The 109,107-nt window shown below is 42.5% G+C and overlaps 2 protein-coding genes across 6 annotated transcripts; both read left to right on the top strand.

Moving 5' to 3' along the window:
- Nucleotides 1–4,355: 4,355 nt before the first annotated feature.
- On the top strand, nt 4,356–48,740 carry C13H15orf39 (chromosome 13 C15orf39 homolog). Of its 3 annotated transcripts, XM_029574949.1 has the most exons (4): nt 4,356–4,502; nt 31,082–34,603; nt 45,024–45,057; nt 46,142–46,270. In XM_029574949.1, the coding sequence occupies exons 2-4, from the start codon at nt 31,108–31,110 to the stop codon at nt 46,143–46,145; spliced, it is 3,534 nt and encodes a 1,177-aa protein (XP_029430809.1). In that variant the 5' UTR covers nt 4,356–4,502; nt 31,082–31,107; the 3' UTR covers nt 46,146–46,270. The 3 variants fall into 3 exon arrangements, with proteins under 3 accessions (XP_029430809.1, XP_029430807.1, XP_029430808.1); XM_029574947.1 differs by lacking the exon at nt 45,024–45,057 and having other exon boundaries at nt 46,142–48,740; XM_029574948.1 differs by lacking the exons at nt 4,356–4,502; nt 45,024–45,057 and adding an exon at nt 27,477–28,419 and having other exon boundaries at nt 46,142–48,740.
- A 10,449-nt stretch (nt 48,741–59,189) lies between these two features.
- LOC115075195 (uncharacterized threonine-rich GPI-anchored glycoprotein PJ4664.02-like) lies at nt 59,190–91,952 on the top strand. 3 transcript variants are annotated; one of them, XM_029575439.1, is made up of 14 exons: nt 59,265–59,319; nt 60,449–60,533; nt 61,938–68,236; nt 68,775–68,839; nt 70,930–71,087; nt 72,011–72,120; nt 73,966–74,024; nt 75,941–76,077; nt 77,875–77,999; nt 78,957–79,015; nt 82,631–82,785; nt 84,820–84,929; nt 85,963–86,082; nt 91,158–91,952. In XM_029575439.1, the coding sequence occupies exons 3-14, from the start codon at nt 61,949–61,951 to the stop codon at nt 91,161–91,163; spliced, it is 7,392 nt and encodes a 2,463-aa protein (XP_029431299.1). In that variant the 5' UTR covers nt 59,265–59,319; nt 60,449–60,533; nt 61,938–61,948; the 3' UTR covers nt 91,164–91,952. The 3 variants fall into 3 exon arrangements, with proteins under 3 accessions (XP_029431301.1, XP_029431299.1, XP_029431300.1); XM_029575440.1 differs by having other exon boundaries at nt 59,266–59,319; nt 61,941–68,236; XM_029575441.1 differs by lacking the exon at nt 60,449–60,533 and having other exon boundaries at nt 59,190–59,319.
- The last annotated feature ends 17,155 nt before the right edge of the window (nt 91,953–109,107 follow it).

Genomic DNA, 109,107 nt, shown 5'->3' with positions numbered 1-109,107 from the left:
TTCCACTCTTATAACTTTAACTACCACTGCTTTTTAACTTTGTGCTGATATCTTTCTCTGATATTCCCTGTTCTTCTGCTCCCCCCAGCCTGATCTCCAATCTTGGATGAACTCTAATCTATGGCTACATCAATGTTGACTTAGTTGGACTGACTCCCAGGGGAAGAAAGCTAATAACCCCTGGATCTATTCACATTTAATTTTGTCCTTTGTCTCTGCCTTGAATCTCACTACTACTAGTCCCTAATTTACTCCTCTGCTAATCTCTCTTGGCATCTCTTCTCTCTCTTCAGTCTCCTCCTGTTCCTATTCCTTTGCCTCTTATCTTTCTAAACTACTTATTTTAATAAGATCTCATCTCACCATTTTGTTATTCCTCTTCTGCTGTTGTGACCTGCTGCAGCCTGTTTTACTGCTTTCACTCCTCTCTCTCAAATGCCTGGGATCTTATGCAGTTTCCAAGCCTAACACTTCCCATATGGAGTTGCTCTCTTATGTCAGTACTTAAACTCTCTTTCCCTTTCATTCGGTATCAGTTCTTCTGATATTGTGCCTGACCTCTTCAAAACCCCAGCAAACTGGACAGGGCCACAGTTTGTCTGAGGGCATGGAAGTGTCTGATCCATCTGACGTCCTTCTGGGGGACAGCCTTGGTGGTGATCGAGCTGATGTCCAGTATGCTGTAGCACCAGCTGGCCCCAGCTCTTTTACCCAGCGCTTTCACAGTAAGAAGGTCCTTACTAGGATTCTCATTTATTTATTTACTTAAAAGATTTTATACTCCAGATGTTGCACCAACCAATACTAGAGCAGTTGTTACCTCTTGAGGGGCCTGGGGGCATGGCTTTTCTCAGGACATTCTTCTTCTCAGCTTCCTCTTATGGAGGCTCTGTTAAAGACACTTCTTGTGGCCTTTTATTGTCTGCAGGGGAAGGTGGTTACTACATTTCAACTCATACACGGCTTCCTCTCGGTTGCTGTCAGATGATACCTTGTCCCTTAATAAAGGGAGAGGTTTCATGACTCAGTTTGGGATTCAGCCCCTGTATGAGTGCCATGAAGGACCCCCAAGTCCTCCTATTCCCACTCTGGTTGTAGACTCCCCCCAGAGATCCAAACCACCAGGACTCATGCCAAGCACCAAAGGATCCCTTTCTGCTTGCATGATCCCTGGGCTCAAATGCTTAATTCACCCATCTGTAGAAGTTCCTCCAGGATAAGACGATCACCCTCCTTCAAGGAAGATTCTAATTGCTTGGCGAAGAAGACGGGAACACCTTGGCATTTTCTTCCTGGAGGCTGGAAGCAACCATGGGGTGTTCTTGCTGAGAGTTAGGGACAGCCGGAATGTTCCCACCCTCTCAGGGGTATCCGAGATGTTCCCTCCCAGAGGGTGAGAGGAGTACAGAACAGCCTCTTCTAGAGGTCAGGGGCACCTAGGATGTTCTCTCTCAGAGGGGAGAAGGGTGCTAGAATGTTCCTATCCTGAAGATCAGGGACAGCCATCTACAAATTCTAAAATTCCCTTGGGAGTCAGGGACCACTTCCCCTTCCAGGCCCATGGTCCTCCCCAGGGGCTGCCGTAGTCCAGGTCACCTGTTGGCAGCCCATCAGAGCATACTAGAAGGAAGGGGAAGGGGGGATAACAAGAGCTTCTTTCTCCCAAATTCTCAGCCTGTAAAGCTGTTTCTGAGGCCACTGAATGACCCCTTGGTCTTCCCGATGGTAGGAATCTGACTTCAGGGGGGCAGGGGCACAGCTATGACTAACCACATTCTGTCCCTGCTTCTCCCACCCCCCAAGGTCCCTTTTTAGGCACAATAAAAAGAAAAAAAAATAGAGTGGGGGGGGGGGGGTCCTAAAACACAAGGAAAACAAAAAACAAACACTACAAAACAGAAAAAGAGAAAATAAGACAAAAAAAAGGGGGCATTAAACCCCCTTCTTTAATAAAGGGAATAATGGTGAGAGTAAGTTGGAGCAACTGCTGCAGCTTAAGGTAGTTAGTCTTAGGAACAACTAAAGACTGAATGCTCGGACTACCCAAAAGGGATCCAGTTAGCTTGGGTGATCAGAAGCTTCTCTTTCTCTGGCTGGAGACCAGGTCTCCAGACTCAAAAAGAAAAGAGAGAGAAAAAGCAGGTGCCCCCTCCCCTCAGATCATTCCACCAGCAGCTCCCTCCTTGACCACTCCTACAGCCCAGGGCCAGCAGAGGCTAAGAGAGACCTAGGAGCAGCAGCAGCAACACAACAAACAGTCCTAGTTTTACTCCATGGCAGGCATGGACTTGTAGTCTTCTTCTTCTTCTTCTTCTTAAGGGCTGCAATAGGGAAATTAGAACTAGAAGTCCTTAAATGCAACGGGGCACAACCAGGACTGGTTCAAAATGGCCTGAAAATCTAGAGTCAGCTGGCAACCCTAACCTGTGTGTTGCAGTTGCTCCTGGGGAGGATGGGTGGCGGTGGGGTGTTTGAGAGGAGAAGGGGTGTATAGTTTTGTTTGGTTTTTTTTTTTTATAGGTTTCATTCTTTTTTGTACTCCCTCCTTCACTCAGCTATAAAGAGAAAAGTGCAGCTACCCAACTGAGAGGATGATGCAATCATCTTGGCACTAATAAAATGTTTGCTGGTTTTCAGCGCATGTTTTTAAAATGCCAAGATTGTTATTTCTTTTTAACTCCGAAAGCAGTAAGCGAATAATATGCTAATGCATCGGGAGTTAAAAAAAACATGTAAAATCTGTAAAACGTGCGTTCGGCACAGGTTGAATACCCATTTTAACTAGGGAAGAAGTGGGAGGCCTTCCTGATTGGCTATCGGGGTAAATGGCGGCAGCCACTGCCACCACTTACCCCGATAAATCCTGATTCATCCATCTGTCTTGCAGCAGGTCACTGCTACTTAGACAAATAAGTACTTTATCTAGCTAAGTAGCAACGAACCACGCCAGATAGCCGGCTAAGTACTGACTTATGCATCTGTCTGGCAGCTGCTTCCCACTGCCAGATGCCAGCACTTATTACCAGAGAGTTTTTTTTAAAGTTTTTTGAAACTTTCAAAATGTTTTTTTCATAGCGCTGGAAACTTAACTCCAGCTCTAACCAGGGGCTTACGTTTCCAGGGCTAAAAAGGCGTACTCGTCAGATGCAGTTTCTCTGCAACCGGAGGCAGGGCCGGTGCTTCCATTAGGCAAACTAGGCAGTTGCCTAGGACGCCAACATTTCAGGGGTGGCAAAATCACGCCAGTGCAAGGCATAGACGGGCACTGTGCCAGATCTAATACTGCTAAAAAAAAAAAAAAAAAGGAGCACTGTGCTGGAGCCACTGCCGCTGCTAGGACAGGGGGTGCATGACTGAAGGTTCGCCTAGGGTGCCAAATACTCTTGCACCCTGACTGGAGGCAATGTTTAACGCCTTTTAGATTTCCATGTGAGGGGCTAAGCAATACTCCGTTTTGGAAACACATGTTCTGCGTGCAAGACTCCTTGCTGCATTGGCAGCAAGTTTTGCCCACAGAAAGTACGTGTTGAAGTGCATGCAGAAAGGTGTGTCCGGCTGAACGCACCTTTCTGCATCAGCTTCTGAATTAGCCCAAGTTACAAACTTGTGAGCAGCAGTGCCAGGCATCAAGCTTTCCACCCTGGCCATTGTGCATTCTCTCACCCTTGATATACATTCAGAATTCTAACATCTTAAAAAAAAAAATCTGTCTAAAGTTGAGAGTACGACATTGAAAAGCGTTTTCTATAAACTAAAATTGTTTGCTTGGTATAGATGAGAATTATTTTAAGAAATGCTGTTGCATAATAGAATAATTTAATTTAGTTGTTTTTTTTCTTAATATTTCTGCTCCGGCCTCTTCTCGTCCCTCTGTGGAAATCATAAGTTGGGTGAGTTATCCCCCATTTTTCAGCTGATTCAACAAAAAAAGGGGGAAGTTATTATTTATGTAAGTGGAGACTAGAGGGAAGCTGAAGTAACGCGGCTTAACTTCGGTCCCCATGCCCGCACGATCGGTTCGGATCGCATTCGCTTTCCATTCCCTGCCCCGAAAAAGTTTATGCAGGGAAAGTATAAACTGGTTGAGCTGGTGCGTTTTATTAAAGGTGGGGGGGGGGGGGGGGGGGGGGGAGCGCCGCCGGCCACAGGCGCCTCCGTTTCCCGCGCACATCCGGCCCGCAGAGCGAGAAGCCGCGCTGCAGCTCTTTATATAGCGGCGCGCGCCTGCCGCCACCCTCGCTCTCACTTTTTTTTGTTTGTTTCCACTCCGCGGCAGGCGATTGGCTGCCGGGCTTCGGAGCGTCATGGGATCCGGCGGCACTTCCCCCCCCCCCTCTCCGCCTGAGAAGCAGCGCTGGAGCTGCGCGGGCTGTGTTCGCTTTCCCCCGGTCTCTTGTGCGGATTTGTGGTCGGGCGCTCCTTGGCTCTGCTTCCCCTTCCTCCCCCCTCCCCCCCAGCTCCCAGCGGTCAGGTACCAGAAGATGTCCTTCCTGCTCCCCCAGGTAAGGGTCAGGGACGGACGGAGCTCCGCGGGATCGCGATCACCTCCAGTCCCCCGTCCCCCCCCTCCCCCGGCTCGCTTTCTGGGAATAACTCAGATTCGACTTTATATTTGACTAGTGGTGGACGAAGCTGGTGGTTTTTACTTTGGAATTGCTGCTGCGAGAGAGGAAAATAAGTAAAGAGTCGTGGTTTGACCTTTAATGGTCAGCGATTGCATCAGAGATGATGGTTCTTTACTTGCCCGAGACAGATGCAATCTTATGTAGGGCTACGGAGGGGACTAGATTGGGAGGGAGATAGCCCCGGTTGGGGGTAGAAACCCTGAGTGCAGGAGGAGTAGATCAGACCCTCTTACTGGAGGGAGTTTGGTATTGTCCAGAGCAACGATGTTACCACCATGTGCTTTACAGTGCGGAATCTGCTCTTAACCCTCAGCAGCAGTCAGTTTGAGACAGTTTATGGTTTTTTTTAAGTAAAATGTAATAAAACCGGATCATTGGGGAGTTTAAAGCAGTTATAAAAGGAATAAAAGCATCGAGGTTGTGGCTAATACCCAAGAAATATGTTGCATAGTTCAGAGTTTAATTTTAGCTTAGATGTTGCTGAGCTTAGTAGGGTATGGCAGTGATGTTGACTAGTGCCACTTTTTACTAACACAAGCCATGGAAGCTGATTTACTAAGGCACACTAAAAATGTGATTGCTTGAACACAGTTTACAGAACAGCAATTGGGGCCTGTTTACTGCGATGAATTAACAACACATAGTAACGCACTTTAGTAAATCTGTCTAGTTAGTTCTGGCTGAATCACATCAGTCCTCCTTAATCCCTAGAGGTTGTTCTGTGCCTGGTTGGACAAGTTAGGTAAACTCCCAACCCTTATAAAGCACATTCCAGCCATTGTTTTCAATAGTTTACATCCACCAGCTTTATTGGCTTATTTTTATCGCTGTGATCATTAGTGTGACCTGCACAACAGCATACAATTGCTTTGGCAGAGAAAGAAGGTGTGCTATTGTGTGGGTAGGATAATTAACTGATATGCGAGACTCAAATATTTGCATATTTCTCCATTTATTTGCACCCACTTTCAGGTAAAGATATAATCAAGGGCTAGTTTGCTGTAGTAGCTTGAGAGTTGATTTTACTGCAAGACCTATTGAATCCCATGTCTATTTTTTTTGTAAAGTCTGCTGCATGTCATTAGTGCAAAGAAAATCCATATACTGCCTTTTCAAATCCAGAATAATCATTGCTCCTGGGTATATATAGATATTGAAAACTCATTACAATTGCTTTTACAGGTCTGCAGACCAAACCTCCTTGGATCTTGTTCAAACGTTATTCCTCTTGCGGTGGTTCTGGAAGAAGGCTGCTTAACGTCCTGTTTAGATACAAATTTCCAATAAGAGCTAATTCCTTGTTTGCATTTATTCAGTAGGGTCCAGTACAGAAAACATATTGAACAGTGCTCAGTTTTAAATCTAGTTTTTCCCTTCACTTCCTTCTCAGCATTTGAATATACAGTTCTCAGCATTTATTTTTTTGTGTATATGAAAAAATGAATTGTATACCATGTTAAAGATTATCATTCTGAGGTAAATTCTGATGCATAGACTGGCATAAAAATAAGAACCGTTGATATATTTTGAGGCAGCAGCTCTCTTTACTGAGCTTCTCCAGCTTTATTCATTTTCCTTCCCTGCCTCCCCTCTACATTTTGTTTTTATTTTTCCCCTGCCTTTAACTATTCTCTGTGTTTTCTTTTAGACAGAGAGCACATTTATCACTTGGCTATCCCCTTAACTTGGTTACAGAATGACCTGCACTACAGTTCCCTGTACTTATGTCTTTTATAGTTTGTAGCTAGACTTGCCCTGGTTCTCCCTGTAATGAAACTAAAGGAGCTTGGATCGCACCCTCTGTGGACATTGCAAAATATATCAGTTTTTGATCTGGACTCAGGCTGTTGCATACCAATGTATGCTAGTGAAATCTTTTAGTGAGTTCCAATTAAAATCACTTTTACATCCATCCATCCATACATATTTGACTTAAATTCATTGGCATGCAGCAGTATATTACACATACACTGGCGCCACCAAGTGCTGAAAAGATGACCTAGTAATCTTACATTTGGCTGAAGTGAAGGAGAAATTTGATCTTACTTGTTAATTTCCTTCCTTGAATCTTGCTAGATCCAGTCCAGACGCGTGGGATTAATCACCACCTACTAGCAGACGGGACTGAGGACACACCTTTTCCAGTCACATCATCACTTTATATATATATAAGATGATGCAGCGTAGGCAAAGTCCAATAACTTTTGTCAAAGCCACAGAAGAAAAAATACTGCCCCCCCCCCCCCCCCAAAACTGTTAACTGTAAAACCTGAAAACCCAGGAGGAATTCCTCCCAGAAAAAAAAGAGAAGAAAGAAAAGTACGAAAATAAAAAGGTCTACAATACCCGAGACCCACCACCAAGGAAATGCTGAACAGGGCATCCAATGACTTCTCCGGAGGGACCTGGAATGGGACGGTAGGATTCAAGTAAAGGAAATGAATAGGTATGTCCAAAATTTCTCCTTCCTGATCATCCTGCTCCACTAGTCCAAACGCATGGGATGTACCCAATCTTCTACAAATGCAGGTGGGACCAAGGACAGGGCTTCCCTGAGAATGCCATCTTCCATGGCTTGTACATCTAGTCTGAAATGTTTGGTGAAGCAATGTAAGGAAGATCAAATATCCTCCGGCCTGAGAGCTGAAGTTTCTGCCCAAAAGGAAGCCTAAGCTCTTGTAGAAAGAGCTTCCAGAGCCTGAAAACCACAGAGCAAATAGGCAGAATGTATAGTCTCCTTAATCCACTAGGACAAAACAACATTAAAGCTGCTTCCCCTTTCCAAGGAGCCCCAGCCTATCGTTTTTTCAAAAAGGATTTGTTAACGTCAAATAGCTCAGGAGAATACGGCAAACACCCAAGAAATGCAGAGATGTGTCCTTACCAAGGCATTCCCCTACAGCGAACACCAGAAGACAAAGTTGTTTAAATGAAAAGCAGACATGACCTTAGACAAAAAAGTGTTGGAACTGGCTGGAACGAAACAAAGTCGTTGGAAAACACAATGTAAGGATCCCTGCAAGATAAGTCCTGCAATTCTGACACACATTTGGTGGAGCAAATATCCATCAGAAAAATCATCTTCAACATGAGATCCTTCAGGAAAGCATGATTAATTGGCTCAAAAGGGGAACCCACCAGGGCTTTGAGAACAAGGTTAAGATGTCACTGGGACCTTAAAGGGAAGACAAATATATTTAATCCTACAAAAGGAAACATGGCACAGCTGGAAGACTGGGCATCCAAATGGCAGATGAAATTTAATGTGGACAAGTGCAAGGTGATGCATATAGGGAAAAATAACCCATGATGTAGTTACATGATGTTAGGTTCCAGGAAAAAGATCTAGGCATCATAATGGATAATACATTGAAATCATCGGCTCAGGGTGCTGCGGCAGTCAAAAAAGCAAACAGAATGTTGGGAATTATTAGGAAGGCAATGGTGAATAGAATGGAAAATGTCATAATGCCTCTGTATCGCTCCATGGTGAGACCGCACCTTGAGTACTGTGCACAATTCTGGATGCTGCACCTCAAAAAAGATATAGTTGCGATGGAGAAGGCACAGAGAAGGGCGACCAAAATTATAAAGGGGATGGAACAGCTATTCTATGAGGAAAAGCTTGGAGAAGAGATGGCTGAGGAGGGATATGATAGAGGTCTTTAAAATCATGAGAGGTCTAGAATGGATAAATGAGAATCAGTTATTTACTTTTTCAAATAATAGAAGGACTAGAGGGCACTCCATGAAGTTAGAAAGTAGCACATTTAAGACTAATCGGAGAAAACTCTTTTTCAAGCAACTCACAATTAAGCTCTGGAATTTGTTGCTAGAGGATATGGTTAGTGCAGTTAGTGTAGCTGGGTTTAAAATTGTTTGGAGAAGTTCTTGGAGAAGTCCATTAACTGCTATTAATCAAGTTGACTTAGAGAATAGTCACTGCTATTACTGGGATCTACTGGGATCTACTTAGTGTTTGGGTACTTGCCAGGTACTTGGATTGGCCACTGTTGGAAACAGGATGCTGGGCTTGATGGACCCTTGGTCTGACTCAGTATGGCAATTTCTTATGTTTTTATGTTCTTGTTATTATGGGTGGGAAGCCACCGAAACCTTCTGAATTTGATGCCTGTAGCAGGGGGATTGACGCTATCTGAACCCTCATAAAATTAGGTACAAGTAGATTTTCTTATGAGCCTTCAGCACAGTACATTTCACCATGGAAGAGTTCTCCTTTCTGCACAAGGTTGACCTTTTAAGGGCCAGATCAAAAGACAGAATAGAGCCAGGTTGTCTATGATAATCGGGCCCTACTGTAATAGGCCCTGAAGCTGTAATAGATGAAGAGGAGTTTTGACCTGCAGCATCACCAGATCCATATATCATGGCCTTCTTATTTATTTATTTATTTTATTTTTAATTTTTATATACCGGAATTCCTGTATACAATACAAATCAGTCCGGTTTACATGGAACGAAAAGATAGCCCTGGTCTGGGAAGTCAGATCAGGGTTTTTTTTACAAAGAACATTGAACAATAACATATAATCCATTCATAATACAAAGAACATTGAACAATAACAATAAATCCTTAAATATTTTCGTAATTTAATTAAAATTAGGCCAATGGCATGTTGAACTTAAATTAAATGTAAGGTAAATTGAAATTTAATTTTGCTTAAAATTGCATATTATTAACTGTAACACAGAATATTCCCAAGTTCAATCAGGATGTGGCGCTTAGTTACATTCTGGAGATTGGAACGCTTGCCTGAAGAGCCAGGTTTTTAACTTTTTTTTGAACTCTGGTAGACTGGGTTCGAGGCGTAGGTCAGGGGGGAGAGCGTTCCAATGGTGTGGTCCTGCAGTTGAGAGTGCTCTTTTTCTTAGTAATGATGTTGCTGGAGGGGCGAATAATGTGCCTCTGTAAGCGCTTCTGATGGGTCTGGAGGATAGGTGTGGACGAAGTTGAGTTTGGAGTGATATAGGTGCGATGTTGTGTATTGATTTATGAATAATGGTGAGGGTTTTAAAAAGGATTCTCTGTTTGATGGGTAGCCAGTGGAGGTTGCTCAGAATGGGGGAAATATGTTCTCTTTTATTGGTGTTTGTTAGGATTCTGGCAGCGGCGTTTTGTACCATCTGTAGAGGCTTGATACTGTTAGCAGGGAGACCAAGTAGAATTGCGTTACAGTAGTCGAGTTTTGAAAAAATAATGGATTGAAGGACGAGGCGAAAGTCTTTGAAGTGAAGGAGTGGTTTTAACTTTTTGAGGACTTGTAGTTTATAGAAACAGTCCTTGGTGGTGGTGTTTATAAAAATTTTTAAGTTAAGTTGATTGTCAAGCCATGCTCCTAGATCCCTGACTTTTGAGGAGAGATAAATGTTTAATGAGGAGGGTTGCGAAAGGCTGGGTGAGTAGATACGTGGGTCCTGTGAGATAAGTATCATCTCTGTTTTGCTGGAGTTTAAAATCAAGTTTAGGTTGGAGAGGAGTTGTTTAATTGGTTGTAAACAATCCTCCCAGAAGGAGAAGGTTTTTTGAATAGATTCTGTGATGGGTATGAGGATCTGGATATCGTCTGCATAGAGGTAGTGCGTAAGCTTGAGATTTGATAGCAAATGGCAGAGGGGGAGGAGGTAAATGTTGAACAGGGTGGGTGAGAGAGATGAACCTTGTGGTACGCCTTGGTCTGATAGGATGGGTTCAGATTCCTTATTGTTTATTCTGACCTTGTAGAACCTGTTTGATAGAAACGATTTAAACCAACTGTGGGCAGTGCCTTTAATTCCTATGTTTGATAGTTGGTCTAAGAGTTGTGAGTGGTTTACCGTGTCGAAAGCTGAGGATAAATCTAAAAGAACCAGTAGGTATGATTGTTTTTTCTCCAGATTCAGAAGTAAGGTATCCGTGAGAGAAAGCAGTAGGGATTCTGTGCTTAATGATTTCCGAAAACCATATTGTGCAGGAGAGAGAATGTTGTGCTCCTCGAGATATTCGGAAAGTTGTTTATTGACTGCTTTTTCCATCAGTTTGGAAATCAATGGTAAGTTAGCAATGGGTCTGAAGTTTGCTGGGTCAGTGGGAGATGCGTTTGGTTTTTTCAGTAGTGGTTTAAGAATTGCTAGTTTTAACTGATTGGGTACCGTACCTTGGGCTAATCTGGCTAATTCTTGGCTAATCTGTAGCAACTGGGTGACACAGGTTTGTTCTTGGGCCACTGCAGAATAAAGGCATTGTTCCCACTGGAGCTCCATTCCTTCTGGCGACAATAAATCTGCCATCTTGGAATTCTTGCAAGTTACCATCAGATCCATATACGGAATGCCCCACTGGTCTTCAATTATCTGAAAGGCTTCCGTGCTGAACTTCCACTCTCCAGGATCATTGGCCCTGCTGAGAAAGTAGGCCTGAATGTTTTCCACGCCCACAGTGTGAATTACCGAGATTTGTAGAAGACTCTGCCCACCAGAAAAACAGAGCTGTTTCCTGAGCCACTATCAGGCTCTGAGTGCCTCCCTGCCTGTTCACATATGCTACTGCTGTGTCATTGTTTGAGCATCCTGAACTGCCAATCTTTTCACTAGAGGAAGAAAATGTAGCAGGGCTAGCCTGATCACCCTGGTTTCTAGTTGGTTGCTAGACCAAGAGCCCTCCTCCTTGATTCAGAGACTTTGAACTACTTGACTGCAATAGTGGGCTCCCCAGCCCATCAAACCCAAATTCAAAATAACTATCATCCAGATCAGAGGCTTCAGAATCATTCTTTTTTAGAGATTTAAAGGAAATTATCCACTAAGATAAATTCTCCTTCATAGCAATCGGCAAGAACAGGCAAATTTTGTATTCCTACCAGTGAGACAATATAGATGCTTGAAGAATCTGCATATAAGCCCTGGCCCACGGATGAGATTCAGGGTAACTGCATTAGAATCCAAGAGCTGAAGGTAACCCCAAGCTTTGGGAGCCTCTTGAGAAAGAAAGATCTGCACCTGAGTTTGCAGATTGGTAAAAGGCTGCATCTGACCTCAGGCCATAGTTTGAGGACACCTGCACTAAGGAATAATTGCTCCGTACAACATCTAAGATCCACTAGTCTTATGTGATATAAGTCCACTCCCACTAAAGCCTTTGAAGGTGACCATGATGAAGAGGACCTGTCACCACTCACTGGGTCAACCAGGTAGTTCCAGAAGAATATATATCTTTTCTCAGCTTTCTGGCTTCTCCAAAGGACAGATTTGTTTCTCTAATTTTGCTCGAATAGAAGGAAGACTGTATCTTCTGGTTTCCTGGCAACTGCCATGGCCTCTGTCGCACTGGGAGGCCAGCTGACCTTTACCCTCAGGAAGATTCTCAAGCTTGATCTCCCACAAATCCTTGACCAATTTCTCCAAGTCTTCTCCAAACAATAACATTTTCCTTAAAAGGGAGTTTGCTGAATCAGGTGTTGAGCACCATATCTGCCACCTAGTGACATAGTCACAACAGTCTTCTGGCCACAACATCAGAAACGAAAGACCTAGAAGAAAACCTAATGAGGTCATCAAGCATCTGCCAAAAGCTGCTGGACCCAATGCAACAAAGCCCAAGCCACATATATATCTCACAAATGAAGACTTGAACAGCAAAAGCCAAGGAAACAAAAGATTGCTATAGGAAGGATCCTTGAGAGACAAGACCCCCCTCTAGCAGGGCAGTCACAGAAACTTAGAAATGTGACAGCTGAAAAAGACCATATGGCCTAACTGGTCTTCCTATTCATACAAACTAATTCAGCTTACAATTCCTATCACTCCCTCAGAGATCCCCTGTGTTTATGACATGCTTCCTTGAAATCAGGTACTCTCTTTGTCTCCACCATCTCCGCGGGGAGGTTGTTCCATGCATCTCCTATGCACTTTGTAAAGATATATATTTTCTTAGATTACCCCTGAGTCTACCCCATTTCATCCAAAGCCCGTGACCCCTTATTCTAAAGCCTCCTTTCCTTTGAAAGAGACTCACCTTTTGTGCATGGAGGTAGATAATTGTCTATCATATCTCGCCTTTCTTCAAGGGTATATAGGTTTAGATTTTCGATTCTGTCTCATGCTTTAGAACACTGACCATCTTAGTAGCCACCCTCTGGACCGACTCTAACAGGTTTATATCTTCTTGAAGGTGCGGTCTCCAGAACTGCACACAGTATTTCAAATGAGATCTCACCAGGGACTTATACAAGGGCAATACTACCTCCCTTTTTCAGCTGACCATTCCTCTCCCTGTGCAGCCAAGCATCTTTCTGGCTTTTGCAGTCACTGTATCCACCTGTTTGGCCACCTTAAGATTATCAGATACGATGACAGCCATAAGAACATAAGAAAATAAAATATGCCGTATGAGGTCAGTCCAAGAGTCCATCAAGCCCAGCACCCTATGTCCAACCCAAGTCACAAGTACCCTGCAAGTACCCAAACATTAAATAGATCCCAAGTAACTAATCCTTATTGATTAACAGCAGTTTATGGATTTCTCCTCTAGGAACTTTTTTTAAACCAAGTTACACTAACTGCTGTAACTACATCCTCTTGCAATGAATTCCAGAACTTAACTATGCATTGAGTGAAAGAATATTCTCTGATTTGTTTTTAAATGAGTTATTTGCTAACTTCATGGAGTATCCCTAGTCCTTCTATTATCTGAAAGAGTAAATAATCGATTTACATTTACCTATTCAAGTCCTTTCATAATTTTGTAGACCTCTATCATATCCCGCCTCATCTATCTTTTTTCCAACCTAAACAGACCAAATCTATTTAGCCTTTCGTCATAGAGGAGCCATTCCATACCCTATATCATTTTGATTGCCCTTCTCTGCATTTTCCCCAGTGCAACTATATCTCTTTTGAGATGCAGCAACCAGAATTGCACACAGTATTCAAGGTGCGGTCTCACCATGGAGCGATACAGAGGCATTATGACATCCACCTTTTTATTTGCCTATTCCCTTTCTAATAATTCCTAACATTCTGTTTGCTTTTTTGACCGCCACAGCACACTATAATGCCTAGATCTCTTTCCTAGGTGGTAACTCCTAAGATGGAACCTAATATTGTGTAACTACAGCAAGGGTTATTTTTCCCTATATGCATCACCTTGCACTTGTCCACATTAAATTTCATCTGCCATTGGTCCTCCTGCAATTTTTTCACAATCCACTTGAAATTTAACTACTCTGCATAATTTCGTGTCATCTGCAAATTTGATCACCTCACTCGTCGTACCCCTTTCCAGATCATTTATAATTGTATTAAAAAGCACCGGTCTAAGTACAGATCCTTGAGGAACTCCACTGTTTACCCTTTTCCACTGTGAAAAAGACCATTGAATCTTACTTTCTGTTTCCTGTTTTTTAATCAGTTTGCAATCCACAAAATGACATCGCCTCCTATCCCCTGACTTTTTAGTTTTATTAGAAGCCTCTCACGAGGGACTATTTTCCAATGCCTTCTGCTAATTCATATTTACTACCAGCTATCACATCTATCAGTTCATCTTTGTCCACAGGTTTATTCACCTCTTCAAAGAAATGTAGGAGATTTGTGAGGCAAGACCTTCCCTTGGGTAAATCCATGCTGGCTGTATCCCATTAAACCATTTCTATCTAAATGTTTTGTGATTTTATTCTTTATAACAGTTTCCATTTTTCCTGGCACTGAAGTCAGGCTCATTGGTCTATAGTTTCCTGGATCATCCCTGGAGCCCTTTTTAAATATCGGGGTTACATCTGCCACCTTTCAGTCTTCAGGTACAATGGATGATTTTAATGATAGGTTACAGATTAATTCTAACTAATAGGTCTGCAATTTCATTTTTGAGTTCTTTCAGAACCCTGAGGTGGATACCATCCGGACCAGCTGATTTAATGCTCTTTTGTAAATCTGCCTTACTGCATTTTCCAGGTGTACCGTGATTAGGGTCAGTTCATCTGAATTGTGACCCTTTCTGGAACGGGCATCTCCCTAACATCCTCTTAAGTAAACACCAAAGCAACGAATTTTATTTAGTCTTTCCACGATGGCCTTAAGTGTTCCTTTAACCCCTTGATCATTCAACGGTCCAACCGACTCCCTCTTAGTTTTCTGTTTTGGATATATTTTTAAATGTTTTTATTATAAGTTTTTGTCTCTATGGCCAACTTCTTTTCAAATTCTTTCTTAGCCTGCCTTTCCAATGTCTTACATTTAACTTGCCAACGCTTATGCTCTATCCTATTTTTTTTCTGATGGATCCTTCTTTCAATTTTTGAAAGAAGAACTTTTGGCTAAAATAGCCTCTTTCACCTCACTTTCTAACCATGCCAGCAGTTGTTTGGCCTTCCTTCCACCTTTTTTTTTTTATTTATAGTTTTTCAGTTTACAATTTGTTAATCATTACATTCAATCTTCATTGAATTGCAAAATCTCACACACATATCTGCAATTACAAGAAAAAAGAAAAAAAGAAAAATTTCAAGGACAATACTCCTTAGGATATACATAATTGCATAATATGTGGATAATAACTTAAATAGAAACCATATCTCCAGGAATATTAAATATACATCTGAGATAGCAAGACAAATTCAAAGGAGAAAAAGAATTCTGGAAACATTTAAACAGCTCATTTACAGCTGGCATTTTAATATTCGCCTGCACTTTTAGGGTTCAACTGGAGATGAAGCAAGTGGTTCTCGTAATGCCACAAATTGACGCAGCTGATCTGACTGAATAAAGCTAAATGACTCAGTTCCCCTTTTTATTATACACCGACAGGGGTACTTTAACAAAAAAGAAAAACCTAAAGCTATAACTCTTTGTCTCAAATCTAAAAATTCACGCCTCTTTGTTCTTGTAATTGGCGCAAGATCTGGAAAGATCTTTATATTCTGTCCACAATATGAGATAGGAAATTTTTGAAAATAGACTTTCATAAGGCTACTAATATCTGTTGATGTAATAAAGGAAACAATCAAAGTTTCTCTGCCTAACACTTGTATGGCAGAGTTTTCTAGGAAACTCGTAAGGTTAGCTGGGATAGTCAAAGCTTGAGCAGAAGTTCTTTTCACAAAAAAGCAAGAATTTATAGCAAGCATATTATTATTATTATCGGAAAACCCAAGAACTTCTGCCAAAAACCTTTTAAAAGAAACAAAAGGAATTTCCCCTGCTACTCTTGGAAAATTTACTATTCTTATATTCAGATGTCTAATATTATTCTCCATTATTTCTAATTGCCTAGAACAACCCAACTGATCTTTTACCATAACTATACTCAAATCTTGTAGAGATTTTATTTTCTTCTCAGCTTCCCCTATTCTATTTGTTACTTCAGTTGTCTGTCTTTGTATCCCCGCAAATGTTTGCTGTAAGTCAGAGGATACTGAGTCTATTTTACCTTCCAGTCGATTAACAGTAACACTTAATCCATTTACTAAATCCCAGATTGCCCCCAGAGTTACCCTATCTGGTCTTAAATTTTTTTGCCTGCACAGCACCTGGATCCTCAGGGTGAGAAGAATCTTGTTTCTCTAATTGAGGGACCCTTCCCTCTACTTCCACTGAGTCCAGTATGGAGCTTGCTCCTCCAGTAGACAACAATCGCTTTACCTCTTCGGTATTTGATGTTGCTGCATCTCCATTAGCGCCACGTTGGGCGTCATAACGCATGCGTTATTTATCACATTGCGCAACACAAATGCAAATTTTTTAAATTTAGTCAAACGCCGGAAATAACTACACCTTTTTTCCTGGCATTAAGCTGTGCGATATGCCCGAAACGAAATTTGCGATATTAATCACAAATTCTATTTGGGCTGGGAGAGGGGAGGGGGAGGAGAGAGAGACCCTCTGGGGTGGCACACATAATTGTCATTATTTATATTATAGTAACTCGAGGTTAGGTTTTGGTGGTGGACTAGGGTTTTGGGGCGGTTCTATATGCATAGTCAGACATACGAACAGCACATTGCACATCAGTGAAGAATGGATGTGATTTGGAATGAGGAAAGATACACAAAGATGACTTGTCTACAATGTTCTCTCGCCATAGCTTGATAGTACCCAGGTAGAGATGCAATTTTGTATGGCCGCTTGCTTGTGTGCACAAATGCCGGCTCTACCCAGTAAGTGGAGGGATTTTATTAGATACGCATGCCGACAATTACCAGTTCCTCAGTCTGTTCCCAGTTCGCCCAGGAAAGGCTAGGACTTCCTAACCCCTCTAATTTACCTTCCTCCCTTTTCCCCATTAGCCCTGACCCTTCAAACCCTGCTGACTAGCCCTGATTTTTTTTATTTTAAAATGTACACACCATCCATAGCAGAAGTACAGTTACACGATAGGGGACCCCAGCGCGAGCTTGTGCGAGTAATACATGCATACTTCAGGTTACAGACAGGGAATGACCATGCCCCACCCAGACTCCGCCCACTCCCCACTCTTTCTTTTTTTACTTCCCAATTTGTGCACGTAGCAGGAGATATGTGCCTACTCGGGCGCCTCTTAAAAATCCGGCTGGCGCGTGCTAGCCCAAGACACTTGCGTATCTCGCAGGTTTGGCATGCGCAGGGCTTTCAGTATCCGCCTGTAAGTATTCTGGGGGTAACAAGAAACTGACTCATCAACAAACTGACATTGTAATGGAGGACAAGAGAGATAAGACAGTAATGAAGAGGGTGGCATGGAAGATTCCTTCAAGGATAAGCGGTGACAGGGCAAGGCTGGGTGGGGCTAAGGAGATTTGTGTATACATTTATTTTTAAAAAATGAATAAACCGCACAATCTAAAATGCTCAGCACTGTACAGTCAAAATGTACATAATGTAAAATAAAAGATAAACTAACAAGATAATTATACATGATATTATTAGATGAAGATAAGAGATGGAGAAGCTTAAGAAAGCGCTACATCAGGGCAGAGGCCATGCTGGTGACTAGAGGGTATTAGTGCATAGAGATGGAGGTCAAACGAAGTTAAGGCAAGGAAATTTGAGGGACAGGAGCCAGACAGGTCATCAACATGGACGTTAAAGTCCTCAAGAAGTGTTGAGAAAGAAGAGTCAAATAAGAAAATAAGCCAGGAATCAAAGTAGTGAGGAAGGGAGAGGGAGAAAACAGATGACAGTTACCCAGAGGGATAGGTGAATGGTTTTCCTGTCTTATTGGTATGTAATAATCTTGTCTCTTCATACATAGTACAGAATAATCATATGGTACTGACAATGTTATTAGCAAAGCCATTCTTGTATTTTCTCCTTTATCACTGACTGGTTTTCTGGTATCAAGCTTTTATCTGTTGGTATAGGAATGACCCACATGATCACAAATTCTTCATTCTCTGCAATTGCGCCAAGGTCAAAATCAGGGGTGGAAAATCCCCAGGCAAGTGAAACAATTGTCGTCATGCCTATGGTAGGTCCATACCTGAAACAAAGTACCTGCAATGGGACTGGCCCGCGTCTGAAGAGAGCCATTGCGATCTGGGGTTACTCTCCTCGCCTGCTCCTCAAAGAGCCGCCTTCCCCCCAACTCTTTGGAACACCTTTCCAAGTCCACTGATGGAAACTCTGCCGCTGTTCGCTCTCGCAGTCTGGCACTCCCTGGGCACCTGGATCCACCTATACCCATCAAGCATGTCTGTGGGCCCACTATAGCAGCTCTACCTGTGTAATCCATTCCCATAATACCCACACCACCTTCAGGCTGTGTGCTAATCATCCTTTTTTGATTGGTACTTGCCAATCGGGCAATATTAAAACAGAGAAATGCACGTACATATATTGGAACATGGTAACAGAATTAAATTAGTTCAAGCCTAAAACAAGGCTGTCTTTGTGCATCTTTCATAAGCATTCATAATCCAGTTACCGTAACATAGAAATGAAAATATCAAAAATAAATCTTTCATTCACTCCCCTTGTTCCTGGATTGATGAGATTTTATACACATACTTTTATGTATACTGTATTACGAGAGAGAATGAGATTCTGACCTCACAGGTCTATAGAGGCTGTGACTAATGAACACAAATATAGCTAGAATTGTCAATTCAGTTGTATGGCACTGTAGCTAATTTATATAGCATTTTAGATTTAACCATATAATAGTTTCCTTTGAAACTTAATTATCTGTGCTAAGTAGACTGCTTCAGGAAAAATCAATCCTCTCCCTCCCAACCCCTCTCGATACTACCAAGGATAAATATGAACTTCAAAAACATGAAGCTGAAGTCTGGGATATAGACCAGGAAGGAAAGTCTGAGAATAGAAACAGGAAGTGAAAGCCCCTGTCTGCCTTACAGGAATCCTGATGTCACGGTGCTTTCACTTCCTGTTTGTTCTTCCATAGCTCAGGGGGAAAGAAGTGAGATAGATAACAGGTCAGGCTGGGAGGACTGAGGCAGCAAGCAAGCAGTGGTTCTCCATCCTGACCTTGGGACCCAGCCAATTAGTTTGCTTTTAGGTTATCTACAATGAACACGTCTGAGGAATATTTGTATGTACTGCCTCCATAAGAGGCAAATATCTCTCATGCATTTTTGTTGTGGCTATTATTTATTTAATTTATATTCCGCCTTTCAGGCACTTTGAAGTGGATTACATTCAGGTACTGTAGGTATTTCCCTGTCCCCAGAGAGCTTACAATCTAAGGGGGTCATTAAATAAATGAAGCATTCTGGGGCAGATTTTATAAATCTGCGCACACGCGTACTTTTGTTCGCGCACCAGGCGTAGCCGCGCGTATCCATTAAAATCCGGGGTCGGCGTGCGCAAGGCTGCCCAAAATCGGCAGCCTGCGCGCGTACCCCTTTGAAAATCTGGCCCTATGTGTCTATGGAGAAGTGCTTAGTAAATAGGGTTTAAGTTTGTACTTGGAGCAGTGAAGGAAGACGGAACTGGATGGGTGAATCCTGATGGCTGGGTTGAGAACATTTTGAGGGAGGGAAAAACAAAGGGGGGGGGGGAGAGAGAGAAGGTGAATATGTGGGAGACAGGAAATGGAAAAGCAAGCGAGAAGGGATAGACACCATGTAGTGTGCATGGGGTCAGACACAGTGAGGGTCATTTCCCACAGGACACTTGTTTCGTCCTACCTCACCCTCCCCAACCCCTTATACATCTGTGTGTGTCCAGCTCATGTTATACCTTCCCTCCAGGGCTGATACTAGCACTTTTAGTGCCCTGTGTGAACAAATGCTCTGCTACCATCATTCCCCATTTTGTTTAGATTCTGTCCTGAGCCCACAAAAAAAAAAAAAAAAAAAAAGCCCAGCTCCCTCAAGCATTCTAAACTTTAAATTTTGACCCCCACCCTCATCCCAGAACTCAAGGGTCAGTGCAAAGGGTATTAGATGGCCTAAGTGAACCTTACAGTCTTGTGTCCCCCCTCTCCCTCCTTTATGGCTCTCGTTACGCAATTAAATATTTTGCATGTATAATAATAGATTTTACATGAAAAAAGACATTCTAAGTAAAATCTTCTGAGGTTAAAATATCATTTACAACAACATGCATTACTTTTGTACCAACCAGAAAACCCCGTACAAAAGCAAAAAAAAGAGACTCTTGGAACCAATATGGCAGGAGTGACCAACCTTTCACAAGTTGAGAGCCACAAAACCAGTATTCAGAGGCAGAGGACTGCCAGGCCTTTAATGAGCGGGCAAAAGATGACCCTGCCCCCCACAGACAAACAAAAGGCCAACTCTTTCTCTCAGACACACGGACACACACTCTCTTTCTCTCAAACACAAAATAAATAAAACACAGATACTCTCACAAACACACACACTCTCTCTCTTTTTCTTGGACACAAATGCACATTCTCTTTCTCTCAGACACAGAAACACACTCTTTCTATCAGACAGACACTCTCTCTCTGACAGACACACATACATTCTCTTTCTCTCAGGCACACACTCTGATACAGACACATTCTCTCTTTCTCTCAGACACATACATATAGGGGCAGATTTTAAAAATTACACATGGGGGGTACATTTGTGTGCGCGCTACCTGGCGCGCACAAATGTACACCCGATTTTATAACATGCGCGCGCTGTCACTTTCATAGACACACGCATACAGAGGCACTCACACACATGCACTCTCTCAGATCACCATCTTCAGTTGCCATGGGATGGACTTTGGGGAGGGCCCCTGCCTTCAGCCCTCATGGGATGGGTTCTGGGGCAGCCCTCATCTTCAGCTGCCACAGGATAGACTCTGGGGCGGCCCCTGTCATTAGCTGCCGTAGGATGTGTCCCGTGGCAGCCTAACATTTCTCTTCTGCGGCGGCCCTGTCAGACCTCATTTTTGACCGCTGCGGAATGGGCTCTGCAGTGGCTCAGCTGGACCTCACCTTTGGCCACCACGAGATGGGCTTCGTGGCAGCCCCAGCTGAACTTCCCCTTTGGCTACCGTAGGATGGGCTCTGTGGCGGCTCAGCCATACCTTGCCTTTGGTTGTCATTCAGGGGAAGCTGGACATTTATTTATTTGATTTGTATTCTGCTTTTCAGCACTTCAAAGCAGATTACATTCAGGTACTGTGGGTATGAGCTGGCTGCTGAGAAAGGGGAAGACTGCAGAACACAGTAGGCAAAGGAGATGATCAGTGGGTCAGGCTAAATTTCTCTTGTGAGCTGCAGTTTGTGCTCCAAAAAGCTTCAAGCAGCTCACAAGACGTCGGTTAGCCACCCCTGCCAGATGGTAGTAAGGACTATTGTAATGAGTATTATGTGTGGGCTTGGTCCTCAGGATTTCCATATCATAAAACTCTGATACCAAAATAGCACTAACAGCATACAGACAGCAATGACCCTTCATTTGAAAAAGCAACACTGCAAATATTATACCAGATCTTAAAACACCTATACACCATGTATTAGGAAATCAGACCAAGCCAGGCTGCTATAGATTCCTACACAGAAATTATAAACTAGTAGAATACCTCATCTTGCTCATACATGCAGAACACAGACAGACCCTCACCAAATACAGAATAAAGAGACCATAAAGTACAAATAGAAATGGTAGGCAAAATGTGAACTGGAAACCACAACAAGCCAGACCTTGTATGCAATGCAACAATGGAAAAAACAAACATTATCATTTCTCAATAAAACAAACAAAATCAAGAAATAAAAACCATCATAATAGTAAAACCATACTAATAAAAAGAATAAATATTTCAAAACAGCTGATAAATAGAATATCCAATAATTAAAAATCATAACTTTTTAAAAATTCCCCAAACGCCAATTTTCAAAACAGCAGATACATCAAACACTGAATAATAAAAACAAATAAGGATAAAAAAAAAAAAATTCCCCATTCTCCATACCTGGGAACTTTTGATTTCCAGTCATAGCAAAGTTGTCATGGATTACTAGGGTGGCGAAGGGGGGGGCAGGCACAAACTTTCTACTCTCTCTCTCTCTCATTTACACACACTAACACATGTTTATTCTCTCGCTCACACACTCCCTCTCTCACAAACATGCTGTCTCCCTAATTTTAATCAAATCTGATATACTACCCGTCTCAACAACTCGTACGTGCACTCTCTCCCATACACACAGGATGGGCTCCACAGGTACACTGCCTCCTGGCTCCACAGTGGGTGTCGACCCTTCTGGTTCTGCCATGGGACTCCCACACCAATGAGAGGTATGGCACTTGTGAACCTAGAATTAGGACCCATAAGACCAGCGTGCAATTTATGGGGCACCACAGGAGCCATACGCTAGCAAAAAAACAAAAAACCAAGACAACTGCCACCAGCAGTACTGAGCAGCCAGACGTTGTCTGGCTCTTATCTTGCCACTGGAGAACTCAAGTTGTCCTACTGATGCAGTGATACTGCCCCCTTCTGCTCTCAGCTTCTCTATTAGCTGTGTGGATTTGGCACATCTGTAGTGGCAGCAACGGCATGCAATCGGGATAAAAAAAAAAACGCTGCAGGGGTCGGCATCCGCTTCTGTGGGAATGGCTTAAAAGCTGCCGGACTGCTCAGAAGACAGCATCCACTCCAGGGGCTGCAGCCCAGCACCTTCTTGATTCTTCCATTCTTCCTGGTCCACTACCATGAACGGACCAGGATAGGCGTCGCGTTGTCAAACACCGAATCTGCAGCCCACCAAAGCCAGCTTTCCTCCTTCCCGCCGGTGTACCGCTCTCTGCAAGCTCACGGTATGCACACCCACTAGGTGTACTTTTCAGGGTTTCAGCCCCAGTTTCTCCTCACATCCTTAGCAGGAGTGACTGACCCCAACTTAGGGACAGATTTTCTGAGCTCTTTTCCCCCCATAGACACAAGAATGGGAGAAAAGCCTCATTAATCAGGCCCTTAGAAACAGGCAGTTGTAAAATGATTTATTGTCTGTCAATTATCCAAGGCCAATTTGGAAGCTAAAGGTATTTATCTAGCCCAAGACAGAAACTGATTAAATAAATAAAAGTTTAATCTCAATGCTACAGACACTGCAGCGGAGAGCTACAAAATAAAAGGCAGGCATCCTTCTCATACCTCTTGCAATGCGCCAGAACTCGTCTACAAGCAGGTCCTGTAAGGAAGGCAGGATGGTGGTCCAGGAGGTTATGTGCATTAAAATGACTCACACAATGAAATGAAAGGACTCTTCCCCTCTCCTTGCCTAATTAGCTAAATCGAGTTCCCACAATACCCCTTCCTAGGGAGAGGATGTGCTTCCCAGGAAAGAGACCCGAGTGCACTGCTGAGGGCCAGGCCCCATCCTATGGGGCACAGAAGATGTAACTTGATGGGAGAGAGTCTCTGCCCCGCACCCCTTGCTACGTTTTTCGGCAGGACAGCCCAAAATCCCTGAGAGAACAAGAGCTTTCCAAACCTCGCGCCTCTGAAGCCAGCTTCTCCGGGCTGCAGCTAAATCTCAGCGCCATGGGCTTTTAAGCTTTGGGTGGTGCATTGAAATAAAAATTGAAAAAGCCCACTTTTAAGCTGTGCAGTTCTCTCGGTCTGAAGCAGCGGTTCTCAACCTATAACCACAGCAAACTCCTTTTCCCCATCCCTTTATATGGGCTGCTGGGGCCCACACCCTCCCTGCACACATTTTGAATTGTAAAAATTAATAACTTATTTCAGTCATTGTAATGAACTAATCTTACCCACGGAAATAGATACAACATGTAGACAGAAAACTGTTCTGGTTCTTTCTTTAGACAGCAGCGAGGAGGATGACTTTTCTCCTTTCTTGCTTTTTGTGTCTCCTGCTCCTTTTGGTTTTCACTTCAGGTCAGAAGTGGCCTCTTTTGGGCTGTGGTGCCAGGAACCACTATTCACAACTACTTTAGGCGCTTTTTTCCCCTTATTTTCTACTCGCTCCTAACTCGGCCTAGCCACTGCAGAAACAGTCCCTGGCCAGGGTCCACAAATCTCAGTCCCCTCTAAAAACCCAGCTAACGTGAACCTGAGACGGTAACTTTCAAACATCCGAGCGGGCGTCCACGTGTGCACGTCTGTCAGCTCGTGTCCAGAGATGCGGCCATTTTATAACACATGCGCATATATGAACCTACGACGTAAAATCAGCTGTCCATGTGTGCGCAATTTTATACGGATGCGCACCAATGCTGGCACTACCGCGAAAGTGGGGGGATTGTATTAGACAAGAGCGCAGACACAATTACCAGTTTCCCCAGTCTGTTCCCAGTTCGCCCAGGTAAAGAATAGGACTTCCTAACCACCCTAGTTAATAAGCCTCCCTTTTACCCCCAACCCTTAAAACCCCGCTAAACTAGCCTTTTTTTTTTTTTTTGTTTCATTACTTACTCGCCATCCATAGCAAAAACAGTTATGCGGTAGGAGACCCCGGCAGGCTTGTGGAAGTAAATATTTACGCACACATTTCATGTTACGTGCCTGGCCCACCCATATCCTGCCCACGCCCTGCCCCCTTTTCTTGCCTTTTCCATTTGTGCACATACCAGGAGACACGTGCATACTTGGGCACTTCTTAAAAATCTACATGATGTGCGCCAGCCCCAGATACTTGCGTTGTCTCCTGGCTTTGGCATGCGTAGGGCTTTTCAAATTTGCCTGTAACTATTACCATTGAGCAAACCCTGAGCCCTTCTCCTCCAGGCGCTATGAGCACTGTCTCCACAGCATCCCGGCCAGTCCAGGGCGCAGTACAAGGCCTAGGAATCAAAGCCAGCTCTTTCACATGGCAGTGTATAGCACTTGCCACCAGCCCAGCTCTCTAGTTGGCAGCAATAAGGTAGATGGCTTTTCTCCTTTCTGACTTCTCCATCCTTGGTGGTAGCTTACCCTCTGGCATCTCCCTCTGGTGGGTGGGAAGGAGAAGAAGGCAGAGGAAGCAAACCTAAACAGCAGTGATATCGCTGCATTAAGCTTCCAATAAAGCATTGGGATAACCTGAATAGATCAGGGCAACAGTCCTAACAAGCTGTGACATCTGTTGCCAAAGGATGTGATCAAGGTAACGGTCACAGCTGGATTTAAGAGAGGTTTGGACAAGTTCCTGAAGAAAAAGTTCATAATACATTATTAGCCAAATAGACTAAAGAAAGCTATTGCTGTCCCTGGGAGTGAGTAACAGAAATTAGATGGACTTTATGGGTTCTGCCAGGTACTTGCGACCTGGATTGGCCACTGTCTGAGACAGGATGCCAGGCTCAATGGACCTTGATCTAACCCCAGCATGGCAATTCTTATGTTCTTATGCATCAGCCTTTTAAGAAGGTGGGGATACCTGCATATAAGTACCACTGTTAAAACCCAAACATCAACAGTCATGGGGAGGCCAGATGGACACACAAATTTTGGTGGCTGTGGGGATTATTATAAAATTTGGAAATAAAACTTGGAAAATGAGCAGGGGGGCTGGATTAAGTATTGGTCTTGAAGAATCAAAGAGGGTTGGAGTTACCAACAATGGAGCAGCTCTGGCAGCCACATGCCATAGACTAAAAGTACTTTGTTACCTTTATGTTCCTGCTCCCTTAGAAATTTTAAATCGATACCAGGCAGTCCTCATATCCATCAGCCACCCAGCTATCTACATTTCTAATAATCAAATCACCAACTATGATAGCTAACCTAACCCTTCCCTCCTGGGCGGTAGCCCTGGGAGACTTGTCCTCAGTGTGAAAGGATGCATCACCTGGAGAACAGGTCCTTGTGATAGGATCACTTCCTGCTACACCAGGGTAATGTTCTCCAACCAGGAGACCTTTCTGATCCAAGGCAGCACTGGGACTGCCAGACTGGATTTTGTCTAAATATTAGACTTCAATAAGATGCTTGTCAGCACTTTTTCAAACAAAGATATGACTCAGAATTTAGTTACAACAAATATAAATTTAATATTTCATATCTTTGGAAGCACAGATGCCCTCCTTCAAGATAGGCAGAGCATTTCTGTGTCTTCCAGTGTCTACTGGGAGAACTGGAACTTTCTTCCATTCTCGCCCAAGCCAAAGTTCAGGCCTGAAACTTTTCTTATCAGGGCCACCTACTGGAAGAATCTAGACACTGGCCTCCCAAATTCAGAATGCTGAAAACTAGAATATTCTCTTCCTCTCTGGCACACATTGACCCAGCCTTATACCAGTACCATTGATAGAAACAAGCAAATTCCTTTCTGGGAATAATTAGTAAGTGAACACACATTTTTGTGAATCATCTTAGAAGTTTATTTTCCCGAGCTTGCAAGCACGGGTGCCGTACTGGAGTAGGCACACCTTTACCCCACTCTGCAGTACATTATATACCTTTAGCCCCTGTTTCACTCCCCCCTTTTAGTTCCTATTCCTGCCCCTGTGGTAAGCCCCTTGCTCTTTTTTCCTTTTTTCTTTGTTCCCCTGTTCTTGCCACTTTTGGAAGGAGTGTCTTCTTGCCGTTTCTAGACTGTGGTTTTCTTTGTTTATCTGTATTTTGTAAAAAGCTTGTGCAAAAACTGGGGGGGAGGGAGGGGGTAATGGGGAGAGATTAAATTTTCTGTAGCAGATGCAGTTTGTGGTTTGATAATAGAGGCAAAAAGAAGAAGGGAAAGTGAAGGTTCAAGCTGTCAAGTGTTTTACGGTAGCAGCTACACAAGAGATGAGCAGCATGAATAGAACCATTAAGATTCTATTTGTAATCTCTCACTTGATTACTGAAAGAGCAACACCCAGGGTCATTTCTCACACTGGGTCTGATTTTAAAAAGCATTTACATGCGTAAATCTGGGTTTTACACATGTAAATGCACTTTACTCGAGTAAGTGGGCTTTTGAAAATTGCTACAATATATGCCATTGAATCGTCCATAGGATTTATTCGCATCAGTGCACTTTACGTGAGTAAATGGCTTTTGAAAATTGCTACAATAGTAGTTACATTTATGCGCGTAACACCTTTGAAAATTACCCCCACTATGCACTTTCTATAGTAGGAGTGAAGAGAAACCTTCATGTTTCTTCTTCCTGTATTCTTTTTCCTTCTACCTTTGGAGCGATTGGGGGTGGGGGGAGGGGGAGGCTTTAGGAAAAGGGCTGTTTTTTGCGGGGAGGGTTTAATTTGAATGTAAATTTTACATACTCAGTGGTGGAACGCCCCCCGGATTAAGTGAACAAAAACTTATCCAAGACGAGTAAAAAAAAAACGGAGATGCAAGAAGAACCCCCCCTTTTTTTTAAGTGACCCTCGCTGTCCGGTAAGAGATAATAAGAAAGGGGGGATGCTGAAGGTCTTTTACACCTTTAGAAAATAAAGTTATGAGGCGGGGGCGGGTGCTCGCTGTAAAACGCTCCGTCTCCAGCAGGGGGCGCTGCGCCTGCCTGGGAAGCATTCCCGGAGAGGGCCCCAGAAAAGGAAGGAGCCGCGCGGCACCGGACCGTTAACGGCTCGCTTCTCCTCCTCTAGGTGGGAGCCGGCTACAGTTTTTCCCGGGCTCGCGTAAAGGGAGGAGGAGGAGAAATAGATCGGGCAGGGTAGGAAACGTCCCTGCTTTGCTCGGGAATACTTTATGCTCCGGTTCGCGGTCTGCAGCCATAGTTCTCGGGGCGACGGGACACCGGGCGGCACGTGCTCGGGGCAGGGTAAGAGGAGGATCGGGCGATCGAGCCAGCGGGCTTTTCAGATGAGATACCGGCGCGCGCGCTGCCCCTGCTTGGCCGCCCGGGATCGCGGTCCTTTCTCCCTTTTCACTTTATGGGGGTTTTTTTTGTGGAAAGGAACCCAGCGGAGGGCTCGCGCCACGTTTCGCCGGCTCCGGGAGCCAACTTTTCCGAGCGGCGCTAAACGCAGCACAAACTTCCCCCCCCTCCCCCTGCTTGGAAGCCGTGAAGGCGTTTGCTCGATGTCGGGGAAGCTCGAGCGCCTGCCGGGCACCTATGCGAGGCTCCCCAATCGGGCGCCGCGTGCTTTCTGCGCGCGCGAACACGTGCCCCCCCCCCCGCTGTGCCGCGCTTCACCTGGATCACGCGGACAGTGCGAGCCGAGCCTGACGCGGGAAAGGAGTTAGAAGGAGAGCGGCTGTGATTAAAGAGAGGACGTTTTATAAATAAATATTATGCACACACAAAAAAAAAGGAGGAAACCGTGACTGAAACGAAAATAGGTAGCAAATAGCTGGAAAGAGGTAACTTCTTCATCTGAGGAATCCAGCTAACGAGTGCTGCTTCAGGTACTGACTGGCAGAACAGCAGGAAGCAATATGGAAACCTGAGTTACAAACGGTTACCTTGAACTTTCCTGTGATTTTGATTTCTTAAATAAGATTGATGGTAAGCGTGAGATGATGTATGTAAGCCCATAGTTTGGTTATAAGGGTTTGCTGTGCATGTAACATTCAGCCCAGAATGTAAAAATTCATCGTTAAAATGTAAAGTGAATTATGAAAAAAAAACCATAACGTTTATTTTAAACCAGTGAATCTTGGGGGTCCCGTTTTCCATGCAAACAAAATGCTAGTTTTATTACTTCAGATGTCAAACTGGAGTACGAATAGGCAAAAATGTTCCATCTGAATTGCAATGGCTCATCTCAAAATTAACACTTTCAGCTTGCCCTTTGGCTGTTGCTGGATGAAAAAAGTACTTTCACATTTTTCAGTTTGCCCTAGTACGGGTTTAAATTAAAATGGCCATGTCACAAATAAGTGTGTTTTTGTGGGGTGGGGGGAGAAGTATTTATACATTTTATTGATTGTAGAGCTATTCTCATATTCCTTTTGAGCCTCACTCCCTTCAGTTCCCTAGTGAGAACAACATAAGACTTGCCACACCGAGTCAGGCTAAGGTCCATCAAGCCCAATATCCTGTTTCTAATACTGCCAAGCCAGGTCACAAGTACCTGGCAGGATCACAAGGGGGATGTAAGCTGAAGGGAGGGAGACTCAGGAAATGCTAGGAAATGGTTTTGGAGATGAGAGTGGTGAATACCTGGAACAGAATTCCAGTGGAGGCGATAGAATTCACAGAAGCTCGGGATAGACACAAAGGGATTTTAGTGTCGGGAGGGAAGGAGTAGGATATGTGGCAGCATATTATGTTGGCACAAATGGGAATACTCAGTGGATCAAATGGTCCGTGGCTCTTCCTGCCAGCCATGGAAACTTGATTGCTTGTGGGATATTGTTCTTTATCTGGGTCTTTGTTTTCTACTATCCTGGGTAAATGAGCATGCAATTTTCCCATATTTATTCTAACATCCAGTCCCCTGCCTGCTTTCCCCCCCCCCCCCCCCCCCCCCCCCCCCCATGTTTTACCATCAGGCTTTGTAATAATCTAAACCAATGGTTTTCAACTCAGTCAGCATATTTTTAGGATATCCATAATGAATATGCAAAAGAGAGACCTGCATGCACTGCCTTCAGTCTATGCCATGCATATTCATTGTGGATATCCTGAAAATCAGATTGGCTTGGTGTGTCCCAAGAACTAGGTCCAGAAGCACTGAGTTTCAGCTCCCTGTGGCCTTGCTGAATGCTACTCTGCCAATCTGATCTTCTGTTTGAGTAGCTGTCAAACTTTCTTTTGTTGCACATGGGACTTCCAAATTGTTTCCAGTTAATCTTGAATTAACACATCCCTTTCTCTTTTTGCTCTGCCCCCTTCATTTATGAGACTTAGTTAATTATATATGCATGAATGCACTTAATATGTGGAACCAAGTTCAGTTATGGGCATGATCCAGCCTTCATGTGCCATCTGCTGGATTCCACTCACATTGTATTAACAGCCATGACACAGTTCAGCTCAGTTGCCGAGTATTGAAATATTCTTAAACTGACTACAAATTAGAGAGATTTGGCTTTCAGGTTTCCAGAATATTTTCACTATCAGTCGTAATATGCTGAATCACATCTGGAGTCACATAGTTGTACTTGTAGAAGACAAAGTGTGTTAATTATTTGATGAGAGCTTAAGTCTTTACTTTTTTTTTTTTTTTAGGCTAGGTTTTTTAAATAGCATAAGAATGTTTTATGTGCTGTATTTTCAATACAAATGAGACATGTTTTAAGACTTTTTTTCTTTTTAAGGAAAAATGACTTCTATATTTCTTTCTTTTAAACTGCAGATTTACTTTTTTTTTGTATGCACTGGAGAAATAGGGCACATAATTCATGACTCTGACCGTTCTTGTCATTGATACGTGCTTAGCCTTGCTGCACTATGTCTCCCGATCTGCAGTTGTAGTGTAGGTCAGGCCCTCCTAATGTTAGGTGCATATCCTTAAAGGGAGCTGCCAGTGAGACTGTGACAAAATGCAAAGCTGATGCAGTCAGGAGCTGTTATGGTTAGATGAAAAGATGTCAGGTCGCTAAGGAATCAGCCTAAGACATAAACAGTAGCTGAACATACTAAAAGGGATTTGTAACCTGGGAACTGGATCTGACCTGGATGAAGCAAAATAATTTCATCTTTCTAACATGGATCCATACTTTTAAAACAGCAGTGCTTGTAGCATTCTTTAAAATAATGTAGTTAATAGAAAAGCAAATTAAATGACTTACCCTTTTTCATGTTAAATTCTGTTGTATTTCTTATGAGATGTAGGCATTTAAAGGTTTTGAAAGAACCTCCATGAAGGGAATAACTAAGAAAGCTGGGTGCTGATCTTCATCAGCAGCCCTTACAGGCCTCACACTGATATCATGCAAACACAGCATGGACAGCTGAAAAGTGAGCCAAGTACAAATTTTTTATTACAAAAATCATATAAGGAAAAAAACAAGACAACATTTGCACCAATAAGAAAGTAAACCTAATATCAAAACCAAAGATAGCAATAAAACCACGAAGGCTGCAAAAGGATTAAGGCAGAGCTGCATTAAATCTCTAACCTGCATCTTGCTTGGATTTGGGGAGTTGTGGGAATTTATCCAGAGTTTGGTTTACATTTGTCCTGACTCACTGCTTAAATAAGTTCTGTGTCCTCTTTCAGGAAACCCAGATCGTCACATTTGGTGCATGTCCGCGGTCGGGAGTGAAGGAGAATTCATAATGGCTGGGAAACGACAGCTGAATTCCCTGGATCCTGTGATGTACAATAAGCTACCTCGACTGGAGATTGAGTCCGACCATGCCATCACCACAGGCCTGTGCAAGCCAAACTCTCTTCCTGGTTACGGCCCAGAGAACCTGCTTGGATACAAGGGTGCCTATGTAACTTATGCCCTGCAAACCTCTGAAGGATCTGAGCTTCCACATCCCTGGAGCCCAGCTGCAGCTTATTTACAGTATGCAGGCAATGCCTTGAATCAGCGTCTGAGAACTGAGGGAGCTTTGAAAGGCCTGTGCTATAGACCAGAAGCTCAGAGTTTAAAAGCAGGTTTGCAGCCTACTGGGGCTGAAAAAGGAAAAGAAGAAATTGTCCGGGATCTGCTGATTAGACGGGAGAAATGGGCAAACTTCATGGGTCAGCAGGATCAGTTGCGGCAAGCCCAGGCGCATGCTTTTTCACTACAAAAGCCTGTAGCTGTGAACTCAACAGTATCACCAGCACCTGCTGGTTGTGCTCCTCTAGCTGTGCCTAAACCAGTTTACAGAAACCCTGTTTGCTATGTAGACTCTGGCTATAATTCAGGGACTCCCCTGTCCTTAGGATCTCAGAGGGAAAATAAACAGAAGCAGCAAGTGGACAGGGAATGGACTCAAATAACCCCAGCTGCACCGGGGCATTTGATCCATCCAAGTGACCATCACTATGGAGTCCTCTCGGCCATGCAAAAGAAACCTCAACAGCTGGAATCCAGCTTTCCATCATTGCAGCAAGGCTTTGGGGTCTATGGTAAGGACACTGGGAGGCCAGGTGTGGATTATATAACTTTCCAGCCAGCATTTGAAAACCCCAGAACATCTCATAGTTCTTCTTTTCCAGAAACAAAGTATCCAGCTATGTATGAGAACCAGAAAAGAGTTCCAGAAATGCATCACAGTAGTCCAACTCCAAAATCTTGGACTAGTTTACACTCTGCCACCAGCAATGCTCTGGCACATTCCCAAGTGCCAGTCTTCCATGACCGATCTCCACCTCACTATCCAATGACATCCCATGGGCAGACATTATTATACCACCCAGGGGACCCTCTTGCTGGCAAACAGGATGGCTCAATGTTGTCCCTACAGCCTACAAGCAGCTATAAAGCCTTCAGTTCAGGTACTAGTGAGTCAAAGCCACTCCCTGGCTCTTATTTTAATCAACAAATCCCTAAGAGCCATTACCCCAACAGTCTAGAGCATTATCCATATAGATCTACGGTTCCGACGTCAAATGAAGCCCCTGTGCACTTGCCTGTGGAATTTTGCAATGTGAAGCCTGGGGTTACGCACGGAAACTCTGAAATCCAGCATAACTTTGGGTTCAAGCAAGATTTTCTACAGCCAAACCCCAATTTTGCTTTTGCTTCCTCAGATGTGGCTTCGTATAATAATGCTGTGCTCGCTACTGACCTCCATTTTGTCCAGCCGGGCAACAGCAACATTTCTGCCTCTTCCTATGGAACACCACCAGCCAAAGAATGCCCAAGAGGCCAGCAGATCAGTGGCCCTCACAGTGCTTTCCAGCCAGTATATGCTTCTGGTACTTCAGCAAACTGCTCTGAAAAGCTCGCAGACGGCTTGCTCAGTGGCGAGGCAAGCTACATATCGTGTCCTCTTGAGAGAGAGAAGCCTACTGTGGGCAGACAGGAATCCTCCAATTTTGAGAGAAGGCCTAGTTTAACGATGGAGGAGTTAAAGCCCAGGAAAATGCTACAGGAAGCAAGTTCCATGGCTCCAGTCGTTGTGGCGAGCCCAACTTCGCAGCATAGCAAAGAACAAACTCCAAGGCGTGGAGACTGCAGATTAAACCCTCTGGAAACTCAAGCAACCCCTTCTATGCTCCCCTGTGTCCATCAGTCCACTAAAGAAAAGCCTGCAAAGCTCAGGAGTACTGAGAATTCTTCTCCCTCCTCGCCCCCCATGCCGGTCATCAATAACGTCTTCAGCCTGGCACCTTACAGGGAGTACCTGGAAGGCTCAGCCGTTCACCCTTTCACGAAAGACGACAGCGGTGCAGAATCGAGCACAGGCTCTTTGAAGCATGACGACGAGAACAAAGGAGGCGGAGATCCTTCCCCGCAGTCGCTCTTTCCTCCACCCGGTGTGAGATACCCAGAGAAGCCCAGTGAGCAACCCGCTTGCAGAACAGAACTCCATACGATAAAAGCAAATGCTGGAGAAAAAGTAAGGTTGAACTCTTCTGCAGGAGGCTCGAGAAAAAGCCATGAGGGCCGGCCCAGTGATATCTGCGAGGCAGCAGCTTTGCCCCCAAACCTTCCACGGCACTCTCAGCCCGCACATGAGGGACTGAAAGCTAATGACTTGAAACTATCTGCTGATGCTCATGGTAGCAAACTCCAAAGAAATAATGAAGTACTGGATCTCAGTTTGAAGAAAAATGCCAGCGCCACCTGGAATCGGACAGCATCTGTGACTTCCCGTTTTTGTGAAGGGCACGTACAGGACTACAAAGTAGAAAAAAGATACGATTCGTTAAAAGCACAGGAGATGTACAAAGGGTATTCACCTCAGACTCTGACCCCAGAAACAGAAAATAACCCCCCTTCTGATAGAACTTTTCACAGCTCGGCAAGCTTTATGTTTAAAAAGTATAAAATCCTAAAACCTGCCTCCCAGGCTGGTGAGACCTCTTGCAGTCAGAACGCCCTCCCTGCACAGCAGAAGCTCCAAGTGTTGAGGCATCCGAACCCACAGCCTTTGTTGGTCACATCCTTTAAGATGATCCTGCCAGAACTTTCCAATTCCTTGCCTCCCAGTGCCCCCGAGTCCTCCCCAACCCTTGCAGAAGCTAGCGTATCCTTGCCTAGCAGCTGCGAGTCTGCCCAGAACTCCTCTGGTCAGTACTTCACTGACCTGCACCTCTCTCTCTGCATGGCCATTTCCACTTGCGTGTCCGAATCTTCTCTGGAGCTCCTCCAGGAGTGGCTGAGCAAGACCGAGCCCGACGAGGAGTCAAAGGAGAGGCCCAGATCCCCCAACAAACACAAAAATGGCTCCAGAGTCTCCAACGTTCTGAAGGCCTCCAAAAGCAGGGAGATCTGGATGTACTTTGAAGGGGTCCCGGCGCTCTTCAGCAAGCTGCTTTCTCAGCTGGAGACTTTCATGTTCATTCGGAACTGCCCCTTTCCGCACGTGGTTCGCGCTGGTGCCATATTCATCCCTATTCACCTGGTGAAGGAGAAGCTGTTTCCAGAGCTTCCGGCAATCTTTGTGGATCGGGTCTTACAGAAACACAGGGTGGAGCTGCGTCCCACAACCCTCTCCGAGGAGAAGCTGCTAAGAGATTCTGAACTGAAGAACTGTCCCTCGAAAATGCTAAAGCTATTGGCTTTAAAACAGCTTCCTGACATCTATCCAGATCTCCTTGATCTTCTCTGGCATAACTATGTTGAACAACAACTTGGTAAGTTATTCAAAAATGTTACTTTTTTTTTTTTTTGGTAACTTTTATTTAAGGAAACCAGCATACAATACATAGAACACTCGAGTATAAAAGTATCATTACAGCATTATTTTTAACCTTTCTCCACATTTTCATCTTATATATGTTAGTCAAAATGCAGGCTGGCACTGTGTTTAATTTATTTTTTCTTCCCTTTACCCACTTTGCACATGAATCTAAACTTTCCGTGCTCTTGTTGAATATTCTGAGTCTTGAGTCTTTCCTAACTAGCAACTGATAACTATATGTACGTATTCATTAAAATGTTACTCGCCTATAAGAAATTCATGCTAAGCGAAGTACAATAGTGCTAATACAGTAAAACATGTTACAATAATAAGTAGATATAAAAACAACATAAAATAACAATCTGAGCCACCTCATCACTGACCTACACATCTCTTCCTAGATATTCCCATAAACCTTTTGAAATAAAAATGTCTTAAGTTGTCTCTGCAACAATACTAAATCATTGATCTATCTTATACTCTCTGAAAGAGAATTCCACCAGTTAAGGCCTCCAACAAAGAATGCACAGTTTCTAGTGCTGGTCAGCCAGGCAGTTTTAACAGTGGGCATCAAAAGCACATTTTTCCAACAGACTACAATGACCATGCTGGGAGTATAAGGGATGAGAAGAGATTTCAAAGAACTAGGGCCCCTAAGCTTTAGTACTTTTAAATGTAATCGTCATGACTTTACATTTCAAATGCTTTTGTACAGGCAGCCAGTGGAGCTCTTTCAAAATAGACGTTATGTGTTTAGTCCGATGCCTGCCAGAAATCAGGCAGGCAGTGGAATTCTGCAAAATCTGTTAAGTCTTTGATATAAGAGCTTGGCACCCGTAAATACAGCAAGTTACAATAGTTGATAGAAGTTAAAAAGTATGCTTGCAAGATGGTACAAAAATTGCTAGGGTCTAATATGTGTTTTGCATGCCTAAATAAATGCAGTTTTATAGTAACCGGACTGCAAAAGCTGCTGTATTTGTGGTTTAAAATACCTACATTTTGAACACTTTCTTTCGTAGCGCCCAGACAAATGAATTCAGATCCAGTGGGTTATGCACCTCTCCCAGCAGATGGAGATGGAGAAAAGCTGACATCACAGTATATATACTCCTGCAATGACATCAGCCTGCCAATATTCTCCATCTCCAGCAGATGGTGGATGTGCATCTCCCTATTGGGGATTGCTTCAAATTTTAGAAGGATAAATAAAAGGAGGTTTAATTTGCTCTGCTGTCCTGTGGTGATATCAAATGGTCCCTCCCCCAGTTGAGAATTCCTGAGGTGATTTCCATGGTCCCTCAGATGAGTGCCTTGGTCGGGTGGCTGATTTTCTCAGCTGGCGCAGGCTTAGCTGTTTAAAACAGCTGAAAGGCAGCAAGTGCAGGAAGCTGAGTGCGGCGGTGATGGTATATATGCTCTCCCTCCACAGCCAGAGACCATCTCTGTACTCAGCCAGGAAAGGCTGAGCTCAGGTAAGGTTTAAAAAAAAAAAACACAGTAGAAGGGTTGTTTATAAAGCCTTCCGCTTCCTCTGGTCTCTGTGCTTGGTGCGCTGTTCTGACATTTGTTCCCTCTCCTGAGGAAGGTTAAGGGACTTGGGCAGCCCGGATAAGCTAGGCCCTGCTGTTAGGCTTTTCTCTGTGTGCCACGTGGTAGGCCGCGGTGGCATTTTCGCACACGCTTTTTCCTGCGCGTTAGGCTGCCCTCTTCAGGACAGTCTGTGCATGCAAGTGCGTCGCAGGTTGTGCACCCGGTTTTTGGATGCTTAGTCGGATGCCTGCTTGGGCGTCCGGGTGACAGTGGCTTCCGTGTTAGGCATGTGCTGCCTGTGCGCACAATATGGGCCGCATTGGTTGTGCGTTTCATTGTGCCTAGATTGGGATGCCTAGCCTTGGAACGCCTACATTTTGGACATAAATTTTACAGCGTGAATTCAGCTGGACACACATCTTCAGTCATCTGTTAAGTGTACTGACTAACTGATGGTGCCTGTGGCTAAGAAACATAAGCGCCTTTCTCTCTCTGCTACCGGTCATATTTGGGCATTTCAGACTGGTGTGCCCTCTAAGATGGCAGGCACTGCTTAGAGGCTATGGGAGAACTATATTCCTCTGATTTTACTAAACCTGGTTCTTCCCAGTCTGATGACTGCCTAGGTAAAGAAATCTCAGGAGAAGCTCCTGACCTTGAAACTCCTTTAACTGATTCGTCAGCGGGAGACAGTAGCTCGGTGGGTAGAGCACAGGTGCCTTCTGGTTTTGGCATGGATCCTTCTGCCTTTTCTTGGGTAGAAGTTTATCAGGGATTTGAATCCTTTCTTCAGGTGCAGTTTTCAGCCCCATCCAATCCTGTCAGGTCAGAGTCGCAGACGGTGACCTCTCACTCGCCCGGTATTACTGTTAAAGCGCCGAAGTACACCTAGATTGGCAGCAGGTCTTCCCAATAGGAATCGGAATGGCACTGATGATGAGGCCGATCCTGACTCTCTCTGGAGGATGGGGAAATTCCTCCGGGACTGGAACCGTATAGGACTATGTTGTGACTCTTTCATAGAGATGAGCTACCGGCTCTGATTTCCCAGACATTAAAGATGCTGGGAATACCTAGGGCAGATTTCATGTCTCAACCAAAGAAAAATCCCATTTTGGTTCCTTTGTGTAAAGCCTCTTGGTTATGGAGGCCATTCAAGAATTGATTGATCTTGAGTGGGACGCACCAGAGGCTAATTTCAAAAGAGGATCAGCTTTGGAAGCCAACTGGCGACTATCCCCGTGGAGGGAGGAGCAGCCTTGGAGGATTGAGGCCATCCTTAAGCAAGTATTTGAAGCAGTGGCCTTGACCTTGCAGACAGTTGCTTGTTGTTCCCTGGTGGCTCGCTCTTGATTACTTCTCTCTCAGGAAATCGATTGAATCTGGAATGAATTCCAGGGCAGTTATGGAGCCAGCAACCATCTTTTTGGCAGATGTGGGCTGTGATTTGGTCCGCACCTCAGCCAGGGAGTTGACTTTGGTACTAGTGACCAGGCGTCAGTTATGGCTGAGAAATTGGTCAGCTGATGCGACCTCTAAGGCTAACCTTACAAAATTGCCCTTTAAAGGCTTGCTTTGGTGTGGGAGTGAGTTAGAGAAACTGGCCAATAAGTGGGGCAAATCCCTCGTTCCTCTGTTGCCGGAGAATAAGAAGCAACCACCACGCTTCTTTGGCATGAGGGGTCATGCCAGGGAATCCAAGCATCTTCAACCCTACAGAGGAGCGACCTTTCAGTAGGTCTCAGTCCTTTCATCCCAGATGGCCAGACGGGGCATGGGCTCAGGTAGTGGAACCTTCCGAACCTCCCAATAAAGGTTTGCTGACTCCCACCCTCCAGAACAGGAGCTAGGGGGGCTTCTTTCTCTTTTATCAGAGGTGGCGACACCTTTGGCTCCCCAGAGAGCCCACAGAAGCACGAAGTACAGCAAGGAGCAGAGAGAGGATTTGAAACCCTGCCGGGAACTGGAGTACCAAGAGGCTTTACACAAAGGAACCAAAATGGGATTTTTCTTTGGTTGAGGCATGAAATCTGCCCTAGGTATTCCCAGCATCTTTAATGTCTGGGAAATCAGAGCCATAAATGTGCCATGACCACAATGCACAAGCTGAATTGCCGGTTCAAAGGATGCATACCGCACAGTGCAAAGTTCCCTATGGATAACATCATTCACTGAAGTTCCCTCAGGAAAAGACAGGTTGTAAATCAACCTATCCAGTTCCTTTTTGGGAACAGCTGCCAGAGGGGACAGAATCATTCCTGCCATGGTGGTTCCACAAAAGGATCTAAATCCAGCTCTGCCTGCAACTTCATTTGAGCTTCGCCACTCAACTTCCTCACCGAAGGACAATTCCCACCCCACCAACATTCCCAAAGCCCAAACAAGGGATCCTGAAGCCAAACGAAAACCCCTTAAAATAAGTGCTACCTCCTTCCTAGGGTACACCCGTAGCTAAGACTCCATTGCTGCACCACGAATAGGTGTTTGGCCTGCACGAACAACTCACTTCATGAAACTGCCGGCATCTGCACCTCCCCGGAGCTGCACCACCTCCTGACCACCTAGGGCATTTGCTTGCTGGATGGTTGGCTCTATAGGTTGAACAAAGTTGAAAAGTTGCAGGCTGACCTATTAAATCTCCAGCAGACATCCAATAGCCCGACACTCCCTTTAGTCATGCTACTTGGCTCAGCAACCCCTTGAAAAGGCTTCCCCGCAATCCTTTAGACAGCACTATCCAAATTCGCCGCTGATGCTCCCAATGCCTTATTGGTCATCTGGGTGAGCCATAAATCTACATCCTGTAATACCCCAAGACAGACATTTAGTCTTCTCCATCCTGTCTGTGAAGCGTTCATCATAGTTGATCCATGCCCAACCCTCGTAATCCTTGCTGGAAGCCAATATAGCATCAGCATACCCAACAATGGCCCATACTGCGCCGCATCATAATGTCCAATAACACTCGCCAAGCGAAGAAAACATCAAATCCAATTCAGTATTGTGCAAGGCACTCTCTGTTGTTTTCCACAGAAAAGCTTCTTATTCTTTTTTTCCTACCATCCTTTCTCCCACCCCTCCGCCCTTCTAGCAATTTAAAAATATCAATATACTTGCGCTTCCTAATTGGCATCTCAGAGACCAGGTAGAAGGAGGATAACCAATGGGACATAACTATATCAGGGTACAAATTCTATCGCAATGATAGGGAGGATCAACTTGGTGGGGGTGTAGAACTTTATGTCCAGAAGGGTATAGAGTCCAACAGGATAAAGATCATGCACGAGACTAAATCCTCAGTAGAATCTATATGGGTAGAAATCCCATGTGTTTTGGGTATAGTGATAGTATACTCCTATCGTCCACCTGGCCAGAATGATCAGATAGATGATGAAATGCTAAGAGAGATCAGGGAAGCTAACCAATTTGGCAGTGCAGTAATAATGGGGTATTTCAATTACCTGTAAATAATCAGGGAAACCAAATTCAATTTTTAGATATAGCCTAAGTGACGGTGTCAGCAAGCCAGATGTTGTGCTTTTAACACAAAACCCAACCGGTCTTCTAATCATTCACCATCACTGTCAAAAATATTTTTATTAATGAATCAAAAAATGTTATTTTTGTATTCTAGTTTTTAGCTTTATATAAAAGTATTTAATAGACCTTCAACACCAATAGCTCTCTGCTTCAACGGCAGGGGAGAAGAAAAACTGATACTTCACGCATATCCAGCATAGCTCTCTGCTTCAATGGCAGGGGAGAAGAAAAACTGATACTTCACGCATATCCAGGATAGCTCTCTGCTTCAACGGCAGGAGAGAAGAAAAACTGATACTTCACGCATATCCAGCATATCGCTCTGCTTCAACGGCAGGGGAGAAGAAAAACAACCAATAAGGGCTGAATAACATAGTCTGGGTAAAACAAATAAGCATGGGTGTAGCTTGCTTATTGCGGCGGTTACTACCCCTACTACCCCTAACTAATCAAGCTTGATATTTCACTCGGATGCAGCTCCATCACTGCTCTCTACATTAATGGCGGGGGTGGAAGGGAAATAGAACCAAAGAGCTAAGAGAAACAGATAAGTATGAGAAAAAAATGTGTGAAGCTTGCTGGGCAGACTGGATGGGCCGTTTGGTCTTCTTCTGCTGTCATTTCTATATTTCTATAAGTCTTTAGTAGACCTTAACGCCAATATAAATATAGAAGAAGATATAAGTAGCAGTCTCTTTATTGTAAAAAGTAAACACAGCCCCAATATTGACTGAGTAAATGTAACATCAGGACATGCTAGAGACATAAAATTCCTGGATGGAATAAAGGATTGTTTCATGGAGCAATTGGTTCAGGAACCAACGAGAGAGGGAGCTAATTTAGATTTAATTCTTAGTGGAATGCAGAATTTGGTGAGAGGTAATGGTGGTGGGGCCACTTGGCAATAGTGATCATAACATGATCAAATTTGAACTAGTTGGAAGGTGGCAATATGTGAATCTATAGCTTAACACAAAATTTTCAAAGAGAAACTTTGATAAAATGAGAAAAATACTTAGAAAAAAACTGAAAGGTGCAACCGCAAAGATTAAAAGTGTACAATAGGCATGGATGTTATTTAAAAATACAATCTTAGAAACACAATCCAGATGTATTCCATGCATTAATTAAGAAAGGTGGGAGGAAGGCAAAATGATTACCGGCATGGTTAAAAGGTGAGGTGAAAGAGGCTATTTTAGCCAAAAAAACATCCTTCAAAAATTGGAAGAAGGATGCATCTGAAGAAAATAGGAAAAAGCATAAGCATTGGCAAGACAGGCAGAGAGAGAATTTGAAATGAAGTTGGCCATAGAGGCAAAAACTCATAATTAAAAACTTTTTAAAATATATACAAAGCAAGAAACCTGTGAGGGAGTTGGTTGGACTGTTAGATGGCCAAGGGGTTAAAGGGACTCTTAGGGAAGATAAGGCCATTGCAGAAAGACTAAATTAAATTATTTGCTTCTGTGTTTACTAATGAGGATATTGGGGGAAGTACTGGTTCTGGAGATGGTTTTTATGGGTGAGGAGTCAGATGAACTGAGCCAAATCACTGTGAACCTGGAAGATGTAGTAGGCCAGATTGACAAACTAAAGAGTAGCAAATCACCTGGACCAGATGGTGTGCACCCCAGGGTTCTGAAGGAACTAAATAATGAAATTTCAGATCTATTAGTTAAAATTTGTAACCTAATATTTAAAAAGGGCTCCAGGGGTGATCCAGGAAACTATAGACCAGTGAGCCTGATGTCACTGCTGGGAAAAATTGTGGAAACTATTCTAAAGATCAAAATCACAGAGCATATAGAAAGACATGGTTTAATGGAACACAGCATGGTTTACCAAAGGCAAGTCTTGTCTCACAAATCTTCATTTTTTGAAGGGGTTAATAAACATGTGGATAAAGGTGAGCCAGTAGTTGTAGTGTATTTGGATTTTCAGAAAGCGTTTGACAAAGTCCCTCATGAGAGGCTTCTAAACGAAAAAGTCATGGGATGGGGTCTGTGTCCTTTCGCGGATTACAAACTGCTAAGGCTGCTGAACTTAGTTGAGGAATAGACGCTAGTTAATGGCACGTACATTATATTTTGCAGCTGGCATGTGGGCGCAGGTATTGCATTTGTATTCAGACCTAGGCTGTAGTTCAAGCAGCTAGTTCAGTGGCTCCCAAAGAGTGATGCCAGGAGCCCTAGCTGTCCTCCCCTTCATGTCGTGCCCTCTCTGCCAGTGGAGATAAGTTGGGAGCTGTGGCTGCAAGAACACTGGGTCTGTGCCACTGAAAAGAGCAGGCAGCAGCAGCTGTGCCATGGAGCAGAGCAGGAGCATAAAGCGGTTGTCTCTGACAGCGACTGGAGTAGTGACCTAATGAAATCCACCTTCCTTAAGAAGCACTCGCATACCTGAAGTACCAGAGAAAAGTTAGGGAAGGGAAATAACTGGTAAAATAGCAAGAGGAAGACAACGGGGGCAGGGAAAATCCAGTTACCTAAGGAAGTCGCTCTGTGTTTTCTAGTACATATGATAGTGACTGCAATCCCTTTGCAGGTGCCTATGTTCCTTATATGTATGTAGCTTTGCCAACAAAGCAAATTGAAGGAACAGGAAAGTGACTTGGGGGCAAGCAGGGTAGGCTCTGTGGTGATCTTGAATACCCCTCCTTTTTTGGTGACGACTGTCAATTCTTGAAACTATCATGTACCAGAAAACTCTGCACGAAACCCATGAGCAGAAAAATATGCACATCTTTAAAATAGGTTCACCTGACCATTCTGTGCCCGGAAACATTTTGAAGGTTTGTTAATTGGATTGACAAGCCTTTTATTAAAAAGGAATTCCAAAGTGGATCAGAAAATTCAGTTTGGAAAGCTTTGAGAGATTTGTAGTGATTCTCATTAGGCTAGTGGATCTGCTTCATATGTTCCCAGGTCTGCTAGGGAAAATTCGAAGGCTTTTCCCTGACAAACCTATAACAAAAAAAAAATTTGCAAAGATTTTTGGTACTACTGGGCTAGTTGAAATCACAGACTCCACCTCAAAATAAAGGAGCTGGGGCTCCAATAACACACTTTCTATGAAGAGGGATTCCCTTACCTCTCTCTTGAGTCTTCTTTCATAACCTCTTATTCTAGAACTTTCTTTAGCTGCAAGATGTCCCTTGGAAGAAATTTCTAGAAAAAGGGGGTTCTGACAGGAGGTAGAAAGCGGGCGGTAGACTCAGGAGCAATAGAAGGAATACTCAAACTGTCAGCAGACCTACCTTGTGCCATCACTTCTTTCCCCCTTCTCACCAGATGGTCAGTAGCAAGCTTTTGCCACTGTCGCAAGCCAGAGACTGTGAGTGGCTTATCCCTTGAGTTTCTCTTTCAGACAGGGAACCTGTGGAGAGAGAGGGGCTGCCATGGGCATTGTTGAGTACGAGCCTGCTCACAGGCCCGACTCTCTCTTCAGTAGGGCCTACACGCCTTACGATCTCAAGAATCCCACTCACAGTTTGTGAGCTTGCTAGTGGCACTCTTGAATGTTGAACATATAAAAATATTTATTCACAGAAAGGATGGGAGATACGTGGAGTACCCTCCCAGTACATGTGATGGAGATGAAAACAGTCACAGAATACAAGAGAGCCCGGGTTCAATAGTTTTTACTGTATATCGTTTTGAAGAAGTTTCAATTTAGAAATAAAATTAAATTAAGCCCAGAGAATACTTAGATGCAGTGATGTGCGGATAAAGGCTGAGATGGGAGTGAGCTCTCCTTCGGGAAAGAGCAGACTTGACTGGGTTTTGTGATTCTTTTCTACCTGTCTGTTTCTAAATTCAGATCATAGTAAAGCATCTGTACCTTGCATAGACCTCTACAAAAGAAAGTTGTTTAAAAAAAAAAGTTTAGCCTGTGCCTCAAGTGACTAAGCTGTATGTTTCCATGCAGAAGAGCTGGGTTTGATTTCTGCCCATGTTTCTGCTCTCGGGGCTGACCAGGGTTGGAGATGCCACGCAGGAAGCATTTCTAGCTCCAGTCCTTTTTATTTACCTGAATTTGTTTATTGCTTAACTGCCGAGGCTCTTAGCCATTTACACTTTTAGCATCCATAATCAGGTAAAACACAAACAAAACCATAAAACTTCATCGCATTTGAGTTAAATGACACCCAATAAAACACAGACAATACCATAAAACTTCCCCACACTGGAGTTAAGACACCCGATAAAAATACAAATAAAATAAAGCACGTTAGCTGGGTTTGGAGAGAGCCTGTGACGCCTGGTCCAGGGACTTTCACTGCAGGGGAGGGCACGTTATAGGACAAACCTCAGGATGCTGTCAGTGAAGGCTCATGGTGATGGAGCCCAATAGTGATCTGGTTTTGATTGAGCTGGAAACCCAAAGGAGCAGGAGGAAAACTACCAGAAGCTTTCTGTATTTCTTTCCTCTGAATTCTTTTTTTTTTTTTTTTTTCAATTTTAAAGAGGTGGGGTTTTTTGTTTTGTTTTTTTATCTTGGGTCAGCAGGTGAAGACAGAACCAGCTCTCTCTATCTGTTTTCAGTTCTTTCAAAAATGGAAGACCAGCTAAATAGCTTTAAGAAAAAAGAAAAAAAAGGCAAAAAACCCCCCCCCCCCATATATAAGAATAAGCAGTAATTTACCTGTTTGGGTTTTTCCTGCTGCTCCTCCAAGAACTGTAACTAATGGACATTTTCTTTTTTTTTTCTGGCCTGTTCTGCTTTTATTCCCCCATCTTTTGGGTCTGCAGTCCGCATTCCTTGCCTCCTCGTTACTGATCGTATTAATACGTAGTGGGAAAAGCTGCATGTTTAGATTAGAAAACACTCGTAGAACCGCAGGGGTGACCGTATTGTAACCGGATCCTCAGTATTCAAACCTTTTTATCTGGGTAAATGAACAAAAGAGAGGCCCTCCATCAAATCCAGCATCCTGTGGGTTGAATGTACTGTATTGGAACATTTTATCCAATCAGATGATCAAACAAACTGAGAGGCTTTTTCTATTCAATCTGCATTGCACAGGTTTCAGGAGTGCAGTGCTCTCTCTCTCTCTCCCTCTGTGAAATTAACACCTCAAGTGTTGTGAAAAGGAGTTAAATTCCCTGTTCTCATGCTATTCTCCCTACTGGCAGTCTTTTTTTTTTTTGAACTTTTTATTTCTAGTTTTCCTTCCTGGCGCTAATTCCAGTTGGTTTGCAGCTGTTCTCTCCTGAAATCTGTTGTTTCTAACCTTACTAACAGTTCAGAATATTTCCACTAATTTTCCAGATTATTACCACTAACTTTATTTTTTACAGGTTCCAGTTCACAGGCTGGCCTACATGCCTCCAAGTACGTATGCGCTCTTTATAAACCAAGCAAATGATGTGTTTAAAAGGGGATTTCAGACAGAGACGAGGGCTGACTCTGGGCTGGCTGGTGCCTAAACAACTGGCTTTGTGACTTTATGTGAGGTAGAAGACTACTCTGTCTGATTTTTGCACCCCATTCTCCCTTCTCATCCCCCTCCCATACATTAACATCCAGGTTAAACTGAGAAAAGATGTCTTTCACGTGTGGTTAGTTAACTAGGAGTGTTCTGTGCCTTTGTAAAAGTGAGTGTCTGGGTTAGGTATGGTTCTGTTGGGTGCTGCGCAAGCTTCTTCCCACAGCTCTGCTAACGACTCCCAGTCCTGAGCTGCAGCACACCATAGTACTGTGATACGGGTCACACAGTGATCTGTCTGTGCACCTTGTCCTTGCCCTTCGTTGGTATGCAGTGTGTTTTTCAACCTAGTCTGAAGGGACCACCCCCCCACCACTCTAGTTTTCAGGGTATCCACAATGAATTTGCACGAGAGAGAGATTTGTATACACTGCCTTCATTGTATGCAATATTTTGAAAATCAAACTGGTCGGGTATTCTCCTCAAGGGCCAGATTGAGAAACACTCTGCTAATGCCCCATGTAACTATTCTGCTGTGCACACTTCTTCCTTTTCCTGACCTCCATAGTGCCCGATCCCTGTTCAGCACCGTTCTTATTCCTGTGCCCCATACTCCCACCATTAAGCATCCTATGGTTTTAACCAGATGTATTGCCTGCTTTCTCTTACAGGCATAAAAGTAAAGGTCCTCTGCAAGCCGAACATTACTCTGAGGGCGAATGGGCAATGAAAAGCTAGTTCCGTTGTGTTGCATGCCCTGGATTTATTGTTGGGGTGTTGCATACTGCTCTTTTATCCATCCTAGCTTGGATAGGGGTTGAAGAGGGGGAGGACCAGGTGGGAGATTATTGCAGCTGTATGTTGGGCTTGTAGAGCACAAACATGACCACCCTCTGCACTGTGTATTGTTGCATCAGCTGCCTGTTCTGTGCTTTTCTTCACCAGATGAATTTGCCAATTTTAATCATAGCTATTCTCCTCCTCTTTTAGGTGAACATGGCAAGGGGAGCTCAGAAGGACAAGAGAAGGCAGTCCCACCCCTGGTGTGTGAAAAAAATAAGAGAGCAGTAGCAGCACTTCCTGAGAGACCTGGTCCAGCAATGGGGGAGAAACGCAAGAAACAGGAAGTGATGCGTTCTACTTGCAGAGTCCCTGCTGCACCAGAAAGGACGGATGTCTCTGCCGCTAAGAAGTATCAAGCTCCTGGAAAGGAAGAGAAGGGGCTCCATATCTATCCTAATGGGAAGAAGGCATCACCAAGGAAAGAAACCAAGTCTTTGGTTCTGAAATTAAAGAGAATCTCCTTGCCCTCTTGTACCAAGAAACGAATCTTCCAGTCCAAAAAGCCATCCCGGTCCCTTCATTTAAAACAGACGAGTCTCTCACCCAGCACTAAAAATGCCAAAGGCTTCTTACAGGTAGACCACTCTCCCAGTGGGCAGGAAATTCAGGTCAACGTGAAGAAAGCAACTGCCCGGATTGCCAGAAAAACGCGCAGCACTTCTAGGGTTTTGCATCTTCGAAATTCCATGGTCCAGATCAAATTTCAGCGAATGGTGCACGGGGCACAACAGAAGAAATGCCCAGGCAAGAGCAGAGAGTGCCCATTGCTTAGCAAGTCCCTCCACCCGCATAAACACTGCCTGGAGCCCAGAGCAGCCTCCCTCCCGTACCCAGAGCTGGTGGGGAAGCGGATAAGGCATCTGTACGAGGAGAATGATAAAACGGAGGCCTGGTACCAGGGGCTGGTGCTGCGGATCCACAAGCGGCACCAGAATCCCCTCGAGACTGTGTATGCGGTCAGGTACGACAGTGAGCCAGAGTGGCAGTACTATCTGGAGTTGCTGCAGGACTATGAAAACGGATGGTTGGAGGTAGAAAAGTGAAGGCCGCGTTACCAGTGTGGGGTTAAAGAAAAAAAAAAACGACCCGTGAAAACTGCTGAGCTGTTTCTACAAACTTCACAACATTCCTGGGACTCTTGCCAAATGTGCCATGGAGCAGACTTTTTTTTTTTTAAGTGTCAATCTTACAAATCAATCTGATCAATTTTTTGCTTTTTTTTTTTCCCCCTCATCTATCCATGTATCTTATGATGTGGTGGTGTTAGGATATTTCCTGAACTGCAATGATCTTGTGCCGATCACTGTCCCATTCCTTCTGTTTCTCGGAGCTGATTTTGGTACACGTCCCCCCTTTGTCCTCTTCGCTCTTGACCACTTTATTCATCTGTACTGGTTCCTTGAGATTTTGACTTTTTTGTCCCATCTGTGTTTGTATTTTAGGAAGGGGCTTAAAAAGTTGCTGTAGGTGGCACAATTATTTTCACATTCTATCTTTTTTTTAAACAAAAATAAGGTTTTTAATGTACTGTTAATAAGGAGCTGCTGCATTCTCTTCATATATTTCTAAGTTATTTTGTTGTGATATAAACAAAAAGTTTACTTCAGTGCCACTCAATATACTGTACGTTTTTCCCAAGCAAGAGCTCCGTATCTGTCCCCACTGAGAAGAAAGTACGGTGTTCTGGTTTATACTGGGCAATCTGAGGGGTCCCCTTTGCACTAAGCACGTTCACACAGGCTTGCCAGCAGTTGCAAGGTATTTTAAGGTCCATCTCTTAACTCTTGCAGCAGTGCAGCCACTTAAACGAATGGTTGCAGAAGGAAGGACATGGTTTTGTTCTTCCAAAGAGACTCTCTCCCTCTCTGCATCCTGTAACGCCAGGTGTGAGCACAGGGAAGAGGTTTCAAGACTCAGAAATGTAGTCTGGTCCTGCAAGATGAGGATTCACGTTCAGTAAGGTGCAAAAACCATATGCCCAGGAGTTAAACGTCTGTGTGGGCTGGCTATTTCCTAAACTGGAAGTGTGGGGTTTTTTCACAGCTTTAGAAAAATTGAAAGCAACTGAATTGATCACCATGTCTGTCACTTATGCATCTCAAGGATGTTGCAGAATAGACAGTGGATACTGTACAGGAATAGGCAACACTTAAAATGTTATTTATTTTAAACAGGTGGCATTCTTACCAGCCTCGCTGTTGAGCGCACATCCTATTTTATTTTGCCATTGTCTCACATGTGAAATGAGAGGAGTGGCAGAATGAAGAACAGATTTTTTTTTTTTTCTTTTTTGTGATTTGTTTTTTTTTTGTATCAGAAGCTGGATTTTCTTCTGCTGGAGAGGAGAAATGTGGCGGCCTGTGAATATTTTAGACATAGATACATGAAAACCATGGTTGAACAAGACAGAATTTTTCACTACTAAAGTATTTATTTAAAACTGGGGGGACAAGGCAGATCAGTGCAGCTCCCAGATTCTTTGTGTGTTACAGGGGAAAGGGGGGGGGGGGTCACTGTTTTTCTCATGACTGTTTGAACTGACGCTTCCTAGTGGGTGCAATTGCTTTCAGACCCCCCCGTGCCCGCTGGAGTGTTCTGTGAGTAGCATTGTACAAAAGGGGCTTGGGCACCAGTTTGTTTATAGTGTAATTTTTGTATAAAGAAAAGTTATTTGTGTTATTTAATATTTTGTATGAATTCAGCTTTAACAGGTGCTTCAACACGATTAAAGTCTTTTGGATTTGAACTCTGTGTTTTTTGCTCTTCAGAATTGTGAATTATTAGTATTTATTGCTTGGCTTGTTTTCTTCCCAAACGTGCAAGCTAAAAATAGTAAATCTGTCGTCCTTGTCAGAGATTTCCTGCTGGCTGCCGTTAAAGTGTGTGGTTAAAGCTTCTTGTATTGTAAGAGCGCCATCCCAGGTCAGACGTTTTCAAACAAATGCTGTCGTAGTATTTATTTTATTTATTTATTTATTTAAATGCTTTTTTTTATACCGAAGAGTAGTCAGACTACACGCATGCTTGGATTTTGTTGTACTTTTCAATGGCCACTGATTCCTCTTGGGTTATTTTCATTAGGGTAAGTTCCTGCACCATTTTGCCCTTCCCATGAAGACTGAAGTTGATTGGTCAACTTTTTAATGTTATTTTGTCCCTGGATGGGCAAATAGGCCCACTACATGAGTGCTTTGTATATTTTCCAACATAGGGAATGTTGGAAAAATTTTCTAGGATGTAAAAGAGGTCCTGTCTGTATGGCTGAGGGCAAAATAACTCTTCAAAGAATGGACAACCAATTTAGCTCGCCGGAAGAAAATGGGAATATCTCAGACAACTATGAAAACTAGAAACTTTGGGTCAGTATTTTCATAGGATGAACTCTCTCAAAAAAAAAAATCTCCACTGCTTTACTATGGGAAGTAAATAGAGATTACAAAATGCGGGTGTTTGCCGTTCCATTCTAAAAGTTCCTCCTTCCAGCAGTTTGGCCCAGAGTAAGAAAGACAGGAAAAAAACTGAAGCCACTGACAACGTATGGTTGGGACACCATCACACAAACACACACACTCACACTCACTCACACACACACACAAACACACACGCACACCTCCAGTCACACTCGCACACCTCCAGACACTCACGCACACCTCCAGTCACACACGCACACCTCCAGACATGCACACCTCCAGTCACACTCACACCTCCAGTCACACTCACACACACACACACGCACACCTCCAGTCACACCTCCAGACACACTCACACACCTCCAGTCACACTCACACACACACACACGCACACCTCCAGTCCCACAGATTTATCACCCTGTGTATTATAACTGAGAAAATGTGGAGAGTCCGTTTTGCTCTGTGCCCAGGTCAGGGGAGAGTGGGGGCTTTCTACAGCTTTTAACTGCTTCCCATAAGCACCACAAGCCCACCTGAGGTCACAGAGGACACATACAAGCAGGCATCTTCCAAGCTGCTCCTCCTGCCTCCCCCCTTATCCCAGAAGAAAATGGAGAAAATACTTCTTGCCTCTTGTTGACCAGCAGAGGGGGTGGAAGACCCAAAACAGTGACAGATTTCAAGCTTGTGTTGGACAGCTCGAGGGTTGTTGCAGGGCAGGCGATGACTGGTCATCTAGTAGAAGCTCAGTAGACAGGGTGGGCTGTAGGGTTGCCAGTTTTTCCATGGAGCAGGACTGGACACTTGGGGGGGGGGGGGCGGCTGGCCGCAGCCACCCCCCTTTTTCCCTTTCAAATCGAGCATTGATTTATTTTCCTAGGCAGATTCTGCCTGCCTGTCTTTTGTGGCTCAGTTTGACTCTCCTCTTCCTCTGCGACTCCCAGGAGGCCAGTGCGAAGTTGCGGCAAGTGCGGCACGGCTATGTGAGAGGCAGAAGAGGAGGAGGAGAGTCAAACCGAGCCCCGAAAACAGGCAGGCGCTTGGAGCACTGGCAGGCTGCCACCACTACTTGGCCCCTGGCCTTGCCCGACCGGGTTTTACAGTGTCCGGTTAAGCTTGCAACCGGACACCGTACAACAGGCTGCAAAACCGGGCTGTCCAGTCGAAAACCGGGCAGTTGGTCACCCAAGCTGTGAGGTCTTTATCTGCCAACTACTGCTATATTACTTTGTCATTTTAAAATTATCGTGTGGGATCCCTAAATCATTAATCTACAGATGAGCAAGTCTGCTTAGAGCTGGACTTCAGACTTTATTACTTCTTAAGTCTGTTTTCTAGAAATGGGTACATTTGTTTTGGATTGCAGTATCGTGATATGAAAACAACACAATTTTTGAGGAGGCGGGAGGGCATGGCATGGTCCTAGTTTGGATCATGAAAACTACAGTAAAAATATAAGTCCTTGATTACAATTTTTAGTTGTTTTTAATTCAGTTTAGCGAGAGCATTAAAATCTGCTTGAAATGTGTGGAGGACAAACTAGTTCAATCCCATTTAATGGTGGTGGTGGTTTGTTTTTTTTTAACGAGTAATGTAGAGATCAAATAATTTTTGCCCTATGTACCTCATGTATTCAACTATACTTAGCATAATAGAATAACACAGACAAATTAATGTGATCTAGTATATTCTGTTTAGGGATTGCAATAAAAATAAAAGGGCTTTTCTCATAAACAGATACAGATCTGTCCCCCTCTACTACTCCTAGAGCCATATAATTTTCTGTGGCTGTTTTATTCACAGAGGATGCTTGGTAGCACATGTCAAGCCAAAAGGAGGCCTAAGGAATATCACAGGGAACAAACAGCTTTACTGTTATGTACTTTTTACTGATTGTCCTCATCTTGGCTTCAGTGTATTCATTCATCCAAAATGCTTATCTATTTCCTTGTGCCTGTCTTGACTCCTTTCTTTATTCCAGTTGAGGATAAATGTGGTCTTTTTCTACACCATGGCTTCCCAAACCTGTCCTGGAGATCCCCCAGGCAGTCTGGTTGTCAGAATATCCGCAATGAAAATGTATGAGATATATTCTCTCTTTCTAATGCTGTAGTAATTTTATAAATGCCACGTGCCATTTACATATTCTGTTGTTTGTTTATATTCTATCTTTTGGCCACTTCTACTCAGGTACTGTGGGTATTTCCCTGTCGCCAGAGGGGCTAACAGTCTAAAGGGGTGGAGGAATAGCCTACTGGTTAGAGCAGTGGACTATGAACCAGGAGACCAGGGTTCGAGTCCCGCTGTCGCTCCTTGTGACCTTGGGCAAGTCACTTTACTCTCCATTGCCTCAGGTACAAACTTAGATTGTAAGCCTTCTGGGGATAGGGAAATACCTACAGTACCTGAATGTAAACCAATGTGATATCTCAGATCGAATGTCGGTATATAAAAAAATAATAAATAAAATAAAAAGCCTAGATTCATCAAATTGCTATAATTATAGCAGAAATAGCATTCTAGATAAAACATGGCATGGTTAGGTTAATTTCCTGTGTATCACATGGCAGAGGAAATTATCACATCTCGCAATGCATCATACGTCATTTTACTCGGCGTATGCTGATTTGTGTGTGGTGCGTTAATTTTTTTGTTTACATATACCAGCTTCCTGCAGCTGCCTCTTTTTAGGGTGTGTCAGGCATTGGAGAGAGAAGAGAGTTGATGAATGGATTAGTGAGAGTAGGAGCTTATAGGTTTCGATTTCCTGAGTGCACTGTCCTGCTTCTGTTCTCATCTGATTCCCCTTTACCTTGTTCTTTTGTCTTCTTTGTGTGAGTGAAAGTTTTTGTCAGTTTGTCGTCTTTGTGTTTGTGTGAGGAGGAGTGGTGAGGTGTGGTGGTGTTGAATGTGGAGGATGGAGCAAGAGAGGCAGGGGGAGAAAGGGGAAGAGGAGGAGTCGGGACAAGGAGAGGAGTAGAGTTAGGGAGGGGAAACAGGATAGGCAGGAGAGTCTGGTGGGAGGAAGACAGGCTAGGGATAGACAGCGAGGGCAGGTGCAGGAGGGGAGAGAGGAGTGAGAGCGAGGAAAGGGACACCTCTCCAGAAGTGAAATTGGCACTCTCTCCAGGCAGCAGGGCGCATTCGTCTGAGGGCTTTAAAGTTCATCCCAGAGGACAATGCGATGATCATCACTGGGGTCCTGGAACCATTATGCTGTGCTGTTCAGCAACAATGTGGCCAAGACCTTGAGGGCAGTCAAAGACCAGATCTGGTGCACCATCATCAAGGCACAATGGTATGAGACACAGTGGGGAGCAGGTGGCCCATAGGTCCTGGAACTTAAAGACCCAGGTGGTGAATTACAACAGGAACATACAGCAGACTGACGGAGGAGTCCCTTGCCCAGTTGCGCTGATGTCCATGGGTGGGCGCATTGTCCAACGGCTGAGACCGGGTGTGTTTGAGGGCATGGCTAAGTGGCTGGACACCACGCTATAGCTGGAACTGTTAAATTCACCTCAACTGTAAATGGCAAGGCTGCTACAGTTGTGCATATCATTTGGCATAAGATGCTCACATGGATTGACATGCAAAGTGTGCATCTCTTGCCAAATGGTCCATGTGTGTACCTCTTGGCTTTGCTACTTATGTGGTGTTCTTTGTTTCCTCAGGATTCGCCCAGGACTCTGCCGGTCCCAGCTATCCAGCCCCAGGGGCCAGCAGTTAGCCAGGGATCAGCAGTGCAGCAGCACTTTTCCATGCCCCCTTGCTTGTGGATGCTCAGACATAGTTCAGCGAAAAGGAAGAGGAGCAGCAGCCTCCTGAGCACAGCCAGATCCTGTAAGCCTGCCTAAATCTTTCTAGTTTCATGGAGGAACCCAGCCTGCAGTGGTATACAATTGAGCCAGCGCAACCTCGCTCCAGCACACCACATGGCCAGCACACACAGCCAGAGCAGCCCACTTATGTGACCTCTGGAGGATCAAACCTTCACTCCACTCTGCCCACAATCAGCACAGCACCAGTACCAGCTCCGGCACCAGCCACCGAGTGAGGTCTCAATACACGAGCAGTTGGACCAGCTGGAAAGGAGCCCTGGTGTCCACCTCCACCACATACAGGCAGAGCTAGTGCATCTGAAGAGGGCAGACTCAGGCCTTGCATAACTAGATGGCAGCCCACATACAAGCTTTCACCACAGTGGCTACGTTAATAAATAACCTCACCGGCGTCCTTACCCAGATTCTCCAAAGAACGCCGGATCCTCCACCAGTGCCTTCCGCATAATTATAAGACTCTATGCCAAGTAGCAATCTCGGCCTGACAGATGACCAAAAGGTAGCCCTATCCCCCCCACACCCCAAGACATGCCATCCCTAAGTGGCAAGCCACGGCGTGGCAAAGGGCCATGAATGTTTGCAACTGATGCCCTGTTATGCCTAAAAACAAGACTTTTTGAACAAGCCTGGCTGGGCCTCGAGAGAGTTCCTGTGCTGGCTAGATGTAAGAAGACTGCTGGGCCCATCCTAACTATAGAGTTCCTGTGCCGACTTGCTGAAGATGATGGTCTACTGTCTGCTACTTTTGTGTGGCTGCTTAGTTCTAAAGCCCTCCTCAATGCTCTGCCCATACTCCAGCCTTCAATCACAGTCCAGCTGCTGGCTTTTCTCATCATGTTTCATCTCCTCCTCCTTATGCTGGTGTCTTTCATCTCATCTCATTCCCATCCTGCTGTTGCCTCCATGCTGGTGTCTCATCTCATTTCATCCTGCTGCTGCCTCCATGCTGGTGTCTCATCTCATTCCCATCCTGCTGCTGCCTCCATGCTGGTGTCTCATCTCATTCCCATCCTGCTGCTGCCTCCATGCTGGTGTCTCATCTCATCTCATCCTGCTGCTGCCTCCATACTGCTGTGTCTTCTCCTGGTCATCGGCCTCCATGCTGCACTCTCCAGTACTGGTCCTGCTACTTAACCTTTGCTGCCTTGACCCTTAGGCTGTCCCCCCTTTGCGTGTGCACTTTCAAAATGGACTGTCTGGGGGCCTTTTAGTCAATATCACATAGTTGTGCTGCTATCAGCTCTAACATTAGAGCTGTACTGTAGCTATTGGGGTGCCACTTCCATTTTCTATGCTGTAATCATGCTTGTGCAAAAGGGTAAGATGCTATACTGTATATATAATGTTGTAATCTGTAACAATGTATGTAGAGGTCTACACTCAATGTGCTGTTCATTTCATTTACAATGTCATATGCAATTATATATCTAGTCCTTGCAGAATATGATTACCAAAAATGTTGACTTGCTTTTAATCTGTTGACATTTGTTGTGTAATAAAATGGTTACAAGTTTGAAAGAACACTTTCTGCTTGTCTGTTTTTATTGTGTGCTTTTTCTCTTTTTTTTTATTATTATTTATTTATAGAATTTTTACCATCAATTCAAGCATATTATTTGGAAAAATACAAGTAAATTTGCAGTATCAACATTATCATATTATACCATAATTACATGGCAAGAAAGTAATTCATTTACAAAAGAAGAATTTTCCCTAATCTGCAAATTACTATGTAATATTAATGCAACGACAGACAATTCCTAAACTGAGCAGAGTAAGGAAAAATTAAAAATAATATCTAGTAGAAATTAATAGAGCTAGAGATATTGGTGTTACCTATCATTTGCTTATACCGTAATCAAGATAGTTTTTAATTTGAATTCACAAGGATCTAGAGTCTAAAAAAATTCGTAACTGATCGGGTTCAAAGTATACATTTTTTTAACACCCTGTCTATTCACTAAGCATTGGCATGGGAACTTAAGACTAAACTTAGCTCCCATACCAACAACTTCATCTCTCATCGAAAGAAACTTTTTCCTTCGTTCCTGAGTGGAATGTGTAATATCTGGGAAAATCCATATGGACTGACCCAGAAAAAGTGATTTCCTATTATGGAAAAAAGCTTTTAGTATCATTTCTCTATCTTGAGCAAATACACATTGTATAAACAGGGTTCCTCTCTTATTTATCTTTGTTTCCATAGAAGTTTCAAGAAATTGAGTTAGATCTAGCTCTGGTTCAAGTACATATTCATCAGATGTTACAGGCGCCACCGTAGTCATATATATTTTAGCTAATGTAGGCATCAACTCTTTAGGAATTTTTAACACTTCCGTTAAATATTTTTTAAACATTTCTAAAGGAGGTATTTTTTCGTAATATGGAAAATTGAGAATACGAAGATTTAAGTATCTAATAGAATTTTCTATATTTTCCAATTTTCTTTGATGTATCATATCAGATTTAATCAATTGTAATTATTTTGCAATGTAATAACTTTCTGATCTAATTTAGCTATATTTTCCATATTTAAGGAAATATTAGATTCCATAGGCTGAATTTTCCCCACCAGGCTAGAAGTCACATCTACCAGAGATGACACTGATTTTTCTAATACCATTATTGCAGTCCATATAGAGTCCATTGTGACCTCAGTAGGCTTAGGAATGGCAGGGCGTAACAGATTTAGCTCAGATCCTTGGCTCTCAATAAAACTTCTTAATTCCCCCAATGTTCTTTCTTTCTCTCTAGGAGTAGAGGCTTTTACTACAAGGGGAGTTGTTATTACTTCCCCCTGTGCTAAGCCCTCCGTAAATCCAACTGCTCCGGATTCCGGGAATAACACTTCTGAGGGAAAGGGGGGGGGGGTAGACGGAGCTCCGGGGCTCAAGGTGACTTGTATGTCTGGCGAGCATTCCAGTTGCTCCTCTGGATTGGTCGCCAAGGATTGCCGGGGAGTAGTAGTAACCCCTACTGGAAGCATGAACCCCTCAATTTTCGGTTGTAGCATGTCCGAGGCAGGGACACCAGACTCCAGCTCCCTAATCCTCGCTTTTCTTTTGGAATGTGGCATAGGTAGTTTAATGAAAATTATCTGGGGATCTTCTTCGTGTATCTCTAGGACTATTAAACTATTGATTAAGGAAATTGCCTGACAGGGGTTTTGGAGAGTAGGAGAGAGATTTTAAATAATAGGAAATTTTGTACTCACGGAAACCCAAATGTAGGAGGAGGGGAGGGGGGTTATCTTCACTCCTGTTTCAAGACAAAGCCGCGCGCCGCAGGAAGGGGCGGTTTTGTAGCCTACCGTCCCCTTCAGATGACGTCAGTGGCAGACTCCGGTCAGGCAGGGTCGGGACCTCTCCCTCCGTTAGATGAAGCAAACAGTTGCCGTGATTGCGAGCTTCCTCAGGGTCTCTCTTCTCTCTCTCTCTCCCCCTTGCTTTTTCTCTTAAGGTTTCACTAGATAAAAGGTTTGGGATCCGCATGACTTGCATGCTAGAGAGCCAGTGGCCATTCCAACTAGGCACTTTTCTGGCATGCCAGACCATATGGCCTATGGCATACAACCAAAAGTTGATTGTATGCTCCCAAGGGAGACAGCAAGAGCTAACAGGAAGCTCCTTACTGTGGAGCTCCAGTCGCCTTCTCCAGAGAGCATACTCTTTGCTAACTGTTGGGTACATGGGCGTGCATGCGAGATGGGCACCAGCTAGCTAGTGTTCATCTCCATATGCAGTCTGGTGGAATAGGTGTGGAAATGCTTGGCTAGAGGTGCATTAGCTATGTCTTCATTCTGTTGGGGGCCAATCGGTTTCTAGCTGTGCGAAGGATATATAGTGCACCTATTACAAACCATTAGCCTGTAACATTGTGAAGATATATCATCTCTGATTAAACAATGGCCTTTCTCTCTGGCATCGAATGGTATCATGTCATAAGTCTTCAGTCAGAGGGCTACTTGAAAATGACATAAAGCCTTAGGGGTGTTTTATCTCTAGGGAGCATAAATGTACAGCTGCAGGTGTTTGGGACAGAAAGTACAGAGTGGACATGTAAGGCCTGTGTGGTGTTAAGGGCAAGTTTCACGAATCACCCCACAAGACTTTATATTGGGGCCCTCACGCCACCTAAAAGACAATCTGGAGAAAACCCTTTTTAGGTTTTCTCCACACTGAACAAAATGTGTTCTACTTGCAGGCTGCTCTAATACCGTGTCAGTAAAGGAAAGGATGAGTGAGGGAGGGGGGTGTATGTGTTATACAAACCCCTCAGCCCAAGAGCAGACAGCTAGGAGGCCAGCTGTTGCTTGGGAGCAGGTAGACCTCCACAGAGTGGCTGCCTGGCACGTGGATCTGTATAATACCTGTTCGCTAAGGTTGATAGTACAACATATTCAAAAGGTAAACATACAGACCAAAGAAGATTTAACAGTTCTAGCGTGAAGGAGGACTAAAGTAGGTAAAATGTACAACAGAATTAAACTTCAAATAAGTCAACTACGGCACTAAGAATACAACATATCTCAATAAAAATCAACACAGGACTAATTGCATAAAAATGCAAACATCTGGGCACAATAGATTGCTGCCTCATGCTTAAGGCGCCAAGCAGTTTATAGCTCTCCATCCAGGCCTCTTCCCTTGACCCTTTCCAAGTGCTTTCCCTGCCATGCTCGCCCTCTCCTCTCCTCCCTATGACTCTTTCCCTTTCTGGGTGCAGATTCCCACTATGGCCCCTTTCCCCTGATCCCCAACATGGCCATAACACTTCCTCTCTGCAGTGGCTGTTGAAGGTGCTGGGGGCACCACATTTCCCCCCCCCCCCTCCTCCTCTTGTTGAAGCTTCAGTCTCTGCCTGGTGACAATCAGCCTCACTCTTCCCTGCCAGTTTGGGCTGCTTAAGGCTGGGATCTTCCTCTCCCTGGCAAAATGTCAAGCAATGGGGGGTCAGGCATCAGGAGCCTTAGCGCAGAGCTTCTCGGAGAGGAGACCAGCGCGCTGTATTCCTCAGCAGTTGCCCTTGGGTTGCTCCCTTCTGGGGGACTCCCTGTGATGGTCTGGCAGACCCCCAGGTTGGGAACCACTGGTTTAGATGATGCATTGGGTAGTTAAGACCTAGACCATCTTTATGCTACGCCCTTGTTCTTTTTATTATTTCATTCCTGAGACGGAGACATGTTTAAAGTTTTTGAACACACTTTCGTTTTCAGTTTTTATTTTTCATCGGAATTTATCATTGTTTATTACAAGAACAAAAATATTTACCTGGAAAAATGTCATTTTTTCTGCTGAGTTGCTCTGGTAAAAAAAAAAAAAAAAGAAATTCTGGGAAAAATAAAATAAAAACTGAAAATGAAGATCCATACCATTATGAAGCTAAGAAGTAAATATTTGATATTGTTCAGTATTAAGTTTCACATAAAGACACAGGATTCAGACTGATTCAATGCTGCAAGGCGACATAGTCCTACAGAACTACAACTCCATGCATGCAATGGGGCAAAATCAGGACTGGATCCAGCACTTTTGGGTTGATCTGGGCAAGGTACCAACTCAAAAAAGATGTAAATCAGGGGCAGGGACTGGGTGTCAGTATATGCATGCACTTGCCTATCCCTAATGTAGATCCAAAAGCAGGGCCAGTGCCACTTATTTATTTTTTTTTTTTCTGACCGTTTAAATTCCCCAGCGATTGTTTCTCAAACCCACAGCTTCCCTCATCCTGCACTTTGTTGTTCTGTCTCGTAATGAACCGCGGCCTGGAACAGCTGGGCCAAGCTCCGGGATTTTTATTCCCCCCCCCCCACCCCCACCTTGCAGGGCTCCGTCTCCAAAACAAGATAATAAAAAAAAAAAAAAAGGGACCGGGTTCTGCCCTCCCGGCGGGAGCAGGGGGCTGGTTTACAGCAGAAGTTTCGTCTAAATTGGGTTCTAATTGGACCAAATAAGGAAATTCCCCACACCTGACAATGAACAACCCCAGGCAGGCAACCTAAAGGAAATAAAAGAAGCAGGGCGAGGAGGCTGGGGGCTTTCTTTCTCTCTCCTCCCTGTGAATCGGTAGGAAGGTAAATAAATGTTTTGTTATTCTAACGTTGCCCTTGGAGTTCACATCGAGGTAACGGGTCTGCCTTTTGCTTTTAGTGCTAGCAAAGCATTCATAAAGCTCAGCGTTGTAAACTACCTTTCACTAATGCCTTTCCGTGGTCTCTTGGTCTCCATGTGGCTGTCCGCTTTCATCCACAACCTCCCTCTGCTTGGGCTTTTTTTTGGACTCTAACTTTTACTTCCTGGTACTTTTGGCTTGTGTGTATTTGTGTTTTTGGTTTTGCTTTTTGTCTGTTTGATGCTCAGACTCGGGCTGTCTCCATAGGTGCCCTGCTTACACTACATTCCCTCCTTGAATAGTCTGTGGCATGCTATGAAAATAAACCTGGTGGTGTTGCTTTGTTAGTGGGGTGCACTCTAATGATTAGCACTGCAAAAGATTTGGATGTGAAAATATATTGGCTTCCTGCTGTTTGATATCAAAATCCTGTTCAATGTTTGTCTACAAGCTCTAACCTTGCAGGTAAAAAGATGTTGGTTAGTGTAAGTGCCCTGTTGATTCCTGGTTTTGGTCATTATTGTATTTCACTTTCAAGTATATTTATTCAGCATGATATTCTGGATATCAAGTTAAAAATAACTTCTTGTATGATGTAAGCACAAAGGCTTGGTCAATGCTTTTGATTTTTTTTTCCTATGTAATGTACCATAAGCTGTTCATTTGTTTAATTAAACATGTTTTTATAAAGCAAAGGTTAAAATTCAAACAAGCTCTTGAGCTTGGTGAGTAGGTAATTAAAGCCCTTATAGTACAGTATGCCTACTTACTGCACCCCCCCAAAAAAAAAAATCCATGGCCATAAATGCTGTCTTAGCAGCATCTCCAACCAGCCTGTGGTGTCTAAGCCTGGACCAGGCATCAACTCCAACTCCTTTGCATGATAGTACACAGCACTTGGTACTGAGCCAGTGGGCTGTTCATATTTAATGCCCCTCTGGTTAAAGACATTATTGCTGGATGTTTACCAATAGAGGAACTGTCGGGCACAGTTTCAATCCATTAAAATATGATTTATATGCTTTGGCTTCTCATGTGATCAGAGCTAAGGAAACTTCAATGTTTATCAACACAAACTTTATATTTGGTAGATTTCCTTTCTAGAAGAAGCTGAGGGGAGGGTAGTGTCCTGAGAATCTCCTCAAGGAAAAGACCTGCAACCTCTCAGTTGGCATGGTAGGTCTTGCATGAAACAAATATTGGGGAGAGGAGGCTGATCTGCATGTTTGGGGGAGGGGCCAGAATCCCTTTGTGTCCATCGTGCTAGTCTGGTCTTTTTTTTTTTTGTAACATTAGTATATCACTTCCTGGATCTGTTTGCCCTTCTGTCTACTCATTTATAGAAAACATGCACAGAATCCTTTGCTTATTCCCTCGTCTAAGCACTAGCTGAAGTTGGGAGTGTCCTGCCTGAGGATGCTTCCCTTGCTGTTGACACTATTAACACCTAGGTTGTGTAAACCTTATTAAAAGGTACAGCACTCCAGTGTCAAAGCTCAAAAAAAAATTATAGCAATGGGCTGAGAGCCAGGAAAGCCAGTTCTGAAATCCCTACTTCTTTCACTGATACTCCTTGTGAAGTTTAGATTCTAATAGCTCTGGGGCTGGGACTTTTGTACCTGAATTACTAATGTAACTTGCCTTGAGCATTATTTGGATTAATGTGTACTAAATATCCAGCTCATAGGTGTAGGTGATCACCAACCCATAGGCCAGGGAGATTCACAGGGGTGGAAAGTGTACTAGACTGCTGGGTTAAGGTCATGTTCATTGGGCCATTGGACTTTCCACATCTTTGACATCACTGACCTGCTCTGTTCAGAAATAGCCCTCAGTTACAGGTAACCTTTTCACCCTGGGTCCTGGTTGGATGTGTGGTTAACTGTACTTGTTGGGTGAACTCTCCACCTGGTGTGTACATGACCAGTGTTTGCCAGTTACTTCCAATATCTGTAAAATCTCCCTAAATGTGCTGAAGACATGTCATTAGCTAGATTAATTACTCAGGTGTCCTATCTCTTTGCATATGCTTGTCTGTGCTAGCCCATAAAATCCTACCAAAACTGTATATCCTGTCATAACACAACATAGACAGGGAAATTAGGTCCAGGGACCAACTTGACTCCCTAGTTGGCGTCCCTACTATTTTTGGTCTACATTCCTATTGTATCCCATCTTGAATACGAGGGTCCTCAAGACTCAGTTTTCTTTAGAGGTTCAGTCCCACTACATAAATGTGTTAGCAAATTCTCAGATTATAAATGAGTATTTCTGTGCACTTGGTTCCACATGCCAAACCTTTAGCTTTAGAGCTATTTGCATGTTAGAGAGCAGCAATCCGAATGTAGTTGGATTAATTTAATCTCATTTTACACTTTCTTACAATAAACAATACTTTTAAAAGCATTTATTGGCCCCTTATTACTGCTTCATTTTAATTCATCAGCAAATTTTGCATTTAATTGATGGAAGCATGATACTCAACTCAGAACCTGCTCTAGTTCATTAATTGACATTTGCCTGGTATATTTCATGTCTTTCTAGTGAAATTCATTCTAAACGTGGTTTGTTTTTTTAAAGCAGTGTCTGCTATGAAGGATTCAGCTATGACCAACAAGAGAGGATGTTTAAAAAATATGGATACCCACCATGAAGATTCTCCAGTGACAGCCTGGAAGAGACACAGGGGGACATGGAAGAACATGGGATTTACCCCACCTTTTGCTATCATTTGTGGGAGGTCAAGACAATTACAAGGCTTCTTGGTTATGGTCACCTGTCTTATCACCAGCACTTATGCACATAATACAGGAGTGCCTGCAGGAAGGCCTTCAACATCCCCTTCTCCATATATGCAGTCTGTTCCATTGCCATGCTGGAGTTATGAATGTGAGGCTTCACTGAAATTAAAACTACCTATTCGGGACTATATTGCATGGAGATGGAGGAGCTTATTGCAACAAAATTTAGACACAGCAGTCTTGATTGCTGCCAGAGGAACTTTAAACACACACACTCCATCCTCTCAAACGAAAGATATTAGCAAGCTTTTGGATTTGCATGTAACTAGTCAGCTTTCCACTCCCTCTTCCTCTACCAGAAAGGTCTATGAAAGTCTTCATGCATTAAAGATGAAGACCCATCACCGATCAAAGAAGGAAGCCAGAGAATCATTGGACTTTAATACTGAGGTGGCCCCTTCCTTCCAATCCAAAATACATTCATTTTCTTCAACGTCCACGGTTGCAAAGAGAGCTTGGCATCATGCCTTGGAGAGCTGGGTTGCTTCTCTTTTTGGGGGAAAGAGGGCATGGTCTGGAAAATCCCAAGCCCATCAAGACGAGAGCAGGATTATGGTCTCCAATGATGCCAAGATACGGAGTGCAGCCAATGATCTGAAGTTCAGGCCTTGGATGGGGCGTGTAGGACACCCATTTGGGTTGTTCTCTGGGAATGTAAAACTGCCTGGGACTACCCACTTGCCAATATCAGAATTGATACCAAAAGTCTTGCAAAATATTGCACTTTCTACCACTGAACCAGTTTCTAGTTCTCTTGTTCCATCTATATTAAATAAAACACACACAGCACTGACTGGAAAAGATCACTCTGCATTAACTTGCCTGGATCACAGCTCCACATCAGATACCTCTCTTGATTTAAATAACATGGCTGACCCTGCATCTAGCCTAGGAACCATGGTACATAGTCAGATGTCAGATGGGTCTCTTGCAAGGTCTAAAAGCTCAGAAATATCATCTAACCTGGGGTTAACTGAAAGCAGGATCACTCAAATACTGGGCACCTCAAGTTCTATAAAACATTTTGGGTCTGCAGCTGCTACAGATTCCTTATCAAAACAATCTGAGATTACCACTGAACTTGCAGAGGTATCTAAACTTGTTTCCCCCTCAAGCTCCAGCAATGCTGCTCTATCCTTTAAGCCTACTTCAAACAAAACCTTTCACGAGGGCAATACGTCTTCAGTGTTGGTGCAGGTCAAGGGCTTTCCAAACACTACAGACTTAGATCTCAAAATGCAGCCTGTTGGAGAAGGAGTAACTCATGAGGACTGGATTGCATCAGATATCCCTCATCAATCTGTCCCTGGAAGTGCTAACTTATTAACCCTGCTGGATTCTAGGAGTCTCTCTTCACATATGGTGCGCTCTGGTTTTAGAAGCACCACTGCTCCTTTCAGACTGGGATTTACTGCATCAGCAGTCACCTCTAAGCCTGAGCTTATATTGCCCACTGTTTCTAGACTAGCAGAGAGTATCACGGAGATCCATGGATTTCCAAAGGTTAGCGCCCTCTCGGTCTCTGAAAATGCTGCTGATTTAACCTCTAAAATGGTATCTGTGAGAAGACCTGAAAAATATTATATCTCTTCAAATACTTTAATTCTCCCAGGCCCTAGAAGCACTGTTCCATTTAAGTTCAGTTCTACTGAAAAAACTGTGAATAAAATCAGCAGTAGATCTGATCCAGTCTCTTCCACAGTCCTTCCAAGCATGGATTGGATACCCAGAGTGGACCCTGCTGCACAGAGAGCCACTAGTTCATTCTGGGTTTCATCTCCATCCATAGACACGACACCTGCAGCCAGGTTCACTAACATAATGAATACCACTAGTACAAAAGGCTTTACCAAGTTAGCAAGCTCTTTGTTTCCAACAGTGTCTGAATCAGGAGCCCATGTTGTGAAGTCAGTTACTGAAACTTTTATTTTGGGAGCTTTAACCTCTCCATATCTTCCATCCACTAATTCCACGTATTCCACTGTTGGAAAAGAGCCAATAAATGGGAACAAGGAGGATGCTGATATTGTTACCCAGCTACCTCACGAAGCTCTTCTGAGTACTGCTTCTGACCTGAGTGCTAAATTAAATGCTACTGTTCCCCTGAAACACACTCCTGCTTTCCAGCAGCAGTATGCTTCATATTCGGAGGCCTTGCAAGAAAAATCAGCATCTACCACAGATCTTCCTCCCTGGCCAATACAGAGCACTCCTGTCATGCCAGGTTATCTAACCATTCACGAAGACTTTCCTAAATTAACACTTCATGGAGAACTTGGTGGTCCCACTTCTACAGAGAAGTATGTTAGTATAACTGGATCTAGCATGGGGACTCCTAGCCACCAAACAAACATAATTGAGGGTGTTAGCCCTACAGATTTCATACGGCTTATTCCATTTACTGCTACTACTGGACAACGGCATGCTCCTATACCATCACCTACCACAGAACAAAATGTCTCAGCAGTGAGTGAAGACTTTCTTACAACTTCAAACCTCTCCAGTCTGGTCTCTAAAGGCTCCCCAGGGATCATTATGACAGATTATCTCCCCATGAATGCATCAAATATTGTGAGCAGCAACTCTACCACTGTTTCTGTCATGAGTCATACTTCTCTCTATCAAGCTATGCCAGAACTTATCCTCTCAACCCAAAAAGAGACCAATCTGGTACCTAGCACAAATGCATCCAGCTCCCTATCTGTCATGACAGACATGGCTACACAATCTCATGTCACATCTGAACAAGTTCCTGTTGCAGCTACATCCAGTGTAATTCCATCTCCCATTATCGTAACCCAGCCTATCGGCTCATTGGCTAAGAGTAATGCCTTCCATCTTGCTGCAGATCCCTCTGCACTTTTGTCCACTGTGACTTCTTTCCCAGTTTTCAAGTCAACGGCTAACCTTACTAGTTCCAGTACACCAAGAACTCTTACGAACTCAAACAGCTCTGGCAGCCTGCAGTTGCACATTGACGATATTTCTGGTGTTTCAGGCATTGCCTTAGAAGCTTCCCAGACAGCATACAGTAGTACTCTAAAGTCATTCTCTACTATAGCTTTCACTGAGCCACTAACGATGGGGACTGAAATCAGTAAGACTAAAGAGTATTCTACCCATCCTACTACAATGATAAACAACCTGGATGCTCATATCAGTTTGCCAGGCTCCTTAAATGTTTCAAGAGGTGGCTCTGTTCCTAACTCTTCAGGTTTAAGTGTAGCTCCTTCTTATGAGCCCCCTGTTGTAAAAAAGAATGTTTCTCTTTTCTCTCTAAAACAATCAACCGTCTTGGCTACCACGGATAGTAGGTTTATGGATGTGTTGTATAACATCACCAGTATGCTTCAACTGGATGCAGTTGTTGGTGGGTCTTCGTCATTTAGTGGCTTGACCAAATTAAATCATTCTACAGTAATAAATGTGTTACCAGCTCTTCAATCTGGTGCTCCTACTATAAGAACTAATCGCTCAAAAAGAACTTTACCCACAGGGCATTTAGATTCCTTAACACAACCAGTTAACATGAGAAATAACAGTATAGTGTTTACCAGCTGTTTGACTTGTACATCTGCAGCCCCTGTCTTGGGTAACTGGTTGCTCTTATCTAGTACTACAGCTCCAAGTCCTCTTGTCAGCAGTACATTAGGTCCTAATCTGAATGGTGGAGACTGGCCAAAAACCACTTTCACAGAAAGTGATATTAAAGTTAGTCCAGCATCTAAGTTGTCTACACAGATTCCTCATTTTGCACTAATGAACAGATCTGTGCCTCCTAGCTATTCCAAAATGATTGAAAATGTTTCGGGGGCCAGCATGATAAATGCTAGTGAAAGCAATCATCAATGGAACAGAGAAGCTGAAGTGCCACTAAATTTTACTGCTCATAAAAAGGAAAATGCACACTTTACAGCATCAGAATTTCTTGCAGCTTCACAAATAGCTACTACCACAGATTCTTCAGATCTGCTCCACACTAAAGTTGCATCTTGGAGAACAAAATTACCTAAGGATCGGCTGACCACCTTAACAATGTTAAGTTTATCCAAGTCTACCATACCTTTTCCCAGCATTCCAGAAAGATTTGACATGGAGAAATTGATGTTTGATGACTTGCCTGATCTTTTACAACCTACTGGTACAGAAGCTAGTATTCACACTGTCCCCACAGTAACAGACAATGTTATGCCCAGTACTATTTCTTCTCTATTGCACAATGGCTTCTTGGGAACAGAGCCACTCCCAAACTTTTCATTGCTTGGAAAGGAAACTGTTCTAGCTACATCCCAACCTACTGCATCATCCACCAGCATAGCAGAAAGGGGGACAGCACATCCCAGCCCATCTTTAGCTGTATGGAAACGTGATCTTTCTACACCACTTCCAGCATCATTAACTAGAATGCTTGGCTCTGAGAAACCCAATGCTTCCAGTATTTCCATCAGAACTTCTGCTGCTTATACTAAAATGCAGCATGCTGACCTGGACTATAAAGTTCTGGCTGCTTCTTCCTCTAGAAGTATTGACAGACATACTGCAACTACTGGTTCCTATTCTGTTGCAGAAACTTCTCTAATCTTTAACTTATCAAGTGTGGTAGAAAGCAACATTAATGCTTCAACACAGCCAACTTGCCAAAATGCCATATGTGCACAGTCTTCATATTTCTCTCCTCTTCAGCTTAATGTGACAGCTTTTCCAGAGGTGTCCAGTAGTTGGAAGCCCTTGTTACCCAGGACCATAAATTTCACAACAGAAGTAATATTTAGAAGTTTGGCAAGCACATCTATATTTAAGTTGAGCCCTACAAATCTTTTCAATGGAACATCAAAGAGACTTATAGCTTTTGTCTATCCAACTAAAGTAACAAGTACTGTGGTCCACCATCTCCCCACCAATTCCACAGACTTGTCAGTTTTTCAGCACTACTCTGCTTCTCTTCAGCCCAATGATACTGCTAGATCTAATTATAGCATGGGTACTGCATTCCAAGCTCCCCACTGGATAAGCAGTACTACAATGGTACTGTTGGATGATGCCCGTTCTACAGGCCACCCTCATTTACAGCCACCTATAACTTTTACTCAAAACTCCACTCTGGTGACACCTACTTTAAGTGACAGCATAACTTCAGCATCACTAGGAGCTGTAAATGTCATGAAGTTGTACATGGGTAGAACAAGTTCTCCAGGTACTGTTGGCCATCAGCACTATACTGCTTCTCCACATATCTTGCTAAACTCAACAGCAGTGCCATCAAGTTATAGTACAATGGTTAGGTCTATGTCTCTTGAAAAAAGCCATACAGCTTCCTTACTGTCCAATAACACTCACACACATCCTGATTTACACAGTTCTACAGCTTTTCGTATTCACCAGGATTATAGTAACAGGACTACATTTTTATCACTCTTAAGTTCAACCTCCAGACATCTATCTAGTTTGTCTATTGGAACTCTAGAAAATGCCACACTGTCCTCTTCATGGTTGTCTTTATCTGAGCCTACAAGGGAATCTCTCATTGGAACCAGACCAGCAGTATCACTATTGGCATCTGCAAAGGATCACTTACATAGTACAAGGTCAGTGTCCCTGCTATCATCTGCAAAAGAACACCACCTTGGTACAAGTCCAATATCTCCATTGGCATCTTCACAAATACTTGATGCAAGAATATCATCTCAATTACCCCTCCATACAGCACCAGTAGCATCTTCAACAGAGTCTTTCCTTACTACAAAGCTAGCAGCAGCACAATCTAGAACTGACCCTATCCTTATTAGAGAACCAAAGATCACATCAATCCAATCACGGACTTATAAGATGCCCAAATGGGTGACGACTACAACTGTTACCAAAATTGATACAACACTGCTGGAACCACTAGCATCACAGTCAGATGAGCCCCTCTTTGAACTACCCACAAAGAGAATAAGTACTCTAGTACAAACAAGTTTGCCTAACTTGAGGAGTCTACCACTGAGGTTCCGTATTACTGGGATTCAATTCATAGAAGAATTTCAGAACCAATCAGCTTCTGCTTATAAGAAACTGGAGCATGAAGTAATCCTAACTGTAAGTATTAGGTCTAATTTTCCTATCTCATAAACATCTTTAACTTCCATCTTTCTGTTCCTCTCGTCCAATGCGGTTTTCATGTTGAAATGATTTTCCTGTGATTTATTATGGAGTTAAATCAAGAGCTGTCAGCTGCTGATATTGTTGCTGTAAAATGGAAAGCAGTTTAAAATATAGCAAGCTGGCCAGTACCAGGATGTGATCTGAGGCTCTTGCGTGTCAATCTTAGATTTGTTCATGACCTATTTCATCTTTTTTGAATAGCTTTTGTGGGAGGGAAGGTAGTAAGTAGGCTTTCATAGTTGGGATCATCCTCCTAGCTCAGCTAGGGGGATTTAATCCTTTTTGCATGGTAGTAAGGGTCTTGAATCCAGAGGCTTTAAAGTACTATCCCTGAGACCACCCACTAGAAAAGTAAATTGCATCCCCATGCTGCTTCAGAAAAAAAAATCCATACTTTTTTGCCACACTCATACTCCCAAAAGACTATTCTTGGCCATGTCTGTAGTAACATTCACTTGTGTTCCTTTTCCAGCTAAACAAAATGTTTTACTCAAAGTATGACAAACGCTATCTCCAAACAAGCATTCTCCACTTCTTGTAAGTATATCTTGTCCAGTTCTGCATGCTACAATCCTATAAAAACACATAACTGGACAATATGCAAAAACGATTTATGCAGGTAAATACCCACTTAGCTGGATAAGAGGTTTTTGAAAATTGCCCACACTAAAAACACTTGTGTGCATGGTTCGGAGTGTGATTGTATGTCAACCCTGTCTGCCATATTCAAGCAACTCTACCTATGGAAAGGCAGCAATGCAAAAATAGTACATCAGGTCCTAAAATAGCATTGCTAATCTTCCTAGCAGGGAAAAGGCTTAAGGGCTGATGCAATAAGATGCACGTTAAAACAGGTGCTTATATTGAGCACCCATTTTCCTAAAATGCACACATCTGCATGTCCTGGGTGTCTGATTCAGTATTAACGCATCATTTAATGCAGCACTTCATTTTAAGGAAATATTGGGCATCCCTAGTGCTCAAATGCATCGGATGCCTAGAATTGTAATGGGCTTGTGACGTCTATTTTGCCCTTTGCTATTGTGCATATATATACTGTGGGTTCAGTGTTAAGTGAGTCCAGAATTTTTTTTCATCTAGCCATTACATTCTTTGGGTTTTTGTTTAACAAATGAGTCACAACAATCCTAAGTAGGAGGAACCATGGAGGACAGTAATTTATCATGAGCCCTTGACTTAGATTGTCTTAACACCAGCTCTGGGGCTGGAGTTAAATTTGTCAAATTGGAAAGTGTTTAGTGCCTAGTGGTTTTCTGCATTGGGAGTAATAGCTAATAGCCTCATCTACATGGAATTTACATGTGGTGAATGCTATCTATGCAGTTTGGGCACATGTTTTTTGGATGTGCTGGTCTAGTGCGTCCAAAATGCATGTCCAACTGTACATAAACCCTTGTGTTAGGCTGGGTGCACTTTATTGCCTCAGCCCCCTAGTGTTCAAAACAATGGGCTGAGAATAAGGGAAGCCAGAAGTCCAATTCCATGACACCTTGACATTATTCAAAAGGATTTTTCTGTTGCCTCATGTACACACTTAAAATGTAAGATCTTTGGAGAAGGGACTTAAAGTAGGAGTTCTAAAAATACTAAGTCTTTAGATTTTTAATCTGCTTTACAAACACTCAACTAGCAATACAGCACCTATTGGGGAAAACTGAACAAGCTGGACTACATTAGTAGAATACCTCACACTGGTTGTACACACAACACAAGACCAGAAATGTAATCTGGAGACAAAACACTAAACTTGTGCACTCCAGTTTCCCTCTTCTGTAGGACGACAGGGGAGGGATTGAATTAGGAAGCAGTGGCTCGCTCCACTCTAGCCTCATCCTCTCCTCTCCTGTTCCCTGCATGCTACCTGGGTGGGGAGGCATTGAGTGTCAGTCTTCCTGTGATTAGAGACTCTGGCCAATAGTCCTAAGGCAGAGCCCTGTGTGCTGATGCAAAGCAAAACTTCTGGTACTGCCCCAATTGCCTAGTCTCTCTCTAATGGTGGAGAAAGCACTAAAATGGGTAATACCTTTTATATGAAAAGTGAGACCCAAGAACTGGAGACTTAATATACTGAACAATCTCTAGTGCAGGGCTTCCCAAACCTGTCTTGGGGACCCCACAACAGTCCTTAGACTTAATATGCATGAAATAAATTTGTATATTTTCATTGTGGATACCCTATAAATCCAACTGGCTGTGGCTTCCCAGGACAGATTTGAGAAGCCCTGCTCTAGCTCATCCTGATTATAGGAAAAATAAAATATGAATCAAACCAAACATTCTAAAGTTAAATGGTCTTGCTGTTACTTCTGGTCCTTCTTAAAAAGCATACTGTTAGCAGAATGCTTTTGACAGATGGGTTCCAATTCCTGTGAATTTCAAACCTTTTTGACACTGGATCTTTTGGGGCTAATCAAACTATGCCTGCTTATAGCCAGGATAATTTCCATGTAAGTGGAGTCATCAGTATGCTAGTTTCTTTTACATGTGACTTGCATTAGTTTTTTCTCTGACTTGTCTTTCGTGACTTCATTTTATACTTTACACATTACTGAAGTAGTTCCATTAAGTTCTTTGGCTTAGTATTTTGTCTTTCCCATCTTCTGCAGGAATGGTTCTGTGGTGGTTGAATGTGAGATTGAATTCCGTAAGGACCTTCCTGTGCCCTCTAGCTCTGACATCATCCGCACTGTTACCACAGACGTATACAGGAAAACCTATTCCTCTTTCAACTGGTCGATAGACGTCCATTCTCTCCAGTCAAAAAGTAAGCAACTGCTTTAAGTGAATAATAACCCAAGTTCTAGAATAAATCTGGTTCCTGTACCACATGGAACATCTTTTGTTCGATACGTTCGTTATCTGCCTCTCCTATAATCCCACTTTTGACACATTAACAATAGCAACACTGTAGTTTAGAAGCATGATTTTGCCAAAAGACTTAGCCAATACAATATTAGGTTGATGATCTGAGATGCCTGCAAGGTTTTAGGGACTAGTATACAATACAAAACTCTAAGGGCTAGAAGTTACAATCTTCCTTGTCCATGCCCAAACATCAAACTAAAAATCTTAGTCTATAGTACAAGGTTTTATCTGGGTAAGTGACTTGGACAAAAACAGATTTCAAAATGTACTCCCTCCCTCCCTCCCTCCCCCCCCCCCCCCCCCCCAACTAAACTTCATCCTGGTAACTTATCTGCACAAAACGTAGCCAGGTAGAAAGGTGGCACTATGGGCTTTCCAGACCAGAGACAGTTAATCTTTAGTCAGCAAGCACCAATGCAATACAAGCTTAAGACTGGTCAGCAATAGTCATCTTAAAATTACCTGGGTAATCAGTGGAACACTTCCTGGGCTAAAATTCTGCAGAATATCCAGATGGAAGTTATCCGGGTAACTTTCCTGATCACTGGTTTTCTGAATAGCAGCCTCAGTCTGTAGTAAATCTCTGCCTAGCATAGAGCATATTTTTAAACATACAATGGGATCGCTAAACCCCAGGAAGCTTTCATCTTAATAAATGATTTGTTCTATTTGTGCCATAGGTCTGCCATATGGGCTTTGTTTAGGATAAAAATGTCTGGCCATTTGACTCTTCTCTGCCTTGTCTCCTTTTTGGATTAATTTCATTCTGCTCCAGCACATTGTGTGCTCTGTATTCTTGTTCTCCTCCTTTTCCCTCTTCAGACTACACACTGCAGAACCTGGAGCCTGAGAGGTTGTCTCTTTCCTTCTGTACTTTGAGAGTGGGCTTTCTACAATCCACCATGGGCCTGTTGAGCAGCCTGGAAGATGAGGTAGAGGAGGCAGCCCCTTGCTCTGGGGCTTAAACATAATAAAAATATTAAAGTATGATAACGCTGATATGGAAAAACAGAAGTTGAGTTCAATTCAGAATCTGCAAACTGTTTGTGGTCCATTTCAAATAATGGGAATGTAATTTTATAAAGCAAAAGGAGTCAAACTTACAGTAACACAAAGTGTAGAAGTTGTAGCACATGGGATGGAAATCCCCAGGATGGGGTAGAAGGTATAATACCTTAAGTCTTTACAGCGTTGTACATGTTTCACATTCTGCTGTCTAAAGTATAAATCAGAATGCATTAATTTAGTTTTTAACTGATCTAAATTACTTGCTTATCATGAGAACTAGAGCAATACTCAAAGTAATTACTGTAAAGAGTAGTCTTGAGGTCACAAATCTTTGCACCCTTTGTCAATGCAAACATTAGCTCCAGTTCAAAAAAAGTTCTTACCGAGGCCCATAAACTGAGTTTATTTTCTCATACTCCTGGAAGCAGAGAGCTGTTTCTGTTGTATGAAGTGAACTTGAAGCAATGGTCAAGGTATGCTAAACTCTTGGATAATCAAAGGTACAGAGTGGGCAAAGGCTATAACTTTAACTTTATTTCTGAATGGCCATTCAGGCAATGTCGGGCCCGTCCTTATAAAAAGGAAAGTGGAAGGATGGCCTTATTGCAGCAGTGTCTTGGTGGTGCCAAATGTTCCCTTTACAGTAATGGACAAGACATGGCCTGAAGAGAGATTCAAAATACATTGAAATATTCTTATAGCCTTCCCCACTCTGTACCCCTTTGAATACTATCCCAGAGTTTAGCAGTTCCTGTTGAGTGTAAGATTCTTTAAACTACAGAGGCTTCTGAGTCTGGAGAAAATGTTGACTGTTCAAGTGTTTCAAGATGACTTCCCAAACATTGCCTGTATGGGAGAGTAGCAAGAAGGAAGCCACTGCTGAATACCTATCATGTGCTGCATAGCATTTGTAAAGTAGCACTTGGGGGGACTCTGTGGTCTGAGACAAAACTAGAATTTCATGGTCTCCATGCTAAGTGATGTGTGGCATAAAACAGATCACCCTGCTAACACATCCCTAGAGAAAAGCATGATGGTGGTAGCGTGCCATAGAGATGCTTTGCATCAGTAAGGACAACGAGGCTTGTAAAGAAAGATACATCCTGGAGGAAAACTTGTTCAGTCTACCACAGGCCCGAGACTGGGGGAGACTTGCCTTTCAGCAGGGCAATGATCCTAAGCGCAGTCAGAACGGTGTAGCTCAGCAAGAAAGTGAGTGACTTCATGTGGCCCAGAATCTGTGTCAAGACTTGAGTGCAGTCCACACTATCCCCAGCCAACTCGAGAGAGCTTGAGCTCTTTTGCCAAGGAGCAAAAACTGTACTGTCCCATAGTGTAAAGTTATTAGACACTTATCCTAAGTGATTCATGGCTGTTGCTGCAAAAGAGGCTTCATGCCACTTGACTCAAAGGTGTGGAAGACTTATGCAAGAGATTTTAACTACTTTTAAAACATTTCTATAATTTTCATGGTACAAGTGTACAGCATGCTCTATAGATCGGTGGAACACCTACTTTAATGCATTTGATCTCTACATTATTTTTAGACAATGTGAAAAATGTACAAAGACTCTGCCAAGGCAATGTAAGGCTTAGAATTGTAGATTTTTAAACGGATTGTTTAGGTTATAATGCAAGTTTAATTCTTGCTAGTGTTAAGAGGGTTCACATTTGCTTCCTGACAGAAATAAGGAGCTACAAGCTCATTATGGAGAGACTTGTTTCCTTCTAACTGAAGCACTTTATTCCCTCCCCTTCCCTACTCGCAGGTGGTCCAGGCTCTACACCTAAAGTTTGCAATCAGGCGGTTCCGGCTTGTGGAAGTCAGGTAGGTACATACAGCAAATCCCAGAATTTTAGGACTACAATAGTTTACATACTGGCTCCGACCGTTTTAGGAAACTATCCCTGGGTTCCATGCAAAGAGTTTATGGAATAGGAGAATCCCAAGGTTCAGAACAGCGACACAGGAGCTCTTATGATAGAAACTGAACGTGAGTGGCTGTGCAGTGCTATACGGAGGGCCTGGGTCAGGTGTCTGCCTCTCCAAGCCGGCCAGAGCCCCAGTTACGGGCTGGCAGCAGCCTTCCAAAAGGAGCCTCGGTGCATGGTCCCTGACAGAGGACTCCCAGCAATGACTGGGGAGAGGGGATAAAGGGAATTCCCAGGTAAGCTGCAAAGACCCTTGCAGGGCTCCCAATTCTAGTCCTAGTTCCTATTGATAAAAGCCCAAAGGAATGTGAAGAAACTGACGGAGCTGCCACTCATCCCTTCCCCACTCCTCTGAAAAAGAAATAGATGTACTCAGTTTGGCAGACTTCTGGGTTTGTGAATGTGTGTGTATCGCATAAACAAGCTAATTCCCTCTCATCTCGTGTGTTTTCATCACAGGCTGGCTTCAGTTGCCAAGAGAAACATTCTTAGTGCCTCCACTATCCTCCCTCTCCCGTCAGCCTCGTGTATTGACTGGCGTTGCTCTTTAGCAGGGAGCTTACTGGTAGACACGTCTTTGCTTTCAAAGTTAATGCAAATGTGGCCCTATCCTGATCAACTCTTGGGTTCATTTATTTATTTTTCTATACCGATATTCAATTTGACATATCACACCAGTTTACAATCAACGGGATGTCCAAGGCAAGCCTTATAATGACATGATACAGTTCAAACGAAGTACATGGATCAGGCACTGCTCAATTACCGCCTGGGGTTCCTGTAAAGAGGAACGTTTTAATTTTTCAAGGCCCTTTGGGTTTTCTTTCTCAGGGACTCTTCTGCTTCTCAGCCTGGAGACTCTCAATCACCATGCGGACTCCAAAGCTATTCAAAATCAGTCTTACTGGCACTGACGGGTAAAACAATCCAAAAAGAACTGGTATCTCACTGCAAAAAAAAAAAAATTGTACAAAAACAAATCTGCTTCCCAATATTAAAAACTCCTCTTAAAGTACATTTTTAGGCAGGAACCTGCCTCCTGATGACCTCCCCAGTACCTGTTTTTAGTAGGGGTCACTTTCCTCTGATTACATTATCTCAAACCAAAACTATAACGTCTTGCTGAACTATCAGGTAAGTACAACTCCTCCAAAATCCTTGCAGTTTCCTCTTGATAACTCCCAGGGGGTGTGTTCAATGTTTCTGCATTAGTGGAGAATTGCTCGGCTAAGTCCCTGTTGAGAAGACAGGTTAAAATGTATTTTAAAAAGTCTATGGTGGTGGTCTTGTCTGTAGAGGGTGGGGCTTGAGTTTCACTCCTATTTCTATCATGTTGCAGCAGAGGTGTGTTCTGGTCTCCCTCAGTTGTGACATCTTCAAAAAGGTTTCTAGTGGTTTTGAGTTGGTGCATTCACTGCTAGAATTGAGCACCCCTTGAAATCGAGCAACCCCTTACAGTAACTGGGCTGCAGCAAAGAGGCAGGGATGCTTATAGTTTAATCCAGAAAATATGACTGGATCATATTAAGAAATCTTTTCTAACCCAATGAAAGTAACTGGGGCTTCCCCTTTCTGGATAAATTCAGTTTTTAAGAATGAACTCCAAGCTTTATGCTATTGCAGTCGTGGGGAACACTGCCATCTTAAGGATGTCGTCTTTGGCATCAAGATCTCACTTGAAATGAGGCACAGTGATTGATTTATAAAGGGGGTACTTCCAATTATCTTTTTTTAAACCATGGGTCTAATTTGTGATTTGTAGCTCCAAGCTGACTATTTCTGCATTAATAACCCCGAATGTTCTTTCTACAGAAATATCAAAGGAGACCTTTACAGTAGAGGGGACCTTTATATCGAGACACAGATTCATGCTGATGTCCACCAAATCTTGCAGCTGCTGAAGCATCTTGTCAACCAGTCCATAGATCTGACCTCTCTCTCAGTGGATGGTCAGTATTCTGATGGGGCACTAAGCTTTGGCTTGGGGGGTGCAATGATCTGATCAGTGACATGTTGGTAGCTGCTTGAGGCAGAGGCTCATGCTTTCATGTTTGTTTTTTACTTATTTATTTATTAAAGGCTTTTATATACCGACTTTCTTGATACAAATCAACTCGGTTTACATCGAACTAAGCAGTAACTATAACAAACCAATCAACAGACAATTTAAAGGAGCATAAAGTTACATTATAACAAGGATGCCTTAACTGGGAGAAGGAAAGAGAGGGAGAACGAAGATAAAGTACTATATACAATAGTGTGGGAGGGGAGGCAAGGAGCCGACCTCATGACGACTTGTGAGCATAATTAGCGTTTGTTTATTTACATAGGTGATGGAACAGTTCTAAGTTGGGCTAGTGGTGGGGAAGGCTCGGCAGAACAGCCACGTCTTTAGTTTCTTTTTGAAAGTTATAATTCAAACCATGTCTGAAAGGAAGAATATTAAATGGAGGGGCTGCTTCAGAGTGAAGTGTGTACCCTGCTGGAATCTTGCCTGATGTTTATGCAGTTCAAAATCTGTTGGAAGGGTAATGAAAACAGAAACCTTGTTATACAATGTTTAGCACCACAATGTGTACAAATGAAAGGAGTATAGCTGAATTCAGACATGGGTGGCAATACACTTGACTCTTATCCATGTTTTCTGTTTCTTTCAGTTGCATCATTCATGCCCTTGAAGCTTTACCGCCCCCCAGGCACAAATGATACTAATTCACTAGCGCATTCTGACTGTCTTGTGTCTTATTGACAAGATCACAAATTAAAATCTCCTCCTGTGAATTGCATAGCTAGCCAGCTGTCTTTCTTGCCTTGGCATTAACTCTCGAACGTTCATTTATTTTTTATTTATTTAAGGATTTATATACCGGAGGTTCCTGTATAATATACATATCACCCCGGTTTACAATGAACAGCAACTATCGCTTCAAGTTAGCGGTTTACAATGAACATAGTTCATTGTAAACCGCTAACTTTTTGTTATAGTTTTTGTAAACCGCTAACTTTTTTTTTTTTTTTTTTATAGTTTGTTGTTTTTTATAGTTAAAATTGTAAACCGCTAACTTTTTGTTATAGTTACAATGAACATACGTTCATGTAGGTCTATAAAAAAAAAAACCATCCCTCCAGCAAGGACTCTGGGCAAAAACACAACATAGGCAGTTCACCATATTTTAATTTATATTAAACACAAACTAAAGTTCAGAAAAACAGAATATACTCTAAAATTAACAAAATATATTGTCCAATCTGCAGGTTTCTAACACCAAGAATTCCTTCACCAAATGTAGATGCAAACTAGGATTTATGTAATTTTGTGGAAAACTAATCAATAAACCCATGGTTCCCTAGGCAATGAGTTCCAAAGAGATCTGTATCCAAGAAGATATTAAGTCTGTCAAAGTGACTTAATGGAAGGAACTTCCAGCAACAAATCTTGGCATGATTGTGGACTTCTCCTCCCTGGAGAATACTGTGGTGCTCTGTGACTTATGTACTTTGGGTTTTACATGGTCCTGCCCTAATAACATAAAATCTTCTCCAGTTATATTGCTGGTAGCTTGTGGTACTAGCAGGGTATGCAGGTTGACTAGGAAGCTTACACTTCTTGATGTAGGGGCATGGGAAGAGAAGCAATTAAACTAAACTAGACCCTTACAGTTTACACTTTCTTTATTTCTGCCATAGAAAGAAATGTGATAAGTCCTCACTTCTCCTTGTTAAACAAGTTGCTCTTACCATTCTAGGTGTACGGTTGGACCTGCAAGTTTTCCCCATTAGCTTGCGAATCACAGATAGGAAGTTTGATGAGAAGTTATTGGACCACTCATCCACGGAGTTCCAGAACCTCACCAGGAGCCTGTCTGCTGCTGTGTGTATCAGAAATTCATTGTCAATAGCAAATAAAAGCATTGCCATAATTTTAGGAGGTTGAGTCAGCTCCATGCACCCAGTGAGTCTGGCTGGTGTTAACTGGCTTCTGGAAGGAATTTGTAGTGCAAATGACTGGTTATACTTTATGGTATGACAGTTTTGTTCAAGCTTAAATGTATGTAATCTACTAACTACAACACTTATTTTTTTTTATAAACTACTTCTAAATCTGGACACCGTATCTTCAGTTTGACTAATTGGTCAATGTCATGTAGTTTCAGACCTTGCAATAAAAGGTGATGCCATGGTACTTAGACAGGAAAGAATGGGGCTCTGACTAGTGACTAGTAGGTACAGTTAAATGTCAAGAGGAGATCAGATTACACCAAACTCTCATCCCACCTCAAAACTAGACAGTATTCCTAGGTCAAGGCTTCCCAAATCTGTCCTGGGGACCCCACAGCCAGTCAGGTTTTCAGGATATCCACCATGAATATGCATAAAATAAACTTGCATATACAGAGTCTCTAAATGGTGCTGGCTGAAACTTTTGCATAGCATTGGCCTCGTAACAAATTTCTCATGTTGCTCATGAATAGATCACTTAGTTCAATAGTAACTAAAACGAGGAGCAGAGGCCATGGAGAGACTTCAAAATGGGGGCAAGAAGTGAATGGAGAAGCTGCATGTAATCCCTAGACACGTCATATCCTTTCCATGAAAGTTTTTTGCTATGCTTAATATTCCATATTATCATATGGTTTGTGCATGCTGTATTGAGGATTTAGTCCTAGAAGCACTAATATTGAGATCTTGAAAGGGTGTAAGAATGGAGAAAGCTTGTTACTGTGGTGTTGCAGTCCTTGCTCTTTAGAGGAATAGATTGTGGTGTAACAGGAGCTTGCTGTAGTATAAAGGAAACCTTTTTTTACATGCTTTTTTTTTTTTTCTCAAGGTGCTGCAAGCTCTCAGGAAAGACTTCAGTCCCTTGCAGGTGGTGATCAGAGACGTTCTGTGAGTATTCTGCTGGGATTTCTGGAGAACTTGGGAGGGAGTAGTAGGTTTATCGTAAAGCCTGTGTGTTTAGGCCTGCGGAAGTAATCCTGTTTGAATACGGCACTAAAGCTGATGCCTATAAAGGGGGCCATTGGGTCTATTTTAGTTTTGCCTCTTGCTGATGCTATACCATAGCAAGAATCAGTGCCGACCCTTACTATTGCAGTAAAATCTTATTTCTAGTGGAATGTGTAGCACACGTTAGTTAAAACTGCACTGAACTAGGAGCAGACAACTTTACTCCCATTGTAGCACACTTTTTTTTTTTTTCTTCTAAGGGTTAAGGGTGAAATTTTAACTGTAACCATTTGAACTAAAAATATTCTGGTCCAATCCTAAGTACTCTGGCAGCAGATTACATCCCCATGCTCCCTAGAGTGAGGTATTTACCTTTTCTACTTTTCACCATCCTTCAAAGCAGATCATTAAAGTCTTAATCACACAACTGGGGGAGTAGTGGGATGAGAGATTAAATGAGTTGGTGCCCATAATATGGGGGGGGAATGTAGTGGAGGTTGGCTATTATGAGGGGGTGTTAGATTGTCTGGGGCCCCAGACTCTGGGTAGCTGATTCTTAATTCTTCACTTCCCAGAATGTGGTGTGCCTATTACATCTTATTGCAGGCTTGAGTCAAAACAGATATGATGTACCATATTTAGAAGCAAATAATCCTATATCCCTGCTACACTGTAAGCTACTATGGTCTTGTTCAGTTGGTCATATACTGTGCTCCTTGTGAAAGGAGAAACACAAGATGACCCAGAAAAGGTTTTGCACCCACCACCAGGCTCTATTCAGGTCAGCCTCTCACTTATGGGAAAGTGAAGTTTGACTTTATGGAATCTTACCCGTGACTGGGACATCTGAGGTTGTATCTTTCCAGAATTGCAAGGATAAGGGGAGGGTTCCCAATGCCTACCTTTATGGTTATTTAGAAGTCTCATGTCATACAGTAACAAGAGTGGGATTCAGTGTCTTGTAGACTTCAATTTTCTTAGAACTGCCTTGCAGAAGACTAACAGGATTGCTTGGAGGTATAAGTTGTGTGAAAACAAAGCCCCTTATCTAAACAGGTTTGGATTCTAAATGGTCTGAGGATTTGGCTGTGGATTTTACCAGTTGCAAGTTGCAAAAGCACTTGGACTTCTCTGCATAAATTGACTTCTGATGTTTACACTAAAACAGTTTAAAATTATACATAGGGCCTATCTGGATAGGGTTTGAGATTTGATCCCAGGTGTTTTGACTTTGTTCTAAATGTCAAATGCAAGTTTATTTTAATCACTTAATCACCTTCCTGATAAAATAATAGTGATGTAAAACATGAAATAAAATCCATAATTTAACACAATAAAACAAATAGCTGTGCACATCCTTCTTTGTAACAAATTACGGCCTTTCTGGTTTGAAGTGCAGTCTAGGCTTGAGTTCTTGGGAGAAAACAATTGATTTTAGGGCCTCGGTCTTGATGCTGGGGCTGACGGTTTAAGCAGTATAGAGCAGTGTTTTTGTGTGGCAGTATTCAGCTAAAACTGGAAACTAACCTGCCTGCTGGTTTTATTTGGTAACCACCTTAAAACTTTCTTCCACACTTCAAGTCTGGGAAGTCTCTTAAAGTGGTCTTCAGCTTTGGTATCTTTTCGTGACACTTCAGCTGTATCTCTTTGCAGCATTACCCAAGGAATATTGGGGCTGTGACTGAACAGAGCACTGGCCAGAATGGTACTTTTTTTCATTGACTTCCAAGTATAGACTTTTTCCTTTGTATTTCTCTATATTCATGTTGGTTTGATTGTCATGTCTTGGTTTAAAATAAAATTTTGAACCATTCACTTCCCATAGATATAATTGGGACTTAACTCTTTTTAGTAGTGAAACTTACTTCACCTCAAGGATTAATTTTAGCACCCTTGGGGCCTCATGGTTCAAAGGATAGACCATGCCAATGCTGGCTGCATGGGCAGCATTTGTTTGATTAAAGGTGCTGGGCAGGAGGAGCAGCCCAGACTGACCTGGTGAAAGGGAGCGTGGAGGGTCTTCAAGTAGAACTGTTCCCTTTTGGGTCATGTACACTGCTCCTTATGTTTGGGGGGGGGGGGGGGGGAGATTCCTGCCCAAAGTTGAAGGGGGCTAAGGGCCCTGTGGCCCACTCTGTTCTGATACCTACATAGACAGCACTTCAAATGTCGCACCAGGCCCTAGAACTCAATACGCTTCTTGCTGAAGTGCAGGTTGGAAAATGTAATCCACGCTAGACTGCTGTCAATCCCTATGTGGGTACTGCATTCCAGCAGAGCACAGACCCTCACCTAATATAAAATAAGGGACCACAAATTGTTCACCTAAATGACTGAATGCCTTAAGATTTGCTCTCAATTCAAAGAATTGAAGCTACCTTTTCTGGGATGCACCTCCATTTCCAAAACTGATAACTAGGAAGAGTACACAACCAACAATTACAGAAATAGTAGTAAATTAAAAAAAACAAATCTTAATCCTTTTTACTCTTCTGTCAATGCCAAGTTCCATATTAAAGGCAGCAAAATGTTTTGCCATGCATACCCTTAATTTCACTGTGGATACTTATGTTAAAACTTAAGTGTAGTTAGCCTGCACTGAAACAAACCTGAAATTTAGTGACCTCCTTTCCTTTTTTAAAGGATAAAACAATATGGGCAATGAAGTTCTGTCCATTCTTTCAAACACGGGCACATGACTATTGTTACCCGTCTGGAAAAGAATCTTGGAATAATTGTGAGCAATGCTGAAATCTTGGCTCAGGGTGCAGTGGCAATCAGTTTTTAAATTTAGGGATTTTGAAGGGGAATGGAGAATAAAACTGATCATCTTGCCCTTATAGATCTATGGTGTGACCTTACCTTGAATATTGTTTTGGTCACCCCATCTCCAATATAGCAGAAATTTTAAAAGATGACAAAATAAAGGGGAATGTAACTATTCCTTCATAAGGCAAACAGCCCACAAGGTGTAGAATTTTATTGCTGGAGGATGTGATCAGTTAACACATCTGGGTTTAAAGGTTTTTAGACAAGTTTGTGGTTGTGCTTTTTTTAAAGAACAAATCCATTAGGCACAAGAATTGCTACCTCCTACATCTGGGAATGAGCAGGGAAATCTGGGTACTTCCAAATGACCTGGACTGGCCAGTCACAGGATGCTGTTCTCGATGGATCATTGGTCTGACCCAGCCTGGCATTTATGTATATTTATTGCTACTTAAGCTTTCTAATTCTAAACTCTTGAGTCTGTATGGCTCATATGCTCATATCTAGAAGATAAGGTTACATTTGGGACTGTGAATAAATCTAAATATAAAGTGCAATGAAATCGAGGAATTAATGTAATTGGAAGTCAACTGTAGCTACAGCAATGAGGCCATTGTGTTCAGAGCACACCTGATTCCTGTAACTTTTGAATCTCCCTCTAAGGGACAAAGCTCTTGAGTTGTATCCATGTCCTGAGCCAGACTTCTAGCCCTGGTTCTACTGATCTGTCAGCAGTAACCAGGCTCTTCCCCTGGAAAGACTAAAGCACTATATCCCTATCTGCAGGAGCGGGTCTATGATCTGTCGGGGGGACCTGATATTCCAGCGGCCAGCACCAGCTAGTCAAGATATTTTGCAAACACTCAGCCGCTCAGTTGATTCTGACAAAGTCCTGGCTGGGTCAACCTTCCACGTGGATCCATTCTCTTTTACTGTTGGAGGTAAGAACTGCAGTTGCATGGTTACAGAATACCATGGTAATGCATCTAAAAAGGGAGAAGCTGATGCAATAGGTCAATTGAAGTTTGCGTGCTTATGCATAAAATAGAAAATTGAATCTAAAAACATAGCATCCTATGGAATGATACTTAGTATAGAATTCTGCTGATCCATTTGGCCTGTGCTCCTGTAACCATAGCTGCATGCAAGAAATGCCATTAATTTCAGAGGGCAGGAGCAGACAAGTCATGCAGGTAATACTGTGTGGTAAATGTACAGAGGTGATGTTGGGGTAAGGGGTGGTGAAGTTAGCTTCTGGCATGGGGATGCATCTCTACTATATCCTTTGGTCTGTGGGAGGGGGAGAGTGAAAACGGTAGGAATAGGCAAGAAAAATGATACTCTGAATATATAGATGGGGCCCTCTTGCATCTGAGAGGGTAGATAGTTTTGGAGTAGCATGCTTGGCAGAATTCTGCACTCTTGCATTAGTTGAGGTACAGGAAGTTAAGAGCAATGTGTGATTGGAGAAAAGAGGGGGGAGGTGAAACTGATATGCACTTGGAAGCAAGATCTCTGGGTTGTCTTGGCATAATAAAACATGTAATGTAGCAGCCAAAGCCAGAGGGATGCTAGAATGCATACAGAGGCATACAATAGGGAAAAGGTGGTCATGCTTCTGTGCAAGTCTTGTGATTATATCCAATGCTTGAGGCCCTATCTCCATAAGGCTATAGATTGGGTGGAGCAGTTGGAGGTTACCAACCTACAGGGTAGGCACCAAATCCTGAGATGAGAATGTAAATATGTACTGTACCCATTAGAGGAGAGACAGGGGTATGGCACATTCAAATTCCTCAGGCATGCATAAGAAGCAAACTGTTCTTAAAGGAGGGAATTCTTTGTAACAGGAGGCTCCAAGGTGGGTAGGCTTAGAAGCAACAACAGAACTTAAGTGTTGGGGAAAAATTAATGTGGTCTCGGGTGAGGTGGTGGAGACAAAATAACAGAATTCAAGAGTTGAGATTCCTAATCTGTCCCTCAGTTCTTTGAGATCAAGTGGAATCTAGGACATTGTATCAGGAATGAAATTGGGTAGACAAAGACTTTATGGGAGTTTGTGCACAAGGAACTTTGTTTGTTCCAGGGATCTTGGATTCTTGCTGGCAAAAGCATATTTTCATTCCCACACATTGCATAGGTCAGATACTCACAGGCCTTCCATAAATTTTAGGGCTGCCTGGTCTATAAAGAGAAAAATGGACTTGCCTGTAAACTCAGCAGCATTTCTACCAGCTCCCTCCATCACTGGGAGCTGGAGGTAGTGTGTTTATGGCTAGAAAACCCTGCCTACAATTTATCTGTATCTGGTCCCAGAAGGTGTCTACTGAGATGGGGTGGATTTATCCTGATGACTGCAGCTGTTCAAACAAGGATGAGGGCACAGGGTGAGGAGGAAAGTTTGCCAGTCAGGACTTCAATGGTCCACACTTTTACAGGCTGCCTATAAAATCGGTATAAAAATGGACCTGCCTGCAAATCTTTGCTAAATTTCTGGGTGGTTGGCAACCCTGGTGCATCTCTTCCGGCACCCCCTGTTGGACAGGAGGTGGAAGTGATGAGTAATATGGCTTAGACTACCAATAGCCCAGCTACATGGCAGTACCAGAGAAAAAGCTGGGAGCTCCCCCTAGCCTCCTGCACTCTGCAAAATCTCCAGAAGGTTTGAACATTTAGACATTGCACTGACAGATGGTGGTTTTGAACTCTTATGACTAAAAACAAAACCCTCACTAAGTTTAAAAAAAAAAAGTTCCACCAAAGTTGGCAAGAGGACCCTCAAGTCTCCTAACTTCCTCATTTACATCTAAGACTTCGCTAGTATCATTAAAAAAAAAAAACACTTTCCATGTAACTTGTAAAAATCACAATCTCGTTGCTCGATGACTTGGCATGCTAAACGTGTGAGCAAAAGGTTTGCTTATTGTAACATGGACTGCTCAGATTTCTAATACTTTCCCTTCCTGTGAATTTAGACTCCAAGCCCCACCATCCCTTTGAATATGCGGACTTCCCAGGCTTTGCTGTTGCAATCATCGTCATGTGTGGCCTGGGCATCCTTTTCATACCCATTCTGGTGATTCTGGTAAGACCCTAAGAGTTCAAAGCAGCAAAATATGAATTTTGAGTACCCAATCTATTTTTTGCATGGGCACACAAAACAGAACTCTGGCTCTTTTGTGGTCCTGGCATCAGCTCTGATGGTCCACAAACAATGGTCAGGTAAGAGGGTGAGTTGGACCTGGCTGAGATGCTTAAGGGAATACAGATCTTGTGCTAGGTAGGGAAACTAAACTGGGTTATTTCCCCTGTGACTATCAGACTGCCCTATACATAAATCTATCTTTCTACCATCCCTAGGTAGACCTTTAAACATCACTCATAACGATAGGATTAAATGTCTCACAATGGCTTATTTCACTTATCTCAGCAGTCAGCAATAACTCACAAGCATGAATCACAGGGTTTCACAGCAAAAATGCTCTTCATTCGGCAGTGCATTAAGATGAGTAGCTCTTCCCAACAAACTATATGCATCGGCCATCCCTTAGATCTCACTAGCACTCAAAGGAAACTTGAAAGAAAAACTGAGGATCTTCTGTTTGTAACTGACCAAGCCACTCATCTAATGTCTAAAAGTAATCCTTTGGCTTCTCAGCATCTATGGCAATCAAAGGGCCTGCTGAGCTGGCAGGACAGACAAGCTTAAGAGATCCTTAAACACAAGACAGGTCCTGTCCCTCTGGACTAGTCTTAATTCCTACACTCCTCAAAGTCAGGACTCTGGCTTACAATCACAGGGCACACACCCCCTATAGGTCATTTCTCTATAGTCTTAAAGGGTTAGGCAAAACTGTGCCATCCTGTTCCACACAGCTATCCACCCATGATAGAGGTTTAAGTGAGAATTTGTGGAAAGCTTCAGGATACTAGTGGCATAGGACCAGATGTAAGAGTGGGTTTAAAAACATGGCTGCTTTGGGATGGAATGCAAGAGGAAAATAGACTTGTAAAGGCTTTTCCTGTGTAATGGTAGCTTGTATAGAGAATAAATATAATCTACCATAAGTGTTAGAGCAAAGTGGATTTGCTTAATCTTTGCCTTGATCTCTTGCTAGTTCCTGAAGTCAGGGCTGCTTGGTCGTCGGAGTAAGGCCACAATCCAAGGGCGTCGTGAGGAAATCGGACAGTGTGCAGTCGAGCTGGATAACCGGGGGTTCTGCTCCGTTCTTGAGCAGGTAATGCTGCTTTGGTTCCATAGTACTCATACTTGTACTACACCTGTATAAAATTGGTATCCTGGTAACAGTGACATGGCCAATACAGACTTTTTTGGCAGGACCTGATAAGTGGGCATTAGGCATACAAGTCTGAGCAATGTTAGTTATACTTGTGGACAATGCTTTATGTGCACCTACCAATGGATTTCTAAGTAAATGGTCTGAACAGCTGTCAAGTCTTACTCAGCAGATACCATCACAGATCTCACAAGACCCCTCATCAGATGGACTCAAAGGGGTTCTTTAGCTTTACCAATGGCAGTCTCTTCTACCTTAGCCAGTTAGCTGGCTCCAGACCAGCAATGCTGTGGAACCAGCTCTCACATGGGAACTGATTGCAAATTAAAAAAAAAAAAGCCATATACATTGCATGTGGTTGGACCAGCAGTAGATAATGGTTTCTCTCTTCCACGCCAGTTGAAATGAGAGAAGGGACACTATTGGCTGTAGTTCAGAATGGTTCCAAGCTGTTGTCCTAGCAAAATCAGTACAGACTGAGCATCACAACTTCAGGACAGCAAACTATCCGAGGGTCAGTGCTGCAGTGACTCTTGCAGGAAACCAGTGTAACCTCAAGTCACACCAGTTCCCAGGGGCCTCCTTACTCTCACTTTTGGTATGCATCACATTTAGGAGTATCTTACTGGTGGTTTCAGTTACAGCCTTTCCAACTTGTGGGTAAAAAAAAACAAAAAAAACCCCACCATACCTCAATTAGGAGGAATCTGGATACACTTTAGCCTGTGCTTTTCAATCTTTAAGTAGCACATGTTCCAGGTTGCTCAATTCTCATAGCACACCAAACTTATGCTACACTCCTCCTGTCAGTGGGAGGAAAGCATCACTTGAGTGCCTTGTTCTGCTAACTTCAGTCTGCCTGAATGTGTGGCACCAGCAGGTCCTAGACCTCCCCCCCCCCCCCCCCCCCCCCCCCCCCCCCCCCCCCACACACACATTCAGACATCCAACTGAAGCTGTCAGAGGTGCACACAGTGCTGCTCATGTGTCTGTGGTGGGGATGGAAGAGTAAAGCTACCAGGCTTCTGCTGGATGTTTCTGGGACACTTCTTCTCTGTAATGCTAGTAGAGTGAGCTTGTTCTAGTTTGGGAGGGGAGAATTTCCCATTGGAAGGTTTTAGGTATATTTGGAGGGAAGATTACTACAAGCATTCATTAAGCTTTTGTTTTGTTCTACAATATTTTTGAGTCCAATACAAAAGCCACAGGGTTGAAGAGTTTGACCTACATATCCGTTATGCACCAGAAAAGTATCAATTTGCCAACAATCAGATTTCCAACCTGTTGAATCCTATGGGAGATGCATCCAGATCTGAACTGGGTTCTAGAGTATCCACTGTAGCCCCAACTCTGGGTGTGGATTGCTACCTGATGAGGTCACAATGTGTGTGGGGGGTCAGGAACCTCCCAGGCTAGTTTGAACACTTCCTTCCAGGGCCTGGATCCTTGGTTGGGAGAGGAGACTCCCCAGGGCCCAGAGTGCTAAGGGGGGCTTCCTTGACTCCTCTTAATTTCCCTCAGGCAATCAATGGATGTCAGTCCCACAGTGTGCCAAAGAGACTGGAACCACTGTTAAGTGTCCAAATATTTACCGATAAAATGATAAACTACACAATCCTAGTTCACAGCAGCACAATGACTTCTCTAGCCACAACTTCCTCCTCAATCTATGCAGGAAGGTCAAACACCAGCCAGGGGGATTCTTATCCTCCAGGGCTTGGGAAAATAGGATCCCCCCCCAGTGGGCAGGGTGTCCTTTTGATGGGCAGAACTACCCCCCTCCAGAGGCTCAAATGGAGGGCAGGTCTTCTCTAACCTGCCCAGACCCAGGTTCCCCATTCCCTAAGCAACAGTAAAATGGGATCTACTTAGTTTTTGGGTACTTGCCAGGTTCTTATGGCCTGGATTGGCCACTGTTGGAAACAGGATGCTGGGCTTGATGGACCCTTGGTCTGACCCAGTATGGCATGTTCTTAAGCCAAGCTCTGAACAAGCTCCAGAGGCCCTGATAAAATGATCCAGAGTGGAATAATCCAACCAGACAAGTCATGTCAGGAATTGTTCCTTTCCCTGGTCGGGACCACCAAGCAGGGCTTGCCTAGCTGAAACCAGCTGGGCTTATATAATAACGATCCAACACCTCTCTACTTTCTGTACTCAGTACTAAACCCAAAAAACTGCCCTTGAGCTGTAGCTGGAGCACAGTTATAAGGTATAAGTGGGATGGCCATGGCAAACCCCACAGAAGGAGGGGCTGCATCTGCGTGGACCTCCCAACCTCCATTCATCCTCTGACTAGCTGACACTGTCACTAAATACCCAGGGCTTATACATAACCCAAAGTGCCCGGGTTACTCCAGAGCTATACAGCAATTGGATCACTGAATTACGCACTCAAACACTAAATTGAAAAATGCTTTTCTATCTTTTGGATAGGATATGTTTCTAATCATGTTGGCTATGGTCTTTGCTTTTTTTAGCTTGTCTAACTGCTTTTCAGGTTCTCCTCCTTTCTCAGACAGGCATGCAATGAGGAACCCACTGTAGCTATCAATTAACCTGGTATAAACTAGCTCACTCGGTTGCCTTTAGTTACAAACTGGCATTTGAGAAGGATTGGGCACCTACACTAGTGATGCCCAGATTTCTGTGCATCATAGTACCAGGAAGTCATTAGCTTCAAAAATTGACACACAATGTGTAGTCCTAGATTTTAACGTGCATGCAGATGTGTTGCCTTTCTACTAGCTGTGGCTTTCTTCTGACCTCCATGCATTCTTTGGAATGGTCCCAGATCACTTACACTCCTACACAAAATCCAGGACATACATTACTGGACCACTCATCAATCTTTTCTTGACTGTCATGCTAGTTCCATAGTCCATTTAATTGTTTGAGCCTGTGGCCTTAAATCTCAGGCACCACCCCATATCCTTCAGTCTTGTGCCATCTGCCTATTGAAATTGGGCACTTGTGCAACTGTTCAGTATTCCCCAATATTCCTAACAATCTTAAAGTAGAAGACTAAGTTACCAGCTGGCAGACTCTGCCCTTGACTAGCTCCCATGAAACTGATTTATATGCCTTACAAACATCACATACTTTGGTTCATCAGACATGAAGATTTGCCAAGCTGAGTGCAGGTAGTGTAAAGAGTAGCAGTTCTAGAAGATAACTTGAATAGGAATATACTTCAAACACATCTCTCTTAAATTGCATCTTTCTCTCTGGTTAACTGTTTTGTGTTGCCACAAGATGAGCTTTCCACTGTATCTTCTTTCTCATCAATTATTGCCCTTTTTTTTTTTTTTTTTTTTTTTTTTTTTTTCCCCCAAGTGTGAAATATGAATGAAGGAACAATTTGCAAGTAAGAGTTCTACCACCCCTGACTAGGGCCAGAGTTCAACTCCCCCCACCCCCCCCCCCCCCCCCCACCTTTCCCAAAGAGGTCTGTAACCTTCTGGCCTCATTTAAAGGATAATCATTGCTCTCTTCATGTTAAAACTACCCTAATTAAGGTTGAGGTCTGATCTGGGTGGTTTTAACTCTATGGTACAAGCATCTCTTGCCAGAGTGTAATGCCCTCTAGTTGGCTTCTTTTAGGGCAGGACAAACTCAATTCAAATCCTCTTGAGTTAACAAACTATAGTCTCGTGTGTTCTCTCTATGCTGTCTAAAGTCAACAAAAAATCTTAAGTCAACTGCAGTATTTTCTGGTCATCAATATCTTACACAAGGCACAATTTGGGTTCTGACCCCATCACAATATGAAATTATTTCTCTCAACATTTGATACTATCAGGATGGAATTTGACAAGGGTTTTAAGTACGATTTGGTCTGATCTGTCTGCAGCTTCTGATAACTCTTAATCATCACATTCCCCTGGGCCATTGGGAGTGGTTATCACCTTCATAGTCCTTCACTGGTTTTCCTCTTAACAGATCAGTCCTATAGAGTAGTAATAGGCAACTTATTGTCAAACCCTTTGCCTTAACTACTGGTATTCCTCAGAGTTCTTCACGGTCTCCTGTATTAAATATTTACTTGCTAACTTTATGCAGCATTCTTTGAGCTGGATACTTCCTTTAAATTGTATGCAGATGAAACAATTTTTCTTCTGTACCACTTTCTGTTGCGTTTGATAAACTTTCTCAATGCTTTTCGAAGATTAGCAAATGACTATCCGGCAATAGTCTTGCATTAAATCTTACAAAGATTGAGATTGTATTGCTTTTTCTCTGACATAGTTCTGCCCCTACTAGTTGGAATAGTATTTTAAGACCTATCAAGTCTCAAGCTAGAGATTTAGGAATCCTAATTGCTTTCTCTCCCTGCACCCACAAATTCAGTCCCTGATTAGAGCAGTTTCTGTAAATTGTGCATGTTCTATTAAGCCTTTCTGAAACAATTCTGCCAATCATTAATTCTTTCATTAGTATGGTATTGTAATTCTCTTTAAGCCTCCTACAGTCTCTCCAGAATTCTGCTGCCCATCTAATCTCTGGAACCCTATTATGTGTTCATATCATTCCTGTCCTAGCCTGACTCCACTGGCTGCCCACTCACTGGCACAAAAGACTTGCAATGAGGTTTATTAGTTGAGCAAAGTGTATCTGTGTTAAGATAGGGACCATCTAGTGAGTGAATTTTGTCTGTCACAATGGAATGACCTGGCTTTCCTTAAAAGTAGAGAATGATTTAATGTTTAGAAAACGTCTCTTCTGGATCTCCCTAAAGCAATTTGTGTTGAAGGTTGCAATTTATACATGATGGTGACTGGTAACACCAATTTGGGTTTGTAAGCTTGTGTTAGAAATCAAATCAGTTAGAACTCTTATTAAACCATGTCTTTATTTTTATTACTGTGAGTTAACTGTAACCTGCTGAGCTCTGTGGATCAGCAGGCTATAATCTTGAGGTAATGGGGTGGAAGACCACCTTATACATCTTGAAAGGGTGAAATTTTATTTTTGGGTGATAACACTAAATATTCTTGCATTTGTTCTCACTCCAGCCTTGAATCACCTGGAGGCCTATATGGGATCTCCAGAGGCATGCAGTGCTGAAGTGTCCTTGGATACCATGTTCGTCCTGCCTACAGTCTGGTTCTTAAAGTTTTTGGGGTTTTTTCCTGGGTGTGTGCTGTAAGCTACTGCTGGGCAAGAATAACTGAACAAGGGAGCATCCATCACACATTGGATAAAGGCTTGGACACAATTGGAGGAACAATGTTTGGCTGTAAATATGCTTGTGTTCTGCAGATAGCAATTATTGCAGTTACAGTTCAAGCAAAGACAACTCATTAAAGTGGCTTTCAAAACAAACAGGAGCCCACAAGTAATTTATGCTAAAGTTTGGGTAATCTTCAAAGTGGCAAAGAGAAACATTAGAAGAATGACTGACAGGTATCTGGCTTCAGTTAGCACAAACTGAGCATTACAGGAATCATTGGGATGCAGTGAAAGGGAAGGGGAATGATCACCTCAGAAGTGGGAGGTGGAACATGGATGCACCTTCCCCCTCCAGTGTTGCTATGATTCCAGGTCAGCAGGGGCGGGTCCCAATGTGGCATTTGTGGCTCTTCACCCCCAGAGTGCCCTGCTTGTGAAATGCAAGGCTACACGAGCTAGGGGTAGAGCTACACATCCAGAATTAGCAACATCCTCCCTGTGATACTGAATCGTGTGGATACCTGAACTGCTTCTGCTCTTTGCTGCTTAGCAAGGAAACTATTTATTCTAAATGGGTTTTTATTGGAAAGTGTAACTTGTTTTAATAATAAATTGTATTGTGCATAGTTTGTCTTCTGCTTTTAGTCTACTGTTTAAGTTCTTCATCCTTCCCCTAGAGGATTAGGGAGAGTTGACCTAACAACATCTAGCTGTAGAAGCAGATGGGTCCCTGTAGCAACATAAGCATGGATTTTGAGTTAATAGCTGAGGGGTTAGGTTTTCAGTGGCAGTCAAATGTGGAGACAAGGGAATTTACAAAACAGTATAAACAGTTTTTTTGAAGTTTTGGGGAATCATTTTAATTGTAAAAAAAAAAGTCAGTATAGGGAAGAGGGGGGCAAGCTTTTGATGTAGAGGAATCCCAGGAGCACCAAAGCTAGGATACAGTCCCCAATGTAAAATTAAACATGGGCCTATTTTGGCTGATAGAATTCTTTAAGACCACGAAGCCTGAACTTAATATCACATTAAAATAAAATACAAATTGTGGAGAGGGAGGCTGTATCTTTGTGCCTATCCTAAATTAAGCCATAGACAAGATATAAAAAATATGTGGTAGATACCAAATCCAAGCAATATATTAGAAGGGAAAAGGTGTGGTACAAAGGACTCTTCCCCCCTCCCCCTAAATCTAATGCAAGTTTAATTGGAAAAGATGATCCCAAAATTCTTCAAGACAAGCCATACGATATCTGGTGCTAGCAGTTCAGGTTGGGTTGACTTGGCATCTTGTGGATGTTCCCTTTTGAAAATATACCAGTGTAGGTAGAAAAAAAACCTGACTTCACCTGCCTTACAGTGGGTACAAAGTGTACACCAGAAGGTACACAGGCTCTGAAACCAACATCCCTATGTATTTTCCTCCTGGGTAGTAGTAAATCTACTTACCTGTTCTGGTAGGGGCAATTCTCAAAATGCCGGGTTTTTTTGGTTTGTTTTTTTTGTGGATGAACATAATATATTTGCATAAGTTTTTGAAAATTATCTTCCCCATGTCCCTGCTGACTATTTACAGCTGCTTTAATTGGGTTGGTGTGGAGGGAGGTATATAGATTTTTTTTATCTAACTTAAGGCTGAACGAGGAAGTTCATTTCATTATGGTGCTAGCAAGTGAGGTCTGAGGGCATTTCCCTTAACCCCCCTAATTCAGAATGAATCAAGAGCCAACTCTTGAAAGTGAGTGAACTAAACACACCACTACCCACCTGCCCTCAGCAAAAAAGAATAAGAACACAAGTTGAATTGAGTGACTGACCAGTCTATTTAAAAGTCCAGGGGAGTAGGTGATGTGGTCAATACAAAAACTAGAGAAACACTCGGTCCACAAGTCTCCTCACTCCTGCTTCATGCCCCCTTCCTACCTTCATCTGTCTTAACTTTCAAACCCTCCTTTTCATTCTCTTGCCTTTTCCATATTTTTTCCTTTATCCTCCATCCTTACTTCCTCTGCACTTTTTAATTCTCTCCTTCCTGCATGAGTACATTTTTTAATTTTGTTTGGAGCATGGAGTTTAATACCCCTCTTCCCACTCATTTCCCCTTGTCCTGTGTTTCCTCTAAGCTTGGTTCAGCAACCCCTGATTCCCACCTTGACACATTTTAGAGTATTTATATCCCATGTCCTCCAATGTTCAGGGCAGGTCACAATGAACATAATATTAATGCTGGATTAAAATAACATAAAAACTAAGGTCATAGACACAAGTTTGGGGGGGAAAAAAGCAAATCTTGAGCAGGGTTTAGGAAATATCATGATAAAATCAAAATATCAGAATAAATATATTGGAAAGGATCACAAAATGAAACTAAAAACTAATTTTGGGGAGTTGATGGGTTGCAGAATTCTGGAAAGGCTAGTGTAGAGAGATGTTAATGCCTTTTTAAACTTGTTGGAATTGGAAATTGTCTAAGGCTAGGGAGGTAAAGTGTTCCTTAGAATTGGACTTCCATGGTCCAGTGCATTCACATGTTATGTTTAATCTAGTGGATTTTGGTGATGGAATTTGTAACAGTAATTGACTTTTTGAACTTAAATTTCTGCAAGGGGCGTATAAGTGTAGAGTAGCTGATAACCATGAGTTGTGATTATTATGAACAAGGTTGTGTACTATTCTATATTGAATTCTGCATTTGTTGGGAAGCTAGTGAAGGTGAAATAGGACTGGTGATATGTGTTCTTGTGGCTTATGGTTGGAAAAGTTTGCTGCTGCATTTTGGACAAGCTTGTAAAGGATGTAAATAGGTTTGTGGTAACCATAGATATAAAAGGGAGTTATAGTAGTCCAGGCCTGTTAAAATCAGGGACTGAAGTACTATACAGAATAGGCATGAATCGTCAGGTTTATAGAGTATTAGTAATGGATTCGATTTGGAAAACTTAATTTAGGATCTAGAATAATGCCAAGATTGAACTTGATCAGTGATTTTGATGGATATATTGTCAATTGAGATGGACTATGGTATGTTTTAGAAATGTGGATGTCCTAGAATTTCAGTTTTTGTTAAATTTTTAAATAGTTTTATTATGGGATAACCATGTTTTTAATTGTGGATAGACAAGTTCAAGAAGTTTAAAGGTAGAATGCCAGTTTTTGGAAAGGACAATTGTATGTCATCAGTATATAAACAATAAATACATAGGGTGGATAGTAATTGTTGGCAACTTTGTCGGTACAACTGCTACCCTCACAAAACCAGTCCTAGACCTCAGTGTTTCCACTTGGGTTCCAGCTGCATCTGAAATGTTTTGATTTGGTTAAAAGGTACTGTTAAGTCTAAGAAGAAATTAATGCTTTGTGCTACAGCTTCTTTAGGCTCTGGGATACAGTCATGTACTCTCAGGTACTAAGACCACATGGAAACTCTGCAAACTATTATAGAACAAAACTGCCAGTGAGGAAACCTGGAGGGTAAGGCCCTGAAAGGGACAAAATAGTCAACACTTAATTCATAGTAGGGTTAGCCCACAAATAACATTTTTACTTTAGAAGAAAACCAGCCTGGTCTACTGCCAGGTAAAATATACAATTATGAAAAATGGCATACAGGAAGATTTACAAACAGTAAAAATATTGAGGAGCTTGTCAGAGCAGACAGACAAGAAGGCAAGTGCTCCTGCAAGGAAGCTGCATTTAAGCTTCAATTTTGAAAGTCAAAATTGCTTCATCTAACCATAGTTGGAAGTATTCTGGTGCTTTTTGAAGTCACAATCCTAAGGACTTAAGTGTTTTTCTTTAAAGATTAAAGAAATGAGCTTCCCTCCATCTCCTGAGCTCTAGATCTTCACATATCTTTTAGGCTTTCCACTGAATATTCACAGTGGTCCAAGAACAAAAGTTCATTGGCAGTTTCGTTTTCCTGACAACACAAATGGCTTTAGCCTGACATTACAAAGCCGTGTGACTTATTTTTGGAAATAAACCTCAAGTGAGGAGGGGGGGGGAGCTTAAAAAAAAATCCTACTTGTAACAATGTCTTGCCTTCTTTCTCCTTGCTGTCTTGCTCTCTGACAATGCCACTTATACAAGTACATTTTAAATAAATAAGGAATTACCTAATGACATTACAATCAAGTTTCTTAACATAAATGCAAAAGTAAAGATTTGGCAGAAAGAATGAGGGCCCTGGTTCAGCTCCACTTAAGCTTGTTGGTTGAATTTCAGCTTTGTCATCACTGCCCCAATTCCTTCTGCCCTCACGCCTGTACCATACCGTAGGCAATACGGCAGTATTACATAGTATGACTGTAGTTCACTAGTCACAGAAGGAACAAATCAAGGACCTTTTTGTTTTGCTTTTCCTTTGAGGTAGAAGTAGGGCAGTTATGAGTCAAAACAGCACTGGGCAAGGGTTGCTTTTGGGCTTGCACACTAATTCAAAAGGTCACCAGGTTGCCCAGCATAGTTGCCCTTTTTTGCCCAATTCTATAAAATAAAGAATAGATTCAAACTCTTCAACTAGGGTTCATCTCACCCAAGTACTAGATTGTAGCCTGGCATAATTCATACTACCCCAATTCTTTTTTTTTTTTTTTTTTTTTTTTGTTCACCACTTACCCCTTCCCACCATCTCTATTAGTAATTAATTTTATAGTAGACAAACTCAGTCATTAGCTATTTAAATCTAATCTCAGTAACAAAATAGTATCTTTACATAAATATATAATATCTTCTCTGTAAATAATAAAAATCAGAATTGGCAGGTTCTCTACGTGAACTCTAACTATATAGGCACTCCTCACAGTGCCAGTAGAAATCCTCTCCTGAATAAAATCTTCCAAAAATGGGGGTTCTAAGGAGCCTGCTAGCTCAGGAGTTAGGCTTTTTCAGGCACCATAACAAGGAGCCCTAGGTGCTCACTAATGTTACTACCTCATTGGGAATTCTGACAGGTGGAGAGTTCAGCCACAGCCATCCTGACGTTTATATATAATTAGGTCAAGATATCCTTTCCTCCCAAAAGACTAAGTACAATTAACCACTAAATCTATAACTGTTGGTTACTTATGGCCTAAGGTCTTTGGGGGGAAGTAGGGACTCTTCAGCAATCCCTAACTTCAGGCTGTACAGCAGAGAGATTAGGAAACCCACTCTTCTCACCTGCATGTGATATGGGAGAGAATGCACAGCAATATACAATTGAACCACCCCCCCCCCCCCACACACACAGAACTGCAAGTGTCAAAATGTCTGTAGCAAGCATACTGCATCCTTTTTAAGAATAGTCTCTGTATGACATGTATGCAGGTGGAGAGTACTAATACTGGGAATATAGGCCTCTCTGCACAGTGAGAAAATGTTCACCAGTTCCAGTCCTAATCAGCCTGTGCTTTGCTGTGAGTGCCTGCCACCTATCAGTTTATATATAGAAACATTTAGTCTGTTTTCTGGATTTCTTTTTTTCTGGTGCTGTTGAAAGTGTTGTAGGTTGGTCTTCCATGTTCCAGTGCTGTTTTAGTGTGGTAGCTCATATGACTGCCTCTGTGAAAAGAACATCATAATTATATTAGCTAATCCTTCTTTCTGTAAGGAACACAAAGCTGGTTTTATGTAATCCTTATTTTAAACTTTTTCACATTGATCTAAAAACAGAAAAAAAAAACCCCATACTATAGCAACCTAATCTGTTTTGCACCCATTTCAAATGATTTGTACTACTTGGACCTGTGTTTTTGTTCTGAAATACAAGGTTGCAAGTATCAAAATCAACTGAATGGGAAGTTTAAAATGGCCTCCAAGTCTGTTTCTAACTTGTTTGCAAAGCTAACAGTAACTCAGTTTTTAGAGGCAGTTTGACCATTAAAAGCTTCTGCATGCTTAAGACTTAGAATAGTACTTTTCATAGCTATTATGTAAAACATAACTTTCCCTAGCATTTATACCCCCTACATCTAGCAGCTTATGGAGGCTATGTATCCGTTTTTAACTTATAAAGACCCTGTGTGCATGGTGAACTATAATCCTCCAAGAGGCAGGCCCAATACTACACAGCTTGCCACAGCTCAAGAAGTAAACTTTAATAATATATCAGCTGTCTAATCTGGCAGAACACTGTGCACAAAGCAGATGCCAATTTTACAAGAGGAAGACTCCAACAGGAGCAACAGTTGCCAAGTTTGTGCTGTTGGTGGCCATTACTATGCACAGTGGTCCTCAGAGCCTTCTATATCTATCAGCAGCTGGCTTGTACTTATGGAATGCAGAACATACAAAAATCAGGTCTTTGCAAATAGGAGGTTAGGTCTCCCATTCCATCTCCATGGGAGAAAGTGTGAATCAGGTGGCCCTAAACCTTCATCTGGTTATTGCTCTAACATTCTTCCAGCAAATGTTCTATGATAGCTGGGCCCTGTGCTTACGTAACCTTGGAAATTACATCTTTTGGAAGGAGGCAGGAATATTCACCACAACACTGCCCATCACAAAAAACAAAAGTTATTTATTCAATGAGAATAGCTGAAAGGGAGTGGCTTTTATTCTATACCAAAAAAAATCCGGAACTTTAGACAATCATACTTAATCTGAAAAGATTAGAGCAGTGAAACTAAAGCTAAACTACATGACACCAGGATGAGAGACATTTACATACCAAATGAACAGGAAGCTTGAACAAAAATTTTATGAAAAACTAGGAAAAAAATAAGTTAATTCCTATAATCACTGGCAATTTTAAGGCTAAAGTCGTGAGCCAAAAGTAAGAGGATATTATGAGTGCATTTGGACTAGGAGATAAATATAAAAATGGAGAAATAGTGCTAGGAACCTGTCCTAATAAGAACAACATCTGCCTTTCCATTCTGGGTCAGAGAGAGGGTCCATCGAGCCCAGCATCTTATTTCTAACAGTGGCCAACGCAGGTCCCAATTACCTGGCAGGATCCCAAAGGCTACATTGATTCCAAGCTGCTTATCCCAGGAATAAGCAGTGGATTTCTGCAACTCTACCTTAATATTTGTTAATGGACTTTTCCTCCAGGAACTTGTCCAACCTTTTTTTTTTTTTTTTTTAAATGCAGCTATGCTAATAGCTTTCACCATATTCTTTAGCAATGGATGCCAGAGCTTAATTATGTTAGAACATTTTTTACTTATTAGTTTTAAATGTATTACCCGATAACTTCATTGTGTGTCTTCTGGTCTCTTGTACTTTTTGAAAGAGTAAACAACTGATTCACATACTCATTCCATAGACCTATCATATCTCCCCTCAGCTGTCTCTTCAGCAAGCTGGAGTGTCCTAAGCTCTTTAGCCTTTCTTTATAAGGGCATTTTTCCATTCCCTTGAACATCCTGGTTGCCCTTCTGGATCTTGCTTGAGATTCGGTGAAGGAACTGAATACAATACTAAAGATGAGGTTGCACCATGGAGCATTATAATAATCTGTTTCATTCTCCATTCTTTTCCTAATAATCCCTAGCATTCTATTTGCTTTCTCGGAGGCTGCAGTACCCTGAGCAGAAGATTTCAATGGTACCTATATCCTTTTTTCCTGAGTGGTGATTCCTAATGTGGTACCTTGCATTTTGTAGCTATAACTTGGGTTATGCGGCCCGAAGTACATCACTTTGTACTTGTTTATGTTTCATTGGCATACCCAGTCTCTGTTTTGCAATGTCCTCTTGCAATTTCTCATAGTCCTCTTATTTGACAAATATATTAAAAAGCATGGAGAGAATGCTAGCAACCTGTCACAATAACAGTGGAGAGAGAATGCCTGTAACCTGTTGCCAATGTCAGCTTTTTTTTTTTTATATAACACTGGTTTATATAATTAAAAGATGTAGAAATCGTATAAGGAATGTAAAAAGCAGACTGCATTGATCAAAATAACTATTCTACTATAGAAAAAAGTGAAAACTGGAGAATTCCAACAATAAAAAAAAAAATAAATTCTGGAAAGTATAAAGTATATTCAAACCAAATGATCCTGAGAATTACCTAACTACATATAAAAAATTTGCATAGCAGAAGCAACAGCCAACTTAATTTGGGGAAAAGGTGGTCATGAAAAAAACAAACCAGAAATCTGAGCATGGATAACAAATAAGAGGAAACAAAGCATTTTCATGTGGGTAAACATTCGTGTACCAAATATTTTTTTTAAAATGCTATATTCCCTCTGGGTGGGTGAAGATGCACATGTCCTTTCACATCATGAGGGAGTAGGGGATATGATCACGTCTGGGGAGGAAACATTCATCTTGAAATCACTGCACATACTTGTACTCATAGTATGGGAAACTCGCTGGGAGTTTCCCCTCTGAAACTGATCTCATCAAAATGTGTTATCAAAAAGGGGAGTAATTATGGAAATGTTTAAGTTACCATAACTTACCGCTTTGCATAAATATTATCGCATAGTGTGGTAAACATAGCACTCACTGCAATAATCCCTATTTTTGAGAGGCCCTCATAGTAGTTAAGTATTTAAATCTCTATAGGAGGGTCACCTGATAGGTTGAGGTGCAGTGTTAGGGGTGGTTTAGGGGCCAGTTTTGCATGTAGAGTGAGATGTACGAGCAGCACAGTACACCTTGGTGAAGATTTGATGTAATTTGGAGTGAGGAAAGTCTCAAAAAGATGAAACTTCTATTATGTTCTCTCACCCTAGCTTGATGGACTCTATAATAGGGTACCATCAAGCTAGATGAAATGAAGTTCCTTTATGCAAAAATGAGCAAAACCTGTTCATCAAAGTAACAGACCAACAAATCATTCAGCATTTACCTCTTGGAGTCAATAGTTGTTGCTATTTCTAAGACATTTTTTGATTATATATGGAGATGTTAGGTTCCATATTAGGAGCCTCTCCACCCACAAAAAAGATCTAGGCATCATAGTGGATAATACTTTAAAATTGTCTGCTCAGTGTGCTGCAGCAGTCAAAAAAGCAAACGTTAGGACTTATTAGGAAGGGAATGGTTAATAGAATGGAAAATGTCATAATGCCTCTGTATCATTCCATGGTGAGACCGCACCTTAAATAACTGAATGCAGTTCTGGTCACTGCATCTCAAAAAAGATATAGTTGTGATGGAGAAGGTACAGAGAAGGGCAACCAAAATGATAAAGGGGATGGAACGGCTCCCCTATGAGGAAAGACTGAAAAGGTTAGGGCTGTTCAGCTTGGAGAAGAGAAGGCTGAGGGGGGATATGATAGAGGTCTTTAAGATCATGAGAGGTCTTGAACAAGTAGATGTGAATCAGTTATTTACACTTTCAAATAATAGAAGGACTAGGGGCATTCCATGAAGTTAGCAAGTAGTATATTTAAGACTAATTGGAGAAAATTCTTTTTCACTCAATGCACAATTAAGCTCTGGAATTTGTTGCCAGAGGATGTGGTTAGTGCATTTAGTGTATCTGGGTTCAAAAAAGGTTTGGATAAGTTCTTGGAGAAGTCCATTAACGGCTATTAATCAAGTTTACTTAGGGAATAGCCACTGCTATTAACTGCAGCAGTAGCATGGGATCTTCTTAGTGTTTGGGTAATTGCCAGGTTCTTGTGGCCTGGTTTGTCCTCTGTTGGAAACAGGATGCTGGGTTTGATGGACCCTTGGTCTGACCCAGCATGGCAATTTCTTATGTTTGTTATCCCATACATATAAAATACTTTTGCAGGTCATTGAAAACAGAATTGCACCTAGTGTTTAACAGCATCTAGATAACTCACCACTAGGACTTAGAAGAGGAAGAGGAACAAGAGATGGTATGTATGTATGTATTTATTTATTTAATAAAAATGTCATGTGACAAAAGGAAGGAGTTGAACCAGTTCCAGAGGATGTGGTCAAGGCAACTAGCATAGCTGGATTTAAATGAGGTTCGAACAGCTGCCTAGAGAAAACGTCCATAAAATATTATTAGCCAAGTAGACCAGAGATAGCCACTGCTTATTTCGGGAATGAGTAGCAAGAAATCAGTCTGCATTTCGGAATCTGCAAATACTTGTGACCTGGACTGGCCGTTGTCAGAGAAGGGATGTTGGGCTCAATAGACCTTGGTCTGACTCAGCATGGCAATTCTTATGTTCTTAAGGCGTTTAAAATAAGAAAGATCTATATCTTTGCTTTATTGACCAAGTCAAGTTTTTCATAGAGTAAATCACAGCAAACCCCTTTGCATAGGTAAGAAAGCCAAAGCCAGGGTTCTGAATATTGCCCAACTTGTCTATGAATAAAACTACCTGTGTTGTTCTATGGAGAGATTGTAACTTTTAAACAGGCATGTGGGCATGTGGGTGTGCGCGCATTTGTCAGCCCATGTTGGAGGAGGTGGTCATTGCGTGACCCATGCGGGTATGTGCACATGTTATAAAATAGTCTGGACGCGCGTACAAGAGCTCTTAATTTAAAATGGCCGTATGCGTGTGTGCGCAAATCTGGCTTCTACCACGTAAGTGGGAACATTTTAGAAGGGATGCCTGCTTATTCCATTTCTAATTCTCCCAGTTCACCCAGTTAAGGGATAGCATTTCCAAACTCCCCTAGTTTAAAAAGACTCCCTTCTTTCCTGTTAGCCCTGACCCTTAAAACCTCTCTGACTTGCCTAGATTTTGTTTTAAAAACTTACATGCCATCCATAGCAGAAGTAAAGTTATACAGCAGGGTACCCCAGCACACGCCAGTTCGCATATTTATGTGCTCAGCTCTTGGCCAAGCGCCGACATGCCCACGACCCGCCCAGACCATGACCCACCCCCTTTTGGGAAATTTCTAATTGTTGATGCAACGGGAGCTACGCGTGTCCTAGGGTGTGTATCGCCCAGTTTTGGTGTGCACCAGGGCTTTAAAATTCACTGATAAGGGTTCTTTTATCTACGGACTGAAGAAGTGGTCCCAGGGTGGAGAGAGAGTGGACATAGGAACAAGGCTCATAGTATCGATTATCCAAAACTGTGCCCGTTGCTTTCAACAGAAAATTATCTGCTGAGAAAACAGGCACAAATCTCTGAGGGTAATTTTCCCTTAGGCAATAATGAAAGCAAATATGCCTCTATTGTTTTGCTTTCATTATTGCTACAAACTCCATGGGTTAAAATTACCTGGGAGTTTTTCAGCAATCCCCGGACCCATTGCCTGCAATGTGTAGAGATGATGTACCGCAACATGAAATCAGGTTAATCATGAATTTATACTGGAATCAAACATCTACAGCCAGAGCTTCAGCAGAAAATACAGAGAACATGGAAATTGAAAAAAGAGGACTATGATAAGGATATATATTTTCCCTACTAGTATTCAAATCCTACAGTAAATTTTTAATCTCAGCAGCGCTGGAAAAATGGGAAGGCAGAAGCATTAATGGCATAAACTTCAGAAACATTTGATATGCTCTTGACACTGTACTGTTAGTACCTAAAAAAGAAGAACTAGAAGAGATGATAAATTGATTATGTATAAACTATAAGGCTATGGAACACTAAGAAGACAACAATTATGATAATTAGCAAAGAGAATTATTTGCTGATGGAACAAAACTGGAATAAATTAAAGAATATTCTGGAAATATGTAGGTAGCTGGATCTCAGACGTAGGAACATATCTAACAGAAGTAAAAAGAAGACTTGGGAATGCAAAAATGACTTGTGACTGTAAGGCCCTAGATTTAAAGCTAAAGAAAAAGCTACTGAGAGCATCCATCTTCTCGGTGTTAGGATATGGAAGTGAAGTATAGATCATGAAGAAAATACATACATTTAATTTGTGGCGTTATAGAAGAATTCTGAAGATTAGTTGGTGGGACATGATTGCAATGAAATATAACATGAGAAGATGGAAGGTAGAAGACCTTGTCAAAATGAAACCAAAACTTGCAGGTAATGTACTCAGAGGCTATGATGGTAAATTTGCTAATCTCAAACTTTTGAGTCTGATAGATGGCAAAAGAGACAGAGGAGAAAAGAAAGCAGTCTGTGGCAATGAAAGACACGGTCCTTGGTCAAGATGAGCCAGAATCTGTTCATCTGTTTTAGTCTTGATTTTCATTTGTGAATTATTTGAGAAGCTCTTGGAAGTCACTGTGTAAGGACCAGAAACATTACATCAGCAAGCTAAATCCCAACCTCACCTGGTTGAGTTATTAGTGCCTGACAGGCATCCCATTGCTTATATGTGAAATGACCCAGTGATTTTGGTCCAGTTCCCCTGGTTCTCTACTGTTCCCATTACAATGGTCTTGTTGTTGGTAGTTTTAAGAAAAGCTTTCTTACCCTCCAGTTCGGCAGGCTAACGCCCTCATTAGGAACACCATCGCCCCTTACAGAAGCATAGGGAGATTTCAGGGAGCATGCATGTGCAAGTTTTCTACAGAGATCCGTCTTCAGTGCCTACAAAGGAAGAGGAAAACATGGATATTCAATCTCATCTAAACAAAAGAAGAAACATTGCAACTAACAATAATCAATCCTTCTCAATTGCTTTAACCTCAGTATCAGATATCACATTGGATCGTCAGACTCTCACCAGCTGAAGCACTAACAAAGTATCCACTGTAGTGGAATTATATACCTTCAAATATTTTAATACAAATATTTTTAAAAAATCAAACAGTTCAAAGTAATTTCATATCAATAATATCAGATGGAGGAAAATGTCACTGAAAATATTTGACAGCTGTTTTGTTGGAAAAATTCCTGTATGAGAGGCAAATTGCTCTCTGCTTCAATGGAGGGAGGGGTGGCAAGAAAGAGGAACTGGATTCAGAGACCACCAGCATGAGCTCTGACCTTTTTACAGTCTGGGGTACTGATGCGCAGACACAAGGGAAAAAACACGGGACTGCTTCTACGGCCAAGTCAATAAGCAAAGCAGGTCAAGCAGCAGGGTCTGAATTTTCAAGAAACCTCATCTAGCAGTAATTTTTTCTGGGTTATCATAAGGCTTAGGGATAACTGCACAGAGAAGCAGTTGCTGCCCTTTAAGAGAAACATGGGGGGTAACCTGCAAGGTGCAGAAGATACTACCATTAGAAGCTGGCTGGGAAGACTGGATGAACTACGGTATTTGTGTTTCTTTTCTGCTGTCATTTCTATGTTACTATGTTTGTCGATTAAATCATTGCAGCATCCTCTGTATATTCTAGTCATCAGTTTTTAAGACTTGGAGAGCAAGAAGAGATGCTGTCATCCAGTTTCATGATAGCTGTTTTTCTTTGTTGTGTTGTCCAGAAGACTTTACAGAAGATGTTATGGAGAATTTGACAATGGACTATTGGCAGCTGATGCTGATAGGGGCCAGCAACAGCCAATACTGTATAAGGCTCCATTGCTCTCCAGCCTGGCTGCTGCTTTCTTTTAATTCCCCCACCCTGAACTGGGGCTGCTGCTTTGTTTCATTTCCCTAGAAGACACCGAATCTGCCAGGTGGTGCCAACAGTAACTGCTCCTGTGAGCTTTGCAGAGCTCACGCAAAACTGAGCTCAGCGGCAACTGGTAAGACAGCATCTGGGGAAGGAAGGTGGGAGGGGAGTGGGAGAATGGGAAATAGGCAAGAGAAGGAAGGAGGAGTAAAAAGGGAATATGTAAGAGAGGGTGACTGCACAGGAGGAAAAAGTGCAGGGAGGGATGGGAGTAAGGAGGGAGTGAGAGAGGAGAGATGGAGTGGTGAGAAGAATGAAAGGTGAAAAACTGGAGGGAAGGATACAAAAAAGCAGGAGAAAGTGGTTGAAAGATTAAAAAAAAAAAGGCACCTGGAGAAGGGGAGAAAGACTGTAGTGGGAATGTGAGGAAAGAAGGAAGAGGGAAAAAGAGGGAACATGAAGCAACAGGAAAGAAAGAAGAGGAAGATAAATGGAAGAAAGAAAAAAAGACAAAAACTGAAAAAGCAAGAAAACTGACTTGAAAAGGATTTCCCGCACCAGGTTGGAGAATTACTTTCTTTCAACGAGACAGTTTGCAAATGATGGATTTTATGTAAAAATGTGCTTTGCATACACAAATTTATTTAAACGTATGCAAATGTGATGTGACAGAATCTCCAAAACCAAAAGAGCGCGACAATGATTTCCATTCAAAAATAATTAATTCTTCCAAAAAGGAAATCGAAAATATCTATCTTTCAATAGCCACTGACAATTTTTCAACGGAACCACTCCTTCATATAATGTTTGTATATTGAAGGAGTGGTTCCATTGAAAAATTGTGAGTGGCTATTGAGAGATAGATATTTTCGATTTCCTTTTTGGAAGAACAGAATCTCCAAAACCATGCCCAGCCCTGGCCACCGAACCCATCCGTAAGCTCCTGCAGGAAACTGAGGGCCTGGATCCTGATCTATTCGTGAAGCAGACAGAGTCTTTGACAGATTCAGCCCGCTGCGCCTGGGTGAGGGGACTGTGATTCTGTGTGCTCACGCTGTGCAGCATTATTTCCTTATAGAAGATTAGTATCTTACCTCTCTGTATTCACACATTCTCTGATTCTCTCACAAATTATAAAGAATCTTTACCATTCATAGTAAAAATGAATTTCAATTGCCAGTGGATGAACGGATAATAATGCATTAACTATAAGAATTATAATTGGTAGGTTATAAAAACTGGTGCTACTTACCAAAAAGATTAACAAGGGAATAGCCAAGATAGCCAAGATGCCCATGACGATGATGGCTACTGCATATCCTGGGAAAGAGTTTGGTACCGTGGGAACGGTAGGTGTGACTACTAGAAAAAAAGGATAAAGAGAAAAGAGTTACCTACAAGGGTTATTTGAAGAAAGAGAAGCATTTCATTTGCGTGTTGCATAGAGTTTGGTCCAAATCCAGCTGGGATCAAGAAAGAGACTAAAAGTTGAAACGTACAAGCCAGCATGAGCCTTTCTTTCTTTCTTTCCCTTCTCTCTTAACGCAGCTCTATGTTAGCTATGGCTTGTTCCCATCTCAGTAACCCCACTGTCTGTACATCGCTATGATATCACTCATATTATACAACACGCGCTTCCTTCCCCGCTGATTTTAGCTTTAGGGATTTCCAAATGGGAAGTACTGTAGAGAGAAGGAGCCTTGCTCTGGAGGATGTTGTTATTTGATATTTATAAGCTTCCTTTTAAGTTGCTGTGTTTCACTATGTTTGAAATTGAAAGACTGAGATACAAGATTTGAAGGTGATTTTTTAACTGAGTACAAGTGTTGGTGGTGTCTGCTTCTTATGCACAGATTTTACCCCAAATTTTCAAAGCAAACATGTGTATAAGTTTGCAGAACATTAGGCCTCTTCTCTCCAAGGCATTCAACTTGTGCAGGTTCATTTTTTTAAAATACAAAAGTAAGCATGAAGTCCATACTGCCCTTCCCCCTCCCCGTCCCCTCCTGCAGTTCACATGAAAGTACGTGTCAAATGAGCATAATTTTGTGTGAACTGAGCCCTGGACTATTTTGTAATAGCCATTAAAGTGCATATAAGCCAGTTTTATTGTTATTTATTTGATGTATATTCCGTCTCAGTTTTATGCATGTAAATGGATTTGAAAATCAGGTCAGTAAGGGACGGTCCTGCGCAAGCTTCTTTTACACCCCTCTTCAGTTGTGGCTTGCAACATTTTCTAGTATTTAAGTTTTTCACTTGGACCTCTACGCAGCTCTATGCAATCCCTCAGAATTCCCTGCTATCCCAGCATGCAGCTCTGCCATAACGTAATGGAAGTAGGAGGATCTATAACCTACCAATAGAATTGGGATCCACATTAAGGCCTCTGTTTGCCAGCACATTCAAGTTATTGAGTATTGCCTGGCGAGTGTCTGCTTCAGATGGACCTCCGACAAAGTAAGTTGGATTGCTGTTCGCTATGACAGACCCTGACCTGTTCAGCAAAAGAAGAAAGGTTAGGCGAGAGATTAGAATAGATTTGTTCATACAGATGCAGATTTTTAGAAATTTGATGAGCGTTCTGGAGTTGGATTACAATAATGCTACATACTATCTGTAACCAATTAGATATGATTGATTACTGGACAAAGTCGTCTGCTTTTACAATGAACAACGATGTCATAAATGCACTCTGACCGTTCCAATCAACATGAAAAGTGTGAAAAGGTAACTATAGGGATTAGTTTGACATCATTCTGCTGCAAATTAAACGGATAAGAGTTGTGCAATAAGTGCTAGATTTATTTTGTGCTCACTCATGACTGAAGGGGCCCATTGGTTTTCCACTCATGAATTATACTTCTTCTTACTATGATCAGTGAAAACTTCTGCGTCCAGGGGGGGAAACATATTTTTCCCCTATGCACTTCAAGGTCATTCATCTCTATTGTTTCCCTTGTAAGCAAGGAAATCTCTACTTTATAAGGCCCACGTGAAAAAAGCAGGACCTTTATCATGAGTATACTGCTATTTATTTTAATTGTTAAATATATTGTATTTAATTGTTGTACTGTTTTATGCCAAGCTCTTTAGTGATCTGGATTGACCTATTGGTCAGTAATGGCGGAATATAAGTTATTTAAGTGTGAGGTCAAAAAAAAGTGTTCATCTTGGGTATGAACAGGACCCAAATTTATCAGAGACTTTTAATGTCCTCAATAAAGGTTTCTCTAATATCAGGCAGGAAAGAGTTACTAGATACTGGGTCCCTTATTAAGCTCTCAACAGGGCTTCAGATAAAAATACTTTAAGCATGCAGTAATAATAATAATAATAGTTTATAAGCTAAGCTCTGTAAATGCTGGATGCATCCAGGATGAGTAGAAGAGTGGGAACAGTGATGTCAGCTCATTCTTGCCCTGCACCTGAAGGGCAAAGAAAATGACATCACATTGCCCCAGAAAATGTTGAATTTGTAGATGTTTTGGGGGTTTTTGGTTGTCATGCAAGTATGGTACAGACACTAAAGCGTAGTGCTTTATATATGATATGTTTTAATCAAAAGCCATTGCAGTAAGTTGCATGGTGCCCTGCCTCAGATTTCATCAGGTCACATGAACCAGGAAGATGTGACCTTGGAGAAAAGTGAAAGCTAACAATCTGAGGTGAAACTCAGCATGTGGCCTCCGTTGTGGTTCCTTCTTTGAGGCAACATTTTCTAAGACACCTAAATTTTGCATGAACACAGTTTTGGGGATCATCCTTGCATCAGGTGCAATAATCCTGTTATGAATTATTATGGCGATGGTATTGGTGGTTGGTGGGTATCACGCTGAAAGGCTGGATAGGTTTGGATCTGGTTCACTAAGGATATATATATATATATAGTTAAGGATAGAAATATACTCACTGAAATGAATCTACCACCACTTCTGCAAACTGGGGATTGGGATCAAGAATTGTAACCATCTGAAAAACAGATAAGCAGACAAATTCATTAACAGGGAGACACAGCTGAAAATCTTTCAGTTTATGAACTGGGAATGTTTTACAATTTCTAGTTGGAAAATCCCACGTCCTAGATTAACAATTCTACATATTTGCTGACAGTTTGAATTTGCATGCCAACAAAATATTGCCTAATGACAATGCAGCTTCCATGAGGTTTGCGGACATTAATACTGTAACTGTACATCATTCTGCAGTAAATTCCTATTGGCACTTGAGGTCTGAAATAAAGCAATAGCGAGTATGTGATAAGGCAAGTTCTACTGAAGGTCCCGATGCTTTATACCAGTGGTTCTCAGTCATTCCCTGAACCCCCATCCCATATTCAGATATGTTCTGCAAAGCAGGCTAAATTACATATTTGAGTACTTCTGTGGAAAGGTAGGCTATAATTTGGAATAAATTAAAAAAAATAAATATATA

The sequence above is a fragment of the Rhinatrema bivittatum genome, chromosome 13 (genome assembly GCF_901001135.1).
Source record: "Rhinatrema bivittatum chromosome 13, aRhiBiv1.1, whole genome shotgun sequence".
Taxonomy (NCBI): domain Eukaryota; kingdom Metazoa; phylum Chordata; class Amphibia; order Gymnophiona; family Rhinatrematidae; genus Rhinatrema; species Rhinatrema bivittatum.
The sequence above is the reverse complement of the archived record's forward strand: the minus strand, read 5'-3'. Positions and strand labels throughout refer to the sequence as shown.

Excerpts from the sequence above, each read along its gene's own strand:
- C13H15orf39 (XM_029574947.1), top strand. The coding sequence starts at position 31,108 with ATGTCCGCGGTCGGGAGTGAAGGAGAATTCATAATGGCTGGGAAACGA. Across the intron at positions 34,604-46,141 it reads CTATGTTGAACAACAACTTG|GTGAACATGGCAAGGGGAGC; the intron begins GTAAGTTATTCA and ends CTCCTCTTTTAG.
- LOC115075195 (XM_029575441.1), top strand. The coding sequence starts at position 61,949 with ATGAAGGATTCAGCTATGACCAACAAGAGAGGATGTTTAAAAAATATG. Across the intron at positions 72,121-73,965 it reads TGAGCAGCCTGGAAGATGAG|GTGGTCCAGGCTCTACACCT; the intron begins GTAGAGGAGGCA and ends CCCTACTCGCAG. Across the intron at positions 82,786-84,819 it reads ATTCTCTTTTACTGTTGGAG|ACTCCAAGCCCCACCATCCC; the intron begins GTAAGAACTGCA and ends CTGTGAATTTAG.